The sequence below is a fragment of the Scyliorhinus torazame genome, chromosome 29, assembly GCF_047496885.1.
Source record: "Scyliorhinus torazame isolate Kashiwa2021f chromosome 29, sScyTor2.1, whole genome shotgun sequence".
NCBI lineage: Eukaryota > Metazoa > Chordata > Chondrichthyes > Carcharhiniformes > Scyliorhinidae > Scyliorhinus > Scyliorhinus torazame.
In genome coordinates, this window is record NC_092735.1 from 11,907,701 (window position 1) to 12,027,531 (window position 119,831).

The 119,831-nt window shown below is 45.1% G+C and overlaps 1 protein-coding gene across 4 annotated transcripts; it reads right to left on the reverse strand.

The window, feature by feature from the left end:
* Positions 1-2,041: 2,041 nt before the first annotated feature.
* Positions 2,042-113,995, reverse strand: LOC140403867 (putative RNA-binding protein Luc7-like 2). 4 transcript variants are annotated; one of them, XM_072492076.1, is made up of 12 exons: positions 113,689-113,820; positions 83,444-83,514; positions 72,905-72,999; positions 70,686-70,784; positions 52,106-52,216; positions 44,423-44,566; positions 40,233-40,271; positions 34,885-35,061; positions 10,246-10,331; positions 6,584-6,613; positions 5,749-5,961; positions 2,042-4,294 (listed from the first exon to the last, which is right to left on the reverse strand). In XM_072492076.1, exons 4-12 carry the CDS (start codon positions 70,779-70,781, stop codon positions 4,153-4,155), a joined length of 1,038 nt encoding a protein of 345 aa, XP_072348177.1. In that variant the 5' UTR covers positions 70,782-70,784; positions 72,905-72,999; positions 83,444-83,514; positions 113,689-113,820; the 3' UTR covers positions 2,042-4,152. The 4 variants fall into 4 exon arrangements, with proteins under 4 accessions (XP_072348177.1, XP_072348174.1, XP_072348176.1 ...); XM_072492073.1 differs by lacking the exon at positions 83,444-83,514 and having other exon boundaries at positions 113,689-113,995; XM_072492075.1 differs by lacking the exons at positions 83,444-83,514; positions 113,689-113,820 and adding an exon at positions 74,671-75,057.
* Positions 113,996-119,831: the final 5,836 nt, after the last annotated feature.

Genomic DNA, 119,831 nt, shown 5'->3' on the forward strand with positions numbered 1-119,831 from the left:
TCCCTAACTCTAAAAGTATGGGCGCGTAGATAGAATATATGTCCTCTGGTAGGAAACCCAGAGTAAAAGGGCAAGTTTAAAATTAGAGATAGGCCATTCAGGGGTGATGTCAGGCAGCACTCAGAGCAGGGGCAGCACGGTGGCAGTGGTTAGCACTGGGACTACGGCGCTGAAGACCCGGGTTCGAATGCCTGGGTCACTGTCCGTGTGGAGTTTGCACATTCTCCCCGTGTTTGCATGGGTTTCACCCCCACAACCCAAAAGATGTGCAGTTAGGTGGATTGGCCATGCTAAATTGCCTCTTAATTGGCGAAAAAAATAATTGGGTACTCTAAATTTATATCAAAAATAACTTCAGAGCACAAAGGGTAGTTTTCCCAAAAGTCTGTTGAGGCTGGGTCAATTGAAAATTAGAGTGGAGATTGGCAGAATTTTGTTGGGCAAGGTTATTAAAGCACGCAGATTAGCCATGATCTAACTGAATAATAGAGCAGGCAAAGGATTTGAGTGGCCTACTGTTGTTTTTGTATTCTGTACTATCTACCGCCTCAACATCCTATCTACACCGTGAAGAACAAATCTACAAATAGTATTGCAACTGTGGTTGTAGGATTTAATATTACACCTCAACCATTATACTGCATTTTATTCTTACCATAAAACCCAATATTCCATTCAATTTCTAAAATAACGAGCACATGGAAATTCTGCTTTTAATGTCTTACGTCAATCTTAAATATCTCTGCTCTTTCATATTACCTAGCCTCCCCCCAAATGTTAATTATATTTAAAAACTACAATGTACCACTTCATGCTCACTGACATTGAACTCTGGTATTATCATGTATTAACAAAAGATCACCACCCATATGCCGGAAAGCACACCAGAGATTGAGCATCAGCAAATACTGAGTCAATTAAAGAGGAAAGAGTAGCAAACTTGAATTGGAAATTTAATAGGATAGCTTTCCCAAGAATAACATTTTTCTTATTAGTTGGAAGCGATTCCCAATGAATAAAGTATGCATTTGTTTAATCTGAAATCACAGGTGTCATGGTGAAATGTAGAATGTTAGATAAGCCAATTACCAACAAGTTGTATTGGCTCGTGGCACGGTGAACTGTTTTAACATTTCATCTTTGGGTCTTGATTAGACTCTTGGGATGAAGTCTCTGCTAGCTCAGCGGGTCCTAGTTAAATGTGTTTGGGAAGCTTGATCCAAGTGTCATTGTCATGGATACACAGCAGAAAACTATTCCTAAACCAGAACCAATCCAAACTAGAGGGTTTCTTTATTCTTTCGTGGGATGTGGCAAAGCCAGTATTTGTTGTCCATCCCTAATCTGAAATCATGGCTGTCATGATGACTTGTAGAACGTTAGAAATCAGAAAGCCATCACCACAGTAGTCAGATTCATCAACAAACAGAAACCACCCTGTTTGATGTAAACAACTGCCCATACAGAGGGTCTCAGAGGGAATTTCTTCAGAAAATCTTCAAGCTTCCACGTGTGATCCAGAGCTAACCTGTGGTAAATGTCTTTCAAGGATAGCGTTTACATTGCGGCCTGATATAATGATCTGATTGCAAGAGATTGCTGATTGCTAGTTCTTTTTATTGAAACCCAATTTGAGTTTTTCTGATTTCTTGGACAGCATTAACGTACTTGGATCCTCACATAAGTTGCTAACACTGCCTCTGTACCACACAGGGCTTGCGTAGCTATTCCTCATGGTAGTAATTGAATGGAATATACTCTGAACACAGTATGATAATCTTCGCCCATTTCAGGTTGATTTTGAACCATATGGAAATCTTAACAAAAGCTAATTTTCTCTGTATTGTTCTAATTTTAGTATATGTGCTGCCAAAACGAGAACACAAAAGCATTGTTATGCCACATCCTAATTTTGCAATTGATTCTACCACTCACAAATGAGTAGAATTGAACAGTGGAACCAACATTGCTCCTCATTAGTGGAATGGAAACAAGGTGCAAGTGGCCAAGGGTTCCAACAGACTCACCAAGTAAGCAGAGGAAGACATAATATTGGTTTGTTTTAATTGCAAAGTAGCAAACAAGTATTCATCACAATTTCATACAACACAGGAAAACTTAAATTGTTTGTAAATCTTATTAAATGGTTTTCAGGAAATTTATTTCAATTGCTTTCAATTAACAATACAAGTATAGACAAGAAGTCAGGTAAGGAAAAGAGACTAAGGGAGAATAAAATAAAACCTTATTATTTGGGTCTTAAAAACAAACTGTAAACTCAGAAATCTGACTGTCCAAATGGCCATTAAGATCTAAATAAATGATAGGGGCAAGCAGTGTAACAGCTAGTAACCAAAGTATCTGGTGCAGAAAAATAATGCCACTATGGATACTGAGGAACATCACACTGGAATATTCTTATAGCACAGAAGTCAGCTTCTCAAAGTAAAGCTGGCCACTTAAAAAAAAAAAATCACAGTAATTGTGGGATGACCACAATTGGCTAACACAAACTAGCGATATAATCATCATGGAATACATTGGTATATTTTAGATCTGTGACACCCTGGTGTCCGTCACAGACAACACCCTAAGCTGCCTGGAGTGTGCCACATATACCACAAGCATGTGGAAAACCCAGGGTTCTCTGAACCCCAACAAAACAGTTCCCGTAAGTTGCTTTTATTAATGTGTGGAAAATCCTCTTCTGTTCCTCTGGCAAATAATGAATCAATGTTTTGTGAATAACAAACACCAAACTTTATTTTATGGGCATGATTTCACTGTCAAAAAATAAAAGTTCATGAGTAAAGATCCAAATAACAGTGATGTGTATTGTGTTCCAGAAGTATTCTGAAGACATGCTAAGATTTTCTGAGGATTACATGCACGCAAAGCTAGTAATGTCTTTTTTTGATGCCGGTGTTTCTGGACGCAGACAGTCCTAAAAAGCTACTGAAATCACATTAACTCATCACCTCCAGTTTTGGACCCTTTCTATCTGAACTTCTATTCCAACTAGCTGCAAGAATAAAACCAATCCTTTTTAATGATATTAAAAAGTACACATCCGGCCAAAATACAAACTTGGCAATTTAAGTTTCTGGTTTCCAAAAATGTCTCAGAGCCGTTTCCAGATTTACAAGTGGGGAGGAATAGAGTTTGTATTTTTTTTATATAAATGGAAAAGTGGGGAAATTAATGTGATGAAGGGGCCAGGTTTATTTGCAGCAGTTGCATTTTTCCTGATGAATCCTATTTGGTGGTTTAACAAGAACTGGGCAGTAAATTTGTTCCACCACATAAGTTAATTAAAAACAATACACTTTTTCTCCAACCAAACCAAGGGGGCTTCTCTGGGTGTAACTGAATAGGCCAATCAAGGTTCTTTCAGATTACCATTTAAAACAGTGTCAGGCTTGTGGGAAGAGGGTGGAGAGAGAGAGGATAGGGGTTTTTTTCCTCGGTGTGAGGAGGGAAGCTTATTCTTGTGAGAAACAAACTGTTTGTTACCTTTGGGTTGTTTCTCCAATCTGGCTGGCTGCATGTGATTCTGAATGATTTCGCCAAACGGTTGCTAGTCAATGCCACTGTCAAAAACAATGAAACTGTGACAAAGACAAACATTAGAAATTTTAGGGCAACTTCTGTAGTAAATACCATTTCAGGCATAGGGATCAAAGACTGCAAGCCTGCACAGCCAACAGTAACAAGTCAATATTAAACTGAATGCTGATCCAAAACAGTCTCTTCCCCCAAGCTACCAGTTCAACTTATTTTTATTTAGGCTCAACTAAAATTTGCCATGGGTTTCAGATGCCACATTTAAAAGAAAATGCAAAACAAATAATTTCAATATTCGAAACAAATTAGCACCCTTGTGCCAATGGAAGGAGGAACCCTAATGTTAGTGGCATTACAGTACATGCACACACAGTACATTCTAGGCACCTCCAATTGCTGCCTTCAAACCAGCTGGTTAAACTGACAAAACGTCCTCAACATCTTCAACTATCTAATATTTTTAAGTTATCAGTCACCTAGCTGCTGGAATTTATTTTCTAAGTCCAAAAAACAAAACAAGAGCTCCCCTAGTTGAGTGAAACAATCATAAAGACATCCTCTGCCTCGGTTCCAAAAATATTTTGTCCATTAGATTTCTCCTGCTTCCCGTTCCTCAGAGCTGTGTTCTGATTTGCCATTAGCACTCTCATAGGAACGCTTTTTCTCCTTGCGATCTTTCTCCCTTGATTTTTCTCTGTCTCGATCTCTGGATCTGTCTCGGTCTCTCGACCTAGAAAAATGGGATAACCTTAGCTTAGGTGTATTATCAAAGTAATTGCACAAGAGCACATCTATTACCAATCAGCAGTACCTCAAATTCTATAACTTTGGACGATGAGGGTGGTGAAAGCATTGGACTTCTATAATCAATTCATGAGGCACTTGTCCTTCTAACTACACTGATAGAGCCATCTCAGGTTAAATTTCACTTTATCAACAAACCTGGAATCTATATGAGCCATGATTTTGAACTGCTACTCTAAAATAATGAAGCTTCAAGACTTTACCGATCAAATAGCTGAAAGTGTAAATACCACAATATAAAGTAGCCTGAAGAGAAGTAATTATAACTGGAAAAGATGAGAATGAGAAACTCATGCTCTTTCTCCAAATGTATTTTGTTTGAGGAAGCCTACAATAGTTAATCCAACAAATTTCCAAGCTGATGATAAAAAATGTCTCCTCCTCATACCTTTGTGTCCCTCCCCAATTTTGCAATAGTTCTCAAAAGAGCTTCATAACTGTTAATCGTTTGGAAGCCAATTCCCAACACAAATCCATTATACTCGAGGGTGCCGTTGGCAACCGACAATTTGCTCAGGTCACAAGTGGAATCTTGGGACGGCTACTGATCCATGCTACTTGCTCCTGACTTGGAAGGCAATGTCTAACATTCAGGTTGTCCCAGCTGGACAAGCAGCAAGATTTTTTGGATAAAAGCAAATTACTGCGGATGCAGGAATCTAAAACCAAAAGAGGAAATGCTGGAAACTCTCAGCTTTGACAAAAGGTCATCTGAACTTTTCTCTCCCTACAGATGCTGCCAGACCTGCTGAGATTTTCCAGCATTTTCTCTTTTGAAGCAAGATTACTTATGCTGTTGACTGTCCTAATTAAGGCAATTAAATTCTAGCATTTAGGGTGCCCCTTAGGACGTTGGGTGGTTAGGGAAGGGAATGAGGGACTTTGTGAATGGACAATGAATAAAGCATTGGATTGCCCAGGTGAGCAGAATATGACTCCAGACAATAGAAACTATTTGAATAAAAGTAGAATGAAAATGTGAGAGGGACTCCAAAAAAATTGAAAATACTAACATGGTATTTGGTTCAGGGAATTTACGGATAATGATTGTAGGAAATGTATTTGTCTCTTACATTAGTATCCATACGTCTTATAAATTCATGATCAATTAAAAAATAGAAACCAGAAACAGTTAATAAAAAAATGGAATTGAACATTACGGGTGGACAAATCTTTCAGAAGAAATTGCTTTGAAATGGGATTGGCATTTAGCTGGTTAAAATGCTTGTTTCAGCCAATGGAAAAGAAAGATACAATCTCAGCTTTGGTTGTTTAATTGCACAGACAAATTTCATATGCACGATGATGGTGTCAGACATCTATTATATTAATTCATCTCAGACATATTGACAAGGTAATGTATAACTTTAAGCTACGTACTTTCTTTTGGAACTTTTCTCTCTGCTCCGATCTCTCTCTCGCTCTCTGTCCCTTGAGCTATGCCTGCTGCGGTGGTGACTGCGGCTTCTGCTTCTACTTCCAGATCGAGACTTGTGCCGGCGGCGCCGGTCCCGAGACCTAGAGCGGGAACGTTTGCGCCGGTCATGGGATGCAGATCTGGATCGATGCCGACGGCGTTCCCTTGATCTTGATCTGTAAAAACAATCCCAATTATTCTCTTTTCTTAAGAAACGCAAATACATTCTTGTGGATCAAGCCCTTTTGATCTCTCAGGTCATTGCCTTGAAGTCACCTTGGACATTCAATTCATGACCATGTTTGAATTAAAGCACTGAGTTGAGAGCTCCGGGAGAATCTGAGCAGAGTTTGCAAATTGGTTACTGCTGAGGAAGTATTGCCTCGAAGGGTGGACTGGTTACCTCCTGTCATCTTTTACTGACAAATTTAATTCAAGTTAGAAATATCCTGCTTTTGTGATAGGACATAGCGGAGCAGTCTTTCATATCGTCCATGACCTATGTCATTATTAAACTAAAACAGCTTGTCTAGGGTATTGGTCAGTATGGATGTGCAGGTCTTCAGCCTTGCAAAATGTTCGTACCCTTGCTGTGTTATGTGTAGTTAGCTGCTTGGATATGATCACTTGGAGTGAACAAAATTGGGATCAATGATGCCGAGTTACTCAAGAGAGAGAAAAAGTGATCATCCACTTAACACTTTTGACTGAAGCTGCTTCAAGTTCTTTCCTTGCATTCTCCAAGTCCTAGTAGTTAGTAACATAACTATACTAGCTAAGATGTGAAAAGAAACTTACCTCTTACGATCCCTGCTACGAGACCTGGTCCTGCAATATAAAAAGACTTTACTGAAAGATTTATATCACAAGATTTCAGGCTTTAAGCAAACATGTACAATTAACTTAACAATCTATTTTGTAAACATTTATTCTTCAAGCTAAAGGACCTCAACAGGACACTGCATAGTCTCCCTTGATTTTCACCAAGAGTTCCCCTATACGTTACAGAATTGTGAGGGTTCCTTCATTTCTCCTGGGTCGAAACGAAAGTGTGCCACAGCCTTCAGGAATTCACTTTGATTTGCCTGTATTTCGGCTGTTCGCCCTGTTAGGCAATTTCATGGAGCTCTTCCATGAGCATTTAGATAGGCGGCCCTCCAGATCTCCATAAGCAGCTCACAATTGTGGATAGCCCAGGTAAAGCATGGGTCTCACTGAATGGTTGCTCAGTGACTCCAACTCAGGAAACAAAATCCTGATTTCTGTTAGGTTTTGGTCTACAGCTGCTGACAATCTCTCTTTCTCTCACTGCATGTTTCCAAGTTCCAGCTCCAGTCATAAACTGCCTGTTTCAAAGCTGCTCTGGAACTGACAAACAGTTCCTATGAAAAGATAAACAAGTCAAACCAAAAAAGGATACCTCCCTGCATAACCTATTTCCAGAGCAATGTGGCATACCTGGGATATTCCAGATAAAAATGTGAACCAATTACCTCCAACTTTTAACCTGTCCTTTGTTCTGAAAAGTATATGGAAGGCTTCCCTTGTTTACTCAATGCTTCCAAGCTCCCTTTGATCTAGGATCCACATGAAAAATGTAAACCCTTTATGGAAGACAACTGTAGACATCACCTCGCTAGCAACTCAGAAAGGGGTCATCTATTGTTTAGTCTTTTCCCGCTTACAATTCTGACCTTAGACCATAAGACATAGGAGCAGAATTAGGTCATTCGCTCATCGAGTCTGCTCTGCCATTCAATCATGGCTGATATGTTTCACATCCCCATTCTCCAGCTTCCCCCCCATAACACCTAACCCCCTTTATTGAATAAACGCAGGCAACAAAACAGTGGTACGGTGGCTAGCACTGCTGCCTCACACGACAGGGACTTAGGTTTGAGTCTGGCCTTGAATGACTGCCTATGTGGAGTTTGCACGTTCTCCCAGTGTCTGCGTGGGTTTCGTCCATGTGTTCCAGTTTTCTCTCACAGTCCAAAGATGCGCAGGTTAGGTGAATTGGCCATGTTAAATGTCTCCTTAGTGTCCAAAAACGTGCAGGTTAGTTGGGGTTACGAGGATGGGGTGGGGGAATGGGCTTTGTTAGGGTGCTCTTTCAGAGGGTTATTGCAGGCCTGATGGGCCGAATGGCCTCCCTCTTCACTGTAGGGGCTCTATGGACACCCTTTAAATTATAATTTTAGGCTGGGTTTACAAGACTGAGCAGGCATTTGTATTTATCTTACATTAAAAAATGTAACTCCCCAAACCAAACGTCATACTCCTAAAACAGATGGATCATGAAACTAGCCAATGGAAAAGAAAGTTACAATCTCAGTTTTGGTTGTTTAATTGCAACAAATTTCATATGCAAGATGATAAGTTAAACATTGGGATAAATGAACCCTATTGCACAAAGTCTGTAAAAATGTCGGATGAAAATGCCTCAGCTCCTGATTAATGTAACTTAGTGGTGGGTGCATAGTGCTACCTTGATTTATTACATTTGAAGGAGACGGAAATGGCTGCCAGGATTTTGACTTTCAGACGAGATGTTAAACTGAGGCCCAATCTGCCCGCTTGGGTGAATGTAAAATAATAAATTGCACTATGACATTGGGAGCTCTCCTTCTTGTCTGCCTTCAACCAACATAACAAAAAAGAATAATTGGTCATGTAAGTCATTGCCTTATGTGAGATCCTGCTTTGTGCAAATCGTCTGCCATATTCCCCTACCATTACAACCATGTTTACAGTTCAAAAGTACTTAATTGGCTGTGAAGCAACTTAGAACATTTTGAGGCCATGAAAAGTGTATACAGTTCCATCATTTTTCTGCTTCATCGTCACATGATATAAATTAGACATTAAAAAACAATTTCAAAGTGGAAAATACCCCTAGAGACAATGAAGGACATCCATTTTTTGAATTCCTGATCTGGCATCAGAGATCTAAATGAATAAAACCATGTTTAGAAACTCAATAATCTAAAGTCTGATGGAAAATTGGCCTATACCTCAAAAGGGGTTGAATTAAAAGAGAGAGGAAGTAGTGCTTTGATTGTAGAACTGTGGTCTGACCCCATCTGGAATACCGCCTTTATAAAGTCCCGACAGTGCAAAAGGAGGCCATATGGCCCATCGAGTCTGCGCTGATCCTCTGAAAGAGTACTCCACCTAGGTCCACTGTCCCACCCTATTCCCGTGATCTGCACATCCTTGGACACGAAGGTATAATTTAGCATGGCCAATCCACCTAACTTGCACACCTTTGTACTGCGGGAGGAAACTGGAGCACCCGGTGGAAACCCACACAGACATGAGGAGTTTTTCCCTACAAGTGGAAATATCCTCTCCACGTCCACTCTACCCAGGCCTCGCAGTATCCTGTAAGTTTCAATAAGGTGCCCCCTCATCCTTCTAAACTCCAACGAGGACAGACCCAGAGTCCTCAACTGTTCCTCATATGACAAGCTCTTCATTCCAGGAATCATTCTTGTGAACCTCCTCTGGACCCTTTCCAAGGCCAGCACATCCTTCCTTGGATACGGGGCCCAAAACTGCCTTTATGGAAGTTTTTTTTTTGCTTCTCCATAGTTCCTTATCTATTGTCATTGAGAACATTTTCCATTTTTTGATCTAAAATTGATGGAAATATGAAAAGCCAAGGTCCCAGAACAGATCCTTTGGGAATAGAACTTGTCACAACTTACAGTACATTTCCTTCATTCCTATTCTCAGGCTCCTACCTTGACAACCAATTACCAATTCATGTGACAAGGTTACTTCTAATTGATCTTGTCTTTTTTTTCCCTCTCTAATAATCTCTTTGCTGATCTTTATCAAATACCTTTTGGAATGCATTTGGATAACATCCATAAATGCTCCCTATACGCCATAATAGCACCCTCTTCAATAAAAAGCTCAAATCGATTAGTCAGACATGACTTGCCCATCACAAATCCACACCAACTCTAACAAGTGAAGAAAATGTGGAATGGAAATAAAAGAGCCCATAATAATGGTGCAAGACAGTGATTAAATTAAAAGACACACAATGAAAGAGAAATAGGAGCGATCCCATCAGGAGTAAAGACCGTACCCGATTCTAAAGAGCAGAGAATTCAGACAGTAGAAGTATAACATTTGGAGGGCAGTCATAATTATAGAACATAATGGCATGAAAAGGGTCATAACCATCAAGATGACAGGAGAGGTAATAGGACTAAACTGACAAATGTGCAAGATAGCATACAGCCATGTTGGTAACATAGTCCACCTTATATAGTATAGACTATATAGTAATCTATATCTATAGTATGGACTATATAGTATAGTCCAATGTATTTCAATAGTCAAAAAGAAACCAAAGGGATATCAACATTTATGAAGTTAATTCAACAATTATTTACACAGAAGTGGCCTACATCCCCAAAATAATTTTAAAAACATGAGCCACTAACCTTTTCATTCGTTCCTCCTTTTCTCTCTCCTCTCTTCGTTTCAGACGTTCTTGAGTCCTTTTCTCCTGTTTCTCAGCAACAAGTTTCTGCAGATGTGGGAAAATAGGATTGCACTCAGTAATCGAATTTACTTAAGGAACAGATGGATTAAACCAAGGACGTGTCAAAATTCTCAACTCCGAATACACCATTGCCGATTCTAGAGTTGGCAAGTACACAGCAAGATTTAGTTAAAACGTGAATCAACTGGTGCCATAACCTAGATAACATGCAAAGAAAGCCATTCGAATCCAGAGACACACTCTGGATATTTGATGAAAAAGGTTTTGGTTGTAGCCATAGGTTGTGCAACTGAAGAAAGTTCTCAATTTGAACAAGTGAAAATTTTACGTTGTATTATGGCCCCACATGCAGAGTACACATTGCACTTGCCCAACCAGCAAGTATACTCATAAAACAGAACAAAATTGAACAGAGAGGGAACCTACTAGTTGCAAAAGAAATTAAAGTACAAGTAGCAAAAGAAATTAAAATGACCAATCAGCAAACAGCCACCAAAAAGATTAAAAAAAAAGATAAAACAGGACCAGAACAGGGCAAGTGCTGGGAGGGGGGCCACCGTGCTAGCGAGGAGGGCTAACACGGGAGGGCAGGAAGAAAGGAGGGCCGCGCCGTGCTTCTCAGGGGAGAGGGAGCACCTGGCACAAAGAGAGGGGGGGGGAGAGAGAGAGAACACAGGGAGGGGACAGAGGAACAGGGACTAAGGGGAGGGGGGGGGGGGGGGGGGGGGGAGGAGTCGGGGGGGGGGAGCGCAGAACAAAAGAGAAGCAAAGGGAAGGGTGAGGTAGATAAGCAGCACGAACACAGGCCTCGGCAGACATGGAGCAGGGCGAGAAACCAAGACGGTGCCACAAACAGCCACTCAGGAGGGCTTCAGGACGAAGGGAGACCCTGGAGTGCAGGGGCGCAGCCAAGTGGCGTACACACAGCTGGCGGCCATGGTGGGTGCCCCCTGGACAAAAGGAAACCCCGGAGCCCAACCTCATGGTGAGAGCGGTGACCGCGGCCATTTTGTACGGCCCCCTAACGAAGAGAAACCCCAGAGGGCAGGGCGCACCTACCAGGTAAGTATGGGTGACCCCGCAGTACCGGGCGGGTCAAAACCCCCCCATCAGGATTGTTACCTGGAACGTAAGGGGACTCAACGGCCCGGTCAAAAGATCCAGAGTCTTCACCCACCTAAGAAGCCTGAAAGCAGACAATCTACCTACAAGAAACACACCTGAGGGAGAAGGACCGATGGCTGGTAAGGAAGGGCTGGGTGGGACAGACATACCACTCATGCTATGGGACGAGGGCTAGGGGACTAGCAATATTAATTAGTAAGAGGACGAGGTTTACGGAAACCAAGACAGTTACGGACACAGGGGGACGGTACGTCATGGTCAGCGGTGTCCTGGAAGGGGCACCGGTCGTACTGACAAATGTGTACGCTCCCAACTGGGACGACACAGAATTCATAAAGAAGACCATGGCAGAAATCCCCGACCTTGACACACACCGACTGATCATGGGTGGCGACTTCAACTGTGTACAGGACCCATTGACCGACCGATCAAACCCCAGAGCAGGGAAAAAGACTGGCATGGCTAAGGAACTAGGAGCATTTATGGAGCAGATGGGGGCGGTGGACCCATGGAGGGTCCTGCACCTGAAGAATTTTCATACTTCTCACAAGTACACAAGGTATACACCCGTATCGACTTCTTTGCAGTGGGGAAATCGGCGCTTCCAGGGATCACGGGAACGGAGTACTCCACGATCGTTATTTCTGACCACGCTCCACACTATATGGATGTGAGGTTGGAGACAGGACGTGCCCAGTGCCCCACATGGAGGCTGGACACGGATCTCCTGGCCGACAAGGCCTTCGGTCAGAAAACATCGTGGGCGGGTTTCCGGGTGCGGCGATGACCAGCTGAGTCGCACGTTTCGGCAGCTCCCTGTGAAACGGACTTTTGGGCTCTTGATAGGAGCCCCAACGGCAATTTTAACGGCTGAAAACACCGTGCGGTAAACCAGAAGGGTGTTCCCCCTGGACACGGATGGAAAAAGGAGAGGAAAGTGGCCGGATTGCAGCGGATCCTTTGGAACAACGGCACGGAAGGCAAGCAGAAACCAAGATGACGTCGGAAGGTGGCAGTTTCATATGGGGCCCTGAACAACAAGAGTTTTTGAAACGCTGCGTGGAGGAGATAAAAAAGGAAATGAAGAAAGAGTTGTTGGCCCCGATACCACAGGCGATTGAAGGGCTGAAAGAGGAACAAAAGACCCAGGAGCAGGAGCTTCGGGTCGTGTAGGCGAAAGCAGCAGAGAATGAAAACGACATACAGGGCCTGGTGGTGAAGTCGGAGATACAGGAGGCACACCAGAAACGATCTGTGGAGAGGTTGGAGGCACTGGAAAATAACGCAAGGAGGAACAACTTGAGGATTCTTGGCCTTCCTGAAGGTGTGGAGGGGGCGGACGTCGGGGCATATGTGAGCACGATGCTGCACTCGTTAATGGGAGTGGAGGCCCCGACGGGTCCGTTGGAGGTGGAGGGAGCATACCGAGTTATGGTGCGAGGACCGAGAGCAGGAGAAGCTCCCAGAGCCATAGTGGTGAGATTTCTCCGTTTTAAGGATAGAGAAATGGTCCTTAGATGGGCGAAGAAAACTCGGTGTAGTAAATGGGAGAACGCGGTGATCCGCGTCTATCAAGATTGGAGTGCGGAGGTGGCGAGAAGGAGGGCGAGCTTTAATCGGGCCAAAGCGGTACTTAACAAAAAAAAGATAAGGTTTGGAATGCTGCAACCGGCAAGACTGTGGGTCACATATCAAGGGAGGCACCACTACTTTGAGACGGCGGATGAAGCGTGGACTTTTATTGTAGAAGAAAAATTGGAATGATTGGACTACGAAAATGAACGTTTGGACAAAGTGGTGGGACGAGTGGGGGGGGGGGGGCGAAGAGGGATTGTATGATTAATCCTGCGGTATGGTAACTTTTCTTTCTCCCACAGGTGGTGATGGGGGGAGGTGGGGAGGGAGAGGAGATGGGGCGTTGGCCATGGGAGGCGGGGCCGAGGGAGAGGCGCGGGCTTGGTTCCCGCGCTATAATAATTATGGCGGGAATAGAGAAGCAGGAAGGAGGGGGCGCCGCACGGGGCGAGCCGTGATCACGGGGGGAAGCCGAGGTCAGCCAGAGTTTGCTGACTTCTGGGAGCAACATGGGGGGAGTAATTACGCTAGTGGGGGGTCTAGCGGGGGGGGGGGAGAATTACTGGGTTGCTGCTGCTGGGGAAAGGGGGGAGTGGGTGCGGGAAAGGATGGGCGGGGGGGCACCGTCTGGGAGAAATACAGCCGCGTGGGAACTGGGCGAGAAGCTGGAAAAAGATGATGGCTAACCGGCAAGGGGGGGGGGGGGGGGGGGGGGGGGGGGGGGTGGGAAGCCCCCCAACTCGGCTGATCACGTGGAACGTGAGGGGGCTTAACGGGCCGATAAAGAGGGCACGAGTACTCGCACACCTTAAGAAACTTAAAGCAGATGTGGTCATGTTACAGGAAACGCACCTGAAACTGATAGATCAGGTTAGGTTGCGCAAAGGATGGGTAGGGCAGGTGTTCCATTCGGGGCTGGATGCGAAAAACAGGGGGGTGGCTATATTAGTGGGGAAGCGGGTAATGTTCAAGGCAAAGACTATAGTGGCGGATAACGGGGGCAGATACGTGATGGTGAGTGGCAAATTACAGGGAGAGATGGTGGTGTTGGTAAACGTGTATGCCCCGAATTGGGACGATGCCAATTTTATGAGGCGAATGCAAGGACGCATCCCAGACCTAGAGACCGGAAAGCTGATAATGGGGGGAGACTTTAACACGGTGTTGGAACCAAGGCTGGATAGGTCGAAGTCCAGGACTGGTAGGAGGCCGGCAGCAGCCAAGGTGCTTAAGGATTTTATGGAGCAGATGGGAGGGGTGGACCCGTGGAGATTCAGTAGACCTAGGAGTAAGGAGTTCTCGTTTTTCTCCTATGTCCATAAAGTCTATTCACGCATAGACTTTTTTGTGTTGGGTAGGGCATTGATCCCGAGGGTGAGGGGAACGGAATATACGGCTATAGCCATTTCGGATCATGCCCCACACTGGGTAGACTTGGAGATAGGGGAGGAAACAAGAGGGCGTCCACCCTGGAGAATGGATATGGGACTAATGGCGGATGAGGGGGTGTGCTTAAGGGTGAGGGGATGCATTGAAAAGTACTTGGAACTCAATGACAATGGGGAGGTTCAGGTGGGAGTGGTCTGGGAGGCGTTGAAGGCGGTGGTTAGGGGGGAGCTGATATCAATAAGGACACATAAAGGGAAGCAGGAGAGTAAGGAACGGGAGCGGTTGTTGCAAGAACTTTTGAGGGTGGACAGACAGTATGCGGAAGCACCGGAGGAGGGACTGTATAGGGAAAGGCAAAGGCTGCATGTGGAATTTGACTTGCTGACCACAGGCACTGCAGAGGCACAATGGAGGAAGGCGCAGGGTGTACAGTATGAATATGGAGAGAAGGCAAGCAGATTGCTGGCACACCAATTGAGGAAAAGGGGAGCAGCGAGGGAAATAGGGGGGGTGAGAGACGAAGATGGAGAGACGGAGCGGGGAGCGGAGAGAGTGAATGAAGTGTTTAAGACATTTTATAAAAAATTGTATGAAGCTCAACCCCCGGATGGGAGGGAGAGAATGATGGAGTTTTTGGATCGGCTGGAAATTCCCAAGGTGGAAGAGCAGGAAAGGATGGGATTGGGAGCACAGATCACGGTAGAAGAAGTGGTGAAAGGAATTAGGAACATGCAGACGGGAAAGGCCCCGGGACCGGACGGATTCCCAGTTGAATTTTACAGAAAATATTTGGACTTGCTCGCCCCGCTACTGACGAGGACCTTCAACGAGGCAAAGGAAAGGGGACAACTGCCCCCGACTATGTCAGAAGCAACGATATCGCTTCTTTTAAAGAAGGAAAAGGATCCGCTACAATGCGGGTCCTACAGACCAATCTCCCTCCTCAATGTAGATGCCAAGGTCTTGGCCAAGGTAATGGCAATGAGAATAGAGGAATGTGTCCCGGGGGTGGTTCATGAGGACCAAACTGGGTTTGTGAAGGGGAGACAGCTGAACACGAACATACGGAGGTTGTTAGGGGTAATGATGATGGCCCCACCAGAGGGTGAAACGGAGATAGTAGTGGCGATGGATGCCGAGAAAGCATTTGATAGAGTGGAGTGGGATTATCTGTGGGAGGTGTTGAGGAGATTTGGGTTCGGAGAGGGGTATGTTAGATGGGTGCAGCTGTTGTATAGGGCCCCAGTGGCGAGTGTGGTCACGAATGGACGGGGATCGGCATATTTTCGGCTCCATAGAGGGACAAGGCAGGGATGTCCTCTGTCCCCATTACTGTTTGCACTGGCGATTGAGCCCCTGGCGATAGCGCTGAGATGTTCCAAGGGATGGAGGGGAATACTTAGGGGAGGAGAAGAACACCGGGTATCTTTATATGCGGATGATCTGCTACTATATGTGGCGGATCCAGCGGAGGGGATGCCAGAAATAATGCGGATACTTGGGGAGTTTGGGGATTTTTCAGGGTATAAATTGAACATGGGAAAGAGTGAGCTGTTTGTGGTGCATCCAGGGGAGCAGAGTAGAGAAATAGAAGACCTACCGTTGAGGAAGGTAACAAGAGACTTTCGTTACCTGGGGATCCAGATAGCTAAGAATTGGGGCACATTGCACAGGCTAAATTTGACGCGGTTGGTGGAACAGATGGAGGAAGATTTCAAGAGATGGGATATGGTAGCATTGTCAATGGCAGGGAGGGTGCAGGCAGTTAAGATGGTGGTCCTCCCGAGATTCCTTTTTGTGTTTCAGTGTCTCCCGGTGGTGATCACAAAGGCTTTTTTCAAAAGGATAGAAAAGAGTATCATGGGTTTTGTTTGGGCCGGGAAGACTCCGAGAGTGAGGAAGGGATTCTTACAGCGTAGTAGGGATAGGGGGGGGCTGGCACTACCGAGCCTAAGTGAGTATTATTGGGCCGCTAATATTTCAATGGTGAGTAAGTGGATGGGAGAGGAGGAAGGAGCGGCGTGGAAGAGATTAGAGAGGGCGTCCTGTAGGGGGACCAGCCTGCAGGCTATGGTGACAGCCCCATTGCCGTTCTCACCAAGGAACTATACCACGAGTCCGGTGGTGGTAGCTACACTGAAGATTTGGGGACAGTGGAGACGACACAGGGGAAAGACCGGAGCACTGGGGGGGTCCCCGATAAGAAACAACCATAGGTTTGCCCCGGGGGGAATGGATGGGGGATTTGGAATGTGGCAAAGAGCAGGTATAACGCAATTGAAAGATCTATTTGTGGATGGGAAGTTTGCGAGTCTGGGAGCGCTGACCGAGAAATATGGGTTGCCCCAGGGGAATGCATTCAGGTACATGCAATTGAGGGCTTTTGCGAGGCAGCAGGTGAGGGAATTCCCGCAGCTCCCGACACAAGAGGTGCAGGACAGAGTCATCTCAAAGAAATGGGTGGGGGACGGTAAGGTGTCGGATATATATAGGGAAATGAGAGACGAAGGGGAGACTATGATGGACGAACTAAAAGGGAAATGGGAAGAAGAGCTAGGGGAGGAGATTGAGGAGGGGATGTGGGCAGATGCCCTAAACAGGGTAAACTCGTCGTCCTCGTGCTCCAGGCTAAGCCTGATTCAGTTTAAGGTATTACACAGGACACATATGACTGGAACACGGCTCAGTAAATTTTTTGGGGTGGAGGATAGGTGTGCGAGGTGCTCGAGAAGCCCAGCGAATCATACCCATATGTTTTGGTCATGCCCGGCACTACAGGGGTTTTGGATGGGGGTGACAAAGGTGCTTTCGAAAGTAGTAGGAGTCCGGGTCGAACCAAGCTGGGGGTTGGCTATATTTGGGGTTGCACAAGAGCCGGGAGTGCAGGAGGCGAAAGAGGCCGATGTTTTGGCCTTTGCGTCCCTAGTAGCCCGGCGCAGAATATTGCTAATGTGGAAAGAAGCCAAGCCCCCGGGGGTGGAGACCTGGATAAATGATATGGCGGGGTTCATAAAGTTAGAGCGGATTAAGTTCGTCCTAAGGGGGTCGGCTCAAGGGTTTACTAGGCGGTGGCAACCGTTCGTCGAATATCTTGCGGAAAGATAGATAGGGGAGAACAAAGAAGGCAGCAGCAGCGGCCCAGGACTTTGGGGGGGCGGGGGGGTGGCCTGAGACAAGGCAGTTGCCAATTCGGGCTAGTTTTTATTTTTTGTTATTTAATAGTTATTTATTTGTTGTTGTTTTTGTTTAAATTTAAAAAAGGTCATTATTATCTGTATTGTTACAATGTTGTGTAAAGGATGCACAATGTACTGTGTTGGTTGACCAAAAATTTTCAATAAAATATTATTTAAAAAAAAAGAAAACATCGTGGGCCATAGGCGACTACGTGAGTAACAACCAAAACAAGGAGGTCTCACCCTCCACATTCTGGGAGGCACTGAAGGCCGTGATTAGAGGAGGGATCATAGCCTACAAGGCAAGCAGAGATAGGGACGAGAGGGTGGCCAGGCAACAACTGATGGACTCCATCCTTGAAGTCGACAGAAAATACTCCGAGGCCCCGACTGTAGGGCTGCTGGCGGAGAGGAAAAAGCTGCAAATGGACTTTAACCTGCTATCCACTGACTTCCGGGTGCGGTGATGACCAGCAAAGTCGCACGTTTCGGCAGCTCCCGGTGGAAAGGACTTTTGGGCTCTTAATAGGAGCCCCAACGGCAATTTTAACGGCTAAAAACACTGTGCGGTAAACCAGAAGGGAATCCCCCCTGGATACGGATGGAAAAAGGAGGGGGAAGTGGCCAGATTGCAGTGGATCCTTCAGAACAGCGGCCAGGAAGGCAGGCACAAAGCAAGATGGCGTCGGAAGGAGGCAGTTTAATATGGGGCCCTGATCAACGAGCGTTCCTGCGGCGTTGTGTGGAAGAACTTAAAAAGGAGATGAAGAAGGAGCTGTTGGCCCCGATATTACAGGCAATTGAAGGGCTAAAGGAGCAGCAAAAGACCCAGGAGCAGGAGCTTCGGGTCGTGAAGGCAAAGGCTGCTGAGAATGAGGATGACATACAGGGCCTGGTGGTGAAGACAGAGATGCACGAGGCACAACACAAAAGGTGTGTGGAAAGGCTGGAGGTGCTGGAGAATAATGCGAGGAGGAAGAATTTAAGGATTCTTGGTCTTCCCGAAGGTGCAGAAGGGGCGGACGTCGGGGCATATGTGAGCACAATACTGCACTCGTTAATGGGATCGGAGGCCCCGACGGGCCCGTTGGAGGTGGAGGGAGCCTATCGAGTTATGGCGCGAAGACCGAGGGCTGGAGAAATTTCTCGAGCCATAGTGGTGAGATTTCTCCGATATAAGGACAGAGAGATGGTCCTCAGATGGGCAAAGAAAACTCGGAGCAGTAGGTGGGAGAACGCGGTGATCCGCGTATATCAAGATTGGAGTGCGGAGGTGGCGAGAAGGAGGGCAAGCTTTAATCGGGCAAAGGCGGTGCTGCACAAAAGGAAGGTTAAATTTGGAATGCTGCAGCCAGCAAGACTGTGGGTCACACATCAAGGGAAACACCACTACTTTGAAACGGCAGAAGAGGCGTGGACATTTATTGTTGAGGAGAAACTGGAGTGAGCGGGCCAGAAAAAGAACGTTTGGGACAAAGTGGGGGGTGAATATGTGGGATGAAGGGGGGGGAAAAGAGGGAAGAGATTACTTCCCAAGTTGTTAATCCTGCGACCCTGTAACTTTTCTCTCTTCCCCATGTCGTGGGGGAGGGAGGATGAGGAGCTGATGGCGCCGGCCATTGAGGGGGGGGGGGGCCAAATGGGAAGTGCGGGCTTTGTTCCCGCGCTATGGTAATCATGGCGGGAACAGGGAAGCAGGAAGGAGGGGGCCTCGCACAGTGGGAGCCAAGGTCACGGGGGGAAACCGAGGTCGGCCAGAGTTTGCTGACTTCTGGGAGCAACATGGGGGGTGCAATTTCGCTAGTGAGGGATCTAGCCGAGGGGGGGGGGGGGGGTTAACTGGGTTGCTGCTGCTGGGGAGAAGAGGGAGCTGGTATAGGGTGGGATGGTCGGGGCGGGAGGGCGCCGTTGGGAGATACGTAGGGGAGATACGGCTACGTGGGAACCGGGTGAGGAGGTGGATTGAAAAAGGAGATGGCTAGTCGACAAGTGGGGGGGGGGTAAAGAGCCCCCCAACCCGGCTGATCACGTGGAATGTGAGAGGGCTGAACGGGCCGATAAAGAGGGCACGGGTACTCGCACACCTGAAGAAACTTAAGGCAGATGTGGTTATGCTGCAGGAGACGCATCTGAAACTGATAGACCAGGTCAGACTACGCAAAGGATGGGTGGGGCAGGTGTTTCATTCGGGGCTAGACGCAAAAAACAGGGGGGTGGCTATACTAGTGGGGAAGCGGGTAATGTTTGAGGCAAAGACCATAGTGGCGGATAGTGGGGGCAGATACATGATGGTGAGTGGCAAATTGCAAGGGGAGGCGGTGGTCTTAGTGAACGTATATGCCCCGAACTGGGATGATGCCAACTTTATGAGGCGCATGTTAGGACGTATCCCGGACCTAGAGGTGGGGAAGTTGGTAATGGGTGGAGATTTTAATACGGTGCTGGACCCAGGGTTGGACAGATCGAGGTCCAGGACCGGAAGGAGGCCGGCTGCAGCTAGGGTGCTTAAGGACTGTATGGAGCAGATGGGAGGAGTAGACCCCTGGAGATTTAGTAGATCTAGGAGTAAGGAGTTTTCGTTTTTCTTCTATGTCCACAAAGTTTATTCACTGATAGACTTTTTTGTTTTGGGAAGGGCACTGATCCCGAAGGTGACGGGGACGGAGTACACGGCTATAGCTATTTCGGATCACGCTCCACATTGGGTGGACCTGGAGATAGGGGAGGAAAAAGAACAGCGTCCACCCTGGAGAATGGACATGGGATTATTGGCAGATGAGGGGGTGTGTTTAAGGGTGAGGGGGTGTATTGAAAGGTACTTGGAACTCAATGATAATGGGGAGGTTCAGGTGAGAGTGGTCTGGGAGGCGCTGAAGGCAGTGGTTAGAGGGGAGCTGATATCTATTAGGGCACATAAAGGAAAGCAGGAGGGTAGGGAAAGGGAGCGGTTGTTGAAAGAACTTCTGAGGGTGGACAGACAATATGCGGAGGCACCGGAGGAGGGACTGTACAGGGAAAGGCAAAGGCTACATGGAGAATTTGACTTGTTGACTACGGGTAATGCAGAGGCACAATGGAGGAAGGCACAGGGTGTACAGTACGAATATGGAGAGAAGGCGAGCAGGTTGCTGGCCCACCAACTGAGGAAAAGGGGAGCAGCGAGGGAGATAGGGGGGGTGAGAGATGAGGAGGGAGAGATGGAGCGGGGAGCGGAGAGAGTGAATGGAATGTTCAAGGCATTTTCTGAAAGATTATATGAAGCTCAGCCCCCGGATGGGAAGGAGCGAATGATGTGCTTTCTGGATCAGCTGGAATTTCCTAAGGTGGAGGAGCAGGAGAGGGCGGGACTGGGAGCACAGATTGAGACGGAGGAAGTAGTGAGAGGGATTGGAAGCATGCAGGCGGGGAAGACCCCGGGACCAGACGGATTCCCAGTTGAATTCTATAGGAAATATATGGACTTGCTGGCCCCGCTACTGATGAGAACCTTTAATGAGGCGAAGGAAAGGGGGCAGCTGCCCCCGACTATGTCAGAGGCAACGATATCGCTCCTCCTAAAGAAGGAAAAAGACCCGCTGCAATGCGGGTCCTATAGGCCTATTTCCCTCCTGAATGTGGACGCTAAGATTCTGGCCAAGGTAATGGCAACGAGGATAGAGGATTGTGTCCCGGGGGTGGTTCATGAGGACCAAACTGGGTTTGTGAAGGGGAGACAGCTGAATACAAATATACGGAGGCTGCTAGGGGTAATGATGATGCCCCCACCAGAGGGGGAAGCGGAGATAGTGGTGGCGATGGATGCCGAGAAAGCATTTGATAGAGTGGAGTGGGATTATTTGTGGGAGGTGCTGAGGAGATTTGGTTTTGGGGATGGGTATATCAGGTGGGTACAGTTGCTGTATAGGGCCCCGATGGCGAGCGTGGTCACGAATGGACGGGGGTCTGATTATTTTCAGCTCCATAGAGGGACGAGGCAGGGATGTCCTCTGTCCCCTTTATTGTTTGCACTGGCGATTGACCCCCTGGCCATAGCATTGAGGGGTTCCAGGAAGTGGAGGGGAGTACTCAGGGGAGGTGAAGAACACCGGGTATCTCTGTATGCGGATGATTTGTTGCTATATGTGGCGGATCCGGCGGAGGGAATGCTAGAGATAATGCGGATACTTGGGGAGTTTGGGGATTTTTCAGGGTATAAATTGAACATGGGGAAAAGTGAGTTGTTTGTGGTGCATCCAGGGGAGCAGAGCAGAGAAATAGAGGATTTACCGTTGAGGAAGGTAACAAGGGACTTTCGGTACTTGGGGATCCAGATAGCCAAGAATTGGGGTACATTACATAGGCTTAATTTAACGCGATTGGTGGAACAGATGGAGGAGGACTTTAAGAGATGGGACATGGTGTCCCTGTCACTGGCAGGTAGGGTGCAGGCGGTTAAAATGGTGGTCCTCCCGAGATTCCTTTTTGTGTTTCAGTGCCTCCCGGTGGTGGTCACGAAGGCTTTTTTCAAAAGAATCGAGAAGAGTATTATGAGTTTTATGTGGGCCGGGAAGACCCCGAGAGTGAGGAGGGGATTTTTGCAGCGTGGTGGGGGGGGGGGGGGGGGGGGGGGGGGGGGGGGGGGGGGGCCTGGCACTACCGAGCCTAAGTGAGTACTACTGGGCCGCCAATATTTCAATGGTGTGTAAGTGGATGGGAGAAGAGGAGGGAGCGGCGTGGAAGAGAATGGAGAGGGCGTCCTGCAGGGGGACTAGCCTACAAGCTATGGTGACGGCACCGTTGCCGTTCTCACCGAAGAAATACACCACAAGCCCGGTGGTGGTGGCTACATTGAAAATTTGGGGGCAGTGGAGACGGCATAGGGGAAAGACGGGAGCCTCGGTGCGGTCCCCGATAAGAAATAACCATAGGTTTGTTCCGGGGAGAATGGATGGGGGATTTGGAGCATGGCAAAGAGCAGGGGTAGCACAATTGAGAGATCTGTTCGTAGATGGGATGTTTGCGAGTCTGGGAGCGCTGACGGAAAAATATGGGTTGCCCCAAGGGAATGCATTTCGGTATATGCAACTGAGGTCTTTTGCGAGGCAACAGGTGAGGGAATTCCCGCAGCTCCCGACGCATGAGGTGCAGGATCGAGTGATCTCAGAGACATGGGTGGGGGATGGTAAGGTGTCGGACATATACAGGGAAATGAGGGACGAGGGGGAGATCACGGTAGATGAGCTGAAAGGGAAATGGGAAGAGCTGGGGGAGGAGATTGAGGAGCGGCTGTGGGCTGATGCCCTACGTAGGGTAAACTCATCGTCCTCGTGTACGAGGCTAAGCCTGATACAATTTAAGGTGTTACACAGGGCGCATATGACTGGAGCACGGCTCAGTAAATTTTTTGGGGTGGAGGATAGGTGTGCGAGATGCTCGAGAAGCCCAGCGAATCACACCCACATGTTCTGGTCATGCCCGGCACTACAGGGGTTTTGGGTGGGGGTGGCAAAGGTGCTTTCGAAGGTGGTGGGGGTCCAGGTCGAACCAAGCTGGGGGTTGGCTATATTTGGGGTTGCAGAAGAGCCGGGAGTGCAGGAGGCGAGAGAGGCTGATGTTTTGGCCTTTGCGTCCCTAGTAGCCCGGCGCAGGATATTGTTAATGTGGAAGGAAGCCAAACCCCCGGGTGTGGCGACCTGGATAAACGACATGGCAGGGTTTATAAAGTTAGAACGGATTAAGTTCGTACTAAGGGTTCACCAGGCTGTGGCAACCGTTCGTCGACTACCTCACAGAACGATAGAGGGAATGGAAAAGAAGAAGACAACAGCAGCAACCCAGGGGGGAGGGATCGGACGGACTCTCAGGGATGTTATTGTATATGTATAGGCACTTGTTTTAGGTAATGTATATTGGACTGTTGGATTGTATCTTTGGAGAGTATTTATTTTTGACAAGGCAGTTGCCATTTAGTTTGGTTTTTGTTCATATATTATTTATTTATTTGTTTAAAACTGGCCACTGTTATTTATATTGCTTTATTGTTGTTTAAAAGAAACACTACGTACTGTTATGTTTGGCCAAAAAATCTTGAATAAATATATTTTTTTTAAAAAACCTGCTATCCACTAGGAAAACAGTGTACCAACTCCGTCAGACACGGGTGACCTTCTACGAGCACAGAGACAAGACTGGCCGCCTATTGGCTCACCAGCTGAGAAAGCAGGCAGCCACAAGGGAAATAGCGCAGGTAAAGGATAGTAGAGGCAGACTGGTAACAGAACCAAAGGAGGTCAATCGGGCATTTGAGACCTTCTACCGGGGACTGTACACCTCCGAGCCCCCCAACGGGGACGCAGGGATGAAACTGTTCCTAGACGGACTGGAACTACCAGTTGTGGGGGAAAACAGACGGGCAGAGCTGGAAGCACCAATAGACCTGGGAGAAATCATGGAGAGCATCAGCTCCATGCAGGCGGGGAAGGCACCAGGAACCGATGGGTTCCCGGCGGACTTCTACAAAAAAATTGCACCAGTCCTGACCCCACACCTAAGGGACATGTTCGCGGACTCACTGGCAAGGGGAACCCTGACCCCAACGCTAGCGCAGGCCACAATTTCACTGATACCCAAAAAAGATAAAGACCTGACAGTATGCGGATCATACAGACCCATTTCACTGCTGAATGTGGATGCGAAAATATTCGCAAAGGTCCTGGCAAAAAGGCTGGAGGGCTGTGTACCAGAGGTGGTCGCAGAGGACAAAACCGGCTTTGTCAAGGGTAGGCAGCTCACAGCGAACATCAGGCGGCTGCTGAACTTAATAATGACCCCCTCTGGGGAGAGAACACCAGAGGTGATTGTCTCCCTGGACGCAGAAAAGGCCTTCGACAGAGTCGAATGGAAATACCTCCTCGAGGTACTGGAACGGTTTGGGCTAGGAGCGGGGTTCACCGCCTGGGTGAGGCTCTTGTACAACGCTCCCAAAGCGAGCATCAGAACTAACACCACCAGCTCTAAATACTTCCAGCTGCAGAGAGGAACAAGACAGGGCTGCCCCCTGTCCCCACTCTTGTTCGCGCTAGCCATCGAACCCCTGGCGATAGCCCTGCGGGACGCGAAAAGCTGGAAGGGAATCCGGAGAGGAGACAGAGAGCACAGAGTCTCACTCTATGCAGATGACCTGCTCCTCTATGTCTCGAAGCCACAGGAGGGACTGAAGGCAATACTGCAAATGCTGAAAGAGTTTGGAACCTTCTCGGGCTACAAACTTAACCTGGGCAAAAGCGAGGCATTCCCAGTGAACCCAAACGGGGGAGGGAGAGAGCTGGAGGGGCTCCCGTTCAAAACAGCCCAGAACAGATTCCGCTACCTGGGGATCCAGATAGCCAGAGACTGGACACAGATCCACAAGTGGAACCTGACCAGCCTGGTGGAGGAAGTAAGAAGAGACCTTCAAAGGTGGGGCTCACTCCCACTCTCCCTGGCGGGGAGAGTGCAGACGATCAAGATGAACGTACTGCCAAGGTTCCTCTTCCTGTTTAGATCCATTCCGATCTTCAGCCCCAAGGCCTTTTTCCAAAACGTAGACAGTCTAATCAAGGCGTTTGTGTGGGGGGGTAAGAACCCGTGAATCCCAAAACAGACACTGCAAAGAAGGAAAAGGGGGATTGGCCTTACCAAACCTACAATACTACCACTGGGGAGAAAGAGTGAGGGGATGGGTACAAGAACCTGACACAGATTGGGTACAAATGGAGGAGGCATCCTGTAAAGGAACGACCCTCCGGGCCCTGGCTACAGCAGCACTCCATCCCCCTCAACAAGATACACAACAAGCCCAGTGGTAGCAGCCACGCTGAGAACATGGACCCAGCTCAGACAACACTTCGGGATAACTAAAATGTCCCCTATGGCCCCCATCTGCGGCAATCACAGATTCCCCCCAGCCATGCTAGATACCACCTTCAAAAGATGGAGGCGGGACGGGGGCACATTGACGGTCAGGGACTTCTACGTAGGGCACAGACTGGCGACACTAGACGAACTGATGAGGAAGTGGAGGCTAGCAAAAAGACAGGAAATGAGACACCTCCAAATAAAACACTTCCTCCGCAAAGATTCAGTGGGGTACCCTGGGGCCCCAGAAAGCACACTACTAGAGGACCTGATAGGCAGAGCAACGAGAAGGGGGGGCTATGTGGGAAAATATATGGACAGCTACTGGACAGAGCCCGGACTCCACTGGACGAGACCAGACAAAAATGGGAGGACGAACTGGGGACAGAGGTAGGATGGGGACTCTGGAGCGAAGCACTGAGCAGGGTGACCTCCACCTCCTTCTGCGCAAGGCCAAGCCTAATGCAGCTCAAAGTGGTGCACAGAGCACACCTGACCAGAACCCGAATGAGCCGGTTCTTCCCGGAGGGGGGAGGACAAATGTGAGCGGTGCCAGAGGGGCCCGGCCTACCACACCCACATGTTTTGGGCTTGCCCCAAGCTTGCTGGGTTCTGGACAGCCTTCTCCGAGGCAATGTCCAAGGTTGTGGGGGTGAGGGTGAAGCCATGCCCAATAGTGGCAACCTTCGGGGTATCGGAGCAGCCAGAGTTACACATGGGGAAGGGGGCAAACGCCCTTGCTTTCGCTTGCCTAATCGCACGCCGGAGAATCCTGCTCGGATGGCGATCGGCAGCACCACCCAAAGCTGCAGACTGACCCGCTGACCTTTCGGAGTTTCTCCACCTGGAGAACATTAAGTACGCCATCCGAGGGTCAGAGGAAGGCTTCCTGGATACTTGGGGGCAGTTTGTCGGTCTGTTCCAAAACCTGTTCGTAACCTAATAAGAATTGTTTTTATTTTTTGTTACCAAAGGTCTGCGCAACCCGGGGGGGGGGGGGGGGTGTGTGTGCGTGCGTGTGGAACCATAGACCGAACCAGAGGGCAATGAAAGGCACGTAGGGTCAGTTAAACGAAGGACAAACTAAACCTCTGTATAATAAAGGAAATTAGCGCAGGCGAGGAAAATGTGATGTGTCTCTATAACAATTATATCAATTGAGATTGGTTTCCTCAAAATCCAGTAATCACATAAGCTATGAATTGTAATTTTTTTGCCTATCACATATCGAGATTAATGGGTATGATCTTATAGCCATTTCAGAGACGTGGTTACAAGATCAAAACGCGGAACTAAATATTCAGGGGTATGGTACTCTTCATAAGGACAGGCAGGAAGGAAAGGGTGGTGGGTAGCTTTGTTAGTATGAGGTGGAATACGTACAATACCAAGAAATTATCTTGGGCCGGAAGATGTAAAATCCATATGGGTGGAGGTAAGAAATAACAAGGGGAAGAAGACACTCGTGGGAGCAGTGTATATGCCCCAAAACAGTAGCTCTATGTCAGGACAGAGAACAAATCATGGGATAATAAAGGCATGTAAAAAAAGGCAGTACTCCAAGGCAGAACGGTGGAGTAGTGGTTAGTACTGCTGCCTCCCAGTGTTTGCGTGGGCTCCTCCCCACAACCCAAAAAGATGATTTGCAGGGTGGGTGAATTGCCCCTTAATTGGAAAAAAAGAATTGGGTACTCTAAATGTATTTTTTTTTTTTTTAAAAAGGACGTACTTCCATCATGGGTGACTTTAATCTTCATGTAGATTGGGAAAATCAATTGGCAGAGGTAGCCATGAGGAAGAATTCAGAGTGTATTCAAGACAGTTTCCTAGAATAATGGTGCATCCAACCAGGGACCAGGCTATTTTGGATTGGGAATGTGCAATGAGGAAGGTTTAACAAACAATATGAGTAAAAGATACCCTATGAAGCAATGACCAAAACATAGGAAAATTTAGTATCCAATTTGAGTGAGAAATTTGGGTCAGAAACAACTGTGCTACAGTTAAATAAGGGTAATTATAAAGGAATGAGGGCAGAGCTGGACTGGGAAAGGAGTTTAATAGGAAAGACAGTGGATCAGCAATGGCAGAGGTTTCTGAAAATAGTTAATTACTCAAAGATATATCCCAGTGAGAAAAAAGGATTCTAGGAAGGAGATAAATCAACCACAGTTAACCAAAGTGGATAGTCTTAAACTTAAAGAAAAAAAATATATAATGTGGCAAAGATTAATGATAAGCCAGAGGTTTGGGAAAGTTTTAAAAAATAACAAATCATTACCCAAAAAAAATAACGAGGGAAAAGATAAACTATGAGGATAAACTAGCAATGTTAATGCCATTGAATGTCAAACGGCGATGGTTAGATCCTCTTTTGTTGGAGAGGGTCATCGCCTGACACTTGTGTGGCACCAAAGTTATTTGCTACTTGTCAACCCAAGCCTGGATGGACTGCTTCTGTTAACCGAATTCAAATTCCACTATGCTGTATGTATTGGGATGTGAACCCACATCCCCAGAGCATTAGCCTGGGCTTCTGATGACGAGTCCAGTGACATTATCACTACGTCATCATCTCCCTTTTGCTGCATGATAAAGTTTTTCATCATGTTGCCATTGCCTCTTGTCAATTACCTTAGATCTGTGACCTCTTGTTCTCAATCCTTCCACTAATGGGAAGATTTTTTTCCTTATCTGCTCTGTGCAGCGTCCCCATGATTTTGAAAACCTCTATCAAATCTTCTTTCACCTCCTCTTATCCAAGGAATAAAGTTTCAACTCATCCACTATCTATGTAACTTAAGTTCCTCTTCTTTGGGACCAGTCATATGAATATTTTGTACTCTCTTAAATGCCTTCACATCTTTTTTTTTAAATTTAGAGTATCCAATTAATTTTTTCCAATTAAGGGGCAATTTAGCATGGCCAATCCACCTACCCTGCACATCTTTGGGTTGTGGGGGCGAAACGCATGCAAACACAGGGAGAACGTGCAAACCCCACACTGACAGTGACCCAGAGCCGAGATCGAACCTGGGACCTCAGCGCCGTGAGGCAGCAACGCTAACCACTGTGCCAGCGTGCTGCCCTATGCCATCACATCTTATTGGAAGAAAAACATTTCAAAAATTATTTAGATTCATTCAATTGCATAAAATTTGTTGGGAAAAGTAACCTTCACCCCACTTGTCCTCCCCCTTTCAATGTCTTGCAAAATTTCCAATTGTGCTCTTCACAGAACCTGTACCATGGCCACTGCTTATTGCATTTACAATCTTTGCAAATGGTTCCCAAGAAACTACTGCTCGAGTTGTGCCTTCCAACCCACCCCTACCAATATCCCTGAACCCCAGGATTTTTTCTTCAGTTCCAACAACTATCACCCCAAAATGTTTATGGCATCTCTCCATCAAATTAAAAATTCCTTCCAGTAAGTGATATTATTTACCTCAGCAAACCTCTAATTGGAATACCTTCAGATTGTATTAAAAATCATCCTTGTTTTAATAAAGCTTAATTCACCCTTGTAGTCATCTTTCTTTCTACAACCCTCACAGCCTTGAAATCCATCCTAAAATAAGGCAGTCAAAATTAGAAACAATATTCTAACGATGGCCTAACCAATGATTATGTGTACAGAGCTTTGGTCAGAACATCCAAACGTTTTTGCTCCTCTTTTGACATTCTTGAATATATATGAAGAAATGCCGAGGCCCCAGCAGTATCGAAGTGATCCCTTGGGAACAGCATTTGTCACAACCTACCAGAGCACAGTTCCTTCATCCCTACTCTCAGGCTCCTACCCTCACAACCAATCATCAATCCATGACATAAGGTCACTTCCATTTTTCTCATACTTTAAATTATTTTCTAATAAATCTCCTGAGTGGAACCTTATTGAATACCTTCTGGAAATGAGTCCTTGCAAGGAAGCCCAAGACTAACGAACCGCCGAGGGCTATGGTGGTACGGTTTCACCGCTTCTCAGGCAGGGAACGTGTCTTGCGATGGGCTAAAACGGAGCGGAGCAGCAGGTGGGAGAACAGTGTAATTCGCATTTACCAGGACCTGGGAGCAGAACTGGCCAAGAGGCGCGCTGGATTCAACCGTGCTAAGATGGCCCTCCACAACAAAGGGGTGAAGTTCGGACTGCTGCATCCGGCGAGGCTTTGGTAACGTATCAAGATCATCACCACTACTTTGATACACTGGACGAGATGTAGACATTTATCAAACAGGAAAAGTTGGACTCGAGCTAAAGGACAGCCACACTGGGATGAAACGCTCTGGTGGGGATAGGTAACATGATGCTGTCATAACATAAGATTGGGAGTAATGTTAATTGTTTGATAGCCGGAGGGAGCTTTGTTATGTTGTTTCCCTTTCTTGTTCCAAGTTTCTCTGGACATGCTCTCGGCTTTTGTAGAGTTCGGCCACAGAGGGGAGAGAGGGGCCCTAAACTGAGGGCTGCTATTCAGGCATCTGGAGCCGTTTCTTTTGTGGGGCCGGGTTAGCGCCCGGGGTTTGTTTTTTTTGTTTCACTGGGCAGGGGGGATTGGGCTTTCCATTGGCAGAGAGGGCCCCAATAACAATGCAACAGGATGATAGGAGACAGAGGCGGGAGCGTCCAGGGTCAGCAGACTCACGGAAGCGTAATGGGGGAGAGTTAGTGTTAAGCTGGTGCTTGACTTGGGGGATTGGGATCATGGTGCTGCTTTGCTGACAGAAGAGGAGCCAACTTTGGGGAAAAGATGGAGAGTCGGGTGAGGGGCCTCCAATGGGAGGGCTCGAGTAAGCGGGGGACGCGGGCTCGTGGCTGGCCGAAAAAGGGGGTTGGCTAGTCGGCAGGGGAGGGGTTAACCCCCGTCCAGGCTTAGCACGTGGAATGTGAGGAGTCTGAATGGGCCGGTCAAGAGGGCTCGCGTGTTCTCGCACCTAAAGGGGTTAAAGGCAGAAGTAGCCATGCTACAGGAGACGCATCTAAACACGCAGATCAAACAAGATTGAGAAAGGGGTGGGTGGGCCAGGTGTTCCATTAGGGGCTGGATTCAAAGACCAGAGGGGTAGCAATTCTGGTCAGTAAACAGGTGGCATTCGAGGCAGGAATTATTGTGGCTGATAAAGGGGGCAGATAATAATGGTTATTGGGAAGCTGCAGGGGACCCAGGTGGTGCTAATGAACGTCTACGCCCCAAACTGGGATGACGTGGAATTTATGAGAGGCATGCTGGGTAAAATTCCTGACTTATCGACTCACATAATTTGATCATGGGGGGTGACTTCAACACAGTCATTGACCCTGCATTGGACTGGTCAAAGTCCAGGTCATAAGGGGTTTCATGGAACAGGTGGAGGGCGTAGACCCATGGAAGTTCGCTCAGCCGAGGGCGAAGGTGTTCTCTTGTTTCTCCCACGTCCACAAAGTTTATTCTCGTATAGATGTTTTTGCTGTGAGCAGGGCATTAATCCTAAGGGTGGAGGGGATGGAATACTCGGCCATTGCAGTCTCTGACCATGCTCTGCACTGGGTGGATTTGCGACTTGGTGAAGAGAGAGGGCAGCGACCAATCTGGAGGCTAGATGTGGGACTGCTAGCGGATGACGAGGTTTGTGGGCGGATAAAGAAGAACATTCAAAACTACTTGGAAACAAACGATACCGGAGAGGTAACGGCAACTACGGTTTGGGAGGCTCTGAAGGCAGTTATTAGAGGGGAGTTAATTCCAACAGATCCCATAGGAAGAAGAAAGAGTGGAGAGAGAGAGAGGCTAGTTGAGGAGATACTCCGAGTAGACAGGAGTTACGCGGAGACCCCCGAGACGAGGCTACTTAAGGAGCGCCGGAGACTGCAGGCAGAGTTTGATCTGCTGACCACAGGGAAAGCGGTAGCACAGCTGAGGAAGGTAAAAGGGGCAGTCTATGAATATGGGGAGAAAACGAGTAGAATGCTGGCGCACCAACTTCGTAGGAGAGAGGCGGCCAGGGAAATTGGGGAACAAAGAAAAGTACAGCACAGGAACAGGCCCTTCGGCCCTCCAAGCCTGCACCGACCATGCTGCCCGTCTAAACTAAAATCTTCTACACTTCCTGGGTCCGTATCCCTCTATTCCCATCCTATTCATGTATTTGTCAAGATGCCCCTTAAACGTCACTATCGTCCCCGCTTCCACCACCTCCTCCGGCAGCGAGTTCCAGGCACCCACTACCCTCTGTGTAAAAAAAAAAAAAAAAAAAAAAAAAAAAAACTTACCTCGTACATCTCCTCAAAACCTTGCCCCTCGCACCTTAAACCTATGCCCCCTAGTAATTGACCCCTCTACCCTGGGGAAAAACCTCTGACTATCCACTCTGTCTATGCCTCTCATAATTTTGTAGACCTCTATCAGGAAGTTAGGGATAAGGAAGGTAACACGGTCTTGGGCCCAGAGGGGGTAAATGAAGTCTTTAGGGTGTTTTATGGTAAACTGTACGAGTCAGAACCCCCGGCGGGAGGGGAAGGGATGAAGCAATTCATGGACCAATTGAGGTTTCCAAAGGTGCAAGAGGATCTGGTGGAGGGACTGGGGGCCCCGATAGAGTTGGAGGAGATTGTTAAGGGCCTAGGGAGTATGCAGTTGGGCAAGGCCCCGGGGCCGGATGGCTATGCTGTAGAATTCTACAAGAAATTTTCGGAACTGTTGAGTCCACTCCTGCTAAGGACCTTTAACGAGGCTAAAGAAAGAGGGACCCTCCCCCCAACAATGTCACAGACTTCGATTTCACTCATTCTCAAACGGGAGAAAGATCCGCTACAATGTGGGTCCTACAGACCGATATCGCTCTTGAACGTAGATGCCAAATTGCTGGCCAAGATTTTGGCCGCTAGAATTGAGGACTGTGTCTGAGGGGTGATAGGGGAGGATCAGACAGGCTTTGTTAAGGGCAGGCAACTGAACTCCAATGTACGGAGGCTCCTAAACATTATGATGCCCTCAGAAGGAGGGGAGGCAGAAGTAGTGGCTGCGATGGATGCAGAGAAAGCCTTTGACCGGGTGGAATTGGAGTACCTGTGGGAAACGCTAAGGAGGTTTGGATTCGGTGAGGGATTCATAGGGTGGGTCCAACTACTTTATCAGGCCCCCGTAGAAAGTGTATGCACGAACAGGGTGAGGGCGGAGTATTTTAGGCTTCACCGAGGGGTGCCCCCTCTCCCCGTTACTATTCGCCCTTGCAATAGAGCCGTTGGCCACAGCGCTGCGGGCTTCAAAGAACTGGCAGGGGTTGGTTCGGGGGAGGGAAGAAGAGGAGCATCGGGTCTCGCTCTATGCGGATGATCTGCTCCTGTACATTTCGGACCCACTAGAGGGGATGGCGGAGGTCATACAGATTTTGAGGGACTTCGGCAATTTTTCGGGGTACAAATTAAACGAGAAAAAAAGCGAGATGTTCGTGATCCAAGCTAAAGGGCAGGAGAAGAGGCTGGGAGAGTTTACGCTTAAGATGGTGGAGAAGAGCTTTCGGTACCTAGGCATACAGGTGTCTCGGAACTGGGATACTCTCCACAAGCTTAACTTATCCCGGCTGGTAAAACAGATGGAGGGGGACTTTAAAAGGTGGGACATGCTCTTGCTTTCTCTAGCGGGGAGGGTGCAGACCGTTAAGATAACGGTCCTCCACAGATTTTTGTTTGTCTTCCGGTGCCTTCCCACCTTCATCCCTAAGTCCTTCTTTAAGCGGGTGAACAAGATCATTTCGGGATTTGTATAGGCAAATAAGACCCCGCGAGTAAAGAGACTGTATCTAGAGCGCAGTCGGGGGCTGCTGAATTTTTGCAACTACTACTGGGCGGCTAATATAGCGCTGGAGGAGAAATTTAATTTGCCCCTTGGAAATGCCTTCAGATACCTTCAGGTACGCGCCTTTCTTAAAAAACAGGTGGTGACATTTCCGTTGCTACCCGCACGTAGGACACAAGATAGGGTGGTCTCCGGCACCTGGGTAGGGGAGGGGAAGGACATCTTCATCATGTGCCAGGCTTAGCTTAATCCAGTTTAAGGTGGTCCACCGGGCACACATGACGGCAACGCGAATGAGCAAGTTCTTTGGGGTTGAGGATAGATGTGCGAGGTGTGCGGGAAGCCCAGCGAACCATGTCCATATGTTCTGGGCATGTCCGGCTCTTAAAGGATTCTGGCAGGGATTCGCTAAGGCAATGTCCAAGATCCTAGACACGCGGGTGGTGCCGAGTCCAGAGACAGCGATCTTTGGTGTGTCAGATGATCCGAGAGTTCAGGAAGCGAAAGAGGCCGAGGTCTTGGCCTCTGCCTCCCTGGTAGCCCGGAGACGGATCCTTTTAATGTGGAGGGACTCAAAACCCCTGAGTATGGAGACCTGGATTGGTGACATGGCTAGGTTTCTCAGTCTAGAAGAAATAAAGTTTGCCTTGAGAGGGTCCATGACGGGGTTCACTCAGAGGTGGCAGCCGTTCCTCGACTTTCTAGGAGAGCACTAAAATGTCAGCAGCAGCAGCAATCGGGGGGGGGATTCTTGTTCTTTTTTCTTTATATAATGTTAACGTTCACTTTATTTTGTTAAATGTTGGTAATGGTTATGCAAAAATTATGTTTTGATAAAAATCAGAATAAAAATTCCACGCTGATTAGTCAGACCTGCCCTGACTATCATACATTCATACCAACTCCAATGGGTGAAAAAAATAGAGTAAAAGAACCTAATATAATGGTGCAAGGCAGGAATTAAGTTAGGAGGTATGCACTGAAAGGGGAACTGGAGGAATCCCATCAGGAACAAATATCTTATCAGATTTTAAAGAGCAGGAAATTAAGTTGATAATATGAAGTATTGTGCCTTTCAACTCTTTTAGAGTATCAACATTTGATGATGATGGCCAGCATTAGCTCTTCCTCCTAAAACAGGTTTAGTTTTTTCTAAAAATATAATTTACTCATAAAATTTGTTAAGGGACGTTACATTAAAATTCAAATTTGACAGGAACTGAAAACTGCAACAACAGATCAGTTTCTTTCAATACAGAATATAGCACCCTGAGGTGCACACCCTTCTTTCAGAGCAAAGGCATGTTGGCAAGCTACTAAATGCATTACCTAATTTCTTTACATTCGTCGAGATCGGTCTGTTTTTATATAGAACATGTATCAATATCCTTTCTTTATAACCATTTCTCTATATCTTTAGAACATTAACATCTTTTTCATTAAGCAGGCAGATTGTACCTCTTTAGCAACCTCCTGACCATTAAGCAGGGGGTATTGCAGGTTTTCACCTATCATGGTGGACCAATTACAGACCAAGTTGCCGAAATAATTATCTTTATGTTTTTAAAATCCTACTGTAAAGTAAGCTGGAGTGAACTTACTAAAAGAAAGATGTGACTAGTTCCCATTTCCCAAGGTTTTGCAAATGACACAATTCCTCACCTGCAACTCTTCGAGTTTCTCTCTAATTTCAATGAATCCGAGGTGAAGCTTGCCACCAAAGTGGTCTGCAAGGCGTCGATCATTGTCATGAAGACCTAAGTATGCTGAGCACACTTCACAGACTCGCAGCTTCTGCTGCTGGAAGCTGGAGGCTGGCATGGAATTCCGATATACCTCCTGAGAAAGGGAACAGAAACAAGCCATGTAACATTCCCTATTTTAGCTGATTTGCTAAAATACTACTCCAGACAAATCAAAACTGCCTAGCTGAACTTAAGCTTCTTTTCAAAAGAGTGCATTTTTAATTTCATTTCTTCAAATAAAAAATAGCTCACTTAAGCAATGTTGAACATCAAAGGGTCATACTGCAGTAACACCATCATGGCAGCGGATATGTAGAATAGTGTAGCACACTGTGTGCCTAATTTTCTTTTCAACCATAATTGATCAAGTACTTAATGGTAAACTGATAACAAACTTTTCAAATTAAACAAAAAACTGAAGATATTATAGAGTGAGCTGGGTTAAAATAATTATTACATGGCAAACACAATCCTACTGTGTCACTGACTAATTTGGTTTAGCAATGGTCTGTTGGACACTGCCAGGTTTTCCAACTGGTTAGTGGGGAATGCCCTAATAGGTCAACATACAGTAGAATCATGGAATTACTACAGTATTGGGGACCATTCAGCCCATCGAGTCTGCATCGACCCTCTGAAAGAGCACCCTGTCTCAGGCCCTCCCCAGCCCAGAACACCATAACCCACTTTTATTTTTGGTTACTTTTGGACACCAAGTGTCAGTTTATCATGGCCAATCCACCTAACCGGCACATCTTTGGACTGTGGGAGGAAACCGGAGCACCCGGAGGAAACCCACACAGACATGGGGAGAATGGGCAAACTCCAAACAGTCACCCAGAGGTCAGAATCAAATCCGGGTCCCTGGCGCTGTGAGGCAACAGTGCTAACCACTGTACTGAATATCAATTCAGAGGCTCAAATTCCCTAATAATCTTCCTTAACCATTAAACATGACTAAGGAGTCTCTCCCATTCAGAATGGCTCAGACATTTCCTGAAAAGTGACAAAATTGGCTTCATGAATGCATAGATATAATCTTGTTAGGAGGATCCATCACATTCAACTAGGGGATGGGCAACAAATGCAGTATTTGCCATTGGTGCCTACATTCCACAAACAAATAATGTAAGCAATTAGCAATTTAAACCTTACTAATCTAGTTAATTAATCATCTACTTTCCATTCAGATCAAGTTTATTTATTTTTGAATTTTGTGGCTCAAGCAACACAGCAAAACTAGTTTTGGCTATGGGAAGTATACGTGCTAGTCTCAATCGACTACAATAATTGTTGTACAAGTACTGTGAGGCATAAGCAACTTTTATCCTACTAAACACAATTAAAAACTGTTATTTTGTAAATATGGCATTCCACTTTTTAAAATTGTGTAGTCTAGCACTTAAGCTGCTATGAGAACAAAATGAGGTTTGTCACCTAATATGGAACCTATACCATACAAAGACTGTAACTGCCCTTAGAGCTTAAGGGAAGAAAAGAAAATGTAACCAAGTTTCAGGCACTCAGTATCGAGTAAAAGTTAAAGTTCGGCTTGTTACTGGAGTAAAAAATGACTCCGGAGATCCAGTTAAAAAATAAAGTTGATACAGTCAAATAAAATGATGACGAGGTCAAAAACTAAGGGAAAGTATTTTCCAAAACAGAGCACTCAGGTAGACCTATTCCACACTCAGCAATTTCACATCTGGAATAAGTTCTAATTTTATGAAAATGAAGAAAATAGCACCGTGAGTTCACCATGAACTAGCTCCTGGATAAAGAAGGGATCAAGGAATATAGCTGGATGGTAGATTTGATATGGACCAAAAATGGTCTATCACCTGTTCCTAAAATTTCCAATGTTGAAATGGTGATGATGTGGCAATGTTAGCTTACCAGAGTCCAAGTGGCGCCTGGCCTTTCCCAGGGGGTTTGCGAGGTAGATCAGGGAGGGGAGCAGGGGATGAAGAAGGGGCACTTTACATATTCATAGCATTTACAGTGCAGAAGGAGGCCATTCAGCCCATCGAGTCTGTACTGGCCCGTACAAAGACCACCTTACTGAAACCTACGTATCTACCATATCCCCGTAACCCACACTTAATATTGTTTGGACAGTAAGGGCAATTTAGCGTGGCCAATCCACCTAACCTGCACATCTTTGGACTGTGGCGGGAAACCGGAGCACCCGGAGGAAACCCACGCAGACACGGGGAGAAGGTGCAGACTCCGCACAGACAGTGACTTAAGCCAGGAATCGAACCTGGGCCCCTGGAGCTGTGAAACAACTGTGCTAACCACTGTGCTACCGTGCTGCTCATATTGCTCAAGTATACTTTCTGGAAGGAAAACGAAGGAACGGCAATGATTCGGTTTGCAGAGATATTTCACAGGCAAAAGAAATGCTGTACTTGACAGTTTGTTAAAAAACCTCCAATTAATATTAATGTTACCAGTGCTGCCGGGCTGGTTTAGGGCTAAATCGCTGGCTTTTAAAGCAGACCAAGCAGGCCAGCAGCACGGTTCAATTCCCGTACCAGCCTCCCCGAATAGGCGCCGGAATGTGGCGACTAGGGGCTTTTCACAGTAACTTCATTGAAGCCTACTTGTGACAATAAGTGATTTTCATTTCATTTCATTTCATTCTGATAGTATCAACAATGGCTGATTTCACTTTCAGGGCATGTAATTTAGTGACTGGGGCAATGAGCTAAAAAGAATGAACTGCATAACTGAAGAGAAATTTAACTGCAGATTGAATTAATCATGCATTAGGAAGACAGTGGTAACAGCTAGGAACAAGTACAGATGTTGAGCATTCAAAGGCCACGATTTAAGAAGTTTGTATTGTTCACATACAGCTTTTTAGACAAAAATTTTAAACTTGTTTTATATCTGAATTTTAAATTTAGCAGCACGAGATAACACAATACTGCAATGAGAAAACATTTAATTGATCTATGTTGTCAGTAAAATGCAAATCTCTTGTCCATGCAGGCTGCTGTTTTCATAAAATTAGGCTGAAATTGGACATCCTGATAAAAGGTGCTTTAAGTGATACCATGGACTTTTGCATCTTTCATTATATAAAATTAGCTAATTTGCCATTTAATTAAACTAGTGGACCCATGCAATTACTCCACAATTTATTTACTGATCACTCACCCAACAGTCATACTGTTCACGAGAATTTCCAAATTTGGCTTCATCAAGGTGTGCTGGCTATTATCAGCACTATGTTCTTCCATTCCAGCTCAATTGCTCAGATATGGAACCAGGGGAACTGCAAAGGTTGAAATGTAGAGCCCACATGCCAATCCCTGGTCATGCACTAGCACACAATCATGCTGGACTCATGAACTGCATATTTTGGGCAATAATAGAATTGAAGGAAGTTTCAAGCAAACAGGGCAGCACGGTAGAATAGTGGTTAGCACAATTGGCTTCACAGCTCCAGGGTCCCAGGTTCGATTCCCAGCTTGGGTCACTGTCTGTGCGGAGTCTGCATGTTCTTCCCGTGTGTGTGTGGGTTTCCTCCGGGTGCTCCGGTTTCCTCCCACAGTCCAAAGATGTGCAGGTTAGGTGGATTGGCCATGCTAAATTGCCCTTAGTGTCCAAAATTGCCCTTAGTGTTGGGTGGGGTTACTGGGTTATGGGGAATAGGGTGGAGGTGTGGGCTTCGGTAGGGTGCTCTTTCCAAGAGCCGGTGCAGACTCGATGGGCCGAATGGCCTCCTTCTGCACTGTAACTTCTATGATTCTATAACATGGGAACTGTATAAATGCAAACCTTTTCTCTCTTGGGATTAACAGGTTGCAAACATTTATCTGGCAAGTCAATCATTACATACTGTGCAGTGTTCAGGCCAAAGATTTTAAAAACCAATGGTATAGTGCAGTCGTGCCCACTCAAATTAAAAGGAGGCACTTATTCTCTGCTGCAACTAGTGGACTAACTTTGGGTAGGAAAGGGATTGGGATTACATCTAATGAAGCCACGCACCCCCACCCCCCAATAAAATCTGGTTTGTCTTCCAAACAATTGATGTTTTCAGCTTCTTTACAATTCTATGTCTGTTTCACTATTTTTTCCCATTAAGGCTTGCTCTCTTTCTTATTGTACCCAGCTGACATGTTGTGACTTTTTCTTGCCTTTCTCTTGCTATCCCAAAAGGCTTACCAGTACCGTTACTCGAATTACGCCGATTGATATTGCTGGAATGCTAGCATGACGAGGCATTTTGAAATTGTATTATAATTGTGTTGAGCAAACACTTGGGAACTTTATGAAATGAAATTAACTCCAGATTAATAACCAGAACATTCTTCTGTGAAGAGGGAGAAAGTTAATTTCTGAAGTACCTTTTATGTCTTCAGGGCTTCCAAAGCCGTAAAATATTCCTGAAGCATGGCCAGTGTTGGAATGTGTCGGCTGTGACCGAGGTCAATTTACACAAAGCACAGCCCCACAAACAGCAATAAGTTAAATGGTGTTAGCTGGCGGTGAATGATTTTCAGGACACCAAAAGAAGGTCCTACTCTTTTAAATAGTGCTGCACAATATTTTTACACAGGGGAGCAGATGGGGCCTCAGTTTAACATTTCATCAGAAAGACATATGAAAGTGCAGCACTCCCTCAACATTTAATGGAAGTGTCAGCCTGGATTGTGTTCAATTCTCTATATTGGGGTAACCTACGACCTCACAGTGAGAGTACTACCACCGAGTCAAACTGAGAGGAGGTTTACAATATGAAGTGTTTACTTTGTACATCTGTCTATGCATTGGTGGTGACAAATTTATTTTGTGTCTACCTGATGTTATCATTTCAAGAAAAGCTCATCTTTCCTACCATCTCAATGATTAATTAAAAGATTAAATTTTAAATGTTAGATTGGAACGAAGTTAAAATGCTATAACCTCATCAACATATCGATTTTTTGCAGACTGAATTGAAAATTCGATCCACACACATACACACACACGCACACATATATAGCGTCAACGCCTTGACTATGGCATTCTTCTTGTAGTGGCTACTTACGCATGTGTCTATTTGAAGCTTCCGATCAGTGGTGGCAAGAAACTCACTAAACTTGGGTATATATCTACCGAATAAAAACTATACCCTTATTTAGGAATTCTGGATATAACTTAAAGCGTTTTATCTATAATTTTACAGCAAAATGACTCTATGAGCCAAAATTCAGTGGCAGTTGTATATAACAGTTGCAGAGCACAAGACAGTCAGTGATGTCATCTTACCCAGAATGCACTGGAGGAAGGAGAAGCAATGGTGTCCCCCTGGTGGTGAAAAATGCAATGTTACAAGCTGTATTTCTCCATAACATAGTAAGTAGTACATGGTTGAGAACAGAGGACTGATTAACAATTGAGATGTATCATATTTTAAACAGAGTAGAGTTCAATTACACTTTTATCAGCGATGTTCGGTAAGTCAGTGAGTTACATGATTGACAATTTTCCCTAATTTGTACAAACAACGTTTAAAAGGTATTAAATATATCACATTTTTCAAAACATATTTCATGTAGGGTTCTCCCCATTTTATCTAAAGTGAGCATTCACTCACACTGAATTCTTTGCGCCCATCCTCACAAAAATGACAATGGTGGGTACCCAACCTCATTTTTAAAAAACTGATAATGGTGGGTATAGGCAGCGCCACCTCTAAAACAATTTCCAGGGAGAACCCTCAGTCTGTGTGCGCAATCACTTTCCAAAGATAGCCAAGCTATTGAAGTGACTTCAGCTGCTCGGATTTCGGATTGGCTGAATGGTCAGTTACTTTGTGAACTCTTTGGTTACTTGCTATTATCCTTTCCTGCAAAGGGGGAAGTTCAAATACAACAAAATGGTGCATTTTGTTTGACTAAACTCAATGCTTTCTTCTAATGGTCTGACAATTCTCAATAATTCAGTGGATCTGTATGTTAAAGATAAAGAGCTGTATTGCTAAATTATATTTTTGCAAATTCTCAGAAAGCTTCTGTTTTCCTCTTATTCACACTGGAAAGCTCATGAAATCCTCAGGATGTTAGTTGTAAAGTGGCCCAAACTGTCGAGACAAGAAGGCTTTTCACTTCATCAAATGGTCCCCCTTCAACTATTTGAAGACTTCTCAATAAAGGAAGCGTTAGGTAAAGTCGCCATAGTCCCAGATGACCATCGGCTGCTTACCCCTTTTGATGGGGAGAGCTGACGGTGGTTGTTTAACTTGAGGATCACCACAGCTCAGGCGGGGGGCAAGGTTGAGAAGGCGGGGCCTTTATGAATAATAAAGGAAGTATTATCTTTCTAACAACAGAAGTTTGTTCTTTTAAGAAACTTGGTGGTGCTTACTTCACTTCTCTGTTATGGGGGGAAACATGCAATTTTGCATATGGGTATTTCAGTCTGCTAAACAGAGTTACTGTTAAACTCGAGGTTCCATGTTACGAGCCTCTTTGGTTCTATTAGCCATCCACGGGCACGATCTATTCCAGAAAATGTAATTTTCAATTGGAAAGTTAACAGGGAACAATGTGCTGTGTTGACTGTGGGACATAACAAGGAGAGAGATGCACCCAAAATTACTGGCACTCGTTAGCAAATGCGAAGAATGTCAGTGTTTTGAGTAGGAACAGGGGCAGAAATCATGAGTTAACATTCATATTTGGGTTGGGGGCTGAGCAGAAACTTACATTTCAACGTTTGCAGCAAGTTTCTTGTGAGTTATTTTATGTATTGTGCTTTGAACCGAACATTGCTAGAACTTTTTTTAATATTTCTCGGTATTTAAAAACATATAGACTTTTGTGTAATAAAGAATACTTTTTAAGTTCTCTTCCCTGCAGCCGCAAAGGGACCTAACCTCTGAAAGGTTGCTCAGTTCCTCCAGTAAGCCACTTGCAACTCTTTCAATCTTACAGCACGATCCCAAGTTGATTGTAATTTTAAGTTTTAGTATCAACTGGATACCCTTCTATAATCAACCAAGACATTTTAAAAAAACATTACCGATTATAGGACTGATATCTGGGAATACAAAGCTGATTTTATGGAGCTGTTGTTAGCGGAGTGTCACATCAATATCATACTTTAAAATTGTTAACTTTCTCCAAAGCTGCAGGGAGAAAGAATACACATTAACTCTCTTATTAATTTGAGATACTTTAGATTGTCAATGGATTAACTATTGCCAAGTACACTATGTTTTACACTGAAAGTGTCTGCCTCCGTCCTCCCCTGATCCTTTTTCTTTCCAAATGGTTAATATTCTCTCTTTTAAAAAAAATTTAGAGTACCCAATTATTTTTTTCCAATTAAGGGGCAATTTAGCATCGCCAACCCACCTACCATGCACATCTTTGGGTTGTGGCGGTGAAACCCACGCAGACACGGGGAGAATGTGTAAACTCCAGACAGCAGTGGCCCAGGGCCAGGATCGAATCTGGATCCTCAGCAGCAGTGCTAACCACTGCGCCACCATGCCGTCCACATTAATATTTCCTATTACTTTTTGCCAACAATAATTTTCTGGGGTCTTTAATCTCAAAGGTACTTGATAATGTGTTCCAAATATGGGTTGCCCCAAGGGAATGCATTCAGGTACATGCAATTGAGGGCTTTTGCGAGGCAACAGGTGAGGGAATTCCCGCAGCTCCCGACACAAGAGGTGCAGGACAGAGTCATCTCAAAGAAATGGGTGGGGGACGGTAAGGTGTCGGATATATATAGGGAAATGAGAGACGAAGGGGAGACTATGATGGACGAACTAAAAGGGAAATGGGAAGAAGAGCTAGGGGAGGAGATTGAGGAGGGGATGTGGGCAGATGCCCTAAACAGGGTAAACTCGTCGTCCTCGTGCGCCAGGCTAAGCCTGATTCAGTTTAAGGTATTACACAGGGCACATATGACTGGAACACGGCTCAGTAAATTTTTTGGGGTGGAGGATAGGTGTGCGAGGTGCTCGAGAAGCCCAGCGAATCATACCCATATGTTTTGGTCATGCCCGGCACTACAGGGGTTTTGGATGGGGGTGACAAAGGTGCTTTCGAAAGTAGTAGGAGTCCGGGTCGAACCAAGCTGGGGGTTGGCTATATTTGGGGTTGCACAAGAGCCGGGAGTGCAGGAGGCGAAAGAGGCCGATGTTTTGGCCTTTGCGTCCCTAGTAGCCCGGCGCAGAATACTGCTAATGTGGAAAGAAGCCAAGCCCCCGGGGGTGGAGACCTGGATAAATGATATGGCGGGGTTCATAAAGTTAGAGCGGATTAAGTTCGTCCTAAGGGGGTCGACTCAAGGGTTTACTAGGCGGTGGCAACCGTTCGTCGAATATCTTGCGGAAAGATAGATAGGGGAGAACAAAGAAGGCAGCAGCAGCGGCCCAGGACTTTTGGGGGGGGGGAGGAGAGGGATGGGGGGGGGGGGGGGTGGCCTGAGACAAGGCAGTTGCCAATTAGGGCTAGTTTTTATTTTTTGTTATTTAATATTTATTTATTTGTTGTTGTTTTTGTTTAAATTTAAAAAGGTCATTATTATCTGTATTGTTACAATGTTGTGTAAAGGATGCACAATGTACTGTGTTGGTTTACCAAAAATTTTCAATAAAATATTATTTAAAAAAAAAAAGATAATGTGTTCCAATTGAAAACTGCAACTGGGCAGTGATGTGTATAACCTGCATTTCATTACTGCCATGTTAGATTATAAATCATAACTTAGCTAAAGTAACCATATAAACTACAACAAACGCTTGCCTCCCAATCTAAACGTCAAAGAGATGCAAGTTTGATGGTCCATGCAGTCACAGGTTTCAAACTGCGATGGCGAAAGTTTCCTTTTTGATGTAATTGCTTTCTCTAAACGGCGTACATATTTGTAATCCAGGTGGGCTGCCTGACACCAACAGTCTTCTTAGGATTGCTCTGATCATAATAATCGGTGCTGCCTGTACCTGTGCTCAAATTTTATCAAAGTAAAATGTCGAACATCGTTCAAACTACTGGCAAATGTCTCCAGGCTCACAAATTGATCACTTGCCACTCAATCCTAATTTGGTAAATGTGCCTTTAAGTGTAAAATAATATACAATATTATTTCTAAAAAATGTTGGTGTTACACTATACCTTAATCTGGCTGTAAATTTGTTCCGCACTTCCTTCTACATGAATCATAGCTTATTAAATTCATACTGGCTTTGAGAATTCTAAAACGGCAACGTGTAACACCTAAATTTTAAATTGTGCTGCTAATAATTGTATTCACCAGGAGAAATTAGACAATCTGTTGAAAAGTGTTCAAATTCCATTCCTACCTACAGCAAGCTAAAGTTTCTTTTGGGGAAAACGAACAAAGAATTCAATGTGGGTGAGCTGCACACTTTTATGCTGTACAAAATGCCTTAGTAAAAAGAACAAAAGGACAAAGTAATGATCAATATAAGCTGCACTTACCTCCGCTTCCCGCTTCTTAGCTCGTGCCTTTTCAACTTCCTCCATGACCTTTTGCGATTCTTCAACATTTCCTTCTGCTCCCAACTGTTCTGCTTTGGCAAGCAGCTTCCCGATCTCCTCACTTAGTTCATGAACCCGCTCAGCCTGCGAGATATGACAGATGGTCTATCATCAATATATTCCTAACATTGGTGTTCAAAGAATGAAATACCGATTTGACTTGGAGTTATGAAGATTGGCCTGAGGCAAGCATTGTCAGCTGTCTTAATATCATATACAAAAATCTCTCGAAATTCTGAAAATCATTAACCTCAATTTATCTGGCATGAAATTAAATGAAATGAAAAATCGCTTATTGTCACAAGTCGGCTTCAAATGCAGTTACTGTGAAAAGCCCCTAGTCGCCACATTCCGGCGCCTGTTCGGGGAGGCTGGTACGGGAATCGAACCGTGCTGCTGACCTGCCTGGGTCTGCTTTAAAAGCCAGCGATTTAGCCCAGTGTGCTAAACCAGCCCCATGTAAGGAAGGTTGTAACATTATTATTATTTTTTTAATAAATATTTTATTGAAAATTTTTGGTCAACCAACACAGTACATTGTGCATCCTTTACACAATATTATAACAACACAAATAACAATGACCTATTTTATTAACAAAAAATGAATAAATAAGTACCAAAAATGAAAACTAACCCTAATTGGCAACTGCCTTATCACAAGTAACACTCTCCAAAAATATAATTTAACAGTCCAATATATAATTATCTGTAGCAACGACCTCTACATATTATACAGTATATATTAACAACCCTGAGTGTCCTTCTGGTCCCCCCCCCCCCCCCCCGATCCTGGGCTGCTGCTGCTGCCTTCTTTTTTACATTCCATCTATCTTTCTGCGAGGTATTCGACGAACGGTTGCCACCGCCTGGTGAACCCTTGAGCCGGCCCCCTTAGGACGAACTTAATCCGCTCTAGCTTTACAAACCCCGCCATGTCATTTATCCAGGTCTCCACCCCCGGGGGCTTGGCTTCTTTCCACATTAGCAATATCCTGCGCCGGGCTACTAGGGACGCAAAGGCCAAAACATCGGCCTCTCTCGCCTCCTGCACTCCCGGCTCTTGTGCAACCCCAAATATAGCCAACCCCCAGCTTGGTTCGACCCGGACCCCTACTACTTTTGAAAGCACCTTTGTCACCCCCATCCAAAACCCCTGTAGTGCCGGGCATGACCAAAACATATGGGTATGATTCGCTGGGCTTCTCGAGCACCTCGCACACCTATCCTCCACCCCAAAAATTTACTGAGCCGTGCTCCAGTCATATGCGCCCTGTGTAATACCTTAAACTGAATCAGGCTTAGCCTGGCACACGAGGACGACGAGTTTACCCTGCTTAGGGCACCTGCCCACAGCCCCTCCTCGATCTCCTCCCCCAGCTCTTCTTCCCATTTCCCTTTTGGTTCATCTACCATAGTCTCCCCTTCGTCCCTCATTTCCCTATATATATATATATCTGACACCTTACCTTCCCCCACCCATGTCTTTGAGATCACTCTGCCCTGCACCTCTTGTGTCGGGAGCTGCGGGAATTCCCTCACCTGTTGCCTCGCAAAAGCCCTCAGTTGCATATACCTGAATGCATTCCCTTGGGGCAACCCATATTTCTCGGTCAGCGCTCCCAGACTCGCGAACTTCCCAACCACAAACAGTTCTTTCAGTTGCGTTATTCCTGCTCTTTGCCACATTCCATATCCCCCATCCATTCCCCCCGGGGCAAACCTATGGTTGTTTCTTATCGGTGACCCCCCCCCCCAAGGCTCCAGTCTTTCCCCTATGCCGTCTCCACTGTCCCCAAATCTTCAGTGTAGCCACCACCACCGGGCTTGTGGTGTAGTTCCTCGGTGAGAACGGCAATGGGGCTGTCACCATAGCCTGTAGGCTAGTCCCCCTACAGGACGCCCTCTCTAATCTCTTCCACGCCGTTCCCTCCTCCTCTCCCATCCACTTACTCACCATTGAAATATTAGCGGCCCAATAATACTCACTTAGGCTCGCTAGTGCCAGCCCCCCCCTATCTCTGCTACGCTGTAAGAATCCCTTCCTCACTCTCGGGGTCTTCCCGGCCCACACAAAACCCATGATGCTCTTTTCAATCCTTTTTAAAAAAGCCTTCGTGATCACCACCAGGAGGCACTGAAACACAAAGAGGAATCTCGGGAGGACCACCATCTTAACCGCCTGCACCCTCCCTGCCAGTGACAGGGATACCATATCCCATCTCTTGAAATCCTCCTCCATTTGTTCCACCAACCGCGTTAAATTTAACCTATGCAATGTGCCCCAATTCTTGGCTATCTGGATCCCCAGGTAGCGAAAGTCCCTTGTTACCTTCCTCAACGGTAGGTCCTCTATTTCTCTACTCTGCTCCCCTGGATGCACCACAAACAACTCACTTTTCCCCATGTTCAATTTATATCCTGAAAAATCCCCAAACTCCCCAAGTATCCGCATTATTTCTGGCATCCCCTCCGCCTGGTCTGCCACGTATAGTAGCAAATCGTCCGCATACAAAGATACCCGGTGTTCTTCTCCTCCTCTAAGTACTCCCCTCCACTTCTTGGAACCCCTCAACGCTATCGCCAGGGGCTCAATCGCCAGTGCAAACAATAATGGGGACAGAGGGCATCCCTGCCTTGTCCCTCTATGGAGCCGAAAATATGCAGATCCCCGTCCATTCGTGACCACGCTCGCCATTGGGGCCCTATACAACAGCTGCACCCATCTAACATACCCCTCTCCAAAACCAAATCTCCTCAACACCTCCCACAAATAATCCCACTCCACTCTATCAAATGCTTTCTCGGCATCCATCGCCACTACCATCTCCGTTTCCCCCTCTGGTGGGGCCATCATCATTACCCCTAACAGCCTCCGTATATTCGTGTTCAGCTGTCTCCCCTTCACAAACCCAGTTTGGTCCTCGTGGACCACCCCCGGGACACATTCCTCTATTCTCATTGCCATTACCTTGGCCAGGATCTTGGCATCTACATTTAGGAGGGAAATAGGTCTATAGGACCCGCATTGTAGCGGGTCCTTTTCCTTCTTTAAGAGAAGCGATATCGTTGCTTCAGACATAGTCGGGGGCAGTTGTCTCCTTTCCTTTGCCTCATTAAAGGTCCTCGTCAATACCGGGGCGAGCAAGTCCACATATTTTCTATAGAATTCGACTGGGAATCCATCCGGTCCCGGGGCCTTTCCCGCCTGCATGCTCCTAATTCCTTTCACCACTTCTTCTACCTCGATCTGTGCTCCCAGTCCCACCCTTTCCTGCTCTTCCACCTTGGGAAATTCCAGCCGATCCAAGAAGCCCCTCATTCTCTCCCACCCATCCGGGGGCTGAGCTTCATATAATTTTTTTATAAAATGTCTTGAACACTCCATTCACTCTCTCCGCTCCATCTCTCCTTCCTCATCCCTCACTCCCCCTATTTCCCTCGCTGCTTCCCTTTTCCTCAATTGGTGTGCCAGCAACCTGCTCGCCTTCTCCCCATATTCGTACTGTACACCCTGTGCCTTCCTCCATTGTGCCTCTGCAGTGCCCGTAGTCAGCAAGTCAAATTCTACATGTAGCCTTTGCCTTTCCCTGTACAGTCCCTCCTCCGGTGCTTCCGCATATTGTCTGTCAACCCTCAAAAGTTCTTGCAGCAACCGTTCCCGTTCCTTACTCTCCTGCTTCCCTTTATGTGCCCTTACTGATATCAGCTCCCCTCTAACCACCGCCTTCAACGCCCCCCAGACCACTCCCACCTGGACCTCCCCATTATCATTGAGTTCCAAGTACTTTTCAATGCACCCCCTCACCCTTAGACACACCCCCTCATCTGCCATTAGTCCCATGTCCATTCTCCAGGGTGGGCGCCCTCCTGTTTCCTCCCCTATCTCCAAGTCTACCCAGTGTGGAGCGTGATCCGAAATGGCTATAGCCATATACTCCGTTCCCCTCACCTTCGGGATCAACACCCTTCCCAGCACAAAAAAGTCTATTCGCGAGTAGACTTTATGGACATAGGAGAAAAACGAGAACTCCTTACTCCTAGGTCTGCTAAATCTCCACGGGTCTACACCTCCCATCTGCTCCATGAAATCTTTAAGCACCTTGGCTGCTGCCGGCCTCCTTCCAGTCCTGGACTTCGACCTATCCAGCCCTGGTTCCAACACCGTATTAAAATCTCCCCCCATTATCAGCTTTCCCATCTCTAGGTCCGGAATGCGTCCTAGCATCCGCCTCATAAAATTGGCATCATCCCAGTTCGGGGCATATACGTTTACCAAAACCACCGTCTCCCCCTGTAGTTTGCCACTCACCATCACGTATCTGCCCCCGTTATCCGCCACTATAGTCTTTGCCTCGAACATTACCCGGTTCCCCACTAATATAGCCACCCCCCTGTTTTTCGCATCTAGCCCCGAATGGAACACCTGCCCCACCCATCCTTTGCGTAGCCTAACCTGGTCTATCAGTTTCAGGTGCGTTTCCTGTAACATAACCACATCTGCCTTAAGTTTCTTAAGGTGTGCGAGTACCCGTACCCTCTTTATCGGCCCATTCAGCCCTCTCACGTTCCACGTGATCAACCGGGTTGGGGGGCTTCCTACCCCCCCTTTTGTCGATTTGCCATCACCTTTTTCCAGCTCCTCACCCGGTTCCCACGCAGCTGTATCTCCCCCAGGCGGTGCCCCCCCGCCCATCCCCTCCCATATCAGCTCCCCCCTCTCCCCAGCAGCAGCAACCCAGTAATTCCCCCCTCCCACCCCCCCCGCTAGATCCCCCGCTAGCGTAATTACTCCCCCCATGTTGCTCCCAGAAGTCAGCAAACTCTGGCCGACCTCGGCTTCCCCCCGTGACCTCGGCTCGCACCGTGCGACGCCCCCTCCTTTCTGCTTCTCTATTCCCGCCATGATTATCATAGCGCGGGAACCAAGCCCGCGCTTCTCCCTTGGCCCCGCCCCCAATGGCCAACGCCCCCTCTCCTCCACCTCCCCTCCTCCCCCCATCACCACCTGTGGGAGAGAGAAAAGTTACCACATCGCAGGATTAGTACATAAAACTCCTCTTTCCCCCCTTTTTAACCCCCCTCTTTGCCCCCCACATTCGCCCCACCACTTTGTTCAAACGTTCTTTTTAATAACCCGCTCATTCCAGTTTTTCTTCCACAATAAAAGTCCACGCTTCATCCGCCGTCTCAAAGTAGTGGTGCCTCCCTCGATATGTGACCCACAGTCTTGCCGGTTGCAGCATTCCAAATTTTATCTTCTTTTTATGAAGCACCGCCTTGGCCCGATTAAAGCTCGCCCTCCTTCTCGCCACCTCCGCACTCCAGTCTTGATAAACGCGGATCACCGCGTTCTCCCATTTACTGCTCCGAGTTTTCTTTGCCCATCTAAGGACCATTTCTCTATCCTTAAAACAGAGGAATCTCACCACTATGGCTCTGGGAATTTCTCCTGCTCTCGGCCCTCGCGCCATCACTCGGTATGCTCCCTCCACCTCCAACGGACCCGCCGGGGCCTCCGCTCCCATTAACGAGTGCAGCATCGTGCTCACATATGCCCCGACGTCCGCTCCCTCCACACCTTCAGGAAGACCAAGAATCCTCAGGTTGTTCCTCCTTGCGTTGTTCTCCAGTGCCTCCAACCTTTCCACACATCGTTTCTGATGTGCCTCATGCGTCTCCGTCTTCACCACCAGGCCCTGTATGTCGTCCTCATTCTCGGCTGCCTTTGCCTTCACGACCCGAAGCTCCCGCTCCTGGGTCTTTTGTTCCTCCTTTAGCCCTTCGATCGCCTGTAGTATCGGGGCCAACAGCTCTTTCTTCATTTCCTTTTTGAGCTCTTCCACACAGCATTTCAAGAACTCTTGTTGTTCAGGGCCCCATGTTAAACTGCCACCTTCTGACGCCATCTTGGTTTTTGCTTGCCTTCCTTGCCGCTGTTCTAAAGGATCCACTGCAATCCGGCCACTTTCTCCTCCTTTTTTCATCCGTGTCCAGGGGGGATTCCCTTCTGGTTTACCGCACAGTGTTTTTAGCCGTCAAAATTGCCGTTGGGGCTCCTATCAAGAGCCCAAAAGTCCGTTTCACCGGGAGCTGCCGAAACGTGCGACTCAGCTGGTCATCGCCACACCCGGAACCTGTAACATTATTTTTATTGGAACATTTTAAACCTCTGTTGCTCATGCTGTAGCACATTTTCTTAGGCTCCAGCAGCTTTTTGATACTCTGCCAAGAGACTACTCTTTACATGTGACTACTAGCTGACTGTGTGATTGGGGTAAAGGATCAGAATCAGACTGTTTCTACCCAGCACTTGTGTCCACACACTGTCCCACACAGGGTCAGTGATTGGTGATTAAGGGAATGAAAGCCTATCTGATGGGGCATGAAGGTCAACTGTAGCATTCATAATGCTGCTGAAATTAGTTATTCAATAAAGAATGATGAGCAAGAGAAATTAGATTTCCTTTGTCCAATGTCCTGAATTCGCACCAGGCAGTAAGTGTAGCCAATGAGACAACAAATAAGCTCATGTACTGTCATTTCTAAATAAATGTATTTAAATCATAGAAGGGGCTTACATTGCTTTATTCTGCTGTTAGCAATTAGTGCCAATTAACTCCCGGCTTCTACACAGCTCCAGCCATACGCTCTACACTGCATAATCTCTCATTTGCCACATACTGTGCTGACTGGTCAGGTCTGTATGATCATTTAGGGTGCCACAAAATCAACTTCCTGTCAATCACTGATTTTGCTATGTGGCAGATGTTCCACTGCAGTGCAATAGTGATGTTGGGTCGTGCCAGGACTGCAGGCTACTTAAGCTTTTTCTTTAAAGGAGACACCTTATAGAACAAATAACTTTCACGTTGTTATTTGATAAAGACAAAAGAAATGTATTTTCATTAGCTTCATACAATGTATTGAATATAAATCATAGTTTTGGGAATAAGTGCTGGATGCAGGCAGTGAGAAAAGGACATTAAATCACACCTGGATTCTTCACACATATTGATTAAATCAAATATATTCGGCAATGTGACATTTTGGCAGGTCTGTTAAAAAGTCACTTTTTAAAATAATCGCATTACGTGCAGACACATCGCTGTTAGGTTACAAAAATCACAAGATGTAAAGGTATATCAATAGGCATATGAATAAATAGCTGGAGGAGAAAAGCTCAGACAAGAGTCACTGTAAGGGCAAAACATAAAGGTGCATTTCAAAGTTTATGGAGTGAGAAAGTTGAAGATCATCTGAACTCAGATAATATCTTTTATAGATGATTCTGGAGCATGAACAAATTGTACTGTTGCACCCTCCTTTAAATGTACAAATAATTACTAAAGTATAAAAACAAGGTGTGATCACACGTGTGCACTCTAAATTTGTGGTCTTTTGAACTTCCATGGTCCATTTTATTAAAAATGAGGGAAATAAAAACACAAGGAAACTGTGATCAATACAAGAAACGTTGACAGAAATTCAGCATTTTTCACCTTAAACTCGTCATTTATTTAAGCAAATTGCAAAAATAAATGCATCCTGCTTATTCGACTCGCAAGAAGTCAGCCTACTTTGTAACACAATTTCTGTTAGATTAATGACTAATATTGATTATACCTTTGCTGCCACCTCTGCACTGATCTCTTCTTGGGTTTCTGCCAAACGTTTCTTTGCAATTTCTGTTCTCCTGTCGCAGTCTGTGATGAATGATTGCAAATGATCCATGGCCTACAAAAAAAAAAAAACAGCATCGCAATTAATCTTGGAAATCCAATGTAGTTGAATTGATGACAATCCAAAGTCAACAATGATTAAGTTTAGACCTAATACTACTTTACACTGCAATACAATGGCAATATTTACTATGAGTCAGAGAAGGACACTTCTCAAACTCCAACCTATGAAATATACTGCAGACTATGCAGAAGATTCTTTGAAATCCAGAATTATCAAATCAGTTAACATTAACTCTGTTTCTCTTTCTATGAATGCTGCCTCACCTCCTATACATTTTCAGCATTTCTGTCTTGATAACATGGACTGATGGCAGCACGGTAGCATTGTGGATAGCACAATTGCTTCACAGCTCCAGGGTCCCAGGTTCGGTTCCCGGCTTGGGTCACTGTCTGTGCGGAGTCTGCACATTCTCCCCGTGTGTGCGTGGGTTTCCTCTGGGTGCTCCGGTTTCCTCCCACAGCCCAAAGATGTGCAGGTTAGGTGGATTGACCATGTTAAATTGCCCCTAGTGTCCAAAATTGCCCTTAGTGTTGGGTGGGGTTACTGGGTTATGGGGATAGGGTGGAGATGTGGACCTTGGGTGGGGTGTTCTTTCCAAGAGCCGGTGCAGACTCGATGGGCTGAATGGCCTCCTTCTGCACTGTAAATTCTATGCAACTAAAAAATATGTAACATGAACTCTAGATTGGATCCCTTGTTTGTGAAGATTGCATAGCTCAGCTGACTGAGTGACAGATTTAGAAAGAGGGCCTTCGGAACATATGATAAGGTTTAACATAAGAGGAGAAAATTGGAGGCTGCATGGTCTGTGCAGTGATTGTCATGATGTTAGGATTGGTTTGGTTGTTTGGCAATGAAAGAGAGAATAATGTCAGAATTATATTCAACCACAATCTGCAACCTCATGACCTGGCATATCCCCCACTCTACCATTACCACCGAGCCAAGAGATCAACCCTGGTTCAATGAAAAGTGCAGGAGAGCATGCCAGGAGCAACATCAGCCATATCGAAAAATAAGGTGTCGACCTGGTGAAGCTATAACACAGGACTGACTACTTGTGTGCCAAACAGCATAAGCAATGAGTACCAGACAAAGCTAAGCGATTCCAAACAAAGCTAAGCGATTCCACAAAAGCTCTGAAGTCCTGCCACATCAAGCCGTGAATGGTGGTGGACAATTAAACAACTCCCTGGAGGAGGAGGCTCCATAAATATCCCCATCCTCAATAATGTAGAAGCCCAGCACATATGTACAAAAGACAAGGCTGAAACACTCGCAACAATCTTCAGCCAGAAGCGCCAAGTGGATGATCCATCTCCTCCGGAGGTCCAAAGCATCACAGGTGTCAGTCTTCAGCTAATACGATGTGATATCAACAAACAGCTGAAGGCACTGGATACCGCAAAGGCTATGGGCCCTGACAATATTCCAGGAATAGTACTGAAGACTTGTGCTCCAGAACTTGCCAAGCTGTTCCAGTACAGCTACCCAACAATGTGGAACATTGTCCAGATGTGTCCTGTACACAAGAAACAGGACTAAATGCAACCTAGCCAATTACCGTCCTATCGGTCTACTCTCCATCATCAGCAAAGTGATGGAAGGAGTCATCTACATCAAGCGGCACTTACTCAGCAATAACCTGCTCACAGATGCTCAGTTTGGGTCCAACCAGGTTCACTCAGCTCCTGGCCTCATAACAGCCTTGGTTCAAACATGGACAAAAGAGCTGAATGCCAGAGGTGAGGTGAGAGTGACTGCCCTTGACATCAAGGCAGCTTTTTACCGAGTATGACATTAAGGAGCCATAGCTAAACTGGAGTCAATGAGAATCAGGGGAAAACTCTCCCGCTGGTTGGATTTATACCTGGCACAAAGGAAAATGGTTACTGTGGTTGGAGGTCAATCATCTCAGCTCCAGGGACTCCATGATCTGCCTGCCATCATAAAGTCAGAAGTGGGATGTTCACAGATGACTGCACAATGTTCAGAACCATTCGCGGCTCCTCGGATAATGAAGCACTCCGTGTCCAAATGCAGCAAGACCTTGACAACATCCAGGTTGACAAGTGGCAAGTTACATTCGTGCCACACAAGTGCCAGGCAATCACCATCTCCTACAAGAGAGGATTTAACGTTTGCCCCTTGACATTCAATGGCATTACCATCACTGAATCCCCCACAATCAACATCATAGGGGTCACCATTGATCAGACCCTAGCCATATTAATATTGTGGCTACCACGGCAGGTCAAAGGCTAGGAAACCCACGGCAAGTAACTCACTTCCTGACCCCCCAAAACCTGACAACCATCTACAAGGCACAAGTCAGGAGTGTAATGGAATAAACAAAGAACAAATAAAAGTACAGCACAGGAACAGGCCCTTCGGCCCTCCAAGCCTGCGCCGACCATGCTGCCTGTCTAAACGAAAATCTTCTACACTTTCGGGGTCTGTATCTCTCTATTCCTATCCTATTCATGTATTTGTCAAGATGCCCCTTAATCGTCATTATCGTCCCTGCATCCACCACCTCCTCCGGCAGCAAGTTCCATGCACCCACTACCCTTGGTGTAAAAAAACGTGCCTCGTACATCTCCTCGAAACCTTGTCCCTCGCATCTTAAACCGATGGTCCCCAGTAATTGACCCCTCTACCCTGGGAAAAAGTCTCTGACTATCCACTCTGTCTATGCCCCTCACAATTTTGTAGACCTCTATCAGGTCGCCCCTCAACCTCCTTTGTTCCGGTGAGAACAAACCAAATTTATTCAACCTCTCCTCATAGCTAATGCACTCCATACCAGGCAACATCCTGGTAAATCGCTTCTGCACCCTCTCTAAAACCTCCACATCCTTCTGGTAGTGTGGCGACCAGAATTGAACACTACTCCAAGTGTGGCCTAACTAAGGTTCTATACAGCTGCAACATGACTTGCCAATTTCTTTACTCAATGCCCCGGCCAATGAAGGCAATCATGCCGTATGCCTTCTTTTTTAAAAAAATAAACATTTCATTGAAGTATTTATGGTTTTATAACAGTAACAGAAGAAACAGTGTACATTCAATTATAAACATAGACAAAAGCCCTCTTCTTCTCTCACAGGTCCCACCTTTTCTAGCCTCCTACTCTACACTAAACTACCCCCCACCTCGCCCCCCCTTCTGCTGACGGTTAATTTTCCCGAAAGAAGTTGACAAACGGCTGCCACCTCCAGGCGAACCCTAACATTGACTCTCTCAAAGCGAACTTGATTTTCTCCAGACAGAGAAAGCTAGCCATGTCAGTTAGCCAGGTCTCCGACTTCGGAGGCTTTGAGTCCCTCCAAGCTAATAATATCGGTCTCTGGGCTACCAGAGAGGTAAAGGCCAGAACATCTGCCTCTTTCTCCTCCTGGAATCCCGGATCTTCCGACACCTTGGAAATCACCACCTCTGGACTCGGCACCCTTGTTTTCAATACTTTGGACATGACATCCGCAAACCCCTGCCAGAATTCCCTAAGCTTTGGGCATGCCCAGAACATGTGAACATGGTTCGCTGGTCCTCCCGCACACCTTGCGCACCTGTCTTCCACCCCAAAGAACCCACTGTCATGTGTACCCGGTGAACGACCTTAAATTGCATCAGGCTGAGCCTGGCACATGTTGTGGACACATTGACCCTACTCAAAGCATCCGCCCAGAGACCATCCTCTAACTCTCCACCTAACTCCTCTTCCCATTTGTGTTACAGCTCCTCAGTCTGTGTTTCCTCTGACCCCATAAGCTCCTTATAAATGTCCGAAACCCTCCCATCTCCCACCCACACTCTGGAAACTACCTTCCTGTATCCCCCTTGGCGGTAGGACCGGGAAGGTTGAGATCTTCCTGCGTAGGAAGTCCCGCGCCTGCAGGTACCTAAATTCATTCCCTCCCGTCAGTTCAAATTTCACCTCCAGTTCCCTCAAGCTGGGAAAGCTCCCTTCTATAAACATATCGCCCATACTCTCGATCCCTGCTCTCTGCCACCTCCGGAACCCTCCATCTAACCTCCCCAGGACAAACCGGTGATTATTGCAAATTGTCTCCTCCATTGCCCCCAAACTCTCAAGGCCGCGACCACCACGGGGCTGGTGGAGTAGTGTGCCGGCGGGAACGGCAGAGGCGCCGTTACCAACGCCCCCAAACTAGTGCCCTTACAAGATGCCGTCTCTACACTCGCTCCCACACCTTGCCTGGATCGCGTACATCTCACTTTTCCCCATGTTCAATTTGTAGCCCGAAAACTGGCCAAAATCCCCCAGAATCCCCATAATTTCTTCCATCCCTTCCAATGGGTCCAACACAGGTAAGAGCAGATCTGGTGTCTCTCCCCCCCCCCGACCAGTCCCTTCCAGCCCTTTGATGCTCTCAACGCAATTGCCAAGGGTTCTATGGCCAGTGCGAACAGCAACGAGGAGAGGGGGCCATCCCTGCCTCGTCCCCTGGTGCAGCCTAAAATAGCCCGATGTCAACCTGTTCGTCCGAACATTTGCCACGGGCGCCTGATACAGCAGCCTGACCCAGTCAATGAAGACCCGCCCAAATCCAAACCGCCCCTGTACCTCCCACAGATAATCCCATTCCACCCGATCAAATGCCTTCTCTGCGTCCATTGCGACCACTACCTCTACGTCCCTACCCTCTGGGGGCATCACGATAACATTCAACAGCCTTCTTACGTTGCCCGCGAACTGCCTCCCCTTAACAAATCCCATCTGGTCCTCCCCAATCACGTCCGGGACGCAGTCCTCAATCCTAGAGGACAAGATCTTAGCCAACAATTTGGTGTCTACATTTAGTAGGGAGATCGGTCAGTAGGACCCTCATAACTCCGGGTCCTTATCCCACTTCAGGATCAATGAGATAGTGGCCTGTGGCATCGTAGGGGGAAGCCCCCGTCTCTCCCTTGCCTCATTAAATGTCCTCATCAGCAGTGACCCCAGCATCCCAGAGAACTTTATGTAAAACTCCACGGGATACCCATCCGGTCCCGGGCTTTACCCGACTGCATGGCCTTCAGCCCATCTGCTATCTCTTCCAACCCGATCGGGCCCCCCAGCCCTTCTACCAAGTCTTCATCAACCTTCGGGAACTTCAGCCCCGCTAAGAATTGCCTCACCTCCTCCGGCCCAGCTGGGGGTTCCGACTCATGCAGCCTGCTGTAGAATTCCTTGAACGCCTTATTGACCCAGCTGAATCTCCAACCAGGTTCCCATCCCTGTCCCTTACTTTCCCAATCTCCCTGGCCACCTCCTGCTTTCTAAGCTGCTGCGCAAGCATTCTACTGGCCTCCTCCCCATATTCATAGATCGCCCCCCCTTGCCTTCCTCAGCTGCTCTACCGCCTTCCCTGTAGCTAACAAGCCAAACTACACCTGTAGCCTCCGTCGTTCCCTTAGAAGCCCTGCCTCTGGGGTCTCCGCACACCTCTTGTCGACTTGTCGTATTTCCTTTATCAGTCAGTCCGTCTCTGCTCTGTCTGCCTTCTCCCTGTGGGCCCTTATCGAGATCAGCTCCCCTTTAACCACCGCCTTCAGCGCCTCCCAGACCACTGCAGCCGAAACCTCCCCCGTGTCGTTGACTTCCAGATAGTTCTGGATACATTTCCTCAGCTGCCCACACACCTCCTCATCCGCTAAAAGTCCCACGTCCAGCCTCCAGTGCGGGCGCTGGCTACTCTCCTTGCTCACCTGTAGGTCAACCCAGTGCGGGGCATGATCCGAGATCGTGATCGCTGAGTACTCAGTGTCCACTACCCCGGTCAGTTAAGCCCTATTCAGGATAAAAAAGACAATCCGGACTTGGGAGTCCTAGCCCAGGATTCTCTAAAGGTAAACTTGCAGGTTGAGTCCGTAATTAAGAAAGCAAATGCAATGTTGTCATTTATCTCAAGAGGCTTGGAATATAAAAGCAGGGATGTACTTCTGAAGCTTTATAAAGCACTAGTTAGACCCCCATTTAGAATACTGTGAGCAATTTTGGGCCCCACACCTCAGGAAGGACATACTGGCACTGGAGCAGGTCCAGCGGAGATTCACACGGACGATCCCAGGAATGGTAGGCCTAACATACGATGAACGTCTGAGGATCCTGGGATTATATTCATTGGAGTTTAGGAGGTTGAGGGGAGATCTAATAGAAACTTACAAGATAATGAATGGCTTAGATAGGGTGGGTGTAGGGATGTTGTTTCCACTAGCAGGGGAGACTAGGACCCGTGGGCACAGCCTTAGAATAAAAGGGAGTCACTTTAGAACAGAGATGAGGAGAAATTTCTTCAGCCAGAGAGTGGTGGGTCTGTGGAATTCATTGCCACAGAGGGCGGTGGAGGCCGGGACGTTGAGTGTCTTTAAGACAGAAGTTGATAAATTCTTGATTTCTCGAGGAATTAAGGGCTATGGAGAGCGGGTAAATGGAGTTGAAATCAGCCATGATTGAATGGTGGAGTGGACTCGATGGGCCGAATGGCCTTACTTCCGCTCCCATGTCTTATGGTCTTACACTTTATGCACGTGCGAGTAGAAGGAAAACTCCTTCACTCTCGGCCGCCCAAATCTCCATGGCTCCCCCCCCTACATCTGCTCCATAAATCCCTTTAGCTCCTTTGCCATTGCTGGCACCCTGCCTATCCTTGAGCTAGATCGGTCTAGCCCTGGGTTAATGACTGTGTTGGAAGTCCCCCCCCCCCCCCCCCCCCCCCCCCCCCCCATAACCAGCTTTTGCGAATACAGGTCCGGGATCTTCCCCAATATCCTCCTTATGAACTCCACATCATCCCAATTCGGCGCGTACGCATTCACGTGTACCACCGGCAGCCCCTCCAACTTTCCACTGACCATAATGTACCGACCCCCCACGTCCGCAACTATTCTTCCCGCTTCGAATGACACTCGCTTATTAATCAGGATCGCGACCCTTCTAGTCTTAGAGTCCAGCCCCGAGTGGAATACCTGTCCGACCCATTCCTTCCTTAGTCTGACCTGGTCAGTTACTCTAAGCTGCGTCTCCTTCAACATTGCCACGTCCGCCTTCAGTCCCCTCAAATGCGCGAACACGCATGCCCTCTTAACCAGCCCATTTTGCCTTCTTACATTCCATGTGATCAGCCTGGTTGGGGGGCACCCCACCCCTCCGCCATTCAGCCATCACCTTTCTTGGGCCAGTCTTCAGCCCGCTCCCCACGCATCCGGAGGCCCGCCGCCTGGCAGCCTCCGTCCCCGACCTCCCTATTGTCCCACCGCAAAAGTCCCTCCCCCTCCCCCCTCTCTCTCTAGTAACAGCACTATACACACAGCCCCCTCCAACAAGCATACCATCTGCTTGCCGTATGCCTTCTTGACTATCTTCTCCAACTGGGTTGCCCCTTTCAGCGACCTGTGGACCTGTATACCTAGATCTCTCTGACTGTCAATACTCTTGAGGGTTCTACCATTCACTGTATATTCCCTACCTGTATTAGACCTTCCAAAATGCATTACCTCACATTTGTCCGGATTAAACGCCATCTGCCACCTCTCTGCCCAAGTCTCCAAACGATCTAAATCCTGCTGACAATCCTCATCGCTATCCGCAATTCCACCAACCTTTGTGTCGTCCGCAAACTTACTAATCAGACCAGTTACATTTTCCTCCAAATCATTTATATATACTATGAACAACAAAGGTCCCTGCACTGAACCCTGCGGAACACCACTAGTCACAGCCCTCCAATCAGAAAAACACCCTTCCATTGCTACTCTCTGTCTTCTATAACCTTGCCAGTTCTGTATCCATCTTGCCAGCTCACCCCTGATCCCGTGTGACTTCACCTTTTGTACCAGTCTGCCATGAGGGACCTTGTCAAAGGCCTTACTGAAGTCCATATAGACAACATCCACTGCCCTACCTGCCCAATCATCTTTGTGATCTCCTCGAAAAAATCTATCAAGTTAGTGAGACATAACCTCGCCTTCACAAAACCGTGCTGCCTCTCACTAATACGTCCACTTGCTTCCAAATGGGAGTAGATCCTGTCTCGAAGAATTTTCTCCAGTAATTTCCCTACCACTGAAGTAAGGCTCACCGGCCTGTAGTTCCCTGGATTATCCTTGCTACCCTTCTTAAACAGAGGAACAACATTGGCTATTCTCCAGTCCTCCGGGACATCCCCCGAAGACAGTGAGGATCCAAAGATTTCTGCCAAGGCCTTAACAATTTCCTCTCCAGCCTCCTTCAGTATTCTGGGGTAGATCCCATCAGGTCCTGGGGACTTATCTACCTTAATATTTTTCAAGACGCCCACACCTCGTCTTTCTGGATCTCAATGTGGCCCATGCTATCTACACACTCTTCTCCAGACTCAACATCGACCATTTCCTTCTCTTTGGTGAATACTGATGCAAAGTATTCATTTAGTACCTCGCCCATTTCCTCTGGCTCCACACGTAGATTCCCTCCCCTGTCCTGCAGTGGGCCAACCCTTTCCTTGGCTACCTCTTGCTTTTTATGTAAGTGTAAAAAGCCTTGGGATTTTCCTTAATCCTATTTGCCAATGACTTTTCGTGACCTCTTTTAGCCCTCCTGACTCCTTGCTTAAGTTTCTTCCTACTTTCTTTATATTCCACACAGGCTTTGTCTGTTCCCAGCCTTCTAGCCCTGACAAATGCCTCCTTTTTCTTTTTGACGAGGCCTATAATATCTCTCATTATCCAAGGTTCCCAAAATTTGCCATAGTTATCCTTCTTCCTCACAGGAACATGCCGGTCCTGAATTCCTTTCAACTGACATTTGAATATTCTCCACTAGCCTGGACAGCTCCAACAACACCAAGAAGCTCAACACCATTCGGGACAAAGCAGCCCACATGATTGCTCCTCCTTCCACAAACATTCAAACCCTCCACCACCGACAAACAGTGGCAGCCGTATGTACTATCTACAAGATGCACTGCAGTAACTCACCAAGGTTCCTTAGACAACACCTTCCAAACCCACGACCACTACCATCTAGAAGGACAAGAGCAGCAGATACCTGGGAACCCCACTCCTGGAGGTTACCCTCCAAGTCACTCACCACCCTGACTTGGAAATATATCGCTGTTCCTTCGCTGTCGCTGTGACAAAATCCTGGAACTCCCTCCCTATCAGCACAGTGGGTGTACCTACACCTCAAGGACTGCAGAGATTCAAGAAGGCAACTCACCACCAACTTCTGAAGAGCAACTAGAGATGGGCAAAAAGTGCTGGCCTAACCAGCGCCGCCCATATCCAATAAATGAATTTGTTTTTAAAAAATGGGTACCATAAAAGGTCAACCCGAAATATTTACTCCTTTTCCGTCTGCACAGATGCGACAGTAACTTGCTGAGTGTGCTGATTGCGGTTTTTATTTCAGATCCTGGGCTGGGGATGAATCCATATTTATGTACAAACATATGTCCATAAACAGCACCCCTAGAAGTTTACAATACTTAAAAGCTAATTTCTGCAGCATGTGTTGGCCACTTCCCGACTTAAAATGGAGAACCGCAAAGGCTGAAGGGAAATTCAGCCAACACAGGCAAAGACTAGCATGTATATTGTATATAAAGAAATCATGTATATTGAAATCTGCAAAACAACCAGACAGCACTGAAACCAGCAGCCATCTGCATAGTAATGCAGCAGCCATCTGCATAGTAATGAGCGAGCGATTCCAGGGCACAATGGCAACAGTTAAGGTGAATAAAGCCAAGCCAGACTCCTCGGCGCCAGCAGGAGCCAAGACAAAGGAAGGCCAACGGACATTTAGGGACCGCCCAACGATCAGGGAACAACTCCAGTATTGGAGAAATCGATCCAAGTGATCGGAACGCAGTCCAATCACTTGGAACCAGGTACGGGGTCCACCCCGAAGGGCGGGAAGCCCCTGGGGACTATAAAGTAAAGCCCCCAAGTTCAAATTGTTCTTCTTTGGCAGGGTCACTCAGCAACTTGAACCAACCCTTGACAGTGACCTGCTTCGCTGACTCCAACCAAGTAAGTCTTGAGTCAACGTACGCTACGAGATAGGCGCTCCTAGCTACCAGTCCATACCAGCTTTTGAATCCTGCAGACTCAGGACCTGAACGAAAGGCCATTTGTTCCCCTGAATTGGTGGGCCAGTCCGAAGCTAAGTATAGGCCTTTTAGTGATAGGAATAGCCTAGAAAGTAGAGTTTATGCATGAGTAGTGATTTACTGTGTATAAAAAGTGTGGTTTGATTTGAATCTTACTAATTGGTGTGTTGAGTTATTGATCATTACTTGAACCTCATGGCGGTATCATAAAGATACCTGGCGACTCTAGAGCAAAGGTTAAACAAACAGAGCAAATTACAATTTAAGAGTCAACCAAAAGTTAGCAACACATTCAAATAGTTATCTGACAAGAAAACTTTGACTCTACGGCAGATCTATCCAATATTTTACCTTAACATTTCCACCCGATCCCCTTAAGAGTACAAAAACCTATTGATCTCATCCTTGAATCTGTTCCAAGGTTTGACCATCTACAGCTCTTTCTGTTTTTCTGATTCACAACTGTGAGTGAAAAAATATCTCCTTATTTTAATCCAAAATGGCCAACCCCCTAGTTGGGATTATGCCCCGCAGTTATAACTTTTCAGTCAAGATAACATTTTGGATTTTTTTCAAGCACAGAGACTATTCATCCAGTTCATTTGACGTTTGCGAGATATTACAATGAACTTTAGTGCTGTTTTCACCGAAATATTTATATAAAAATAAATGTGTGGATATGAAGCACTTTGGGTAGAGTGAGAATAGATCAATAATCTTGGGCACTGGATTTCACAAAAAGACAGGACTACTGCCGAATCGGGTTCAAGTACAAAACTAAAAAACTGTTGTTTTTTTTAAATTTAGAGTACCCAATCCACAAACCCTGCACATCTTTGGGTTGTGGGGTGAAACCCAAGCAGACACGGGGAGAATGTGCAAAATCCATACTCCGGGTCCTCAGCACATTAGGCAGCAGTGCTAACCACCGTGCGACAGTGCCGCCCGACAAAACTACAAAAATAAAGTCTAGCAAATCGGTAGTGGTGATCTTTTGTTGCATTATTTGTACTAAAGTCTCCAGATTTTTTAAAAAGTACATGTTTAGAGCAGAAAACTGGTTTATAAACTTGCAGGTATTGATGAAAGATTAAATGAGAAATTCATGCACCCATCAATATTGAAGTGGAGGGAGGCAAGAGTTAAGTGCATGTATGGCAGCACAAAAATGGATGATAACCCCAGCTGAGGGCAGTCAGTGTTGCGGTCTGAACCCTGATACAGCAAGGTTTTCCAGCCAATTCTGGAAATCTGTTCCCATCCAGGCAGTATCACAACAGAATTTATCGATTAAACATAAATGTAAGACCATCCAGATCTCTTCCACTAGGGTTCCTGCTGATGATGTAGCTACATGTCTAAAGATAAATATGCAAGTTTCTTTGCTACAAGTCAGTGCAGCAAAATAGCAGCGGCAACTGAAATTTCCCGAAATAGGCTATCCAAGTTGAAGAGTACACAAACTTAGCATTCTTTAAAAAGTAGAAACCCTGATAAAACCGAAACTTTCTTCCTCTTGGAATAGGAATGGAAGACCATTAAATAGCAATTGAAAACGGATACATGACAAGTCTTTTCCTGTATGGGAGAATAGGAGACCTGCGTGGTGTTGGAGAGAGGGAGAAAACTGCTGAAGCAGACTGCAGCAATTATACCGTTGTTCTCTTGTTCTACTGGAGAGAAACAAGGAAATTATAGGCCTGGTAGGCTAACATCTGCTGTGGGGAAGGTATTGCAATCTGTAAGATAGGGCGTCCAAAAGAAATTTCAGCTGATTAGAGAAAAACAACATGGATTTATAAAGATTGATCGTGTCTATTGAGCACAACTGATTTTTTTTCAGGAAGCAATTAAAAGTAGTAGAGAAGGAATGTCTGTGGTTCTAGTTTCTGAAAACTTCCAGAAGGTATTCTGCAAGGCCCAATACAAGAACGCTAGCTAAAATTAAGTTCATGAAATTAAAGACAAATTATTTAATTGCTTAGATGGTAGAAGACAGCAAGACCAGGACGAATGGCTCTGTACTCAAATGGGAAGGAAAGGACTAGTGAGGTTCCACAAGGATCTGTGCTGTAGCCTCAACTATTTGAAATACTATATTTATCAATGACTTAAACAGCATTGATAGCCATAGATCCAAGTTTGCCAATGACACAAAGATCGGTGGCAAAGTGAGCAAAGACAGGAACATAAATTACAAAGAAACATGGATAGATTAAGGGAGTGGGCAAAAATTGTATCAGGTGGATTTCAATGTCAAAACAAATGGATCCAAGTACGTTTAAATGATGAAAAGCCAGGACCAGTGAAGATCCAAATAGATTTAGGGGTCCATGTACAAAATGCAGTTAAGTGCAAAAAGTAATCAAAAAGCCTTACTGAGTATTAGCATTTATGTTTAGAGGGCTAGAATATGAAAAAGGAAGCCTCAATAAAACCACACTAAGCCTCGGTTAGACTACGGGCGAGATTCAAAGATATTGTCGTGCCTGACTTGGGAGTTCCGATGGCGGAATCCCAGGAGGCCAAAATTGGCATCGAGGACACTCAAAAAGCAGTGGTTAGCACTGCTGCCTCACAGTGTCAAGGTCCTAGACTCAGTCCCGGCTCTAGGTCACTGTCCGTGTGGAGTTTGCACATTCTCCCAGTGTTTATGTGCGTTTCGCCCCCACTACCCAAAGATGTGTAGGGTAAGTGGATTGGCCACGCTAAATTGTCCGTCAATTGGAACAAATTGGCTATTCTAAAAAAAATTTTATTTTAAAAAGTTACCAGACTGGCGAGGCCTGGCGCAATCTGGATCTTGCCCTCGCACGGTGAGATGCTCATCTAAATATGCATTTGCCATTCACCTGGGTACCTAGGATTCAACAGCCGTGCCTGCGAGGCCTCAACTGGACTTTGTTCAGTATTGGTTCACATAAACGTGAACCACGCGTGATGGTACCTGGGTGCGGCTCGTAGGCAATTAGTGGATTTCAGGAGGTGGTTGGGGCAAGGTGGCACCCTGCCAACGTGCCCAGGGTCAAGGGCACCAGAAAAGGTTTGGGGGGGGGGGGTCTAGAGATCAGGGCAGTTTTCCAAAATGGCACATTGATCTGCAAGGAGCCAGTCCTGCATGGCCTCAAGGTAAAAAAAAAAAGGCAAAGTGCCACTGAATAGCGGGGTTATTCCCGGTGCTGCAGTCACTGAGAAACACTCTGCCAAAAGTGCCCGAAACAGCACTAACATTTTTTTTGGTGGAATCAGGGCCAACATCCAGAGTACTGTGTACCAAACTGGCCACTGCACCTTACAAAGAATATCTTGATCTTGAAAGGAGTATAGCACAGATTCACCCAACATCACCAGGACTTCAAGGGTTAAGTTAGCACAGATTAGATCAACTAGACCTAGTCTTTAGTTCCTGGTGTATAAGGAAAGTGATTTGATTGAGGTACCATAAATCACAGTGCAGAAGTTGAGTGAAAAATTTGGTTTCTGCATATACTCTGCATACAAATCGACCCCATGACATGTTATACTCGCACTAGTATTCAGCATCAATTTCTCACTCCATAAATGCATGCCTTACTTACTGGTACCGTATATCTAGGCAGCAAGGATCAAGCAAGCAATACTGGCAGTGTTGCAAACATGTGTGGGAATTTAAGATACGCATACTTCGCCTCAAATGATGATATTTCAATGTGGTGACCAACCAAACTCTCACCAGTTCACTTTTATATAGTAAGATGTCTTACAACACCAGATTAAAGTCCAACAGGTTTGTTTCGAATCACTAGTTCTCGGAGCGCAGTTCCTTCCTCAGATTCACCCGAGGAAGGAGCTGCGCTCCGAAAGCTGGTGATGCGAAACAAACCTGTTGGACTTTAACCTGGTGTGGTAAGACTTCTTACTGTGCTCACCCCAGCATCTCCACATCATGGCTACCACTTTTATATACTCGGTGCATAAATCAACCTCTAATTTTGGAGGGATTTTTCAAGGTTTCAAAGCGTGGACTTCTGTGCCGCTATATATAGAATTAACATTTTGGATAAAAGTAGTTCATATTTTAGTGGAGAAGTTGGAAGAAAAAAAACCCAGATTATTAAAAATCTACTTTTGGTGAGAATAAACATTTACATAAGAACTAGGAGCAGGAGTAGGCTACCTGGCCCCTCGAGCTTGATCCGCCATCCAATCAGATCATGGCTGATCTTTTGTGGACTCAGCTCCACTTTCCGACCCGAACACCATAACCCTTAATCCCTTTATTCTTCAAAAAACTATCTATCTTTATCATAAAAACATTTAATGAAGGAGCCTCTACTGCTTCACTGGGCAAGGAATTCCATAGATTCACAACCCTTTGGGTGAAGAAGTTCCTCCTAAACTCAGTCCTAAAACTACTTCGCCTTATTTTGAGGCTATGCCCCCCTAGTTCTGCTTTCACCCGCCAGTGGAAACAACCTGCCCACATCTATCCGATCTATTCCCATCATAATCTTATATGTTTCTATAAGATCCCCCCTCATCCTTCTAAATTCCAACGAGTACAGTCCCAGTCTATTCAACCTTTCCTCGTAATCCAACCCTTTCGGCTCTGGGATTAACCTAGTGAATCTCCTCTGCACACCCTCCAGCCCCAGTACGTCCTTTCTCAAGTAAGGAGACCAAAACTGAACACAATACTCCAGGTGTGGCCTCACTAACACCTTATACAATTGCAGCATAACCTCCCTAGTCTTAAACTCCATCCCTCTAGCAATGAAGGACAAAATGCCATTCGCCTTCTTAATCACCTGTTGCACCTGTAAACCAACTTTTTGCGACTCATGCACTAGCACACCCAGGTCTCTCTGCACAGCATGTTTTAATATTTTATCATTTAAATAATAATCCCTGTTGCTGTTATTCCTACCAAAATGGATAACCTCACATTTGTCAACATTGTATTCCATCTGCCAGACCCTAGCCCATTCACTTAGCCTATCCAAATCCCTCTGCAGAATTCCAGTATCCTCTGCACTTTTTGCTTTACCACTTATCTTAGTGTCGTCTGCAAACTTGGGACACATTGCCCTTGGTCCCCAACTCCAAATCATCTATGTAAATTGTGAACAATTGTGGGCCCAACACTGATCCTTGAGGGACACCACTAGCTACTGATTGCCAACTTGAGAAACGCCCATTAATCCCCACTCTTTGCTTTCTATTAATTAACCAATCCTCTTTCTATGCTACTACTTTACCCTTAATGCCATGCATCTTTATCTTATGCAGCAACCTTTTGTGTGGCACCTTGTCAAAGGCTTTCTGGAAATCCAGATACACCACATCCATTGGCTCCCCGTTATCTACCGCTCTGGTAATGTCCTCAAAGAATTCCACTAAATTAGTTAGACATGACCTGCCCTTTATGAACCCATGCTGCGTCTGCCCAATGGGACAATTTCCATCCAGATGCCTCGCTATTTCTTCCTTGCTGATAGATTCCAGCATCTTCCCTGCTACTAAGTTAAGCTCACTGGCCTATAATTACCCGCTTTCTGCCTACCTCCTTTTTTAAACAGTGGTGTCACTTTTGCTAATTTCCAATCCGCCGGGACCACCCCAGAGTCGAGTGAATTTTGGTAAATTATCACTAGTGCATTTACAATTTCCCATGCCATCTCTTTTAGCACTCTGGGATGCATTCCATCAGGTCCAGGAGACTTGTCTACCTTTAGCCTCATTAGCTTGCCCATCACTACCTCCTTAGTGATAATAATCCTCTCAAGGTCCTCACCTGTCATAGCCTCATTTCTATCAGTCACTGGCATGTTATTTGTGTCTTCCACTGTGAAGATCGACCCAAAAAACCTGTTCAGTTCCTCAGCCATTTCCTCATCTCCCATTATTAAATCTCCCTTCTAATCCTCTAAAGGACCAATATTTACCTTAGCCACTCTTTTTTGGTTTATATATTTGTAGAAACTTTTACTATCTGTTTTTATATTCTGAGTTTACTCTCATAATCTATCTTACTCTTCTTTATAGCTTTTTCAGTAGCTTTCTGTTGCTCCCTAAAGATTTCCCAGTCCTCTAGTCTCCCACTAATTTTTGCCACTTTGTATGCTTTTTCCTTCAATTTGATACTCTCCCTTATTTCCTTAGATATCCATTGTCGATTTTCCCTCTTTCGACCGTCCTTCTTTTTTGTTGGTATAAACCTTTGCTGAGCACTGTGAAAACTTGCTTGGAAGGTTCTCCACTGTTCCTCAACTGTTTCACCATAAAGTCTTTGCTCCCAGTCTACCGTAGCTAGTTCTTCTCTCATCCCATTGTAATCTCCTTTGTTTAAGCACAAAACACTACTGTTTGATTTTACCTTCTCACTCTCCATCTGTATTTTAAATTCCACCATATTGTGATCGCTCCTTCCGAGAGGATCCCTAACTATGAGATCCTGAATCAATCCTGTCTCATTACACAGGACCAGATCTAGGACCGTTTGTTCCCATTACACACTGTTCCAGGAAACTATCGCGGATACATTCTATAAACTCCTCCTCAAGGCTGCCTTAACCGACCTGGTTAAACCAATCAACATGTAGATTAAAATCCCCCATGCTAACTGCTGCACCATTTCTACATGCATCCGTTATTTCTTTGTTTATTGCCTGCCCACCATAATGTTACTATTTGGTGGCCTATAGACTACTCCTATCAGTGACTTTTTCGCCTTACTATTCCTGATTTCTACCCAAATGGATTCAACCTTATCCTCCATAGCACCGATGTCATCCCTTACTATTGCCCGGATGTCATCCTTAAATAACAGAGCTACACCACCTCCCTTACCGTCCACTCTGTCCTTCCGAATAGTTTGATACCCTCGGCTATTTAACTCCCAGTCGTGACCATCCTTTAACCATGTTTCAGTAATGGCCACTAAATCATAGTCATTCACGATGATTTGCGCCATCAACTCACTTACCTTATTCCGAATACTACGAGCATTCAGGTAAAGTACATTTATGTTGGCTTTTTTTAACCTCTGTTTTGAATCTTAATACCTCAATCAGTAACCTCTCCTAAGTTATATTTCCTCTTAACTTTTCTCCTAACTTTCCTTGTCATTGAATCCATATCTTCATGTAACAACCTGCTGCGTCGCTTACCATTAATGTTTTTACTTCCTGTTTTATTCCATTCAGTATTACTGGGCCTATTCACTGAGCTCCCCTCAGTCACTGTACCTTGTACTGTCGCCCTTTTTGATTTTTGACTATGGCTTCTCTGCCTTACACTTTCCCCCTTACTGCCTTTTGTTTCTGTCCGTTTTACTACCTTCCAACTTCCTGCATCGGTTCCCATCCCCCTGCTACATTAGTTTAACCCCCCCCCAGGACATAGGTAAGCAGATGCAGTCGTGCTCAAATAAGAACATAAGAACTAGGAGCAGGAGTAGGCCATCTGGCCCTTCGAGCCTGCTCCACCATTCAATGAGATCATGGCTGATCTTTTGTGGACTCAGCTCCACTTCCCCACCAGAACACCATAACCCTTTACTCTTCAAAAAACTGTCTATTTTTACCTTGAAAACATTTAATGAAGGAGCTTCAACTGCTTCACTGGGCAGGGAATTCTATAGAGTCACATTGGGTGAAGAAGTTCCTACTAAGCTCAGTCCTAAATTTACTTCCCCTTATTTTGAAGCTATGCCCCCTAGTTCTGCTTTCACCTGCCAGTGGAAACAATCTCCCCGCAACTATCCTATCTATTCCCTTCATAATTTTATATGTTTCTATAAGATCCCCCCGCATTCTTCTAAATTCCAACAAGTACAGTGCCAGTCTACTCAACTTCTCCTCGTATTCCAGCCCCCTCAACTCTGGGATTAACCAAATGAATCTCCTCTGCACACCCACCAGCGCCAATATGTCCTTTCTCAGGTAAGGAGAAATGTATATAATATATATATTCAAAACAACTGTATCACATACTTAATTCCCCCAGTGAGAATGCAAAATCCATACCCATTTATTATTGTTGAATTGGAGGACAATTGTGCAATTTGGACTTTCACCTGCAAGGGCTAATGGAACTTGCAATCTCATTGTTTCATTCCTGCAGCATATTGTATTCCATTACTGCATTCCAACAAATTGATCAAGTGCCATAAAAATACATTTATATTTTTGGAATCCTTCGTGAATGTGTTTTCAATTAAACCATTTGGAATTTTTAAGTGGTTGGTTAACTGTTCAAATAGTATACAACTAAAAGCCCAAACTGTAGATTGAAAACACACCCGTCATTTTTAGGCTCCACTTTAAGGAGTCATATCATAGCTTTCAACTCTACACAACAGTAATTACATCATCACTTACATCCATTTCAAAAAAGTGGTCCTTTAATTTGGAGGCAATTTCATAGTCTGCTCTCAGTGCAAGGTCATGAACTTTTGTGCACTCTCCAAGATCCATTCTCTGCAGGAAATTGAGAAACAAATCAAATATTAACTTGTCAGTACTGAATAATATTAAATGAAGTAGCAAAATAACAGTACTAAACCATTATTTCAATTCACCAACATGGCAATGGACAGCTGTTCTAAAATAAAAGAACGACATATTTAGATATTGGAATCCCCAACAGTAATGTTTGAATCAGCATGATCCAATACAAAAAACATCTAAAGCCAGACATTAATACATATCAATTCTCAACGAAATGAAGGAAGATTTAAAACAAATCCATTTATATGCCTCATCAGAACAAAGCATTGTAAAAACGCTTTACCTAATGAAGTCCTTGCACGCTGACTTATATTTCGACACTGGAGCTGACATACAGGGTGGTTAAAGTCCTAAGATTTTCAACCCTTTTGGTGAAGAAATCTCTCATTTCAGTACTAAATGACAGACCACTGACCAACCATCAGTTAACATTTCTAGGCTTATGATTGGGGGGGGGGTTTAACTGTCGCTTAACTCGATGACGGCACGGTGGCTTAATGGTTAGCACTGCTGCCTCACGGCGCCGAGGACCCAGGTTCGATCCCGACCCCGGGTCACTGTCCGTGTGGAGTTTGCATATTCTCCCCATGTCTGCGTGGGTCTCACCCCCACAAACCAAAGATGTGCAGTTTAAGTGGATTGGCCTCGCTAAATTGCGGCGTAAAAAAAGTCTCAAACTCGCCCATATGATTTATTTCTCACAGACAAGCAAGAAAGGTCCAACTGTACTTTTTTAAAAAAAATCAATAAATGACAGTGCCACCACCAGTCACCCCCAATAATAAATGCATATGGTTGGCATCTATGGGTCATAGTGAGAAATATATTCTGCACTGTAAATTCTATGAAATGAAATATAATAACATGTATAAGGCTTGTAAACCAGGGTAAGATACAGGCTCAATTTATATTATCTAGATCGTGTTTTGCCTGACTTTGCAAGTTGAGATTCAGCCAAATTAGCCATCTGCAAAATCCCCACTGCAGTTTTCCTTGTATTCTTTATCAGTGCATCGCGGGATCACATGCTGGTGGTCTCCAGTAACATGGTTCACATTAAGCTGGATAATATGCTACTGTAGAATGACAACAATAGAACAAAACAGCATGCTTTATGGAGTTCAGGGCTTCTAAAATGCTGCTATTGCATTTTCTCTGTATTTACCCTGTCAAGCCCTTTGAAGAATATTACATATTTCAATTAGATCACTCATTCTTCTAACTCCAGGCAAGATAGGCCTTGCGTAATCAACAATTTCTCATACTACAATCCCTCACCCCAGGAACCACTCTAGTGAACATTTGTTGTATTCCCTCTAGAGTCCTTCCTTCCTCATGTTTGACGACCAAAACTGCACAGAGTTGTGGCCTCATCCAATTTCCTCTTCTATTGGTTCTCCCATTTTACTTGGGGTCGCCATAATGCTGTTTGTTCACCATTCTCCATCTCAATCACCATTCCTCTCCCAAACCTGCTGCATTTAAGTACCTTGCCACCATATTTTCCATCTGGTCTTAGGCCTTCCTCCTCCTCTTGCAGACAGTCTCATCTCCATGATTCACCTCTCCACATTTTTGTTTCCTCTCTTTATTTCCACAACAGATGACTATACCACTTCAATCCCTTTTCAGCTCCTTTATTTGACACTCCCACAATGTCCCTGCTTTATTTCTCCAACCAAAATGGATAGCTTTGCTAATTGCATCACATGATATAATATTCCTATCACTATACAACTATGCACCGTACAATTTACTGGGAGCAATGTCATGGACAAACCACTAAAATTGATATATATGAGAGAGTAGCTAAAAGTGACAGTGATTTGAAAGGTGTTTTAAATGATTTTATTAAAAGGAATTGGACTGAATTTACAGAACCAATCCAGTGCTTATTTCACATTGAAATGAAGGAAAGACTACTTTAGTATTTTGATCCAACTAGCAGCTGCTTAAGTGGACTCATCTTTATTACAAAGTGTTCCTATTTTAGCACAAAGCTCAGCAGTTCAATATCAGATTTGACCAATTATCAAAGAATTGAGAATTAAAATAAGCATATATATTTTTTATTGATCAAAATACATTACCGTTCCAGAAAGAATATCATGTGGGCAGCAGCTTAGGAGGTGACTCTTGCAGACCCGATCGTCAGTAAATCTGATTCGCTGCCGACTGGCATCTCCTGCAATACAGAGGTCATAGTGCAACACAGGGTTAGATGGGAAACTATAGTTCATACACACACACATGTAACAAGTAATCCCAGCCTCCATCCCTCTGACAAAGTATGTTTCCAATACCATGTGCCTTTTCTAAGCTAAATGGACACAATTAAAATACAGAGTGGTTGCTGCAAAGTAGCCCAAGTAATAGCTTGAGGATTTTTAGCAAAATATCTACTTTTAATTCAATAATTAGTCTGAAGACAGTTGCAGTAAATTATAACTAAATTAAGCTTTCAAAATTCAATATGAAGCAGAATGCTGCATCTAGATACGTATGAACAGATTACCTACAACCAAACAGGTGCTCACCACTAAAGATGTGGTATACTACAAAAGCATACATTTTTGAATACTGCTTTTAAGCCCCTTGTTCAGTTTAGCTCCCCCCCCCCTTCAACATCCTCCTACCTGATTGCTTATTTGACATGGTTTGTCTCCAGGTAGTTATGGAAATCAAGATAGTTGTTTTGTGCACATCCAGTAGCTGCTTGTTATTAAGTTACTCACTACTATAGGACTCTACAAAAGCAAAATAATTTTGTATAAATGTGCACTTGTAAAGGTTTGATCAAATACCAGAAATTTTCTATACAGAAAAGGGAAATATATCACTGCCACCTCAGGCTAAAGTGGTAACTTTCCAAGAGAAAACGTACATGTGCATACTAACACCGCAGGTTACCACCATAATTAATGCATTATAGGCAGCACAAGGTGGAGTAATTGTTGTAGAACCACAACATTCCAGAGATTACTGGCATCAAATACATGACCCTTCAGAAGAGTGGGCTTCACTCTGTAAATATTCAACATGACCAGGTCTGTAGCCAGTACCTCAATCCTGCCAGACTGCTCATTACCCAAACCAACTTTAGTTGGGACTCTTATACCAAACATGTGTCACACCCCAGTCCTACAATTCTCTCCTCCCTTCTCATAATGAACTACGAAAACCCTTTCAACACCTGGGTATGCTTTCATGGTTTCGCCCAAGCAACAACGTAAATGTGGCAGTCATCTTCTACAGGCTCTTTCTGGACTCACAAGTGTAAGGCGGCAATCGGAAACATACTTTTTCACCCAAGTACGTTTACTGTATTACACATCACACAGATGATTTCACATTTTTTTTAGGGCAAGTTGTATTTTAAGATGTCAATCAGTCTTTCATGAAGAAGGTTCCAGGCAAGTACCATGTCTTGGAAATAAAATCTGTAGGAAAATCAACTTTGTGTGATATCTACAAAGCTGAATACAATTACTCCGGCTGCAGGGAAAGAAGTTCGCCAACAAAACTGCCAGTCTACCTGGATTGTTCACACTCAGAGAGCAATGTGTCTGCACTACAGACTAATTTCAAACTTCCTGAAACGGGCAAAGTAGTCCATATCAACAGATTCAGTTAAAGGAGGGTTGAGCTCCTTCCCCTACTTCAAGAGAAACAAGGAGAAAGATATCCTTCAAATATGGTTCCTACTAAAGATTTAAACGAGGTGGCACTATCAATTGAAGCAACTAAAATGATCAAACTCCATTTTTGACTGCCAAAAACAACCAAATTAAAATTAGGATTCCAATTTAAGTAAGGGTATTCAGATGCGGTCACTTACAGGATTTTCCATACTGACCTGATTCGAACCCACTTTATACACCTGCCCACGCACTTCTTTCATCTAGCTGCATTGGAGCCATTACATATGTGAGCGATAACGGACAGGAGAAAAACACATTGAAATCACATAAAACTAAAAAAAAAAATTAAAAAAAGATCAAAACACCACTCATGAGACGAGTTATAAATACATTAAAAAAAAGCACTGTCCAGATTTTATAACCTCAGTTATGTCACAGAAGTGCAGTGCGTTCACTTGGTCTAAACTACTCCAAAGCAGTTAACTTGTTAATTCTAAATCCATGTGCGCAAGTGGCAAAATTTAGGATGCAGTTACAAAAAAAAAAACACATGGGAAATAACGTAAGCCCATTAAGATCACACGTCAAACATAATGCAAATCTTCACAAATATAATTTTGGTAGTTGCATCACCCTACCCTACAGATGCTGTGTTGTACTGGCCCAAACATAGACCGTGTGTCAGGTGAACTCCTGTGAGAGTAAAGCATTGTTTAATGGATATAAACTGCTCAAGAGTACAAAAATGAACATTTAATTAAAAATATTACTTTATAGATTAATAAGCCCCAAACTGCGCAATTGACTCAGTCTATTCTACAAAGGTTTTCATTAATCCCACATCTACTCATCAGGATTCTGTATATGATTCTTTTCCAAGACATGATACCTTATGGAATTCTTTCAGCCCTGTAAAATGTCATTTGAAATCAACTGCTAAATATCCTTGTTTTTCTTTTAAAAAGAGGGATAAACAAAACATAGATTGAAAAAGCTTGCAAAGCGAGAATACACACTGCGAGTGCCCCCAGGACACCAGCTTCCATCTCTTCCACTATTAGTGCCTCAGCTGCACAGTGTTTTATACCCTGGATGTTGGGAAGTTAAAAAGGTGAGAAAGTGTTCAGTGTTATACACCTGCAAGAAGGGACTTACGCCAATCACACATCAAGCAGTTCTACAAAATGGAAATTAAATTATCTTCTTTTGGACTTAAATAGCGTTTTCAAAATAGTAACAATAAGCACTTGGTTGACTATACAGTTTACTTCTCTGACGGCCATTCCAAATTAAAATGTAGGTTTAAAACTTCTGCACTGTACGACTGAGAAAGATTATTTCTCAAACACTTCAGCACTATTTCAATTCAAGGCTGCCAAAATTTAAATTCACACACGGACCAGAATAGTTTTGACTTTTTAGCATCATTGAAACAACTAAAAAAATGCAAGATGGACTAGGCATTGCCCTTTCCTAATGGGTGATTAAATTATGCTCTAAAAGATAAGAAAATGAAACCGGAGTTGAAAAATGAAGGGGTTTGGGGTTGAATAGAATGGACATTCGGCCCTGATCACTTTCGGTGTAAACCTTTCATTCAGTCATGTTGCTAATTTGATCTTATAGAATGCTATACCCAATAGATTGATACTTTTCTGAACAAGCCACGAGATATTGATAGTTATTTACAAAAAAAAGAATTCTACTTCTGTTTATTTAATTTTTTGGTTCATTTTAATGGTCAGTCAAAAATTTTAATATGTGGCCAATTATGGTTTTTAGAATAATTCTGGAATACATGATTGGTACAGCTAACAATTATTTAAGCCTCGAGAACAGGCACTATTCACTTGCACAAAAAGAGGTCAATTTTGTATCAATTATTTGGTAAACAAATGTCAGAAGTATTAAATTCTATATTGAGCACGGAACTGGGTTCAAATTTAGAAATTACTTACAAATCCTTAGCAGAAAACTGGCAACTAAAGAAAGATAGCACAGGCATTTTTGAAGACAATAAATGTTTCAAGGATAAACAAAATATAAATTGAAAAAGCTTGAGCCTGAGCAATAGCTATTTTCCCAAAAAGAAAATTACACAAATGAGTGTGTCTCAGTACACAGCAGTCACTCCAAATACATTGTTCAAATTAAAACCTGGGTTTCGAATGCATTTAAAGAATTTGATCTTCTAATTCCGAACAGAAAGTTATTGGGTATATTTGCTAGTCTCAAAAAGGCAACAGAAGAAAGCTCCAAAAGAATCAAGTGTCCCTTCTAATACACAAGATCATTATCACTTGATTTTGGCAGTGTTTATTATAAAATGCCTTCAAGACCAATACACTACTGGAACGGTACATTTTTAAAGCAAGAGTACAAGAGGAGAAAGTGGGTTTGGCTGTTTCTGTGGCCATTCAGAAAATGATGTTCAAATATTCAGGTCTGCTCAGAACTGTACTGCTGGAGTACACACGTTCTGACAGCAGGTACTGCTGGTCAGTTGTATAAATGTTTAGATTAGGTACATCAATATAGTTTTACATTTTGGTAGACATTTTGAAGTTGTCCAGGTTCGCTCTTGGCTTTCCGCACCCCAAAATACAAATTCACTATCCTTCAGGAATCAGTCAAATTGGTAAACCTAAAATGACGCACCACTATTTTCATCCTTGAACAGCACTGCAATAAAACAGGCAAGCTGCACAACACTTCAAGTCAACTCAAAATAAATTATGAAGCAATAACCTACTTCAAAGTGAAAGGATAGTAAAATCACATTTCAGGGTTTGGATGATGTTGATCATTGTTCCATTGTTTAGACCATCCAGAGTGCTCCACTGAGAGAACCATATTGGGACTCGCTCACATGTTCTTTTTTCTTTCTTCTCTCACTGGATGGGGACATCACTGGCTAGGCCAACATTTGTTGTCCATCCCTAATTGCACTCGATATGGTGGTGGTGAGCTGCTTTCATGAACCTCTGCAGTCTGTGTGCTGTTAGGAAGGGAGCTTCAGGATTTTGACCTTGCTACAGTGAAGAAAAAGCGATATAATTTAAATCAGCATGTTGTGAAGCTTGGAGGAGACCTTGTAGGTGGCAGTGTTCCCATGTATCTGCTGCCCTTGTTCTTCTAGGGGGTAGGTTGTCGGTTTGAAAAGCTCTGTTGAAGAAGCCTTGGTGATTTGCTGCAATGCATCTTGTAGATGGCACTACTGCATCAAACGGTGGAGGAAGCAAATTTGTAAAGTGTCAGGTGGGGTGCCAACACGCTGTTTTGTCCTGGATGGAACTAGACCAGGCTAGCTTCTTGAGTGATGTTGGAGCTGCACTCATCCAGGCAAGTGGAGAGTATTCCATCCCACTCCGGACTTGTGCCTTGTAAATGGTGGCCAGGCAAGGAGTGGGGAGTCAGGAGGGGAGCTATTCGCCTAATAAATTCCAGCCCCTGACCTGCTCTCGTAGCCGGTGTGTATATGCCTGGTTCAGTTCAATTTATGGTCAACGATAATCGCCAGGAAGTTGATAGTGGGGGTTTCAGTGATGATAATGCCATTGAAAGTCAAGGGGGCATGGTTATATTCTTGTTGGAGATGGTCATTGCTCGTCACTTGAGTGGCGCGAGTGTTACTTATCAGCTCAAGCTTGGTTGGTGTCTCGGTCTTGCCACGTATGGGCACAGATTTGTGAATGGTACTGAGCATCGTGAAATCACCAGGGAACATCCCCACTTCTGACCTTATAATGGAGGGAGGCTCATTGAACTATCCTGAGGAGTAGCAATAAATGTACTGGGACGGAGATGATTGACCTCCAACCACAACCATCTTATTTGTGCTAGGTATGACTCCAACAGTGGGAAGTTTTCCCCTGATTCCCATTGACTTTAGTTTTGCTCAGGCTCCATGCCACATACAGTCAAATGCTGCCTTGATGTCAAGGGCAGTCACTCTCACTTTGCCTTTTGTTCAGCTCTTTTTCCCCATATTTGGACCAAGGTTGCTGTGGCAGAACACAAACTGAGCATCAGTGATCAGGTTATTTCATATGCAAGTGCTGCTTGATTGCATGTTCCATCACTTTGCTAACAATCAAGAGTAGGCTGATGTAACTGTAATTTGGTCAGGTTAGATTTGTCCTGCTTTTTGTGGACAAGGCATACCTGGAACACGTTGCCAGTGCAGGTAGTGGAGGCAGGCACAATAGCAACATTCAAGATGTATCTTGAAAGACACATGAACGGGTGCAGAATGGAGGGATACAGATCTTTTGGGCATTTAGCAGGTCTAAATAAGGAATCTGGATCGGCGTAGGCTTGGTGGGCCGAAGGGCCTGTTCCTGTGCTGTAATGTAATGTTGTTTGTTCTTTTCCACATTGTCAGGTAGATGCCAGTGTTGTAGCTGTACTCGAACAGCTTAGCTGAGGGCACAGCTAGTTCTGGAGTACAATTGCTCGAGTCAGTTCTTTTCTTCTTTATTCGTTTATGGGATGTGGGTGTCGCTGTTTGGACCAGCATTCATTGCCCACTGCTGAGGGCATTTAAGAGTCAACCACATTGCTGTGGGTCTGGAGTCACATATAGGACAGACCAGGTAAAGATGACAGATTTCCTTCCCTAAATGACATTACTGAACCAGATGGGTTTTTATGACAATTGACAATGGTTTCATGGTCATCATTGGACTTTTAATTCCAGATTTTTAAAATTGAATTCAAATTCCACCATCTGCCCTGGTGGGATTCCAAACCTAGTCCCCAGAGCATTACCCTGGATTACTCGTCCAGTGGCATTGCCACTGCCTCCCCTAAAGGGACCATAGCCGTTGCAGCATCCCATGCCTTCAACCATTTCTCAATATCACACCAAGTAAATTAAATTGGCTGCAGACTTGAATCTGTGATGCTTGGGACCTTGGGGAAGGTAGAAATAGATCTGCCACTCAGCAATTCTGGTTGTAGATGGTTGTAATTACTTCAGCCTCTTCTTTTACCTGGTGTGCTGGGCTCCTCCCCTGGTTAGGAAATTGCCCGCCATCACTCACAACTAGATGTAGCAGGACTGCAGAGCTTAGATCTGATCTGCTGGTTGTGGAATAGCTTAGCTGTCTTTTGCATGCTGCTTCAATTATGTCATTCAAGTAGTCCTGTGTTATAGCTTTCCTGGGTTGAAAGCTCATTTTTAAGGTATGCCCGGTGCTGCTCCTGGCATGCCCTCCTGCACTCTTCAAAGAAAAAAGGTAGATCTCCGATTGTATGATAATGGTACAGTGAGGGATGTATCTGAGCATGATTTTGGAGAATGTGGTTGAATGGAATTCTGCTGCTTCTGATGGCCAAGGGTGCCTCATGGATGCCCAGTTTTGAGCTGCTAGATCCGTTCCAAATTTAGCATGCTGCTCGTGCCACACAACATGATAGCGTACACTCAATCTGAAGATGGGATTTTGCCTCCACAACAACTGTGCGGTGGTCACTACTACCAAAACCATCTTGGGTAAATGCAGGGGCAGGACGGTGGCGCAATGGTTAGCATTGCGCCTCATGGCACCAAGGTCCCAGGTTTGATCCCGGCTCTGGGTCACTGTCCGTGTGGAGTTTGCACATTCTCCCAGTGTTTGCGTGGGTTTCACCCCCACAACACAAAGATGTGCAGGGTAGATGGATTGGCCATGCTAAATGGCCCCTTAATTGGAAAAAAATGAATTGGGTACTCTAAATTTTTTTTTTTTTTTTTAAATCTTGGCCAAATGCATCAGCAACAGGTAGATTTGTCAGGTTGAGGTCAAGTAGGCTGTTCCTACTCATTGGTTCCCAACCGCCTGCTGCAGGCCCAGTTTAGCAACTATGTCCTACGGGACACTGACAAAAATGGTACTACCGAGCCACTCTTGGTGATAGACATTGAAATCCCTCATCCAGAGTGCCTTTGCCACCCTCGATGTTTCGTCTAATTGGCGTTCAACATGGAGGAGTCGATTCAGCAACTGGGGCATGGGGAAGAAAGATGGACTGGTGGGCGGTAGGTAGCAACCAGCAGGAATTTTACCTTCCCATGTTTGACCTGACACCATGAGATTTCATGGGGTCCGGAGTCAATGCTGAGGACTCCCAGGCAACTTTCTCCCGATTGTAAAACAATGCGCTGTTACCTCTGGTAGGTTTGTCCTGCCAGTGGAACTGGACATACCCACGGATGGTAGTCCCTGGGATATTGTCTGTAAGGTATGATTCAGAAAGTATGACTACATCAGGCTATTGCTCGACTGGTCTGTGGGACAGCTTTCCCAATTTTGGCATATGCCTCCAGATATCAGAAAGGAAAACTTTGCAGGGTTGAAATGGCTGGGTGTGCCATTGTCATTTTGTTGCCTTGGTTGATACCAGGTAATCCATCCGGTTTCATTCCTCTTTGACTTTTCTGTAATGGTTTGGTGCAACTGAGTGGCTTGTGAAACCATTTCAGAGGACAGTTAAGAGTCAACTACATTGTTGTGGGTCAGGAGACACATGTGGGCCAGATCAGGCAAGGACAGCAGAATTTCTTCCCTGAAGGACATTAGTAAACCAGATTGATAGCTTCATAACACCATGACTGGAATTAGCTTTTAATTCCAGATTTATTAAGTGAAAATGTCCATAAATCCATAAACTGTAACAGGTGCACCCCAAAAACACACAGAATCTATGGAAGAAAAAGGGGGAATAGTTTTATAGTTGTAGTCAACCAACAAATGTACCCAATAACCTTGCAGTGCAGCATATTATCAAATCAGCACAATGTCAAGCCTTGTTTGATGCCTATGTATCAAGCTATTGTATATAGCATTTCTACACATTCCTCTGTTGAATTAAATTTGGCTGTATGCTGCCCATGGCATTTATGCCACTACTCAATGACAGTTTTATTAATGTTTAATAAATGCTCTTATGGACTACAACATTAAGAGCATTAACTGCAGAAATAAATCTACTGCTAAGTTCCTACACTGTAACAATTAAGGCCACTTGATTTAAAGCTGGGGCTATTGCAAAACATTGATTAAAAAAGCATTGTTACTGAGTGGGCCGAAGGGCCTGTACTGCGCTGTATCGTTCTATGTTCTGGTTATTAGAGAAAGTACACAAAATGGTTAGGAACTTATTAAAAAATTCTGGAGAATGTCAGGCATGAATGATCCCCCCCCCCCCACCACAAACCATCAGAATAATATCCTGGAATAAATGTTATTGCTCATAATACAAATATATTTTGAATACTAGTTTAGATGCACTGGATGAGCAATATATAATATACATGGAGTTGAGATACTGTTTTTAACATGAACAGACTGCTTTCAAATGCAAGTTGTGGGTCTTTAAAAAGACAGTGAATTGCTCCTCTCCCCAGCTTACACTCCACCCAGAGATAGCCGAGGTTCACATTTCTGATTGCGGAGTCTTAGAAAGGGACAGTTCCTGCTTGTCCAGCTGGAGAGAAAGAGGCACAAAATAACGGAATACTTTCCGCTTCTTGGGAAGGAAAATTGCGGGTCAGGAGTGATGTTATTATTTCCAGCTGTACCTAAGCCAGGAACACTACAGGGCTGTGCTGAGAAAGCACACAATAATACAAACTTTGATGGACCACCATGCTGTAATTTCCATTCTCCTCGTTCCGCTAACAGATTGATGGTCTACATTCACAGCACACAAGTTTTAAAAAAACCTAAACCAAAATGTCAATTTCAGGATCAGAATGTTGGATCCAAGCAGGCAAAGTGGAGTAAAAATTAAACCAGAACTAAATAGAAAATACAGCATGTTGAAAACTCCCTCATGGACCAGGTGAATGAGCAAGAATGTCAGTAGTTTTATGGGAGCGATGGATATGCCAAGCTTTAGTTCTGCAACGGGGATCAAGTTCTCATTTATGGTTTAATAAATCTGAGCAGCTCGGTCCACTAACAATCTACAAATTGTTGTTTTGCAGAAACAAATCAGATCACTGCTCCTTAGCACATCTGATACCTTCGCTCACATTTCTGGGAGAAATAAAACTATATTTAGATGCTTAAGACAAAAATAAGATGAACACAAAAGATAGCCTCTCCCTTCTCTCTGTAGAAAACTATGCCAGTAGGACGCATTACTGAGTACAGCTGACCAGTCTATAAAATGTTTCCTATCCTACACAGCTGCACTCTCAGTGAGGGAGAGAAGAAATGGTTTCCGTGTTCCTATAATATGCTATAAAATCATAATTTCTTGGCTAGTCTCTTTTCTCGTGCATCTGATGAAGTATGGATACTTCATTCTCTCAGATATGACATGTTAGGATTTTGCAGAGGTTTACCATGAGGATTTAAAGGTTGTGCTTTCATTGTAACCGACTGGTAATATTGTGACGGTTCTGCCTATAAATTCAGCTTTTTGCCACAGTTACCCATCACTGTGATGCTAGTCACATCGAGCACTAAGTGCAACCCCGAGTCAAGATGACTGTCAATTTCAGAGTAAGCAACTTTGTAAGCTTCCGGCACATAGCTGCACTGCGCAGCCAGGCCAATTCTTGCTTGGTACCACCATCACCCTGGAAAAAAAGTTTCAGTGAGTGAAAAACTAATTCTGATAACCCAAGGTTTTTAAAATGGCTAATTTGCATTTAAACCCATAAATCTTGACCAAATGCTCCAGAATTTGTTTCTTGATATGCGCAAACAATGCAATTAAATCACAGCATGTGTCTCAGAAATACTGGTCCCAGTTTAAATCTAGTGGTCTCAAATTGCTGCTTGCAGGTTAGCAGTAGAATCCTTTCTATCGATTCCCCCCAAAACTGAAGTAAACCTACATATCAAATTGGTCTGGCCAGAGTTGTTACTGCATTGCAGTTTACTCATTTCCCATTGTTGTGTACACCGTATCTTTGTATATTGCAGCTATTAAAATTGACTGTTTCCTTGTCCACATTTATTAACACAGCTGGAAAAATTAGTCATGACTCACGGCTCGATGAACGCGGGGTGTTTCTGTAACTCCCTTGCAGATTGAAGTAGGCAGGCAAAGATACACTGAACCTTTATAAATAAAACAAGGGGCCAAATTGTTCAGTTTGTATAGGAATAAAAGAGTAACGCCCAGCAAATTCAACAATGCATCTAACTGCAATATTACATGTCCTGGAAGGGAGGAAAAAAAATCTTTGTAATTATATGCAACCCAAATGCTTTAAACACAAAGGAGTCCATTCCTTCCAGTTTAGATAATCAAATTTTGACTTGCCACAATTGACAGTTTACAGAGCCTTACAGACAGTTCCATTCACCCCCTCCCCAATTATTTTGACTAATCAGTACCTCCAAGTAAATTCTGATTAAAATTCCAAATGTATTACCAATTCAGAGCAGGAAGAGGAAGAGATAATTCTACAATCCCCCACTACCAAGTGCATACTCCTAATGAGTGTGGCTCCCAACTGATTTTCATTAGCCCTAAGTTTCTTTTATGTGTACATGTTTAAAAAAAAATAATTGCACCAATGCATAACTGTGCACAGGTTGCACAGAAAAGGTTATGGGGTCATGTTGCTTCAACCATCATAAAACATTCCTTACAGAATACTTTATTACATCAATGAGTCAATCCACAGCAAATCAAGTGAAAATGAAGTACTTTCAGCTTAAAATACTTTTCAATTCAGGACGTTCGTACAGAAGCCTCGATTCTGTTTCATTGAACCAATTCTGGTGTCCAAATATTATCTGACAAGATGCAGCAACATGCTACAAGTGACAACTTAGAACAACCTCTTGAAACTTTTTTAACACCAGCTCCTACTACTGTAAGATTCCACTAAATGAATGAATTTGCTTTTGAGAGTTTACTTTTTTCCTGCACTGCTACACTTATAATCTGTTTGATCAATCCTATGAATTAAAACAAAATCTGCAGGACTCCTATCCTTAAAGGTGGAGATTTTAAAGGATGATCCGCAACAAAGCTCAACTAAATCTTCCCAACAAGATGCACAAGGAGGAACCCAATTATCACATTACAAGTAACTATGGTATTGAAATTCCTTTGTGCACTTTCAGCTGTTATACATGCCGCTGTGTGCGCTATTTTAAACAAGTTGGTTAGTAACTTTGGTCAAATCCATATTAAAAATTTTACATTGCACAGAATTCCTGTCAACTTTTTCTATTAAATCCATTGCCCACATTTATACAGAAATTTCCTTTGTAAATCCATTGTGCTGCATTTACACCCTTCCGCTATTGGTGGTGACAGGTAATAAATGGCCTTGCTAGCCATATTCCCATCCCGTGAGTGAATTTAAAAAAACAGAAATATAGAAGGACAGAATATACAGAATGCAAAATGGGAACTGATTCAATTTGGTTGCCTTGGCTCATGTATACCTCAATCTCTGCTTCACCTGAAAACTACAATTGGTCTTGACTTCCTGTGTACAATATTATGAAATCAACCAATATAAGGAAATAATTTCAAACATCAAAGTCTACAAAGTATGTCAGTTTAAGGTTATGCTAGCAATAAACAAGCCACATGTAACTAACTGGGAATTTGGATGTGGATTTTTGATTTGTAAGTTTAAAAATGAGCGACCAATACCATCGTATGGGTATGTGATCTCAATACTCATTTGCATAGGGCAACACAGTGGCGCAGTGGGTTAGCCCCGGCTGTGGGTCACTATCCGTGTGGAGTTTGCACATTCTCCCCGTGTTTGCATGGGTTTCGCCCCCACATCCCAAAAAGATGTGCAAGCTAGGTGGATTGGCCACGCTAAATTGCCCCTTAATTGGAAAAAATGAATTGGGTACTCTAAATTTTTTATTAAAAAATAAAATTAAAAAATATTCATTTGCAGTGTATGCATATAGATTTTAACATTTTTATGTTTATAAAACAGTAAGCCAAAAGCATAGTGGGGTTTTGATGATAATGTGCTGTGCTTTACCTCTTTGATGATACATTGGTTGTTGAATATCCTGAGAGTTAAGGTGTTTTCCTAATAAAACAGTGTCACCATTGCCACACTTGTGGCTAGGAAGCAATTTTTATTGGACAACACTGGTTTAAAGAAAGATCTCCACTGTACAGAGGCCTTACTTCAGAAAGGTAACTAAAAAGATGCAGGGTTATGATTACTTTGCAAAGTTTCTACTTCTTATATTTACTTCCATTAGATATATAATGTCTAAAAATCTTGATACAGGAGGAATTTGCCACTTTAAATTGTTCAGATTGGCATACCTCAATTGGCTGATTTCAACTCTTGACTTCTGTCATTGTTTGACAGTGGATGAGAGAAGTACAAACAGGTGGATTAAAAACTACATGTCTTGGAGGAGTAGGTGGAATACATCAGAGTTCAGTCACTCAGCACACAGTAATATTTTGATCCTAATGGAGGAAAACAGCTTCCCAGGCACTTGGCATGCTTGGTCACATCAATCCAGCAAGTTTAGGCTCGTTAAAAGCAACAATATTTGCTTTCTTTCTGTGGAAAATACATTTTGATTTGCAGTTTTTTTTGGGGGGGCGGGGGGGGAAGAGAGAGAGAGAGAGAGAATGAGAATGACGGGGGAAAAAGGGATGCGAATGACAAATTTGCACGACTAATTTCATGGACCAAAAAAAATCATTTTAAGCAAATTTCACAAATGTACACTTCCCTCTTAGAAATTTTGTTTTCTGCTCGCTTAAAGGAACTCACATACTTACCAATTACATTTCCTACCAGAGGAAATGATAGACTTGAATGATGATCAGTGAACCCTTTGAAAATGCAAGTGCTAATTCTGAACAGATAGCAATAGTTAATAATCCCAAACAAGAATACTACATCCCAACAGTCACCTGTGGAAAGCTTTTAAATATTGAAGTTTTCTGTAAGGCAAGGCAAAATGTTTGTTTGGTCAGATTGACTTGATTCTCAAATGGGGCCATCGGTGGATGTTCTGAGCAAAACTACCAAATGTGATCCTTCCAACTATAACTGTTCAGGGTTAATGAGTATCTTCTGAGCTCAGTTCTTACAAATGACTATATGTCACAAACCTAAATAACCTACTCTGTTGTTCAGGGACTCTGCCCTCTATTCTGCATTACAAGGTGTTGCGTCAAAACATAGGAAGGTTTAACACCTATCAATGCCACACAGTCAATAAGAACCTCACATACATCCTTCATTAACAGAGGGATTGAATTTAAGAGCCGTGAGGTGATGATGCAGCTGTACAAAACTTTGGTACGGCCACACTTGGAGTACTGTGTACAGTTCTGGTCGCCACGTTTTAGGAAGGATGTGGAAGCTTTGGAAAAGGTGCAAAGAAGATTTACCAGGATGTTGCCTGGAATGGAGTGTAGGTCTTACGAGGAAAGGTTGAGGGTGCTAGGCCTTTTCTCATTAGAACGGAGAAGGATGAGGGGCGACTTGATAGAGGTTTATAAGATGATCAGGGGAATAGATAGACAGTCAGAGACTTTTTCCCCGGGTGGAACAAACCATTACAAGGGGACATAAATTTAAGGTGAATGGTGGAAGATATAGGGGGGGGGATGTCAGAGGTAGGTTCTTTACCCAGAGAGTAGTGGGGGCATGGAATGCACTGCCTGTGGAAGCAGTTGAGTCGGAAACATTATGAAATTAAATGAAAATCGCTTATTGTCACAAGTAGGCTTCAATGAAGTTACTGTGAAAAGCCCCTAGTCGCCACATTCCGGCGCCTGTTCGGGGAGGCTGTTACGGGAATTGAACCGTGCTGCTGGCCTGCCTTGGTCTTATTTCAAAGCCAGCGATTTAGCCCTGTGCTAAACGGCCCCTTAGGGACCTTCAAGCAGCTATTGGATAGGTACATGGATTACGGTAAATTGATAGTGTAGATTTATTTGTTCTTAAGGGCAGCATTGTGGATAGCACAGTTGCTTCACAGCTCCAGGGCCCCAGGTTCGATTCCGGCTTGGGTCACTGTCTGTGTGGAGTCTGCACATCCTCCCTGTGTCTGCTTGGGTTTCCTCCGGGTGCTCCAGTTTCCTCCCACAGTCCAAAGATGTGCAGGTTAGGTGGATTGGCCATGATAAATTGCCCTTAGTGTCCAGAATTGTCCTTAGTGTTGGGTGGAGGTGTTGACTATGGGTAGGGTGCTCTTTCCAAGAGCCAGCGCAGACTCAATGGGCCGAATGGCCTCCTTCTGCACTGTAAATTCAATGATAATCTATGATTAATCTAGGACAAAGGTTCGGCACAACATCCTGGGCCGAAGGGCCTGTTCTGTGCTGTATTTTTCTATGTTCTATACACCATGTCACCAATACTCCCTTTAAAATGTCACGGTGCATCACACCTTTAAATATTTCTGCACGGATGCTGTGCGCATGCATTTTTTGATGTGGAGATGCCGGCGTTGGACTGAGGTGAGCACAGTTAGAAGTCTTACAACACCAGGTTAAAATTCAACAGGCTTGTTTTGAATCACTGGCTTTCCAGTGATAAACAAAGCAACTGGAGAGGACTTGTAAAGTCCGTTTGGACTTGTAAAGACTTAATTACCTGCAAAGACTCGCATTCAAAGTATCGTCTTGCATCTTTGACTTTGTCTGTATAAATGTTTCTGGAACCTACCTCTTCTCTTCATTCACCTGAGGAAGGCGCAGTGCTCCGAAAGCTAGTGATTCGAAACAAACCTGTTGGACTTTAACCTGGTGTTGTAAGACTTCTTGCCATGCATTTTTTAAATGGAACAAGGCATGCTTGGTACATTTTAAGTTGTTGTGTGACCACATGCAGGAAAAATGCTCAGCGCACAACACTATCTGTCCAAAATATGATTTCATGCCAATATGTTCCTTCAGGAACCACTGTCCAGTAAAAAGGAAAAGTGCAAATTAACATTGCCAAAGCACAAAAGTGAGGCTTGATCCATTCTCCCTGAAGCCAGGAGCCCCATTTAGTGTGAGCAGCAGTCACTAGGGCATATCAATTTGCAGACAACTCATTAGAGTTCTGTTTTGGTACAATTATCTGGGTCAGATAATCTTTACTTCTTAATGGCTCAGAGGCTACCATACAAGTTATTTTTCAAGAACTGTATATCTTTGCATCTTACCTGATGCAAATTACTTCTAACATCTACTCGAGGATCCATTCATAATATTGTTTACTACACGTAAAAGCGGCATTACTAGGAATTTGCCCTTTAGCAATCCAGTACCAATAACACAGAGCTTACTTGTTTGCTCCAAAATTACAAACCAATCAACAATATTTTGGATTACATTTAACAATTTTGGAAACCCAATTTCCAGATCAGAAACTCTCAAATGCAATGAAAAGTCTATTCTTTCTACCCAAACAGTGCACATTAACTTCACATCTCAGAAAACAGCATTACAACGTGTGAATTTTCCACTTCCCAGTGTATTTTTAATGACAAAATGCAGTTTGTATGTATTTGGTGCTGTGAGGCTTTGACCACAGGTTACTGGTTTAACTGCCATAAGGCATTTCATATATGCTCCAACATCAAGAAGCCACGTTCATCCTGTCAATCTGGCCTGCACCTGAAGATGGGTGCAAGTAATGCTGTTAGCTAACTATCATCCATTCTAGGTCAATTGTATCAGGCCCGTATAAAGTGCAATCCTGAACTTGCTTTGGTTTGTGGTTTGTCTGTGGAAAATTCCAGACATCAATCTTGTAAATACGATTATATGTGTCAAGAGTTAATTGAAGTGGCACCAAAGGACAAATACTTCATGAGCACGCTGGCAAAGTCAAATATGAAAAACTATTAAAACTAGTTGGCATGCTCAACTTAAAAATTTCCTTGTCCCCCCCCCCCCCCGGTGACAAACAACTCCACAAACATTCCCACCTTGTCTCAAATCCCTCTGCTGAACCCCATAGCTCATACTGTATTTTCTCCAGCCGTAGGAAATCATATAGGTCACCCCAACCAGGCCGCTACCACCGGTGGTGCTGCTGACCACCACTCCAGTAAGATTTATTGCCAGGCAATCAGAGAGGCGAAGGCCACGACATCGGCCGTCCTCTCCATGAGCTCCGGGTTCTCCGAAACACCAAATTTCGCTACCAAAGGATCCGGCTCCACATATAGCAAGCACACCCATGCCACAAACCTTGGCCCAAACCCAAGCCTTCCCAGAACCTCAAACAAGTACCACCACTCCACCCGGTGGAATGCCTTTTCCGTATCCATAGACATCACTACCTCCGGTACCTGGATTCCCGAAGGATTCATGACTACATTTAACAACCTCCTTATATTGCTCAAGAGCTGCCTGCCTTTTATAATAATAATCTTTATTGTCACAAGTAGGCTTACATTAACACTGCAATGAAGTGACTGTGAAAAGCCCCTAGTTGCCACATTCCAGCGCCTGTTCGGGTACAGAGAGAGAATTTAGAATATCCAATTCACCAAACAGCACGTCTTTCGGGACTTGTGGGAGGAAACCGGAGCACCTGGAGGAAACCCACGCAGACAGGGAGAATGTGCAGACTCCGCACAGGCATTGACCCAAGCCGCGAATCGTACCTGGGAACCTGAAGCTGGGAAGCAACAGTGGTTTCCATTGTGCTACCTTGCCGCCCACACAAAGATGTTTGGTCCTCCACCCCTGGGTCACAACCCTCCAACCTTCACGTCAGCAACTTAGCCAGCACTTTTACGTCTGTATTTAACAGCGACATGGGCCTCTACAACCCACATTTCACCGGTTCCTTCCTCTTTTTCAGGATTAACGTGATCACTGCCTGCATAATTGGCTCTGGAAGCTCCACCTTCTCCAGCGCCTCGTTAAACACCCCCAAGAGATGCGGTGCCAGGTCCATCGCAACCTCCTTATAAAATTCCACCGGATATCCACCCGGCCCTGGCGCCTTTCCAGACTTTATACCCCTTATATTATCCAGTACGTCTCTCAACCCCAGGGGCTTCTCCAGCGCCTACCTTTTTACTGCCTCCAGCTGAGGAAACTAGCTCATCTAAAAACCGTCCCATGTCCCCCACTTCTCCCTCGGGTCTGCCTTGTACAATTCCTTGTAATACTCCCTAAACGCCTCATCTTCCCCGGCTCCGCCACCCCGAGCCCGTATCTTCAATATTTCCCTGGACGCGGCCTGCCTCCGCAGCTGGTGCACTAGCATTCGACTCACCTTCTCCCCATACTCATACTGCACCCCTCTTGGCCTACGCAGCTGTCCTACCGCCCTTAACGCTGTCAGCCTATCGAATTGTCCCAGTAACCTTTTCCTCCTAGCCAATCCTTCTGCGGTGGGCACCTTCGTGTACTCCCTAACCACCTCCACTATCTCGCTCATTAGACGGTCATATTCCTCCCTCCTTTCCCTATCTGCGTGAGCCTTGAAAGAGATAATCACCCCTGGACCATCTTTTTTAAGCGCTTCCCAAAAACTGGCCACATTCTGATTCAACTGCACATAATCCTTTATCGCCACCCGCACTTTGTCACAAAAGCCTCCATCTGCCAACACCCCGAATCAAACCTCCACCCCGGCCTCTGCTCTCGTCCCGGACTAAGCCGAACCACCTTTCTGTGAAACTCACTTATCTCACTGATTCTAGTACAGATTATTATTTGTCCAATTATCTGTTTGTGGTAACACCACCAGCGTCCCTTCCAATACCCCAGTCACAATCACTATCTCCCACCTGGGTCCCTCACTTCCTTCATGCTCACAAACTCCGTTTTCTTGCTCATTAAAATTGCCACTACCCTTGACTTCAAATTAAATCCTGAGTGGAAAACCTGACTGACCCACTTCTTCCTTAGCCTAACCTGGTCCTTCAGGCAGAGGTGTATATCCTGCAGAAAGACCAACTCCGCTTTCAAGCTCCTGAGGAGCGCAAACACCCGTGATCTTGTAATTGGCCCATTGAGCCCACGCACATTCCCAGCCTTACCGAAGGCTTGTGCCTCCATTCCCCTCTATCGTCCATCATCCTCCCCACTTAACTCCAGCCCCGGCCCAGTTAATTCCACCCTGTACCTAACCTACCCCAAATGGCCCCCTTCTCCCCCCCCCCCCTCACCATGTCACGACAGCCCCTCCCCCCGGGCCACCTCTCTTGGCCTTATTCCCCCACCTCAATTCCGTTCACCAGCATTACTTGCTAGCATGGCAGCCCCTGGCTAAAGGCTCCTCCCAATGACCCACCCCCCAATCCTCCACTCAGGGAAGAAGGCGCCCTGCTGATCTTACCCTCCCCACCAAAACAAAGTCTCATCCTGAACACCAGGTCACCTCCCCCGAGAGGAAACAAACAAGAGATAAAATACAAACAGTCCCATGAAACAAGCGGGGGGAGGGGGGGGGAGAGAGAGGAGGAGGAGGAAAGAACACCTATCCCCACAAACTTTAAACCCCTGCTACCCCTTATCAACCCAACAGTAAACAACAATCCCAAAAAAGAATCCCCTAAAGACCAGAGGAAAAGAAAACCCCTCAAACCCTACCCCCACTTCAATCGTATTCCCAACCATTACAAAATGCTGGCATTCCAGTTCCCCAGAATTGTTCAACTCCGTTCTCCCCCAGTTTATGCTCCTTGATGAAGTCCTCAGCCGTTTCTGGGGTCTCGAAGTAATATTCTCAGCCTTCAAATGTCACTCATAACTTCGCCAGGTAGAGCACCCCAAATCTGGTTGCCGCCGATGCAGCAACGCCTTGGCCTTGTTGAACCCTGTATGCTGTTTCGCCAACTCGGCTCCAATGTCCTGATATATTCAGAATTTGTTCCCCTCCCATTTACAGGTGCGTCTCTCCCTGGCCCAATGCAAGACCTTCTGTTTCTCCACAAATTTGTGGAGTTTCACCATCACCACCGCGGCGGCTCCCCAGCTCTAGGCTTTTGCCTCAGATACCTGTGTGCTCTGTCCACTTCAGGGGTCTTATCTAGTACCCTCCGCCACCATCTTTGACACGTACCTCGTGGCACTCACACCTTCCACTCCTTCAGGCAGGCCAACTATCCACATGTTCTGCCTTCTCAAACTGTTCTCCTGTTCCTCCACATTTGTCCTCGACGTCTTGCAAAGGTCTCCCAAGAGCCCCACCTCCGCCTCCGATGCCACCACTCGATCGCTGTGATCTGAAATCACACCTACAATCTCTCGGATCTGCGACCATTTCCAAACATTTCTCCAACCGGTCCATCGAGCTCTTCAGAGATGGCACAGCCCCTTCGAACAGTCCTCCCGTATTTCCTTCCACTGCTGGCAGAACTCATCCTTGATGAAAGCTATCAACTGATCCATCTGGGGCTTTCCAACTTGCACAAGCTCCCTCCGCCATCCTTCCACTGGCCGCTGTCCCACAGGTTCCCTCCAACTCTTGGCCAGGTCTCTCACCGTATTCTGCCGGGTTTGGTAGCCAGCAGACATACCACTCCCGGGGGAAGCTGCCCCTCCGAACTTCAACCACATCTTTTTGTCAAAATTACACCCAATATTGGGTAAAAAAGCTCTTTCCTATACCTTCCAGCAGGAGCAGCCTTGTGTGTGGCCACTCACACCATGGCCACCACTGGAAGTTTCCCACCAGAGACAGACCTGGCAAACAATGAAACCAAAATGTTCATGATCTGTACAAGTAAATTTCTGAGTTGTTAAAGGTACAAGGAGCCTTTAAAAGAAAACAAAAAGGTTGAATGTCGAGACAAATGCAATAAACAAAATCGAAATCACGTGATTGGGGTGACACAGTGGCACAGTGGTTAGACTGCTGTCTCACAGCGCCAGGAATTCAGGCTCAATTCCTACCTCAGGTGACTGTGTGGATATGTACGTTCTTCCCGTGTCTGCGTGGGTTTCCTCCGGGTGCTCCGGTTTCTTCCCAAAGATATACAGGTTAAGTGGTTGGCCATGCTAAAATTGGCCTTTAGTGTCCAAAGATATGTAGGTAAGGTGAGGTTATAGGGATAGGGTCGGGGAGTGGACCTTGGTAGGGTTCTCTTTCAGAAGGTTGGTGCAGACTCAATGGACCAAATGGCTTCCTTCTGCATTGTAGGAATTCTATGATTCATTCTATAATTACCAGTTTATTTCGTCCTCAGATAAATTGCCAAAGCTGCAATGATACCAACCTTTCTGTCCAAAAAAAATTCAAGTTTTGTACACCTAGGAAAATTTCTGAATTTTTGCTGTTTTCATTGGGGCTACGATGCTGCAGGAAGCAGAGGGTGGCACAGTGGTTAGCACGGCTGCCTCATGGCACCGAGGACCCAGGTTCGATCCCGGGTCACTGTCCATGTGGAGTTTGCACATTCTCCCTCTGTCTGCGTGGGCTCACCCCCATAACCCAAAGATGTGCAGGGTAGGCCACGCTAAATTGCCCCTTAACTGGAAAAAAATGTATATAAATAATTGTGATAATATAAATTTAGAGTACCCAATTATTTTTTTCCAATTAAGGAGCAATTTAGTGTGGCCAATCCACCTAACCTGCACATCTTTGGGTTGCGGACGTGAAACCCACGGAGATACGGGGAGAATGTGCAAACTGCACTCAGAGTGACCCGGAGCCAGGATCAAGCCCGGGTCCTGAGTGCCATAGTCAGCAGTGCTAACCACTGCACCACCCTCAAAAGTAAAGAAATTATGTTGTAGGAAGCTGAACCCAAGTTCTTTCCACTTGAGAAACTCTAGGTCATACAATTATTTGGCATTTTTCAGACTGAGGAAGGTTTATTTATTGGGGCAGCACGGTAGCATAGTGGTTAGCACAGCTGCTTCACATCCCCAGGTTCGATTCCCGGCTGGGTCACCGTCTGTGCGGAGTCTGCACGTTCTCCCCATGTCTGCGTGGGTTTCCTCCGGGTGCTCCGATTTCCTCCTACAGTCCAAAGATGTGCGGGTTAGGTGGATTGGCCATGCTAAATTGCCCTCAAGTGTCCAAAAAATGTTAACTGGGGGTTACTGGGTTACGGGGATTGGGTAGATATGTGGGCTTCAGTAGGGTGCTCTTTGTAAGGGGCGGTGCAGACTCGAAGGGCCTACAGGCCTCCTTCTGCACTGTAAATTCTATGATCTTTCTGTGAAACTCACTTATGTCACTGTTTCCAATACATATTATTATTTGTCCAATTATCTGTTTGTGGTAACAGCACTGTCTCCAGGGGAGGAATTGGATTACAAATACCTTTCCAAATGGAAATTACACCATACAAATTTATTGCCTTATGCGTTCATCAAACAAATCAATGCATCCGATGATCAGGTTTCTGGTCCCAATGAAGAAATTTCACCAATTGGGGTGGATATTATAAAAGAAAAGACTTGTATTTTTATAGCACCTTTCACAACCTCAGGTTTATTTTAGAATTCAAATTTAACCATCTACTGTGGTGGGATTTGAACCCGAGACCACAGAGTATTGCTCTAGGTTTGTGGTTTACAGTTTAGTGACGCCAGGCTACAGGAAGAATCCAAAGGACCCATAATGAAATACTTGTAGAAGTGTTGTTCCTGTTCTAATATAGAAAATGAAGCAGCTAATTTGTGTTTGGTTCCTGCAAACAGCAATGTGATAATGACTAGATAATTTGTTTATTTAGTAGTGTTGATTGAGTGCTAAATGAATATTGGCCGGGACACATGCAACAGTTCCACTACTCTTCTCAGAAATATAGTGTCCTGGAATCTTTTACATCCAGCTGAGAAAGCAGATGGGGCTTTGCTTTAATGTGCAGTCCTGTAAATCTACATTGAAAATTTTGATAATCCCATTCACAGCTGACACTTTCTTTGGAAAGTAAAACTGGGAAAATTAGGAATACCTGTATTTTACTTTTTTTTGCTTCAAGCTGCAAATGTTTGAAATAGAGGCTGCTGTCCTCAGAACCCTCTGAGATATGTGCTGCTCAAATTCTGGCCCCTTGTGCATCCACCATTTTAATTGCTCCACCACTGGTGGCTGCACCTTCATCTGCCTAGGCTTCAAGCTTTGGAAGACATTCCCTACACCTCTCTACCATGCCTTTCTCCTTCAAGACACTCTTTAAAGACAATCTCTGAGCACGCTTTTGGTCATCTGACCTAATGTGGCTCAGAGTCTTACTTTAATTTATAACGTTCCTGTGAAGTCCTTGGGAAATTTAATTAGTTTAAAGATGTTATCTAGCTACAAGTAGTTGCAATGTAATGGCAAACAATTCATTTAAAAATTGATTCAGATTTGACAGGCAGCTATATTAATCCTAACTGTGGTCATGTGTATATGTGGTTAGAAGGAAGGAGCCATGCCAAATGAACAATTGTTACAAGGGTGGTAGAAGTGGAGATGATCAATGATTTCTAAAGGAAATTGGTTGGGCACTTGAAATAAACTTGTTGGGCAATAGGAATAGAGCAGGCCAATGGGACTTACAGGATTTCTCTAGAGAGCCAGCATAGACTCAGTGAACCGAGTGGTCTCCTTTTATGTAACAATGACTAAGACTCTATGACTAGGATGCAATCTCACTATTAGTAAAGCGTGAAGGCTTAATTTGGTTTGCTTGACTTCTTCAAATTAAATGTCTTTACATAAAATAATGAACCAAAATGAAATATTGCAAAGTGCTTCATAGAAAACTAATGGGGTTGGCACAGTGGTTAGCACTGCTGTCTCAAAGCGCTAGGGACCAATTCCAACTTTGGGTGACTCACTGTGTCGAGTTTGCACATTCTCCCCGCATCTGCGTGGGTTTCCCCTCACAGTCCAAAGATGAATAGGTTAGGTGGATTGGCCATGCTAAGTTGCCTCTTATTGTCCAAAATGTTAGGTGGGGTTGTGGGGTTACAGTATCGGGTAGGGGAGTGGGCCTAGGTAGGGTGCTCTTTCGGAGGGTCGGTGTAGGGATTCTATGACTTTCGAAGTGCAGTCACTGGTATTATGTAGGGAAACATTAGTTAATCTGCATACAATAATGGCTGAGAAAGCAAACTAACAAGATCATCTGTTTGCGGTGATTACTTCAGGGACCATTGCTCGCCATGATATCTAGAGATCTCTCTGCTTTTTGTTTAACCGTCTTTGGATTCTGAGGCCCCAGTTTAACATTTCATCAAAAGACAATGCAGCATTTACAGAGCTGCATTGAACTGTCAGCCAAGATCATATGTTTAAGCTTGCTTTGGGATTTAAGCTCATAGAATTCTGACTCAGAGGCAAGAGAGGCAACTGAACCAAAAGCTTCCATGGGATAAACATTCCAGGTCAAACTGCTAGCCATTTATTGCAACAGAGGTGTAGCGCACTGTGTGGATAGAAGAAACCCTAACATTGTGCATGTAGCATCTTATCCCAAAAGACACTGCAAAACTGAGGACTGCATACAAAGAAAGAGACTATTCAGCTAATTTATCTAAAGTATAACTTACAATTCAAAAACCAAGATAAAATCATTTGTCTAAAGAGGAATATTGACTCCTTGTAGGCTGATTCATGTCTCGTGTAGTTGTGTTAAACCTGTTATACACATAGGGCAGAAAATGAAGTTCCAGTTTACCAGGAGACATTTATTAGTATACAATAATCAAGTCAATAATGCAAGTGACTTGCATACAAGCGCCAATTAATACTGGTCTGTGACTTTTCTATCAGCTGCATAAAGGTATGGGGCTAGGATGACCTACATACCAATTTTCCCTCGACTTTAACCATAAAATTTCAATTCCTTCCCTGGCAATCTTAACCAGAGAGAAAGTAGGGACGGCATGAGTGAGGGTTGGGAAGCACAGGAAAGATTTGGCCAAAGTACATTGAAGGAAAGGGTCTGAAAGGTGCTTTCAACAGCAGGGGACAGCAAAAGTAGATGGTAGAGTGTTACAATAGATGGTTGAAGGAAGGCAGAACAAAGAACAAGTGTGTTGCAGGAGGGGGGCTATGTGTATGAACACAGCTGAGGATTGAGGCATGGTCATGGAAAGAAGTGAAGGGGAAGACAAGAACATTAAAGTCAAGGAGCTGGGGCACAGCACAGGGGTGACGAGAGCACAAATTGAGAAATTTGGATGGGTTATTGTTGTGCTGGGAAGAAACCCATCAAGGGGACCGCCAGAGAAATCAGATCTCAAATTACTAAAGCTGTAGATTAGTTCTGCACAAAGAAGGCAGTTTGCGTGGCATGGAGGCTGCAATCTTATAAAGTTGGAATAAAATGCTGATGGTGCATCAGATGTGGAGGCTGAGTTTGGGGTCAAGTAGTATCAAGATTCAGCACCTATGGGCTTAGGCTAAACTGTAATCAGAGAAATTGAGAAAGTAAAGGCCAGTGTCACACGGGTGGCTTGCAGGGGACAAAGAGGATGGGCAGTTTTACCAACATTTAGTTGGAACAATATCCAGGATGCAAAAAAGTATTTAAAAAGCAAGTCAGAGGCTAGGAACCCTGTGGTGAGTAACTCACCTTCTGACTCTCCAAAGCCTGTCCACCATCTACAAGGCACAAGTGCAATGGTATACTCTCCACTTGTACAGTGCAGTGTGTACCATCTACAAGATGTACTGCAGCAACTCACCAAGGCTCCTTGGACAGCACTTTCCAAACCCATGGCCACTACCATCTAGAAGGACAAGGGCAGCAGATTCATGGGAACACCACCACCTGGAAGTTCCCCTGCAAGCTACTCACCATCCTGACTTGGAACTATATTGCCATTACTTCACTGTCACTAGATCAAATTTCTGGAATTCCCTTCCTTTATAGGACTGTGGGTTTACATAGATCACATGGACTGCAGCGGTTGAAGAAGGCAGCTCACCACCACCTTTAAGGATGGCCTAGCCATCCTCGTCCACATCCCATGAATGATAACAAAGATTACCAAGCATCTTAAAACACCCAAGACTTTTGAGATCAGTCACTGTACACACACAGACAAATGCAACAGTGAATGCGTAAAAAGCCACGTCCTAGAATAATTAGTTAACCTGATTTTGCTGCTGGTGGATGAGGGAGGAATGCTGACCATTATATTCGGAGAACTATGTTCTTCAAAACTGCATGATAGCTCTTACGCCCACTGAAATAGGCAGAATGGGATCAAAGGAGGCAGAGGGGGAGAATTAAGCACCATCAGCATGAAAAACTGACTCCACAAGTCTAGACATCATCAAGGATTTGTATAAAAGTGAAGAGCAGTGGACTAACTATGGACCCTACATCAAGAATGGTACAGAGGAATGAACGTGCTCCAACATTATATTTGATCTAGCTTTCGCTTCAGCATTGCCAATATACTTTAAGAGGTCAGTGCACTAAAATGTACAGGTCTCTTTATTTTTCTACCTTCTTTAATGCTTTCCCCTGAAGGGTGCATGCAAGTTGAGCAATCACATTATTCACATGTACGTTGGATTTAAATTCATTATTTACGATTCAGGAATCTAATCTCCCAATACACTAAAATTTACCTGTAGCAGCCAAGAATCGTCTACATTCCTACCACTTCAGCTCATGCCCCAACATCTACAACCAGATCATTAACTTAATAGTCCCAACACCAATCACTGTAGAACACCACTGATGATCAGTGTCCAAACACATCCAAATCAACCCATAACTATTTTTTGTCTACATTCTGCTTGCTAGTTCTCAATCTTATTTAATATATGTTGCAACTTTTCCAGTCCTGATAATAATAATAATTGCTTGTCACAAATTAAGTTATTGTGAAAAGCCCCTAGTTGCCACATTCCAGCACCTGTTCGGGGAGGTCGGTATGGGAATTGAACCCACGCTGATGGCCTTGTTCTGCATTACAAGCCAGCTGTTTAGCCCACTGTGCTAAAGCAGCCCCAACTTAAATATTTGGGATCATTAAGTAGGGGCTGGATTATATAAGAACGTCGGGGGCCGGTTTAGCTCAGTCGGCTGGACAGTTAGCCCAGAAGTGTGGATTCAATTCCCGTACTGGCTGAGGCTATTCGTGAACGCCCCGCCTTTTAAACCTTGCTCCTTGCCCGATGTGTGGTGATTCTCCAAAGGGGAAAGCAGCCGATGGTCATTTGGGACTAGGTGACTTTACCTTTACTTTCAAGAACTTCAGAATGCCAAACCACCAGTGAGAACACCAGAAAACACTGCAGTTACAAATATTTCCCTGAAGCAGTGATGAAACATTATAAAGCAGCAATAAAAATTGCTTTACTTATCCAAATACTGTCTCTTTCACGTTTCTGCTCTCAAAGCTGTTCCTATGCTGGGAGTTGCTTGGGTGTACTCAAATAATTTCCAGACAACTGCTGTTTCCAAACAGATTTCCAGACTGGAGAATTAGACCACTTTTGTACAGAAGCCTCTTGTGCAATACCTTATCAAAAGCTTTATGAAAATCTAAATGGGCAATACATACTGTGCTTCCTTTATCCAATATCTTCATAATTTCTTCAAAAAGTACTCAGATTTGTAAGATATAACTTTTTTATACAGCCATGTTGTGTGTCCCTAACATGCCTCTCTCTATCCGTGAAATCTTATTGCATCTCTAAAAATTCATAGAATTCCTACAGTGCAGAAGGAGGCCATTTGGTCCATCGAGTTAGCACCGACCCTCTAGAGCACCCTACCTAATCTTCACCATCCTAATCTTCTCCTTAACCCCACCTAATTTTCACATCCCTGGATACTAGAGACAATTTTATTATGGCCAATCTACCTTAGCTGCATATCTTGGGACTGTTGGAGGAAACTGGAACACCCGCAGGAAACCTACGCAGACTTCTTGCAAGCTGTGCCCAGCATACCCTCTAATTCTATCTTTTACTCACGTTCTATGCTTCTAAAACTTCATTCTAACTCTTTTAAACTCTCTAACAATGTTCTAATTGAATTACTTACAGATTTAGCGATCTTTAGGACACTGGAGACACCTGAAACTGACACCTGAAATCGACCAGGACCAGCCGACCACGTGCTGCTGGAGCTGCAGTCCCAGGCCTGGAATTCCCCTACAGCGGCTGCCAGAGACCAGGAAAACACCCTAGAAGCCAGGGTCTTCACTCTGTTGCTCTCCAACGACTGGACCAGCATCGTAGCAGCTGCAGCCCCCCCACCCCCCCCAGCTTCCAACCCCGCTGACCCAGAGACCTGTGAGCTCCTGCAGGCCTCAAGCACTCCTTCTACTCTCCCCCTCTACAGTCGCCCCACACTCCTAAAAATCAACTCCCACAGCCGAACAATCACTAATACTGCTTTTTAAAATTTACTTGCAGGTCTAGAGATCCTCTGTCCTCTGAAGGAAGACCGCGATCTGGAAAGGACTCTGCGGGCCCCAACACATGGACCCGGCCAACGCCTCATCCGCAACCGCGATCCCAGAGACGTCATCCATTTACCGGCCTTCACCCCATCCGCGCCGGAGCGTGGTCTGGACATCCACCAACTTGTGAAGACAAACCACAGCCTGACAGCGACCCGGAATGCTCGACCGCGCAGACCCACCTAACGACCCAGGAACCGCAAGCAAGGCAACAAATCCTCCATCCACACACCGACCAGAGTGAATAACCTCATTGGACACAACTATTCCCTAACACTGAACTATTCCCTAACACTGCATAATCTCACCGTCTCCCAGGCGTGAAAAGAAGCAGTCACTCCAGGAAGCATGGAAAAGGTGCAGGCATGCAGGTGAGAGCGAAACAACGTGACCCCAAAGCCCCTCTGCCTAGCTTACTCCTAGCTAATGTCCAATCTCTAGAAAACACGCTAGACGAACTTAAAGCCAGACTCACTTTTCAAAGAGAACTAAGGGACTGCTGTGTGCTCTGTTTCATGGAGACATGGCTCACTCCTGCTTCACCGGACTGTGCCCTACAACCAGAGGGCGTCTCAATCCACCAAATGGACCGTACGGCGGCCTGAGGCAGGGCAAGGGGAGGTGGGGTCTGCCTCCTAATCAACACCTCCTGGTGCCTAGATGTAGCAACACTGGCGAGTTTCTGCTCATCGGACCAAGAATACCTGACGCTAAAATGCTGACCCTACTACCTTAGAATCATAGAATTTACAATGCAGAAGGAGGCCATTCAGCCCATCGAGTCTGCACCGGCTCTTGGAAAGAGCACCCTACCCAAGGTCAACACCTACACCCTATCCCCATAACCCAGTAATCCCACTCAACACTAAGGGCAATTTTGGACACGAAGGGCAAATTTTATCATGGCCAATCCACTTAACCTGCACATCTTTGGACTGTGGGAGGAAACCGGAGCACCCGGAGGAAACCCACGCACACACGGGGAGGATGTGCAGACTCCGCACAGACAGTGACCCAAGCCAGAATCGAACCTGGGACCCTGGAGCTGTGAAGCAATTGTGCTATCCACAATGCTACTGTGCTGAACCTTCCGCGGGAGTTCAGCTCCGTTATCCTGACGGCAGTTTACATCCCACCCCATGCGAACGTGAAAATCACACTGGACGAAATATTCACCATCACAAATAGCCTTGAAACGAAACATCCCGAGGCCTTGTTCATTGTAGCTGGGGACTCAAGAGCATACTACCAATTTACCACCAACACGATACCTGTTCCACCAGAGGCCGAAACATCCTGGCCACTGCTACACAAATATCAAACCTGCCTACCTCTCTATCACCCGCCCACACTTTGGCAAATCTGACCACAAGGCTGTGCTCCTGCTCCCGGCTGAGAAGCAAAAACTGAATCAGGAGAATCCGTCAAAGAAAGTCGTGCGTTGTTGGTCTGAGGAATCGGATGATCTCCTACGGGACTGCTTAAGAGTCAGTGGACTGGTCAGTATTTAAAAACTCTGCGACCAGCCTGAATGAGTACGCCACTACAGTAACTGACTTCATTAGTAAGTGTGTAGAAGACTGTGTGCCAAAGAGGCAAATCCGCGTGTTTCCCAACCGGAAACCCTGGATGAACAGGGATATTCACTGCTTGCTGTAGTCTAAGCCTGAGGCGTTCAATCAGGCGACCCTGACCGCTACAAGAAAGCCAGATATGACCTAAAGAAATCCATCAAAGATGCCAAAACACAGTACCGGACCAAGCTCGAGTCCTAGGCTGGCCACACGGATCCCCGCCGTCTTTGGCAAGGTCTGCAAGACATAACGGGCTACAAGATGAAGGCATGTAAAATCGTCGGCTCCAATGCACCCCTCCCTGATGAGCTCAACGCATTCTATGCCCGCTTTGAGCAAGAGGTCAACGAGAACGAGCCCTCCACCCCAGAAGCCTCAGATGAACTTCTATCTGAGACCTTGATCCACTACAGTTCGCCTACCGCTGCAACAGGTCCACAGCAGACGCCATCTCCATGGCCCTGCACTCTACCCTGGAACACCTAGATAACAAAGACACCCATGTCAGACTCCTATTTATCGACTACAGCTCAGCCTTCAACATCATCATTCCTACAAAACTCATCTCCAAACTCCGTGGCCTTGGCCTCGGCTCCTCCCTCTGCGACTGGATCCTGAACTTTCTAACCCACAGGCCACAATCAATAAAGATAGGCAACAACACCTCCTCCACGATCATCCTCAACACCGGTGCCCCACAAGGCTGTGTCCTCAGCCCGCTACTATAATCCTTATACACCTATGACTGTGTGGCCAAATTCCCCTCCAACTCGATTTTCAAATTTGCTGATGACACCACCATAGTGGGTCGGATTTCAAACAATGACGAGACAGAGTACAGGAATGAGATAGAGAATCTGGTGAACTGGTGCGACGACAATAATCTCTCCCTCAATATCAACAAAACGAAGGAGATTGACATCGACTTCAGGAAGCGTAGTGGAGTACATGCTCCTGTCTACATCAATGGGAACGAAGTAGAAAGGGTTGAGAGCTTCAAGTTTTTAGGTGTATAGATCACCATCAGCCTGTCCCGGTCCCCCCATGCTGACACTATAGTTAAGAAAGCCCACCAACGACTCTACTTTCTCAGAAGACTAAGTAAATTTGGCATGTCAGCTACAACCCTCACCAACTTCTACAGATGCACCATAGAAAGCATTCTTTCTGGTTATATCACAGCCTGGTATGGAGCCTGCTCTGCCCAAGACCGCAGGAAACTACAAAAGGTCGCGAATGTAGCCCAGTCCATCACGCAAACCAGCCTCCCATCCATTGACTCCATCTATAATTCCTGCTGCCTCAGAAAGGCAGCCAGCATAATTAAGGACCCCACGCACCCCGGACATACTCTCTGCCACCTTCTTCCGTCAGGAAAAAGATACCAAAGTTTGAGGTCACGTACCAACCGACTCAAGAACAGCTACTTCCCTACTGCCATCAGACTTTTGAATGGACCTACCTCGTATTAAGTTGATCTTTTCTCTACACCTTGCCATAACTGTAACATTATATTCTGCAGTCTCTCCTTCCTTCCCTATTTACTGTATGCATTGTTTGTAGAGCATGCAAGAAGCAATACTTTTCACTGTATACTAATACATGTGACAATAATAAATCAAATCAGAGTGCAAACTCCACAGTCACCCAAGGTCGAAATTAAACCTGGGTCCCGGCGCTGTAATGCAGTAGTGCTAACCACTGTGCCGTCTTTATTAGTGTCACAAGTAGGCTTACATTAACACTGCAATGAAGTTACTGTGAAAATCTCTAGTCGCCACACTAAGGCGCCTATTCGGGTACACAGAGGGAGAGTTCAGAATGTTCAAATCACCAACAGCATGCTGACAGTTAGCTGGGTCCATCTTGTCACCTTTTGTAAAAGATGCTAACTACATTAGCCTCCTTCCAGTTTACAGGAACAATCCTAGAGTTCAGTAAGCTATTCAAATAATGGTTAGCTGTCTTATTAAAATTACTCAATTCTTTTTTAAAAAGAAATTTTGTGTACCCAATTCATTTTTTTCCAATTAAGGGGCAATTTAGAGTGTTCAATCCACCTGCCTTGCACATCTTTGGGTTGTGGGGGCGAAACCCCCGCAAACACGGGGAGAATGTGCAAACTCCACACGGACAGTGACCCAGATCCGGGATCGAACCTGGGACCTCGGCGCCGTGAGGCAACCTACTGCGCCACAAAATTACTCAATTCTGATAGTCAACTATCATACTCCAAGAGTAACATTTCCACCATACCCACCGAGTCCTTTGTAACCGTTCCTTAAATATTCTTCAATGGTCCAATATAGTCTTTGACACCTCTGACTTTTCCCTATTACTTCCACAACTCTTTGCTATCCTTTTCATTAGTTTGTTAGTTAATTGAATAGGTGCCTATGTTTCATTATCCTGTTTACTCAGCTGTTTAGTACAGTATTTGTTTACAACTTGCACTTATATAGCACCATGAATGTCATTAAAGGTCATACAGAACAATTTCTGTCTCCATCTCTCATCTGCCGACTTTGAATGATTTAATCCAGTCTACTTCCTATCTGGTGTTATTACCTATTTAGACTCTGTGTAACAATAAAGGTCAGTAATGCCATCTTTAAATAGATCTGCACTATACCCATGCTGAACTAATTTAAATGTTTTATGAAATCAAGGGTAACACCTTATCAGCCTTTGTGTTTCCAGAAGTTTAGAATGAAGCCATCCCTTCGAAACAATCTACCTTGTCCATTGAATACATCTCAACTGTCAATGAAGTAGAGCTTTCTATAAATATCTCAAAGCCAGATGTTAAATCCAAGACATGGCTGTTCCTCTCCAGCGATCTGGATACTGACCAATTCCATCTCAATACTGTGGGCAGAGTGGGAGGCTGACTGGAGGTTCATGAACCCCAAAGTAGCATGTAGCAGGATATAAGAGAAAAATTAGAGTAAATGCAGTAGTTAAATAGAGGGATGGATTTTTCTGAAGAAGGAATGTAAGGGACAGTTTTAAATAGACGCAGGGCTTGTTGGATGATATGGAAAGGCTAATGAGGTCAGGAAAAATGGGCTAAAGATAGGAATCATGATAGATGTGGGGCAGAATCACAATTGTTACAGCACAGAAAGAAGCCATTTGGGTCGCCATGTCTGCAACTGTTCACCAAATGAGCAACGCACCCTGTGCCATTTTCCAGTTTCTCCTGTAACCTTAAACATTCTTCCTTTCCTCTTACTGTACAATCTTTATGTAACATCACCACTTATCTGCATTATCTGCAATAGCACCCTGAAACAAGCAAATCCTGAACACTATATAAGCATTGTGCAGCTACCCATCCTAAAGCTGTCAGTTGAGATATGTTTCATGGATGAGATGAGGAAGCTTTGTAGTAAGATGGGGCATGGACTCAGTTTAGAAAATAAGTGCCATCGCAGCTTAAAAGAATGATTTAACTGATTTAAGACAAAGTAGTGCAATAGCTCTATGAATATGGTGTTCCAAGGTGAGAATAGAGGATGGGTGGGAGGAGGTCATAAGAGATTGTTAGCTGCGGAAGAAATAATTCTGGTGCTGTTGATACTATCCAGGATGATCTTAAAGTATTCTGAGAATTTGGATGTGGTTTATAGTTCCAGGATAGAGTTGATTATGGTCAAGCACAAGGGCCAATGCTTTTTAATCTCATCTTGCTTTTCATTTTCTAGATTAATAATCAATGGCAATGGACCAAGACTTATAATGCAGAAACCAAAAAGATTGAAATAAATAAGAAAATCAGAAAATTTAGATATAGGTACCAAGCATAGTTTTGAAAAATTTAAGCAGCATTGAGAAGTTCAACAGGTTTGGGGTCCTGAGAAAGAGTGAAACCATAGTAAAGGAGAAACTCAATATATAGCTAGAATCCTGTCCAAGCTCGACAACTCATTTGGAATAAATTCTAGACTGAGATGCCATATAGATTTATTCTCGAACAGTTGAAAATTATCTTTATTTCCACCCTATCATCTCAAAATGATAATGGCAAGAATAGAAACCAATTGCTATCATAGAATTTACAGTGCAGAAGGCCATTCGACCCATCAAGTCTTGGAAAGAGCACCCTACTTAAACCCACGCCTCCACCTATCCCCGTAACCCAGTAACACCACCTAACCTGTTTGAACAGTATGGGGCAATTTAGCATGGCCAATCCACCTAACCTGCACACTTTGGACTGTGGGAGGAAACCAGAGCATCCGAAGGAAACCCACACAAACCCGAGGCGAAAGTGCAAACTCCATAGACAGTCACCCAAGGCCGGAATTGAACCTTGGACCCTGGAGCTGTGAGGCAGCAGTGCTAACTGCTGTGCCGCCCAAATTGTGGGGAAGAGCCACAATTAGCAGGCATTAATAGAAGATTGTCACCAAGAAATCCATTAGGAAAGTCAGAAGAAACATTTTTACCCAGAGTGGTGAGAATGTAGATCTCACAACCACAGGGAAAGCTTTAAGCGAATAATATAGATGCATTTAAGGTGAGGCTGGACAAGGAAATGAGTGAGAAAAGAATAGTTGGCTACATAAGTAAATTTAGATTACCAAAGATGGGAGGTGGTACAAATGGAGTATAAACACATGCATGGACTGATTGGGCTGATGCCCTGTTTCAGTGCCATATATTCTGTGTAATAACAAATTTACAGCATAAACTCTTTTGCCAACGTTTAGCACGGCAGGACACCCAGCTTTAAAACTAACAATTTTACTGCATCTAAATCAGCAACCTACTTTATAATATGGACATAATTTCAGGAATAGTCAGTGCATGAACCTGTGGCAAATTTGAAATGTCCTCGTAGTAACAGGCTAACAGTATTTTAAATAATTTTGGCAAGTTATTCTTCACAGCTGGGAGGGGTCCTTGCAGTGCAAATGTCCACCAGTTAACACTGGAACACAAACACCTAGCAGGTGGAGCATAATGCGGGAAAATGTAATCTTGTCCACTTTGGCAGAAATAGATTTAAAAAACAGTGCATTTTAAAAATGGAGACATGGCTGAACTCAGTGGTACAGAGGGATCTGGGTGCCTGGTACGTGAATCACAAAAAATTGATGTGCAGGCACAGCAAGTGATTAAGGAGGCAAAAGAAATTATGTTGTTTATTGCTAAGAGATGGAATATAAAAGTCGCCATGTTTTGCTACTATTGTACAGGGCATTGGTGAGGCCACATCTGGAAAACAATGCAGTTTTGGTCTCCTTATTCAAGGAGATACTTGCATTCGAAACAGCTCAGGGAAGGTTCCCTTGACTGATTCATGGGGTGAGAGGGTTATCCTATAAGGAAAGGTTGGGCTTAATGCCAAGTAATCTTGAAGCCTATTCCCACAACTGAAGGTACTAATGGCCTCGAAGTGGACTCTTCCATGTATGGGTTTTATTGGCATGACCATCCTTATCCATATCAAGTAACCTGGCTTACTATCAGCTCCCCATTTGTTTTATAAACCTGTATTTCTCCAAGTTATCTTATAGCCTATTCTCATAACAGAGTACCAAAAATTAAAATTACCCTGTTTGCTCTTTCCGAAAGACTTGTCTTTAAGGAGAAGAAAATGGAGCCCAATAAATCTTATATGGGCTTCAGAAGCATGGTCTTAGTTTATATTCAATGGTCCGAGCATTACATTATAAAACTATATTTGCTAATCGACTATTAGTTCCAGATCATTTTTTTTATCAGTTAGCTTTAACCATGAACATATGAAGGAAAACATAAAAAAATAGCTTTATCGAGGTCCACCCATCCAGACATTGATGTAAGTAGGTTGCACATCAACATAGCCAAAAAACATATATTTTCTGGGAAAGGCATAAATGAAAAAAAAACACTAGGCCACTTTAGGGAAGGAAAGAAAACTTTAAAAATTCCTGCCCCACCAGCCCTTACCCAGAATGTAATCGATCAAACGCCAGGAGATGCATTAGTGGATAACGCTGTTGCTCCCACCTAACTTTTAAAAATCAAAGCACCAACCAGATCAAATTTGATTAACAGCCTTTAGTTTATGTGATTTCATATAGGTACCTATCCAAAAGTATCGTCCCATAACCCCACGACATCTAACTTCAACCCCAATATTTTCCCCACCCATTCAGTACTTTATCAACACTTTTTGAAAGTAAAAGTGTACATTATCAGCCAGATCATCTCCATCCGCCATTCTGATGACAGCTTTAAATCAACCAGGTTGATGGCGTCGATCCAAGGCGGCATCAAAACAACGCACAATGATCATAATCACCAACCTTTACAAGTGACCAAAAATCACACTCTACATAATTCATTCCAAAATCATTTGTCCTGAAGTAAAATTTACAGACGTCAACCGATTCAGGGTTACGAATCTTTCCTTTCTAAAAAATAACAGAAACATGAGCTACTCTCCAATCTGTGGGGAGGAGGGGGCAAGACATTGAGTGGTCAAGACATTGAGTGGAGAGTCTATGCTCTTGACGTGCACTTCTCATAATTTGACAGTACTGGGACGATGCAAGCCAGAAGAACTGAAGGAAGGCAGGACAAAAACAACTAAGAGCATTTCCCGTACCAGCCTCCCCGAACAGTCGCCGGAATGTGGCGACTAGGGGCTTTTCACAGTAACTTCATTTGAAGCCTACTTGTGACAATAAGCGATTTTCATTTTTCATTTCATTTGGAATACTGATTTTTTATTGCAGTAGCTTATGTAAACGCCGGTCAGTAACGGGAGCTGCGGCACCTCCGTTTTGCAACTCCCAGTTCTTCACTATATACAGCAGAGAATGTTCCAAAAGATTCTACTTCTGTTTCACAAACTGCTCTAAGTTATGCTCATTAACAAGAAGAATTATAAAGTCAAGTATTATGTAAAAAAAAGGACAGAATATATGGTTTTGAAATAGAAATTGAATTACATCTCTGTGCCCTGGTTTGATTACCAAATCTGAAGACACCCAATCTCTACTCTAATAGTGAATAATATATTTTCAAAATTTAAATAGAGATGTCAAAAAAATCAGCTTTTGACATGAGCACTTAGTGCTATATTGCAACATTATGCAGCCTTTTAACTTAATTTTTTTGCAATAAATTCTTACTTTGCTGGGCTTTTTTGAAAAGAGTAATGATCTATTATTCAAGACAATCAAAATTATGATAACAAAAACCAGGAATATTTTACAACACTAATCTTAAATCACCAACTGCTGAATCAGTGTACCTTATGTCAATATGTTGACATTCAATACCCCATTTTTCTTCTCAATATACTTCTCTCATGCTGGATTCAACAAATGAATTCTAAATAACATAAAACAATTACTGCATTTGGTTTGCAATTTTTCATGGTAGCTCACTCAATAGGATCACAGAACTGTAGAACTCCTGCAGATATTACGCTTGAGGTTTAGAATATATTTTTGGTGGTAAATGTTCTCAGTAAAATGAAAAAAATCTATGAGACTCAAAAAAGGCAGGAGTTTTGCTCCCATCCCCTATCGCAAATGGAAGGGTGGAGGTGAGGGAAAATCTGATTAGATTGTTTTGTGAATATGACGTGTAGCCAAAGACGGTTTCCTCATCACCCACTTCATAGGTGCAGATCACTTCAAGGTGAGAAGTGACAAAACTCTTAAGTTAGTTACTAAGGTTCATGGTGAAATTACATTGAATGTCTGGATTTGTTACCAATAGATGAAAAACCGAATACAAACTTGGGGTTCTGAATCTGCTAATAGTGCATCATAATAAGCAAAATTCAATTCAATATCAAGACAGTTACATGCAATTATCTATTAAGCCATGACAATTTAACAAGTCATTGCTTGGATTTAACTCCCAAGATTATTGGCTTAACGTTACAGTTACCTGGAATCTTTAGTCCTGAATGACTTAATCCTTAACCTGCCAATCATTAAGTGTATCTAGTTTAAGGAATATATACCCAAATAAGTTTAAAAATACACAGAAATTAGATTTTGGATCCAAGCAGCAAGTTCTACAGTTGCCATGACCTTGCTTTTTCAATAAACTTTAAGTATTATAGACTTCAGCCAATTAGTTGAGTAGGCAAACAGGATTTGTGTAATAACAAAAAGAAAACTGGAATTTCTAAGCAGTTTTTTTAGATTTCCAGCATCCACAGTATTGTTTTTGTACAGGATTGTGTAGTTATTTTCACTAACTTGGATTACAAGATTTAGCTGGTGCCTTTCACTCATTGTGAATAATGGAAATGCCTATTAATTATGAATGCGCACAAATGGGAAATTCCATTGCTTACCAGCAAACAAATGTAAAGATCCCAAAACTTGGTATCTACATCTTGTAATCTAATTGGTTTTAAATGAGGTTTTCAAAGAAAACTGACTTATTTTCTGATTTTTTAATGCACTTTGACAATCAAATGTATCGTCCAGACATGTTCCCTCTGTAAATTAGGAAAAGTGATTAATCAAGACAAAAGTTATCCCTGGTCAGAAACCACTATAGTTGTAGTTTACCATTTACTTTGTATTACATCCAAGTAATGTAACTTGGGAATTATTAGATTGCCTTCACTAGTGACAGACAGATGGAGTTATGGTGACTTTAAAAGAGGGACTCTCACCACTTCAGCTGTGTGTGTTAATTTAGTTCCCTCATACCGTTGGTAACTCCTCTCCAAGCCATTTCCCCCCGATGTCTTCAGCACTCACTGTTTAAACAAAGATTTAGAAAGACAAAAGAAATACAGAAAAAAATCAAAGGGATATCAAAGCTGGTCCTAATCCTTGCTAACTGGCTGATATCAATTTTTTTAAGGGTCCTAAGGATGAGATAGTCTTTATGTTTGATCAGAGTAGTGTTGCAGAAAGTTGCAAGATTAACATCAGAGAAAAGAAACAATAGCAAATCCTCCACGTGGTTATATATTTCACAAGTGTAAGAAATTTGATAGCATCTTGATCACCGAGGAATGATTACAAAGAAATAATGTTGACGACTGGGCCACGTGGACAAGCAGATTACAATTATCATATGAATCCAATGATCAACTCCACCCATGAAACTGCTCGAGGGCACTTCAGACATAATGCATGTATTTTATGCACTCAAGCTATCATTTTTTTCCCCCTGCCAGAGCGGCCCCCAATGACCAGCCTATCCTGTGTCACAGGTGTGATGCGAACAGAGGAGCTTTATTACTAATGGGACCATTGGGAAACAGAGTAAAACAGGAACTGCACACCAAGATATTAAATTATACCATTCCCGCTGGCACGCTTCTCCACCAGTCCTGTAGTGGCGGCGGCCTTTCAGATCTGGGGACAGTGGAGGAGGCACGTGGGAGCATCGGTCTGGTCCCGATATGTGACAACCATCGGTTTGCCCCCGGGGACGTTGGACGGGAGGTTCGGGTATGGCGGAGGACGGGGATTGAGCGGATGGGAGGTTTGTTTTTGGAAGGGAGCTTCCCTAGCTTGAGGGCACAGGAGGCCAGGTTTGGGTTGACGAGGGGGAATGAATTCCGGTATATTCAGGGCGGGACTTTTTGTGTACGGCAGATGCCATCTTTTCCACTCTTGCCACCAAGGGGGATCCAAGATAGGGTAGTGTCTAGAGGATGGGTGGGGGAGGGAAGTGTCTCGGATATTTACAAGGAGCTCATGGGGGCGGAGGAGACGCAGAACAAGGAGCTGAGGCATAAATGGGAGGAGGAGTTGGGAAAGGAAATTGAGGAAGGCCTGTGGGCGGACGCGCTGAGCAGGATTAATGAGACTGGAATATGTGCCAGGCTTGGCCTGATTCAATTTAAGGTTATCCACCGGGCCCACAAGACAGTGTCCCGAATGAGCAGATACGTCGGCGTAGAGGACAGGTGTGTAAAGTGTCTGAGAGGACCGGCAGACCATGTCCACATGTTTTGGGCTTGTTCGAGGACGTCATGTCTAGAGTCTTGAACAATGAGTCCAGAGGTGGCAATTTTTGGGTTTTCAGAGGCCCCGGAAGTCCAGGGGGAGAAAGAGGCCAACGTCTTGGCCTTTGCTTCCCTGGTAGCCCGGACACGGATACTTCTAGCTTGGAGGGACGCAAAGCCCCCGAAGTCGGAAGCTTGGCTGTCAGACATGGCGAGTTTCCTGGGCTTAGAGAAAATCAAGTTCACCTTGAGAGGGTCGTTGTTAGGGTTCGCCCGGAGGTGGCAACCATTCATTGACTTCTTTGCGGAGAATTAATCGTTTGGGGGGGGGGGGGGGGGGGGGGGAAGAGAGAGAGAGAGAGAGAGAGAGAGGAGGGTTAGCGGAATGTAGTATAGGGGGTCAATTAGGCACATCTGGGTGGGGCGGGCTACAGCAATTGCACTATGTACTTTGTTTACTGTCCAGTCCTTTTGTTTCCTCGTTCTGTAATTCTACTGTTTACAATGCCAAAAAATACCTCATGAAAATTGTTTATTAAAAAAAGATATTAACTTATAAATCTGTTAGCAAGGTGGCACACTGCTGCTTCATGGCACCGAAGACCGGGGTTTGACCCCAACCCCGAGTCGTTGTCAGTGTGGAGTTTGCACATTCTCCCAGTGTCTGCGCGGGTCTCACCCCCACAATCCAAAAAGATGTGCAGAGTAGGTGAATTGGCCACGCTAAATTGCCCCTTAATTGGAAAAAGAAATGGATACTTTCAATTTATTAAAAACTCATAAATCCGTTTCGTGTAAGAATGATGCAATTCCAGAAATAATTTCAGGTTCCCAGATTCAATGTAGAGATCGCCAATAAGATTGAATTTTTAAATCCATGGCCGACATGCGAATGCAATGAAGGGATGTGGTGAACCAGATCAATAAGTCTCTCTTCCACCCCCCCCCCCCTTTTATTGGGGGCTTTGATCCCCGACACACACAGGCCAAGACCCGTCCCTCGATCCTCCCATTGGCTGAGCGAAGAGACAAGTCCCACCCACTCCAGTAGCCGCAGTCACCAATTGGCTCACGTCACCTCGGGCAGCGACCAATCCCGCTGGCCAGCCCGCCTCCCTCCGCTCCACCGATTGGCCAGCCCCGCGGCCTTGTCCCCGGACGCGCGCTCCCCATTGGCCGACGCCGCCGCCGCTCCGGGAAGAGGCCGCCGCTGATTGCCAGGGCGCGCCCGTCAATCACTCTCGCCCTCTCCTTCCCGCCCCCCCCCCCCCCCCCCCCAAAAACCACCAGCCGGGCGGGCGCTCGGGCATCTTCCACCATATTGGCCGGATTCTCCACAGCGGACATGTTACCTCGATTCACAAGGGGGAAACATCGACACTATAAATTTTCAACGAGTGAAGGATAAGGTTCGCCATGATCGCGCTTACCGTCCCTGGATGTCCCCATGAGCTGGTCGAGCATAGCTCGCATTTGGGCCTGTGCCGACATCTTTCCGGCTTTTGAGAGGATCCGACGCACAATTTTTTTTTGTCGAAGAAAAAAAAGCAGACACCGTTGTCAGCTGCTAGAGCTATCCGATTCGCCACAGGGCACGATCGGGGTTTTAAAACATCCGAAGCCGCCGGTTCGCATCGAGGGCGATTTTTGTTTTCCGCCTCCGTTTTTTTTCCCCCCCTTCTTGTTTTGCTCGAGCGCAGCGCCCTCGTCTCGAGCGGTCCGGCCGGAACTGACGTCACGGCCAACGGCCCCGGCTCGTGACGGGAGCTCGACCAAGTTCAAAACGGGGGGGGGGGCGGGGGGAGGGGAAGGAATGGAACATTCCAACCTCCTCAGCCACATCCCATTGCTCTTCCAAAGACGTTTTCCTTTTTTAAATTACCTGGGAGGGGGAGAGGCACACAACCCAAAGTGGCACCTGCCAGGTTTTTGGGCTAGCCAAGTTTTTGAAAATAAATTTAGAGTACCCAATTTTCCCCGCCCAAATTTAGGGGCAATTTAGCGTGGCCAACCCACCTACCCTGGTGACTTGTGGGGGTGAGACCCACGCAGACACGGGGAGAATGTGCAAATTCCACACGGACAGTGGCCCCCCCCAGGGCCGGGATCGAACCCGGGTACTCGGCGCCGGGAGGCAGCAGCGCCTATTTTAAAAATAAATTTAGAGTACCTCCCCCCCAATTAACTTTTTGCCCAATAAAGGGGCACTTTAGCGTGGCCAACCCACCTACCCTGCACACCTTTGGGCTGTGGGGGTGAGACCCGCGTAGACACACGGGGAGAATGTTCAAACTTAGCGGCTGGTTGAGCACGTTCATTCCTCTGTACCATTCCTGATGTGCTGGTTTAGCACAGTGGGCTAAACAGCTCGCATGTAAAGCAGAACAAGGCAGCAGCGCGGGTTTAATTCCCCTGCCGGCCTCCCCGAACAGGCGCCAGAATGTGGCGACTAGGGGCTTTTCACAGTAACTTCACTGAAGCCTACTTGTGACAATAAGCGATTATTTATTTATTTATCTCCCCACAGTCAGTGACCCGGATTTGAACCCGGGGTCCTTGGCGCCGTGAGGACCACTGCGCCACCATGCCGCCCCGAGGCTACCCAGGTTAAAGGGACATTGGAATTTGTGACTGGTAAACGAACCGATCATAATCTCGAAATCTACCCAGCCAAGTCATGCTCCAGCCAACTTTCCAAAGGAACTTCACACCAGAGATGGTCGGCGTTGTAATTATTGAGGATAACAGGTTCCCTCACAGATGCTTGCAAGGAGCCCCAGGGGGATGTGCTCAAGTCTTTGCAGTACATCTGCTCCCAGGAAATTATTTTGAAATTGTAACAGGCAGCGTGGCAGAGCAGTGGTTACCGCTGCTGCCTCATAGCATTGGGTTCAATTCCAACCTTGGGGTGACTGTGTGGAGTTTGCACGTTCTCCCCCCTATCTGCGTAGGGTGCTCTGGTTTCCTCCCACAGTCCAAAGATCGGAACATAGGAATTAGGAGCCAAAAGTAGGCAATTCAGCCCTTCAAACCTGCTCTGCCATTCAGCCCTTCAAACCTGCTCTGCAATTCAGCCCTTCAAACCTGCTCTGCCATTCAATCAGATTATGACTTATCTCTTCCTCATCTCAAATCCACATCCCTGTTCCCCATATCCCTTTAAATCAAAATATATCTATCTCCTTCGTGAAACCATGTAATGACTCAGATTCCACAGCACTATGGGGTAGTGAGTTTCCATAGATTCACCACCCTCTGCATGTGCAATGCTAAAAAACTGCCTTAGTGTCCAAAACTGTGGTTACGTTGGGTTACGGGGCAGGGGCGTGGACCTAGGTTGGGAACTCTTCCAGAGGTTTGTTGCCGACTCGAGGAGCAAATGGCCTTCTGCACTTTAGGGATTACAGGATTAAATAAAGTTGACAACCAATTTTTTTTTTTTTAACAGCATGGTTGGTGACAGTGACATTTTCCAGGCTGGTATCTAAACACAATACCAATAGCGCAATGTAAGTAGTGTTGAAGGAGCAACATTTTGGCAGTGGGATGGAGGAAGTAGTGAGAAATAGGGGTTGACAACTGTGATTAAATGTATTCCTGAATTTTCCATCACATCATTTGCATCGCTCACTCCAATCATCAGTCAACAAACACATCCGTCCTCGTGACTTACGTCCCTCCTACAGCAATTGAAAGCAAAAAAGAGAGATTACCCATTTGGTTGATGTTTGACTGTCACCCAAACAGTTTTTCCCTCACCCATTTTCAATCTTTCTATATCTGGTAAAGAGAAATGTTCAGAGAAAATGACAGAAAAAAATATTTTAAAATGTTTTTAATAATTTTTCTCCATGGTTGAACACAGCCGTGTCTTAGATACCGATCTTCAATTCCTGGAGACTCCAGGCTTTTTCCATTGCAGAAGGATCCATTCAGCTCATTAAGTCTGTAGCGATCCTCCGAAAGAGCACTCCGAAAAAGGTGGCTTCGCTCAGTGGGCTAGACAGCTGGTTTGTGATGTAGAACAAGGCCAGCAGCACAGATTCAATTCCCGTACCAGCTGACCCGAACAGGTGCTGGAGGTGTAGCGACTAGGGGTTTTTCACAGTAACTTCATACTTGTGACAATAAAAGATTATTATTATTATTCTACCTAAGACCACTGCCCCGCCCACTCCCCATAACCCAGTGCATTGATCATGGCCAATCCTCCTGACCTGCACATATTTGGACTGTGGGAGGAAACCCATGCAGACACAGGGAGAATGTGCAAACTCCCCACAGACAGTCTGGAGGATGGCAACCTGAGTGAGAATGGAAGATCAAAGAGGAGAAGACGGGAGAGTGGCGTAGGGAGCTTGGAAGGTGAGGCGAGAGGGGGTAAGGGGAGGGGCGAAGGACAGAGGTCATAGATCATAGAATTTACAGTGCAGAAGGAGGCCATTCGGCCCATCGAGTCTGCATCAGCTCTTGGAAAGAGCACCCTACACAAGGTCAACACCTCCACCCTATCCCCATAACCCAGTAACCCCACCCAACACTAAGGGCAATTTTGGACATTAAGGCCAATTTATCATCGCCAATCCACCTGACCCTGCACATCTTTGGACTATGGGAGGAAACCGGAGCACCCGGAGGAAACCCACGCACACACGGGGAGGATGTGCAGACGCCGCACAGACAGTGACCCAAGCCGGAATCGAACCTGGGACCCTGGAGCTGTGAAGCAATTGTGCTAACCACAATGCTACCGTGCTGCCCTCGATCACTTGGCCAATCGTGCTGGTGCATTGCTCGGTTCTCAGAGCTGCGGGGGCCAGGCCTGCAGCATTGAGGCTGAAATAATGTAGAGAATTTGGTGCAAAAACAGAAAATACTGGATAATCTCAGCAGCTCTGACAGCATCGGTGCGGAAGGGAGAAGGGAGCTTACGTTGGGTGACTGGCAAAGTTTCGGGGGGGGGAGGGATTATTAAAACTCGCAAAAGTATCACTTTGGTCGTGTTTTTTGCAAAAGGAGACAAAGCAAAATTTATTTTAAGAAACTGGACGCAAACGAGACAAAATGCTCTCTGGCCCGAGATAATCCACCAGCCATCATAGTCATCAGTGTCAAATACACCGAGGCAAAATACAAGCACTATGGGGGAAAAGCCAGGCAGAGCAGTGACCCAAGCCGGAATCAAACCTGGGACCCTGGAGCTGGTAGGTGGTGGAGTGAGGAATGGGGGCAGATGACGAAGCTAGGGAAGTGGTGATGGTATAAGAGAGGTGGAGTGATGTATGGGCGAGGGAGTGGGAAGAAGATGGATGGAGTGAGCTGAGGGGTGGGGTGGGTGAGCTGGGAGGGAGAGAGTGAGGGGTCGCAGAGTGAGAACAGAAAGAATCAAGAGGTAGAGAAGAGTAAGGGGAGGAATAGAGGGAAATAAGCAGTGAGAGGCTGTAGGGAGTAGATAAGTTCCTGACCGGTGGGGGGGGGGGGGGGGGGGGGGGGAGAGAGAGAGAAGGAGCGAAAGTGATATGGTGGGTAAATGGGGTTCAGGGAGATTGCGAGAAACTGGACAGGGATTTTCTCATTTCTTTTCCCTGTTGTTTATCACGGTTTCTCCTCAACAAGCCGTTTTCCACGTGGCCTGTAAGTGCTTAGAAAATGATCCCTTCATTTATCTGATCCAGGTGGAGGCATCGCTGGCTAGGTTTCGCTTGGTGGAATGGCAGGGAAACGAGCACTTGTGCTGTCACTTGCCTCCCAAACGAAACTGCAGCCTCCTTGCACAGTCAATGGCTCTGCAATGCACCAGCACTTCATTTGTACAAAGACATTTTACGGACTTCATTTCAGTGTGCGATTAGAGAACTCTCCCTGCCTTTCAGAGAAAGATATCGACCGCAGACTGGCATAATAAAGAATTGGATTAGAGATCTAATACCAAGACTCTCATCTCAAACTGCACCTCAAATTAGGGAAAGTATTAATGCGAACTCTGCGACTGAGAAATGAAACTGCCAAATCCTTTGGGAGAGAGGAGAGCACATTTTGGTTTGGTCGGCATCACACCCATCTCTCTGCTTTTGATATTTTCCAGAATATTGTTCAAATCACGGTAAGACCAGAGAACCTGCAGAAAGGAAGTCTAATGGGGCTGGTTTAGCACAGGGCTAAATAGCTGGCTTTGAAAGCAGACTAAGGCAGGCCAGCAGCACGGTTCAATTCCCGTACCAGCCTCCCCGAACAGGCACCGGAATGTGGCAACTAGGGGCTTTTCACAGTAACTTCATTTGAAGCCTACTTGTGGCAATAAGAGATTTTCATTCATTCATTCCTAAACCTGTTGGCATTGGGCTTTGCTCCTCGAGTTCCCACTCCCCAACCTGTCATTTCTCACATCACAGCAACAGCCGATACCCGTTTGAAAGTCTCACATGGGGGGGGGAACTTTCACATGGTAACTTCCTCATCAGTTGCGGATTTGAAGAATACTTGCATTTACATGGCACTTTCAGGACATCTGAAAAACCTTTACAGCTCTTTACAGACGTAACAGAAAAAATCCGAGGACCTGGGTTAGATCCCGGCCCCGGGTCTCTGGCCGTGTGGAGTTTGGACATTCTCCCCGTGTCTGGGTGGGTCTCACCCCCACAACCCAAAGATGTGTAGGGTAGGTGGAATTGCCACGCTAAATTGCCTCTTAATTAGTTTTTTAAAAATTGGGATACTTTAAATTATAAAAAAGGAAGAATCGTGGCCAGTCAGTGCATACCAATGTCCCGCACAAAATGTGACGGGGCCAGACAATCTATTTTCGTGATGTCGGTTGAATATTGGTCCCCGTGAGAACACCCCTACTCTTCAAATTGTGCTAGGTGTCTGAGAAGGGGGCAGCACAGCACGATGGTGCAGTGGTTAGCGCTGCTGCCTCACGGCGCTGAGGTCCCAGGTTCGATCCCGTCTCTGGGCTGGGTCACTATCCGTGTGGAGTTTGCACATTCTCCCCGTGTTTGCGTGGATTTCGCCCCCACAACCCATCTTTGGACAGGGTAGGTGGGTTGGCCATGCTAAATTGTCCCTTAATTGGAAAAAAATGAATTGGGTACTCTAAATTTTTTGTTTAAAGTATCTGAATGGAGGTGCCCCGAACAGTGCAGCACTTCCTCAGTACAACACTGGAATGCCAGCCTGGATTATGTCTCTGAAGTGGGATTTGATTCACAACTTCTGACTCAGAGGAGAGTGTGCCCACTTACAGGATCACAGCAGATGCTCTTTTGAGACAAGTACTTATTCAATATGTTCGCGCAGCGATTGATAGAAGAGAAAGCAGAAAAGGCCAGAAACGATCTAATGGGGCAGCGGCTTACAATGCAAATCTCTTGTTCTCTCGGAATATTTCTCTATTGGCAGCTCCTTTCTATTGCGTGTAAATTGATTTTGCTGAGGTGGTGAAGTGGCGATGGGGGGGGGGGGGGGGGGGGAGAAGGCAGACTGATCCAGTTGTAAAAAAGAATGGAAAACAAACAGGAAATGCTGGGAATACTCAGCAGTTCAGCCAATATTTGTTGAGAGAGCGGGGCGC

What these genes read in the sequence shown, in the direction of transcription:
- LOC140403867 (XM_072492073.1), bottom strand. Translation starts at nt 113,749, where the DNA reads ATGTCGGCACAGGCCCAAATGCGAGCTATGCTCGACCAGCTCATGGGG. An exon ending in CATGGGGACATCCAGGGACG is followed by an intron (nt 73,000 to 113,688) that starts GTAAGCGCGATC and finishes TCTGTATTGCAG; the next exon opens with GAGATGCCAGTCGGCAGCGA. An exon ending in CTTCCTCCAGTGCATTCTGG is followed by an intron (nt 35,062 to 40,232) that starts GTAAGATGACAT and finishes TCCCTTTCTCAG; the next exon opens with GAGGTATATCGGAATTCCAT.